A 144,179-nucleotide genomic window follows, 5' to 3' on the forward strand; every position below is an offset into this window, starting at 1 on the left:
CCTGATACTTCAACTTCCTGTGTACTGCTGTGGTGTCCGGGACCTCCAGTGCTTCCCATTGTACCATCCTGGGAGGGTAATTAGAAGATATCAGAAATCAGCACCCCCTTGTTATCCACTTGCAGTGGTTATATGCTTGTTTTATTATGAATCTTGTGAGTGTTCTATGTAAAATAAATCCGTTGTCCCTGTCAAGCTGATCTGCACCATGACTTTTTCTTCTTTATTGAGAGAAAGAATTACTTCACATCATTGAGTCTGTGTGGACAAGGGACTCCAGAACACTGAATACATAGAATTGAGATTTCACTCCTGTCTTTCCATAAGGACTCTTATGTAAGGATTTGTTTTTGGTGTTTGCGCCTACTTTTAACATTCTTTTTATGCCATTGTCACTTTTTGGAATTTTGTGTGAGGGTTCCTTTGTTTTTAAGTGGGCTGCATATGCACCTGAGGCAGCGCATTTGTACAATAATTTCTTTGTAAACTGTTCACCAGAATGTTCGTTTGGAAGACTGAGAGACAGCACCTTTGAGATGACGACAGAGCAAGAAGAACAACAAGACTAGAAGACATCGTAACATTTTTCTTTCCCCTCAATTATTTTCTGTACCCCCATTACAAATTTCTCTTTCTCCTCCTGTAAGATGGACTCGCCCCAAGAGACTGCAGTCCGTGTTTTCCTGTTGACCCTGATGTTGACCAGAGCAGTCTGTTTCGGTGAGAGTTCCAGTGAGGTCGAGAAAGGATCTAGAATGGAATCTGATGACCAGGATGGAGGCGTAGATTTCCAAGAGCAACACAATCACCGAGTAAAGGCGAGTATCAGAAAGTGATCTGGTAGCATTGACAATAGAAGGAATTGTGAAGGATTGTTAGCTGAAGAGAACTGCATCTGTAGGTATTGTGACAATATAGTTGAGGATGGGTGCATCAAGAAATGTCAGTCCAGTTTTAATATCCACATGGACCGGCATCCATTGAGTGACTATCACTCCTTAGTGGGTAAAGTGTTAAACCAGACAGACTGTTGGGTATGCTCTCAAGTACCTCAAGGTCATAGCAAATCAGGACTAGTACCATTCCCTTTAACTGTAGGAGAGGTACTTGAGCTAAGTGTGGGAGGCCGGTGGACAAGAGGTTTAATATCTCTAGTCCTCCTAGTTTGAAGCTCCACCAATATCATGTGGATAGGTCCTTAGTATGCTTTAACATTTCCAATCCCCGAAAGCCGGGAAATTGGGAAGTGTCATGGAGTAATCAAACCATGACATTTTCACATAGAGCCGACAGAATGCCCATAGACACAGAACTTATACGCCAGCTAGCCGACCATGGAAGATTTTTCCGGTATAGGTACACTCTAGGAAGTAGGACCATGCGAGTTGGAGAAGTATCACCAGGATACTGTGCACATATCGTACAAACAGATACGTGTACTAAACAGATGGGAGAATTAGGGTTAGGAGATTTCACATGGAAAATTTGTAACATCGTAATGTCATACTCCGTCCCATATGTTCTCCCCGATGATGCATATTTCATATGCGGGAGGAAGGCGTGTAAGTGACTTGCCCCAAACTCAGAGGGATTGTGTTACATTGGAAAAGTACTGCCTGAAGTAGACTGTATCCCATATAAAAATGAAAGACATTCACCGCAGTGCCCAAGCTCCTTATACTCACACTCATTACGAGCACGTCGTTTAACGGCACCTGATAGAAAGAACAGAGCATCCGGCCTCTGACCTGATCCATGAATCCACCGGGATTCAAGTCCTACTCGCGTTAGATATCACTCGTACCGCCAGGGGAGTGTTAAACTATAGATATATATCTGCGCTAGCAAATTTGTTAGACAATATCACCGAAATGTATGACGACACATTCAGGTATACTGGGAGAGAGTTACAAGCCTACAAAACAGAACTGGTTCAGCATAAGATGATTCTCAATTATCTCACAGCAGTGACAGGCGGGTATTGTGTTACCCTAGCAACTCAGTATGGTGTAAAGTGCTGCACGTATATTACAAACAGCACTGAGGACCCGGCCGAGGTCATAGACCAAAAGATGGATGACATTTTGCAATTAAAGTGGGAGTTTCGAAGGAAACACAATCTCACACTCGCTGCTGTGGGTAATGAGCTGACCAGTTGGGTGTCATGGTTGAACCCACGAAATTGGTTCTCTGGTTTAGGAGAATGGGCCCAAGGTATTATAATGGATGTAGGGAAATTTCTCTTGTGTGTTCTGGGAGTCGTCATATTGGTTGGCCTGATATTTAAATGCGTTCGGGCTTTAACGATGTGTAAAGGTAGTACCAGAGTGATGAGTCTGAGGAGCGAGGACACTGTAATAACAACAACTAATTTGATTTATGACCCAACGATAGAGACAATGTTGTGATGAAAATGTGATTCCACTGTCCGTTTCTTTCACCCGTTTCTCCTTTGTTTTCCTCCAAGGTACAAAGACATCCGCTTGGATGAAGAATTTGACAACCTCTTTTATACAGACCATTGATGAACTATGCCACAAACCCCCAATATCCCTAGTGACTTTAACTTTTACTAAAGCCCAATATTTTAGAGACTGTAATTTTATGGACAATGGAACAGCTTTTGCTCGCTATTTATAGCAAAAGCACCGAGAGACATCAGACAACATGTACATCAAGACAAGACATCAGACAAGACCTCAATCGGCGACTGTTTATTTAAACTCACATAGTTTACGACTGCATTTATAACGATTGTTTCTTATCTTCATCTCTACAACCTCCAGGTAATGACACACATAGTCGACAGGTGATTCTCACATATTAGCATTCACATGGTCCCCCCTTCATGTATCATCGACTAAATGTGCTCCCCCATTTGTTGCAACCAAAAGCCGAAAAGAGCTCGGTAGAGTTTGACAGCCCATCCACAGACCCTTGATAAGGGATAAGAAGGATTCAATATATACTTCGCAATACCTCGAAGCTTGATTTAAAACACGTACGGCACGATGATACATGACCCCTCAAACATGGATTTCATACACACATGCTTTTACTATCTCACTAGGTCATACTTTTCCCACCTTCTCCTCTCCTCCCCTTACCCAATCATAAAAAGGTGTTTACATGATGACATATATTTTTCTGTTTTGTTTAGGAAGTGGCAGTTATTGGTGACTGCCAAAGGGTGGACTGTCAAAGTCGAAAAATATCGTTATTCTCATGCCTTGTACTAACCCCATGCGCTTGCCCGCTGCACGTGCACATTCTCTCCCGTGCGTGCGCATATTCGCAGTTGCGTGACGGCGCCTCCACGGACATGCGCTCAAGCGCGTGGTATGTGCATTTACGGTAGAGTTTGTGTGCGTCTGGGGGGCGACTCAATTGTCACATAGTTAATCCAAATAGTGTATTTTGTAGGTTATGGTCTTTTTAATAATAGCTGTAAGTTTGTTTAGTATAACTGGTTCATGAACAAAGGAATTCCTCTTTGCATGATACGAAGGGTCAGATAGGGTCTGAGCGATGGTGTTTGGTACCTAACCGAAGAGTATTTTATTAGAAACAATCCGGTGCTGGTTAGGTAGAGTTTAATTGCTCCTGCGTATAGTTATGTCTATAAATAGTTTCTGGACATTTACTATATTTGCGGTTCATTGTCCATGTGGTGGGAATCCTGAGATTCCCTCCCACCTGAGCAGTCTGGAATAGTCACAGCCCACCTGTTCAAACAAACCTATGACCTTTTGTTGTAATGTGAAGACAGATTCCTGTGTCCAATGAACAATGAGATATAGGTCCCTTTGTAGTGTACTGTATGCAGTGTATATAAGAAACAGCCAGACTGGACCAGCTAGTCTACTCTCCACAAAAGGTTTTCATCATTGACTAACTAGGGAGCTGGTGACCAGGACTGCGCAGCGATCATTCCCCAGTGTGTAAGTTCTCTCTGTGACCACCTTATTCTCTGACTGTATTTTGCCACGTTCTCTCTCTCTCTGTTAGTATTAGGATTGTGACGCTATTGTATATTTATGTGTAGTTATTCTGTTAGATATTGATGTTAGCCTGTAGTGTGTAAGATGTTAACTGTATTTTCCCTTTTTGCATAACTAAATCTCGTTAGTAAAGGTTTTGGAACCTTAGCAAGGTATTGTGTGTTTATTACATTGCTGAGGGTATTTGGAGCGTCTCAATCGCTCAAGCAGCTTATATTAACAAGGTTAAGAAGGTCTATAAGCAGTACATTATTACAGTGTTACAGTACCAAGGTATACAGTGTGAACATATTGTGTTTAAAGTTTATAAAGGTTGCTGTCTGTGTGTACGCTCGCTGTGTGTATTCCGTACACCCAGCGTAGCGTGTACGTAATTTGCGTACCACGTGCGAGGCCTTCATACGCAAATAGCGTACGGAGAGCGTATCACGTGCACGTGGTTTAGCGGCCATTACGGCTACACGGTATTAGTATATAGCTAATGTTAAAAGGTAGATAACTGACTCTATCAAGCCCCTGCGTGCCGACACTGCCATGGCAGAGGTGCGTGCGTTGAGTAAGCCAACTTCCTTAAAGGCTTCCACCATAAAGTTTGCAGAATCTTGAATATGCTGCAAGAGTAAAATAATATAGTCCGTGGTTAAGGAATCTGAACCATCAGATTACCTGACCATTTAGCAATGGCCCGAGTGATCCATGCACAAGCAATAGTGGGTCTCTGGGCCACCCCAGCCGACGTATATAAAGATTTGAGAGTGGTCTCAATCTTGCGTTCAGCTGTGTCCTTTAAGGACGCCGCCCCAGGAACCGGTAAGACTATCTTACGCGATAACCTGTATATGGATGCATCCACAATTGGCAGGTTTTCAAATTTCTTCCTAACCTCCGAAGGAAAAGGAAAGGAAGAAATCAACCGTTTAGGGATCTGAAATTTTTTGTCCGGGTTTACCCACACCCCCTCAAAAAGGGTGATTAATTCCTTTGAAGCGGGGAAAGTAACAGAGGATTTTTTTTTTTAGTATTAAGATTCCTCTTCCACCTCTTCTGACTTGTCAGGAATGTGCAGGACCGTTCTGATAGCCTCAATGAGGGCCTGTATTCCCTGTGACCGGACAGCATCTCCCTCACTAGAGTCCTATTCACCCTCCTCTGGATCCGACGTATCAGGGTCAATATCATCCTGCATGATTTGGACCAGAGTACGCTTTTGCGGGCAAATGGCTGGGGTTGGAGGTATGGAAGCTGAGTCCCTATTCATCAGGTCATCCATAGATTGCCGTAAGAACTGTGTCTCCTCATTATGAGACAGTTTTGTAGAAATAGAAGAAATCATACCTTTAATGGAAGCTAACCAAGGGGGTTCAGCCCCACTGGACTGGGAGTGAGCACTTTCCTGAGTACAGGGTAGTGAGTCCCCAGGGGATGATAGACATTCTGCTGTACAAGACACACAGTCCCTGGACATGATTGGAAAGGGGGACACACACACACACACACACACACACACACACACACACACACACACACACACACACACACACACACACACACACACACACACACACACACACACACACACACACACACACACACACACACACACACACACACACACACACACACACACACACACACACACACACACACACACACACACACACACACACACACACACACACACACACACACACACACACACACACACACACACACACTGAGTGAAAGCACAGTATATGTAGGCAGGGTCCTCAGAGAGATACAGTAGCCAGAGTCAGCCACACAGCGCCCCTATAGCAACAGTAAAACTAAGCTGGGTCGCAAGAATAAAGCACCTGAGTAGTGCTTACAGTCCCAACACTGCTTCCCCACCCCCACCAAAACCCCCTGGTACTGCTGAGGAGACTGAAGTCCTTGTGGAGGAGCTGTGCTTCCCTGTGAGTGCTGCCTGATCGAGCTGCAGAGGAAAATGGCGCTGGAGAGCTGTGTGATCTGCTCTGAGTGAAGCCCCACCCCCTGTAATGGCGCGCGACTTCCTGCATTTTTTTATACTGGCCCTGAGGTAGAAAGTGTGCCTAACTAGGAGACTGAACCCGTTAAGATGTGTGCCAGTGTGGGTATAAAAGGAGGCTCAGCGGGCCCCCGGCCGCAGCATGTCCTGTGCCCCTCCCCCGGAGCGTAGCCCGTATCAGAGCTGCGCTCCTACCCTAATGCCGCCATGTCCGCCGGCGACCCGCTAACCGGAACAGCGGCGATGTACTCCCCACTCTTCTGTCTTCAGGCTCTGTTAGGGGGTGGCGGCGTGCTGCGGGAGGGTACGCTGCACTATGTTGTGGCTTGCGAGTGACTCCTTCAGGAGCTCAGTGTCCTGTCAGCAGAGAAACGGGACCATTAACTCTAAGGAAGTTGGGCCGTTCTCTTCCCTAAGTCCCACGAAGCAGTCAGGGTGTTGCCTAAACAGCCCCGACTGAAAATAACAAATTTGAAAATAAATGTAGAAAACTCTTCAGGAGCTCTCCAAAGCGTGACCGGCTCCTCCGGGCACATTTTCTAAACTGAGTCTGGTAGGAGGGGCATAGAGGGAGGAGCCAGCCCACACTATTGATTTCTTAAAGTGCCCATGGCTCCTAGTGGACCTGTCTATACCCCATGGTACTAATGTGGACCCCAGTATCATCTAGGACGTAAGAGAAAGTTGTAAATGAAGCATATTCAGACTAGGCTAAACCTATTAGGGGGGTGTTAAACAAATCAGTATTGAGTCCGGTTCAGTACTTTTTTATTTATTTATATATTAATGGATGGCCCATGTGCTAGGCCAGGGGTGTCAAACTCGCAGTCCTCCAGCTGTTGTGGAACTACACATCCCTGCATGCCCTGTCACGGTTGCAGCACTCCCAAATAGAACATATGTGACAGGGCATGCTGGGATGTGTAGTTCCACAACAGCTGGAGGGCTGCGAGTTTGACACCCATGGCCTAGCACATGGGTCTTCAACCTGCGGCCCTCCTACAGATGTGAAACTACACATCGCAGCATGCCCTGCCTCAGTTTTAGCATGCCCTAATTGCAAAACTGTGGCATGCTGGGATGTGTAGTTCCACAGCAGCCGCAGGTTGACAACCAACGGCCTAGATTGTAAGGTATTGATGTTTGCCTGCAACCCTAACTTATTTGGGGATAGTCTTAATGACCCACGATTTACCAGCTCTTTAGCTGTTTTGGCCATCATTGCCATTCACCCCCCCCCCCCTTTTTTTCCCCCCTTTTCCATATCTGTCCCCATTTCCTCCAGCATTCTTGTGTAATATCACTCATCTGGCTCTCCTCATTCCCTATGTCCTGTTTCTGTGTTGCCACCATCTAACCCTCTCTACTAATGTAGTCCAAGTAACCCTAACCTGTATCGGCCCAGTCATGAATGAATAGTTGTGTGCCAGGGAGAGGGGCTATAGTCACTGTGACATCTGTGATGTTTGCTAGGGGAAGTTGTAAGGTGGAGGTGGAGCTGCTGGCTAAGCTAAGGGAAAGCGGTGGCCTAATGACCAGCCGGCCAGTAAGAGCTGGGAGGTGGTGGGGCCTAAAAACTGGGAATGGGTCTGAGCACAAGGCTTGAGGTTGTAAATGGTTATGGATGGTCAAGTGTAACGGAGATGGTCAGACTTGATCAATACAGGACAGGAAACAGTGGATCAAATCTGAATGGCATCTTAACATACAGTACTGCTGCAAATGGTGAAACGGATCCAGTTTCCTCACAACCATAAGAATTAGAGTAAATGATTGGAAATGGTTCATGTGGGCTGACGAATCATGTTTTCAATTACACCATCCAAATGGTAGGGAGACAAGAGCAATCCAAATGATTTAAAAAAAAATGGCTTTATTTTCAAGCAGAATTTAGATTAGAGAAAACAATTAAATGAAAAATCTGACTACCACACGTGTAACAAATTAGATGTTAATGCACATCAGTTTAGTACAATTTAGCAACTTAATACATGAGTAGTACAATACTTTCATAGTATAAGAAGAATAAGATTACAGGGATGTGTCCGCGCTACCTGCCAGTGTTTTCTTCAGACTACAAGTTCTTTATTTTCAACATAATTCAAATATAAAATTATCTCTCTGGTCATCTAGAAGCCCATAGAAAAAGTATAGCAATTAATACATTTCTCGTTCCGTTGTAATGACAAAAAACTAAAACTATAAGTTAATTCATTTTTGTAAATGACCAAACTCATGGAATATTTTTATAAACCTAAGTAGGACAGAAGCTCATGTTACAGGAGAACATATAATAAATAGGGTATAAGCACGCTTGGAGTGTATATTACATAACAACATGCTAATATACCACATACTGTACATGTATTTAGGGAAGAAAATAAGCCCCACAATCAGCAAGTCTAAGGTGAAACCCAGCATCACTTCCGGGATTAAATCTGAAGAGGGCAGAGACCAAACACAAGGAAAGCGCAGTCAGAATGTTAGGGAATTAGGGTTTGGATACAGTGTGTTGTAACTCATCGTTGGGGACGTTCATAGAACAGTTGTGATGAGGTAGACAGTGACTGTGAGAGGGAAGGAGGGGGGGGGGTTGGGGGGATGATGCTGAGGTAGTACAGATCACACATGAGATGCCGATGGAGAGTAGTATTTTTAGTGTTCATAGGTTTAGGTTACCAGCATGGAGGGCCCATTGGGGCTATGTTATGGCCATATGAATGCTGCTAAATTACTGTACAAAAACTTGAAAATGTTAAATAGATTAAAAAATAAAAAATATTGAATGCACATCATCTTAAAACAGGATATTAAGGCATATACAATGTTTATTAATGCAAAAACTATTCAATTAACATCCGTATAAATGGTCACTAACCAAAATCCATCTTTCAGGAAAACAGTCACAAATAATATTTTCGAATGTCAAGAGAAAGCAAGCATTCCACTTTATATGCCTTAAAATGATAGTTTAAGATGTGTATTTAATTTATTGTATAGACCAGTGATGGGGAATCTTTGGCACTGCGGCTGTGGAACTACACATCCCAGCATGCCCTGCTACATTTTTCTATTTGGCCATGCTAAACCTGTAGCAGGGCATGCTGGGTTGTGTAGCTCAACAACAGCTGGAGTGCCAAAGGTTCCCCATCAGTGGTATAGACAATATATTTTAATATCAGCACTATCGTCAATATCTATATTAAACACGACTTACGCTGCTTTTTTATGCATTCAAGGATATTAAGCCGTTTCCCCTAGCACTAGAGTCTAACTTACCTTCAGGCTGGATGCACACTTGGCGATATGCAGCAGATATATTGTCCGAACCGGCTGATCGAACGATATATCGCCCAGTGTGTATGCACTACATCGTTTACAATGCGCACTCCTGCAGCTCGTTAAAAAATAAGAATTTACTTACCGATAATTCTATTTCTCATAGTCCGTAGTGGATGCTGGGGACTCCGTAAGGACCATGGGGAATAGCGGCTCCGCAGGAGACTGGGCACATCTAAAGAAAGCTTTAGGACTATCTGGTGTGCACTGGCTCCTCCCCCTATGACCCTCCTCCAAGCCTCAGTTAGGATACTGTGCCCGGACGAGCGTACACAATAAGGAAGGATTTTGAATCCCGGGTAAGACTCATACCAGCCACACCAATCACACCGTATAACCTGTGATCTGAACCCAGTTAACAGCATGATAACAGAGGAGCCTCTGAAAGATGGCTCACAACAATAATAACCCGATTTTTGTAACAATAACTATGTACAAGTATTGCAGACAATCCGCACTTGGAATGGGCGCCCAGCATCCACTACGGACTATGAGAAATAGAATTATCGGTAAGTAAATTCTTATTTTCTCTAACGTCCTAAGTGGATGCTGGGGACTCCGTAAGGACCATGGGGATTATACCAAAGCTCCCAAACGGGCGGGAGAGTGCGGATGACTCTGCAGCACCAAATGAGAGAACTCCAGGTCCTCCTCAGCCAGGATATCAATTTTGTAGAATTTTACAAACGTATTTGCTCCTGACCAAGTAGCTGCTCGGCAAAGTTGTAAAGCCGAGACCCCTTGGGCAGCCGCCCAAGATGAGCCCACCTTCCTTGTGGAGTGGGCATTTACAGATTTTTGGCTGTGGCAGGCCTGTCACAGAATGTGCAAGCTGAATTGTACTACAAATCCAACGAGCAATAGTCTGCTTAGAAGCAGGAGCACCCAGCTTGTTGGGTGCATACAGGATAAACAGCGAGTCAGATTTCCTGACTCCAGCCGTCCTGGAAACATATATTTTCAGGGCACTGACAACGTCTAGCAACTTGGAAGCCTCCAAGTCCCTAGTAGCCGCAGGCACCACCAATAGGTTGGTTCAGGTGAAACGCTGAAACCACCTTGGGGAGAAACTGAGGACGAGTCCCTGTCCGAATGGAAAATCAGATAAGGCTTTTTTCAGGATAAAGCCGCCAATTCTGACACGCGCCTGGCCCAGGCCAGGGCCAACAGCATGACCACTTTTCATGTGAGATATTTTAACTCCACAGATTTAAGTGGTTCAAACCAATGTGACTTTTGGAACCCAAAACTACATTGAGATCCCAAAGTGCCACTGGAGGCACAAAAGGAGGCTGTATATGCAGTACCCCTTTTACAAACGTCTGAACTTCAGGGACTGAAGCTAGTTCTTTTTTGGAAGAAAATTGACAGGGCCGAAATTTGAACCTTAATGGACCCCAATTTCAGGCCCATAGACACTCCTGTTTGCAGGAAATGTAGGAATCGACCCAGTTGAATTTCCTCCGTCGGGCCTTACTGGCCTCGCACCACGCAACATATTTTCGCCAATTGCGGTGATAATGTTTTTGCGGTTACATCCTTCCTGGCTTTGATCAGGATAGGGATGACTTCATCCGGAATGCCTTTTTTCCTTCAGGATCCGGCGTTCAACCGCCATGCCGTCAAACGCAGCCGCGGTAAGTCTTGGAACAGACAGGGTCCTTGCTGGAGCAGGTCCCTTCTTAGAGGTAGAGGCCACGGATCTTCCGTGAGCATCTCTTGAAGTTCCGGTTACCAAGTCCTTCTTGGCCAATCCGGAACCACGAATATAGAGCTTACTCCTCTCCATCTTATCAATCTCAGTACCTTGGGTATGAGAGGCAGAGGAGGGAACACATACCCTGACTGGTACACCCACGGTGTTACCAGAGCGTCTACAGCTTATTGCCTGAGGGTCCCTGGACCTGGCGCAATACCTGTCGAGTTTTTAATCATGTGGAAGACTTCTGGGTGAAGTCCCCACTCTCCCGGGTGGAGGTCATGCTGAGGAAGTCTGCTTCCCAGTTGTCCACTCCCGGAATGAATACTGCTGACAGTGCTATCACATGATTTTCCGCCCAGCGAAGAATCCTTGCAGCTTCTGCCATTGCCCTCCTGCTTTTTGTGCCACCCTGTCTGTTTACGTGGGTGACTGCCGTGATGTTGTCCGACTGGATCAACACCGGCTGACCTTGAAGCAGAGGTCTTGCTAAGCTTAGAGCATTGTAAATGTCCCTTAGCTTCAGGATATTTATGTGAAGTGATGTCTCCAGGCTTGACCATAAGCCCTGGATATTCCTTCCCTGTGTGACTGCTCCCCAGCCTTGCAGGCTGGCATCCGTGGTCACCAGGACCCTGTCCTGAATGCCTAATCTGCGGCCCTCTAGAAGATGAGCACTCTGCAACCACCACAGGAGGGACACCCTTGTCCTTGGTGACAGGGTTATCCGCTGATGCATCTGAAGATGCGACCCGGACCATTTGTCCAGCAGGTCCCACTGGTGCGTGGAATCTGTCGAATGGGATTGCTTCGTAGGAAGCCACCATTTTACCCAGAACCCTTGTGCATTGATGCACTGAGACTTGGCTCGGTTTTAGGAGGTTCCTGACTAGCTCGGATAACTCCCTGGCTTTCTCCTCCGGGAGAAACACCTTTTTCTGGACTGTGTCCAGGATCATCCCTAGGAACAGAAGACACGTCGTCGGAACCAGGTGCGATTTTGGAATATTGAGAATCCAATCGTGCTGCCGCAACACTACCTGAGATAGTGCTACACCGACCTCCAACTGTTCCCTGGATCTTACCCTTATCAGGGAATTGTCCAAGTAAGGGATAACTAAAATTCACTTCCTTCGAAGGACTATCATCATTTCGGCCATTACCTTGGTAAAGACCCGGGGTGCCGTGGACCATCCATATGGCAGCGTCTGAACTGATAGTGACAGTTCTGTACCATAAACCTGAGGTACCCTTGGTGAGAAGGGTAAATTTTGACATGAAGGTAAGCATCCTTGATGTCCCGAGACATCATGTAGTCCCCTTCTTCCAGGTTCGCAATCACTGCTCTGAGTGACTCAATCTTGAATTTGAACCTCTGTATGTAAGTGTTCAAAGATTTTAGATTTAGAATCGGTCTCACCGAGCCGTCCGGCTTCGGTACCACAACAGTGTGGAATAATACCCCGTTCCCTGTTGCAGGAGGGGTATCTTGATTATCACCTGCTGGGAATACAGCTTGTGAATGGCTTCCAAAACTGTCTCCCTGTCAGAAGGAGACATCGGTAAAGCCGACTTTAGGAAACGGCGAGGGGGAGACGTCTCGAATTCTAATTTGTACCCCTGAGATATCACCTGAAGGATCCAGGGGTCTACTTGCGAGTGAGCCCACTGCGCGCTGAAATTCATTGAGACGGGCCCCCCACCGTGCCTGATTCTGCTTGTAAAGCCCCAGCGTATACTGAGGGCTTGGCAGAGGCGGGAGAGGGTTTCTGTTCCTGGGAACTGGCTGATTTCTGCAGCCTTTTTCCTCTCCCTCTGTCACGGGGCAGAAATGAGGAACCTTGTCCACGAAAAGATTGCGCCTGATAATACGGCGTCTTCTTATGTTGAGAGGCGACCTGGGGTACAAACGTGGAATTCCCAGCTGTTGCCGTGGCCACCAGGTCTGAAAGACCGACCCCAATAACTCCTCCCCTTAATAAAGCAATACTTCCAAATGCCGTTTGGAATACGCATCACCTGACCACTGACGTGTCCATAACCCTCTACTGGTAGAAATGGACAACGCGCTTAGACTTGATGCCAGTCGGCAAATATTCCGCTGTGCATCACGCATATATAGAAATGCATCTTTTAAATGCTCTATAGGCAAAAATATACTGTCCCTATCTAGGGTATCAATATTTTCAGTCAGGGAATCCGACCACGCCAACCCAGCACTGCACATCCAGGCTGAGGCGATTGCTGGTCGCAGTATAACACCAGTATGTGTGTAAATACCTTTTAGGATACCCTCCTGCTTTCTATCAGCAGGATCCTTAAGGGCGGCCATCTCAGGCGAAGGTAGAGCCCTTACAAGCGTGTGAGCGCTTTATCCACCCTAGGGGGTGTTTCCCAACGCACCCTAACCTCTGGCGGGAAAGGATATAATGCCAATAACATTTTAGAAATTATCAGTTGTTATCGGGGGAAACCCACGCATCATCACACACCTCATTTAATTTCTCAGATTCAGGAAAACTACAGGTAGTTTTTCCTCACCGAACATAATACCCCTTTTTTGGTGGTACTCGTATTATCAGAAATGTGTAAAACATTTTTCATTGCCTCAATCATGTAACGTGTGGCCCTACTGGAAGTCACATTCGTCTCTTCACCGTCGACACTGGAGTCAGTATCCGTGTCGGCGTCTATATCTGAGGTAATGGGCGCTTTAGAGCCCCTGACGGCCTATGAGACGTCTGGACAGGCACAAGCTGAGTAGCCGGCTGTCTCATGTCAACCACTGTCTTTTATACAGAGCTGACACTGTCACGTAATTCCTTTCAACAGTTCATCCACTCAGGTGTCGACCCCCTAGGGGGTGACATCACTATTACAGGCAATCTGCTCCGTCTCCACATCATTTTTCTCCTCATACATGTCGACACAAAAGTACCGACATACAGCACACACACAGGGAATGCTCTGATAGAGGAGAGGACAGGACCCCACTAGCCCTTTGGGGAGACAGAGGGAGAGTTTGCCAGCACACACCAGAGCGCTATATATATACAGGGATAACCTTATATAAGTGTTTTTCCCCTTATAGCTGCTGTATAGTTAATACTGCGCCTAATTAGTGCCCCCCTCTCTTTTTTTAACCCTTTCTGTAGTGTAGTGACTGCAGGGGAGAGTCAGGGAGCTTCCCTCCAACGGAGCTGTGAGGGAAAATGGCGCCAGTGTGCTGAGGAGATAGGCTCCGCCCCTTTTTCGCGGACTTTTATCCTGCTTTTTTATGGATTCTGGCAGGGGTTAAATGTATCCATATAGCCCAGGAGCTATATGTGATGCATTTTTTTGCCATCCAAGGTGTTTTTATTGCGTCTCAGGGCGCCCCCCCCCAGCGCCCTGCACCCTCAGTGACCGAAGTGTGCTGAGAGCAATGGCGCACAGCTGCAGTGCTGTGCGCTACCTTGTTGAAGACAGGACGTCTTCTGCCGCCGATTTTCCGGACCTCTTCTGCCTTCTGGCTCTGTAAGGGGGCCGGCGGCGCGGCTCTGGGACCCATCCAAGCTGGGCCTGTGATCGTCCCTCTGGAGCTAATGTCCAGTAGCCTAAGAAGCCCAATCCACTCTGCACGCAGGTGAGTTCGCTTCTTCTCCCCTTAGTCCCTCGATGCAGTGAGCCTGTTGCCAGCAGGTCTCACTGAAAATAAAAAACCTAATCTAAAACTTTCACTAATAAGCTCAGGAGAGCCCCTAGTGTGCACCCTTCTCGTTCGGGCACAGAGATCTAACTGAGGCTTGGAGGAGGGTCATAGGGGGAGGAGCCAGTGCACACCAGATAGTCCTAAAGCTTTCTTTAGATGTGCCCAGTCTCCTGCGGAGCCGCTATTCCCCATGGTCCTTACGGAGTCCCCAGCATCCACTTAGGACGTTAGAGAAATGTACATTATCTTTAGTTCTTAGTCTTACCTTGAAATCTAAAAAGATACTGCTCCTGGGATGTGACATCACTGATGATATAGTAAACTGTGTATGAACGATATCGTTTGCGGGGAAAATCTTGCACGATGTCACATCTGCTGTACACCGGCAAGTGTGTAACCAGCCTTACACTGAATGCATAGATAACATGGTGCATGTCTACACATGCAAATATACAAATATATGAACTAATCTCAAGAATTAAAAAGAAAACAAAAGCTGCAAAGTAAGAATACATGGACAAAAAGCCAACATCAATCAAGTACATTTGATGGAAAAAAAATAAAATGGATATTTGATCCTGAAACTTTTAAAAAGGTATAAACAAGACAAATATCCATCTGTGCTACAAAAATAGGTAAATACTAGCAAGAGTTTAGTATGAGTTGGGGAAAAATCATCTCAGTCATTAATATTTTTTGAAGGTAACTCTCTGATATAGGGGGGTATTCAATACTGGTCGGAAACGGCCGTCTTGTCGGAAAGACAGCAGTTTCCGACAGGTTTAGATCGGAAGGGGTTCCGACCTACTCAATGCCCCTTGTTTTTTTTCCGACAAGTCGGGAATTCCCGACTTGGTCGGAAAACACGTGGATTGTTGGAATCCACATGTTCTGTCAGAAGCGTGGCTAAACCAGACAGGTTTTATCCCCGTTTCCGACAATGTAAATCGCCCCGTATCCAACAATGTAAGTCCGACTTTAAAAAAAGTCAGATTGGCATTGTTGGGAACGGGCCAAACCTGTCGGGTATTGAATACTCACATGTCGGATCCTTTCCGACGGAATACACCCCATAGAATATATATAATAAAAACCAACAGAATAGGTGAAATCGCTCTTCATATCAGAGCATATTTTGTATTGCGCTAGTAAACAAGAATATGTCTAAATGCATAAAGTTCAGATAATTAACAGAATAGATACACCTAAGCTGATCTCAGATAGTCATATGGACATTTAGTTTACTGCCTAGCTGGGTCCCTTTTTCCAGCAGTGATAGCTATAGTTTTTTGGGGATCACCTAGTTACACATTTAAAAAAAATAAAAAAATAAGAATTTACTTACCGATAATTCTATTTCTCGTAGTCCGTAGTGGATGCTGGGAACTCCGTAAGGACCATGGGGAATAGACGGGCTCCGCAGGAGACATGGGCACTATAAATAACTTTTAGTATGGGTGTGCACTGGCTCCTCCCTCTATGCCCCTCCTCCAGACCTCAGTTAGATTTTGTGCCCAGAGGAGATAAGGTGCATTACAGGGGAGCTCTCCGGAGTTTCTCTGAAAAAGAATTTTGTTAGGTTTTTTATTTTCAGGGAGCACTGCTGGCAACAGGCTCCCTGCATCGTGGGACAGAGGAGAGAGAAGCGGAAGGCTCGTCCAAGGAGGAGGTGGAGTAGATGAGTGGTGCGTCTCCGTCGGCAACGCCGACTCATGATTGGATGGACATGTGGCATATGTTAAATGCAAGTGTGACCTCACTACATAAGAGAATGGACAAAGGAGAGTCCAGGGAAAAAGCAGGGAGTCAATCCACGGATTGGACTGGGTCACAGGGCCCTTCTGGGTCTCAAAAACGTCCCCTATCCCAAATAGCAGATACTGGTACCGACACAGATTCTGACTCCAGTGTCGACTACGATGATGCAAAATTACACCCAAGGGTGGAAAAAAGTATTCAGGATATGATTATTGCAATAAAAGATATTTTGCATATCACTGATGACCCATCTGTCCCTGACACGAGGGTGCGCATGTATAAGGAAAAGAAACCTGAGGTAACCTTTCCCTCATCCCATGAGCTTAACGAGTTATTTGAAAAGGCTTGGGAAACTCCAGATAAAAAACTGCAGATTCCCAAAAGGGTTCTTATGGCGTATCCTTTCCCTGCACAGGACTTTAACACGCCTGTCCAAGAAGGTGGCGCTACCGTCTCCGGCAGCCCTCAAGGATCCTGCTGATCACAGACAGGAAACTACTTTGAAGTCTATTTATGCGCATACAGGTGCTTTGCTCAGACCGGCAATAGCATCGGCATGGGTGTGTAGTGCAGTTGCATCGTGGACAGATACCTTGTCAGCTGACCTTGATACCCTGGACAGGGATACCATTTTATTGACCTTAGCCCACATTAAAGACGCAGTCTTATATATGAGGGACGCTCAAAGAGACGTTGGGCTGCTGGGTTCCAGAGCCAATGCCATGGCTATTTCTGCGAGACGAGCTCTATGGACCCGCCAACGGACGGGTGATGCAGACTCAAAGAAGCATATGGAGGTTTTACCTTACAAGGGTGAAGTGTTGTTTGGGGATGGGCTCACGGACCTGGTTTCCACAGCTACCAAGGGTAAATCTACCTTTTTACCTTTTATTCCCCAACAGCAAAAGAAAACTCCACAGTATCAGATGCAGTCCTTTCGGTCGCATAAGTCCAGAAGAGGTCGGAGCTCCTCCTTCCTTGCCAGAGGTAAGGGTAGAGGAAAGAGAACGCCTGCTTCGGTTAGTTCCCAGGAGCAGAAGTCCTCCCCGGCTTCTACAAAATCCACCACATGACGCTGGGGCTCCACTGAGGGAGTCCGCACCAGTGGGGGCACGTCTTCGACTTTTCAGCCAGATCTGGGTTCTTTCAGACGTGGATCCTTGGGCGATGGAAATTGTTTCTCAAGGCTACAAGCTGGAATTCGAAGATGTGCCCCCTCGCCGATTTTTCAAGTCGGCCTTGCCAGCTTCACCCCCGGCAAGGGAAGTAGTGTTAGCTGCAATTCAAAAGCTGTGTCAACAGCAAGTGATTGTCAAGGTTCCCCTGGTCCAACAGGGAAAAGGGTACTATTCAATCCTGTTCATGGTCCCGAAGCCGGATGGTTCGGTCAGACCCATTTTAAATCTAAAATCCCTAAACCTGTACTTGAAAAAGTTCAAATTCAAGATGAAATCGCTCCGAGCTGTAATATCCAGCCTGGAAGGGAGGGATTTTATGGTGTCACTAGACATAAAGAATGCATACCTTCATGTCCCCATATATCCCCCTCATCAGGAGTACCTGAGATTCGCTATACAGGACTGTCATTACCAGTTTCAGACGTTGCCGTTTGGGCTTTCCACGGCCCCGAGGATTTTCACCAAGGTGATGGCAGAGATGATGGTGCTCCTGCGCAGGCAGGGAGTCACAATTATCCCATACTTGGACAATCTCCTGATAAAGGCGAGATCGAGAGATCAATTGCTGAAGAGCGTGTCGCTCTCCCTGAGTGTGCTGCAACAGCACGGTTGGATTCTCAATCTGCCAAAGTCACAATTGGTTCCAACGACTCGGCTGTCATTCCTAGGCATGATTCTGGACATGGAACAAAAGAGGGTTAATCTCCCATTGGAAAAAGCCGAGGACCTCCAGAACATGGTCAGAGACCTGCTAAAACCAAAAAGAGTGTCTGTTCATCAATGCACTCGAGTTCTGGGGAAAATGGTGGCAGCCTTCGAGGCCATCCCCTTCGGCAGGTTCCATGCGAGGACATTTCAGTGGGACCTTCTGGACAAGTGGTCCGGGTCCCATCTACAAATACATCAGAAAATAACCCTGTCCCCCAGGGCCAGGGTGTCTCTCCTGTGGTGGATGCAGAGTGCTCACCTTCGAGAGGGTCGCATGTTCGGCATTCAAGACTGGGTTCTGGTGACCACGGACGCGAGCCTCCGAGGATGGGGAGCAGTCACACAAGGAAGAAAGTTTCAGGGACTATGGTCAAGCCAGGAGGCTTGTCTACACATCAACATACTGGAATTGAGGGCCATATACAACGGCCTACGACAAGCGGAGAATCTTCTTCGCGACCTACCGGTTCTGATTCAATCAGACGTCACAGTCGTGGCTCATGTAAACCGCCAAGGTGGGACAAGGAGCAGAGTGGCGATGGAGGAAGCCACCAGGATTCTTTGCTGGGCGGAAAATCACGTAAGCGCTCTGTCAGCTGTCTTCATTCCGGGAGTGGACAACTGGGAAGCAGACTTCCTCAGCAGACACGATCTCCATCCAGGAGAGTGGGGACTTCATCAAGAAGTTTTTGCAGAGATAACAAGTCTTTGGGGAATTCCTCAAATAGACATGATGGCGTCACGCCTCAACAAGAAGCTTCGGAGGTATTGTGCCAGGTCACGGGACCCTCAGGCAGTCGCGGTGGACACCCTGGTGACACCATGGGTGTTTCAGTCGGTCTATGTGTTCCCTCCTCTTCCTCATCTCAAAAATATTGAGAATCATAAGACAAAAAAGAGTGCAGACAATACTCATTGTTCCAGATTGGCCTCGAAGGGCCTGGTACTCAGATCTTCAGGAAATGCTCACAGAAGATCTGTGGCCTCTTCCTCTCAGGGAGGACCTGTTACAGCAGGGGCCCTGCGTGTTCCAAGACTTACCGCGGTTACGTTTGACGGCATGGCGATTGAACACCGAATCCTAGCTGGGAAAGGTATGCCGGAGGAAGTCATCCCTACTCTGATAAAGGCTAGGAAGGAGGTGACGGCAAAACATTATCACCGTATCTGGAGGAAGTATGTATCTTGGTGTGAAGCCAAGAATGCTCCTACGGAAGATTTCCATCTGGGCCGTTTTCTCCACTTTCTACAGACAGGAGTGGATATGGGCCTGAAGTTAGGCTCCATTAAGGTACAGATTTCGGCCCTATCTATATTCTTCCAGAAGGAATTGGCTTCTCTCCCAGGAGTCCAGACGTTTGTAAAGGGAGTGCTGCACATCCAGCCCCCCTTTGTGCCCCCAGTGGCACCGTGGGACCTTAACGGGGTGTTAAGTTTCCTAAAATCTCACTGGTTTGAACCTCTCAACGGTTGACTTAAAATTTCTCACGTGGAAGGTGGTCATGTTATTGGCCTTGGCATTTGCAAGGCGGGTGTCCGAATTGGCGGCCTTGTCCCACAAGAGCCCCTATTTGATTTTCCATGTGGATAGAGCGGAGTTGAGGACTCGACCTCAATTTTTGCCTAAGGTGGTTTCTTCATTTCATATGAACCAACCTATTGTGGTGCCTGTGGCTACGGGGAACTTGGAGGACTCCAAGTCCCTGGATGTAGTCAGGGCCTTAAAAATTTATGTAGCCAGGACGGCTAGGGTTAGGAAAACAGAGGCTGTTTGTCCTGTATGCAGCCAACAAAAGTTGGCGCTCCTGCTTCTAAGCAGACTATTGCTCGCTGGATCTGTAACACGATTCAGCAGGCTCATTCTACGGCTGGATTGCCGTTACCAAATTCGGTAAAGGCCCATTCCACTAGGAAGGTGGGCTCTTCTTGGGTGGCTGCCCGAGGCGTCTCGGCATTACAGCTTTGCCGAGCAGCTACTTGGTCGGGTTCAAACACTTTTGCAAAATTCTACAAGTTTGATACCCTGGCTGATGAGGACCTTGCGTTTGCTCAGTCGGTGCTGCAGAGTCATCCGCACTCTCCCGCCCGGTTTGGAGCTTTGGTATAAACCCCATGGTCCTTACGGAGTCCCCAGCATCCTCTAGGACGTAAGAGAAAATAAGATTTTAAACCTACCGGTAAATCTTTTTCTCCTAGTCCGTAGAGGATGCTGGGCGCCAGTCCCAGTGCGGACTAAATCTGCAAGACTTGTATATAGTTGTTGCTTACATAATGGTTATGTTACAGTTGGAATCGGTCTTTGACTGATACTGTTTTTTGTTCATACTGTTAACTGGTTGCGTATTTTCCAGGTTATATGGTATGATTGGTGTGGGCTGGTATGAATCTTGCCCTTAGATTAATAAAATCCTTTCCTCATGTTGTCCATCTCCTCTGGGCACAGTTTCTCTAACGGAGGTCTGGAGGAGGGGCATAGAGGGAGGAGCCAGTGCACACCCATACTAAAAGTTCTTTATAGTGCCCATGTCTCCTGCGGAGCCCGTCTATACCCAATGGTCCTTACGGAGTCCCCAGCATCCTCTACGGACTAGGAGAAAAAGATTTACCGGTAGGTTTAAAATCTTATTTTTTAACCATACGTAAATAAATGCAAACAAAAAGAAAACTCTGCAAAGTTTTGATTTACAATCATTCTTTAAGATTCAATTATTAAAAAGGCACAACAAAAATATATTTTACATGCAAAGTCACTGTGCAAAGAATGCAAAGTAAAAATCAAAAACAAAACAAAAACTAATACACAACAGTTAAATAAAAATCTGTGTTGTCTTAAGGTGGGTACACACTATTAGATATATCTGCAGATCAATTGATATCTATGTACGGATCGGGCAGTGTGCTGTGCATACACACAGCCCGATCCGTCGGGGGACTGACGTCATGAACTGGGCGGGCGGGCGCTCGCCCTGTTCACCTGTCAATCACCGCCGGCCGTCGCAGCATGTGTACGGGCGGTCGGACGACCGCCCCGTACACACACAGCGACGCGCCAATATATCGTTAGATATATTGGCTGTCGGCTGTGCTGCGCGGCCAACGCGATACGTCTGTGAACGACGGAGTTCACAGACGTATCGCCCGTACACACTGGCCGACGGTCCCGCGATGTATCGGCCGTTCAGGAGAACGGCCGATACATCGACCAGTGTGTATGGGCCTTTAGGCTGGGTACACATCAGACGATATGTTATCCGATCCTGCGGATTGGAGCGACATTTCGTACACATCGTCTGATGTGTACCCATGATTGTGTGCCCGACGTCGGGGTCGTCCCATCTGCTGTTCTGCCCGTCAGATAGGACGACCTGGCGGCCTACAGCATGCAACTGAATCAGGCGTATGAATGATATATTGCGCTATATCATTCTGTGTGTACAGGCGACCTTCTGTATTGTTATATCAGCCGTCCCGCCGGCCATATGCCCTGTCGTTATATAGCTTAAGCTTTCCTTTTAGAAACGCAGTAACAAGAAAGAAAAAAAAACCCCCACAAACAAATATAAACTAATAAAGCAATGATCAATAAAGAAAAGGACGCCATCTATGAAAATCACTGCCTGGCGCAACAGGTATGGAAAGAAATCTGCAGAAAACCCAACTTGTGACGTGCGAAGATACCACAAATAGCGTCAGGGAGTTGAAGAGTCACGTAGAACGGATTGTGTTGGTTCTAATGTCGCCATTATTTGAAGTTGCTGCCATCAAAATTAGCTCGTAGGTTATGACCAAGGTGTTCACACAAGGGTGTATGCATACAAATTAGGCTAACATACGTCAGGATTGTGAAAGAAAAATAGATTTTTACATTTCTACTCATCTGGTTTTGTAGATTACTACCCTACGCATTTTGCAAACTACTGTGTTCCTTTGGGGTAAACAAGAATCTACAGTTTTAAAAAATACATTTTATTGCAGAGTGCGCAATATTATATATATGTATATCCACTGAGTTCTAGAAAAGATGCAACAGGACAAGATAACAAGCTGAGTGCTAGCGTTGTAGTGACAATGTGGGTGATCAGTTGCTGCGGAACGTGGTCATGTCTTTCGGTTCACTGCTCGGCACACACCAGTCATCTGCCTTGTGGTTGGCTTTATAATGCTTCCACGCTGACTTATTATACACCGGGAGCCTCTCTATGGACTCTGTGGATAATGCCTAGATGAGGAAGAAATATAAAGATGTTAGTATGCTGTACTATTCATAGTTTATTAATATACATGAAAACATTATAGTGACGTTTTAATGACATCAGCGGTTACGCTACGTCCCCATATGGAAAGGTTGGTTTGCTTTCGATAGCTCAAAGCACACGGTTACAATTTCACCAGACTAGACTTGGAGATATGGGCTTATACCATCACTCAACCCAAGTGCCAGGAAAGTGTCACCGTTTTGCCCACACATGGGCCAGCTTACTTGATCACAGAGTGCCCAGAAGACGACTGCAAGCACATTCTGACTTTATCATATAATAATATAAGCAATTAGTCACTGGGGTAGTTCTGGGGCCAAATGCTGCAATATCTACCCATTGCCTGACATCAGCTGTAATAATGTGGCGAGTCAGCTATATCATGTACCCTTATTTGAGAAAAATATACGTTATGGTAAGAACTTACCGTTGATAACGGTATTTCTCCTAAGTCCACAGGATAACAATGGGATATGATGAAGCGACAGCAGATTTGCACCAATCGGCCAAAGCTTTCTGGCCTCCCAGCATGCAACGTGCCCATTCATATATCCCCACCTCCTGGCTCAGGCAAATCAGTTGTATTCCAAAGCTCAAGGCATGAGCATCATAGATAGCCCTAATCAGGCGATAAGAACACACATGCACACCCTTCCGTACAAGAAGGAAGAGGTTACTGAGTAAAAGGATCCTCAAATCAGGTGCGTCAGGGTAGGATCCCTGTGGATCCTGTGGACTTAGGAGAAATACCGTTCTCAACGGTAAGTTCTTACCATAACGTATATTTCTCCGGCAGGGTCCACAGGTTATCCACAGGATAACAATGGGACTTTCCAAAGCCATTTAGTGGTGGGGATGCTCCTGATTGGACAGTAGAATCCTTCTCCCGAATTCAGTGTCATGAGAGGAAAAGGTATCCATGGCATAATGTCTAAAGAATGTGTTAAAGGAAGACCATGTGGCTGCCTTACATATCTATTCTGCTGAAGCACCACGTTGTGCTGCCTACCTACCTTACGAGTAGAGTGAGCAGAGACATTAGCCGGAACAGGGAGATCAGCTTGAGAATATGCTTCTGAAATAGTCATCCGAAGCCATCTTGCCAGTGTCTGCTTATCAGCAGGCCATCCTCTCTTGTGAAATCCGTAGAGAATGAAGAGAGAATCTGTCTTTCTGATGGCACTAGTACGATCCACATAGATCCTTAATGCACGGACCACATCCAGAGATGCATCTCCCGCAGAAAGGCCCGGTACCTGGAAAGGCGGGACTACAATTTCTACATTAAGGTGGAATTTAGACACCACCTTCGGAAGATACCCAGAGCTAGTTCTGAGAACTGCTTTATCTGGATAAAAAAAAAAATCAGAAATAGGGAACGACATGATAATGCCCCTAAATCTGATACTCTTCTAGCTGACGCCATAGCCAGTAGAAAGAGAACTTTAGGCGTCAACCATGTAAGATCCACTTTAATAAGTGGTTCAAATGGGGCAACTTGAAGGGCTTTCAGGACTAGACTTAAGAACCAAGGCACTGTAGGAGGAACAAAAGGAGATTGAATGCGCAGCATTCCCTGGAAAAGAGTATGCACATCCTGGAAGTTGGCAATTTTCTTTTGGAACCATACAGTCAATGCTGACACTTGCACTCTGAAGGAAGCCACCTTCAAACCTTTATCTATTCCTAGAATAAAATATATATGGAGCAGACAATAGCACTTAGTGGATAAAAAGCTGCCCAAATGTACTCTTGTGGTGCCCAACCACCGATATACAAACAATTAGAATAGAGGTACACTTTAGGCGCTACCACCATCAACAAAATTACCACATGAAGGGTTATGAAGTGTATGTCCGTAATTGTCCAGATAAATGCTCAATGGCTTTGAATTTTTTGCAAGATGCAATGTCCTCAGCTTTCTTCAGAATTGAATTTCTCTTTATAACTGCACACGGTATGTTGTCCTGATCCATCTACTTGCATCCACGAATTGAGAAGAACATACCGTGTCCGGTTGCTGGTGAATAGCTTGGAGGGAGGGAGGGAGGATTCTGGAAACTCCCATTAATTGCTCTTTCCATTGCTCCTTGCTGGGAGCTTGGCACGGTACGGTTCCAATTTTTACTTTTATGGTGGAAAGATTTCACTTTTATATTGGATGAAAAAAACCCTCATTATTTTACTTTTGGAAAATAAATTGTGAACTTTTAAAGAACTACTACACTATATGCAATATTTTTCCTTTTTTATATATATATATATATATATATATATATATATATATATATATATATATATATGCTGATGATACTCTTATAAAGAGAAATTTAATTCTGAAGAAAGCTGAGGACATTGCATCTTGCAAAAAATTCAAAGCCATTGAGAATTTATCTGGACAATTATGGACATACATTTCATAACCCTTCATGTGGTAATTTCGTTTATGGTGGTAGCACCTAAACTTTATCTATTCCTGCCTGAAGGAACGCTAAGACCCTGGAAACTCTGAAAGACTTAGGGTCCATTTTCCGTTCACTGCACCAATGAATATAGGTTTTTCATATTCGGTGATAAATGCGAGCGGAGGAAGGTCTCCTTGCTCTGAGCATAGTTTGAATTACCTGTTGTGAGAATTCTCTTGACTTCAGGATAGAGGTTTCAAGAGTTACGTCGTCAAAGACAGTCGATTCAGATGTCTGTGATAACAAGGACCCTGCATCAGTAGATCTGGACGTTGTCGGAGCAGAAGTGGAGCAACCATCGACATTCTCTGCAGATCTGTGTACCAATGCCTTCTGGGCCAAGCCGGAGCTAGTATCACGGCACCTTACCCTTGCTTTATCTTTCTCACCACCCTGGGTAAACACATAAGCCAGATGAAAGTCCCATCTCACCGACAGGGCATCCACAAAGATCGCTCTGGGATCCTTTGTTCTTGACCCGTATGCGAGAACTTTGTTGTTCAGACGGGACGCCATGAGATCTATCTCTGGCAACCCCCACTTGTCTACTAGAGTCTGGAAGACCTCCGGGTGTAGAGCCCATTCGCGTGCCTGAATGGCGTGTCGACTGAGAAAGTCTGCTTCCCAGTTTAGGACTCCTGGAACGAACACTGCGGACAAGGCTGGATGATGAAGTTTTGCCCACTTTAGTATGTGACTTACCTCCTTCATCGCTTTTCGGCTGCAAGTTCCTCCTTGATGGTTGAGGTACGCTACTGCAGTCACATTGTCCAAACGTATCTGGACTGGTTTTCCCCGAAGAATGTCCTTTGCCTGAATCAGTGCCATGTATATGGCCCGAAGTTCCAATATATTTATTGGCAGGCAGCCTTCTTCCTTGGTCCATTGCCCCTGAAAACACAACCTTCCTGACACTGCTCCCCAGCCCTGGAGACTGGCATCTGGCGTCAGAATTTCTCAATCTGATATCCAAAAGGGTCTCCACTTGTCCAGATGGGATGTCTGTAGCCACCAGGCTAATGACCTTCTTACTTCCATCGTAAGAACCATAGGGGTATATGCAATTGCGGTCGAATTCCCGAAATTGTCGAATTTCGGGTCATTTTCGACCAAAAAAAAAATTCGCCTATGCAATTCAGTGCTTTCCGACCAAAAAACGGACTTTCAAAATTCGACTTTTTGAAATTCGAATTTTTGCAAATTCGACTTTTCTGCAATGATATAAGTGCTGCAATTCGACCAAAGCATATTCAATTCAAGTTTGGAAATTCGACAGCAGTGCTTTTAGACAGCAAATTCGTCATTTTCAATCCGCCACACTTTGGAGGGTGAAAACAAATAAAAAAAATTTAAACATGTTTTTTTTTGTGTTTTTTTTTTTGGGAATAGCAGATCTATTTATATTAGAAGGGATTAGGTACTTTTTTTTTTTTTTTTGGAGGCACAACTATTATTTATATATTTTTTAAAATATTTTTTTTTATTTTTATTTTTATTGCTGGAACGGTAAAATCCTAAAAAAAAATGGCGTGGGGTCCCCCCTCCAAAGCATAACCAGCCTCGGGCTCTTCGAGCTGGTCCTGGTTCTAAAAATGCGGGGGGAAAATTGACAGGGACTCCCCCGTATTTTTAAAACCAGCACCGGGCTCTGCGCCTGGTGCCAAAAATACGGGGGACAAAAAGCGTAGGGGTCCCCCGTATTTTTAACACCAGCATCGGGCTCCACTAGCTGGACAGATAATGCCACAGCCGGGGGTCACTTTTATGCCGTGCCCTGCGGCCGTGGCATTAAATATCCAACTAGTCACCCCTGGCCGGGGTACCCTGGGGGAGTGGGGACCCCTTCAATCAAGGGGTCCCCCCCCCCCAGCCACCCAAGGGCCAGGGGTGAAGCCCGAGGCTGTCCCCCCCCATCCAATGGGCTGCGGATGGGGGGGCTGATAGCCTTTTGTGATCATGAAAAGAATATTGTTTTTTCCAGCAGTACTACAAGTCCCAGCAAGCCTCCCCCGCAAGCTGGTACTTGGAGAACCACAAGTACCAGCATGCGGGAGAAAAACGGGCCCGCTGGTACCTGTAGTACTACTGGAAAAAAAATACCCAAATAAAAACAGGACACACACACTGTGAAAGTAAAACTTTATTTCATACGTCGACACACACATACTTACCTATGTTCACACGCCGACATCGGTCCTCTTCTCCATGTAGAATCCAGGGGTACCTGAAAATAAAAGATCAATATACTCACCTCAACCAGGCTCCAGAGATAAATCCACGTACTTGGAGAAAAAAAACAAACCGAACACCCGCTCCATGCCGGACTGAAAGGGGTCCCATGCTGACACATGAGACCCCTATCCCCGAATGCAGAGAGACCTGTCAGTGACAGCTGTCACAGAAAGGTCTCTAAAGCCAATCAGGAAGCGCAACTTCGTTGCGCTCATCTGATTGGCTCTGCGCGTCTGAGCAGACAGCGCATCGCACAGCCCCGTCCATTATATTCAATGGTGGGAACTTAGCGGCTAGCGGTGAGGTCACCCGCCGGTCAGCGGCTGACCGCGGGTTAACCCCACCGCTACCCGCAAAGTTCCCACCATTGAAAGTAATGGAGCGGCTTTGCGATGCGCTGTCTGACAGCTCAGACAGTGCACAGCCAATCAGGTGAGCGCCACGGAAGTAGCGCTTCCTGATTGGCTGAAGGGACTTCAGTGACAGGAGTCACGTGATGTCCCGGGATTCGGGAGAAAGGGGTCTGATGTGAAAGCATGGGACCCCTTTCTAGTCCGGTATGGATCGGTGTTCGTTTTTTTGTTTTGCCAAGTACGTGGATTATCTCTGGACGTGGATGTACCTCTGGACGCTGGAAGGTGAGTATAATTTTTTCACAGGTACCTCGGATCGTCGGAGACCGTGGCAGTCGGCGTGTCAACATAGGTAAGTATGTGTGTGTCGGTAGTGTGTAATAAAGTTTTACTATCAAGGTGTCTGTGTACTGTTTTTATTTGGGTATTTTTTTCCCAGTAGTACTACAGGTACCAGCGGGCCCGTTTTTCTCCCGCATGCTGGTACTTGTGGTTCTCCAAGTACCAGCTTGCGGGGGAGGCTTGCTGGGACTTGTAGTACTGCTGGAAAAAACAATATCTTTTTATTATCACAAAAGGCTATCAGCCCCCCCATCCGCAGCCCATTGGATGGGGGGGGGACAGCCTCGGGCTTCACCCCTGGCCCTTGGGTGGCTGGGGGGGGGGACCCCTTGATTGAAGGGGTCCCCACTCCCCCAGGGTACCCCGGCCAGGGGTGACTAGTTGGGTAGTTAATGCCACGGCCGCAGGGCACGGCATAAAAGTGACCCCCGGCTGTGGCATTATCTGTCCAGCTAGTGGAGCCCGATGCTGGTGTTAAAAATACGGGGGACCACTACTCTTTTTGTCCTCCGTATTTTTGGCACCAGCACCAGGCGCAGAGCCCGGTGCTGGTTTTAAAAATACGGGGGATCCCTGCCCAATTTTTCCCCTGCATTTTTAGAACCAGGACCAGCTCGAAGAGCCCGAGGCTGGTTATGCTTTGGAGGGGGGACCCCACGCCATTTTTTTTTCCGGGTTTTTCCCGTTTTTTCCCGTTTTTTAAAATCGCGGCAAAATCCGCCAAATCGGCCGATTTTCGCCCGCGATTCTGGCAAATCCGTTTTTCATTGAATATGGTGAATTCCGGCAGCCACCTTCCGGAATTCACCTGGCGAATTTAGTCGAATTAAAAAACGGCGAAAAATTGCCGCAATTCGCCGTGAATTGCATATACCCCATAGTCTGTGTTTTTATCGTCTGATGCAACCCATTCCATTTGGCAAGAATCAGACGCTGCAGAGGCCTCGAGTGGAATTGTGTATACTCCACCATGTCGTATGTTGACACCATCAAACCCATCACACGCATTGCTGCGTGAATGGATACCTTTTGACTGTGTAGCAAGTCCTGAATCTTTGACTGAACCTTGGATATCTTGTTCAGAGGTAACATTACTCTCTGAAGACTTAATCCAGTACAGCCCCCAAGTGAGTCATCCGCTGTGACGGAACCAGAGATGATTTTGCCAAATTTATGAGCAGCCCGTGCTTCTGCAGACACGTTATTATCTGTTGCAGATGACATAGGAGCAATTCCTGCGACTGTGCCAGGATTAAAAGATCGTCGAGGTATGGAAAAATTCTTATCCCCTGCTGGCGGAGATAAGCTGCCATTACCATCATAATCTTAGTAAATACTCTGGGGGCTGTGGCAAACCCAAAAGGTAGGGCCTGGAACTGAAAATGCTGTTGGAGGATAGCGAACCTGAGAAAGCACTGATGGGACAGTGCTATAGGAACATGTAGGTAAGCATCCCGTATATCCAGGGATACCATATAATCCCCTGGCTCCATGGCCAAAATGATGTAATGTAAAGTCTCCATATGAAACAGAGCTATCCAAATGTATTTGTTCAGCACTTTGAGATTGAGAATGGGCCGAAATGACCCATTTGGCTTCTGAACTAAAAACAGGTTGGAGTAAAACCCCTGTCCTCGTTGTGCATGAGGAACTGGAATGACTACTCCTGACTGAAGCAATTTCTGAACTGCCTCTTGCAAAGCCCTGGCCTTCGTCTCTACCCGAGACGGGCTGTTACAAAAAAAAACCTTTGAGGAGGGTGCTTCTTGAAGGCAAAAGCATAACCTAGAGATACCGCTTCCTGCTCCCAGGCATCTGTTGTAGACTGCTGCCAGATCTGTGCAAACTGAAGAACTCGGCTCCCCACCCTGGGATCCCCCAGGTGGAAGCCCGCACCATCAGGCTGATGGCTTATCTGTCTTACCAACTGGTCCTCTGGTAGCCCAATGCTTTTCAGTCTTACCAGACTTGTTGTGCTATCACTTTTAACTTTAGCTTTTCCGTTAGTCCGAAAGGGCCGAAAAGCCGGAACTTTAGGTTTGAAATTGGATGTGGAAGGAAACTTTACTTTCTTGGAGTCTGCTTCTGACTCCAAAATATTTGTCAAATCTTTACCAAAAAGAATATCTCCAGAAAAGAGCAAAGATTCCAAAACCTTCTTAGATTCTGAATCAGCTTTCCAAGCCAAACTGCTCTACGGGCAGCTATTGTTGAAGCTGATGGCCTGGAGGCAATAGTACCCATATCCAATACTGCTTCTTCCAAGGACATTGCAGCCTGTTTTATATGTGCTATATGGTTTTTTTGCTCTCTAGATGCTATTGAAAAATCCCCCTCCAATGCATCAGCCCAGGCAGCCACTGCCTTTGCCATCCAAGCTGAAGCCATGGCTGGCCTTATGACTGCCCCAGACTGGGAAAAAGTGTTTTTTAGAAAACCATCCACTCTCCTATCTGTGACATCATTTAACGATGTTGAAGGCAAAGGTAATGTAGATTTTCGCACTAATCAAATCACATGCGTATCTACTTTAGGAGCCACCTCTCTTTTTAAGCAATCCCCTGCTGGAAGAGGATAATTGGAATTCCATTTCTTAGGAATTCTAAACTTATTAGGCGTAGCCCAAGCCTCTTCCATGATTTCCGTCAGCCGATCTGACCCTGGAAACTCAGTCTTAACTATTTTGGGACGTTTAAAATAAGAATTTACTTACCGATAATTCTATTTCTCGGAGTCCGTAGTGGATGCTGGGGTTCCTGAAAGGACCATGGGGAATAGCGGCTCCGCAGGAGACAGGGCACAAAAAGTAAAGCTTTAGGATCAGGTGGTGTGCACTGGCTCCTCCCCCTATGACCCTCCTCCAAGCCAGTTAGGTACTGTGCCCGGACGAGCGTACACAATAAGGGAGGAATTTCGAATCCCGGGTAAGACTCATACCAGCCACACCAATCACACCGTACAACTTGTGATCTAAACCCAGTTAACAGTATGATAACAGCGGAGCCTCTGAAAAGATGGCTCACAACAATAATAACCCGATTTTTGTAACTATGTACAAGTATTGCAGATAATCCGCACTTGGGATGGGCGCCCAGCATCCACTACGGACTCCGAGAAATAGAATTATCGGTAAGTAAATTCTTATTTTCTCTATCGTCCTAGTGGATGCTGGGGTTCCTGAAAGGACCATGGGGATTATACCAAAGCTCCCAAACGGGCGGGAGAGTGCGGATGACTCTGCAGCACCGAATGAGAGAACTCCAGGTCCTCTTTTGCCAGGATATCAAATTTGTAGGATTTTACAAACGTGTTCTCCCCTGACCACGTAGCTGCTCGGCAGAGTTGTAATGCCGAGACCTCTCGGGCAGCCGCCCAAGACGAGCCCACCTTCCTTGTGGAATGGGCCTTAACCGATTTAGACTGTGGCAGGCCTGCCTCAGAATGTGCAAGTTGAATTGTGTTACAAATCCAACGAGCAATCGACTGCTTAGAAGCAGGCGCACCCAACTTGTTGGGTGCATACAGTATAAACAGCGAGTCAGATTTTCTGACTCCAGCTGTCCTGGAACATATTTTCAGGGCCCTGACAACTTCTAGCAACTTGGAGTCCTCCAAGTCCCTAGTAGGTGCAAGGCACCACAATAAGCTGGTTCAGGTGAAACACTGACACCACCTTAGGGAGAGAACTGGGGACGAGTCCGCAGCTCTGCCCTGTCCGAATGGACAAACAGATATGGGCTTTTTTGAGAAAAAACCACCAATTTGACACTCGCCTGGTCCAGGCCAGGGCCAAGAGCATGGTCACTTTTTATGTGAGATGCTTCAAATCCACATATTTGACTGGTTTTAAACCAATGTGATTTGAGGAATCCCAGAACTACGTTGAGATCCCACAGTGCCACTGGAGGCACAAAAAAGGGGTTTGTATATGCAATACTCCCTTGACAAACTTCTGGACTTCAGGAACTGAAGCCAATTCTTTCTGGAAGAAAATTTACAGGGCCGAATTTGAACCTTAATGGACCCCAATTTGAGGCCCATAGACACTCCTGTTTGCAGGAAATGCAGGAAACGACCGAGTTGAAATTTCTTTGTAGGGCCTTCCTGGCCTCACACCACGCAACATATTTTTGCCACACGTGGTGATAATGTTGTGCGGTCACCTCCTTTCTGGCTTTGACCAGGGTAGGAATGACCTCTTCCGGAATGCCTTTTTTCCCTTAGGATCCGGCTTTCCATCGCCATGCCGACAAACGCAGCTGCGGTAAGTCTTGGAACAGACATGGTACTTGCTGAAGCAAGTCCCTTCTTAGCGGCAGAGGCCATAAGACCTCTGTAAGCATCTCTTGAAGTTCCGGGTACCAAGTCCTTCTTGGCCAATCCGGAGCCATGAGTATAGTTCTTACTCCTCTACGTCTTATAATTCTCAGCACCTTAGGTATGAGAAGCAGAGGAGGGAACACATACACCGACTGGTACACCCACGGTGTTACCAGAACGTCCACATCTATTGCCTGAGGGTCTCTTGACCTGGCGCAATACCTGTCCCGTTTTTTGTTCAGACGGGACGCCATCATGTCCACCTTTGGTATTTCCCAACGGTTTACAATCATGTGGAAAAAACTTCTCAATGAAGTTTCCACTCTCCCGGGTGGAGGTCGTGCTGAGGAAGTCTGCTTCCCAGTTTCCATTCCCGGGATGAAAAACTGCTGACAGTGTTATCACATGATTTTCCGCCCAGCGAAAAGTCCTTGCAGTTTCTGCCATTGCCCTCCTGCTTCTTGTGTCGCCCTGTCTGTTTACGTGGGCGACTGCCGTGATGTTTTTCCCACTGGATCAATACCGGCTGACCTTGAAGCAGAGGTCTTGCTAAGCTTAGAGCATTATAAATTTACCCTTAGCTCCAGTATATTTATGTGGAGAAAAGTCTCCATACTTGATCACACTCCCTGGAAATTTTTCCCTTGTGTGACTGCTCCCCAGCCTCTCAGGCTGGGCTCCGTGGTTACCAGCATCCAATCCTGAATGCCGAATCTGCGGCCCTCTAGAAGATGAGCACTCTATAACCACCACAGGAGAGACACCCTTGTCCTTGGATATTGGGTTATCCGCTGATGCATCTGAAGATGCGATCCGGACCATTTGTCCAGCAGATCCCACTGAAAAGTTCTTACGTGAAATCTGCCGAATGGAATTGCTTCGTAGGAAGCCACCATTTTTACCAGGACCCTTGTGCAATGATGCACTGTTTTTAGGAGGTTCCTGACTTGCTCGGATAACTCCCTGGCTTTCTCTTCCGGGAGAAACACCTTTTTCTGGACTGTGTCCAGAATCATCCCTAGGCACAGCAGACGTGTCGTCGGGATCAGCTGCGATTTTGGAATATTTAGAATCCACCCGTGCTGATTGTAGCAGTATCCGAGATAGTGCTACTCCGACCTCCAACTGTTCCCTGGACTATGCCCCTATCAGGAGATCGTCCAAGTAAGGGGTAATTAAGACGCCTTTTCTTCGAAGAAGAATCATCAATTCGGCCATTACCTTGGTAAAGACCCCGGGGTGCCGTGGACAATCCAAACGGCAGCGTCTGAAACTGATAGTGACAGTTCTGCACCACGAACCTGAGGTACCCTTAGTGAGAAGGGCAAATTTGGGACATAGAGGTAAGCATCCCTGATGTCCCGGGACACTATATAGTCCCCTTCTTCCTGGTTCGTTATCACTGCTCTGAGTGACTTCATCTTAATTTGAACCTTTGTAAGTGTTCAAAAAATTTTTTTAGAATAAGTCTCACCTAGCCTTCTGGCTTCAGTACCACAATATAGTGTGGAATAATACCCCTTTTCTGTAGTAGGAGGGGTAATTTAATTATCACCTGCTGGGAATACAGCTTGTGAATTTTTTCCCATACTACCTCCTTGTCGGAGGGAGACTTGGTAAAGCAGACTTCAGGAGCCTGCGAAGGGGAAACGTCTCGACATTCCCATCTGTACCCCCGGGATACTACTTGTAGGATCCAGGGGTCCTGTACGGTCTCAGCGCCATGCTGAGAACTTGTCAGACGCGGTGGAACGCTTCTGTTCCTGGGAATGGGCTGCCTGCTGCAGTCTTCTTCCCTTTCCTCTATCCCTGGGCAGATATGATCTTATAGGGACGAGAGGACTGAGGCTGAAAAGACGGTGTCTTTTTCTGCAGAGATGTGACTTAGGGTAAAAAAACGGTGGATTTTCCAGCAGTTGCCGTGACCACCAGGTCCGATGGACCGACCCCAAACAAGTCCTCTTCCTTTATACGGCCATACTGTGCCGTTTGGAATCTGCATCACCTGACCACTGTCGTGTCCATAACATCTTCTGGCAGTTATGGACATCGCGTTTATTCATGATGCCAGAGTGCAAATATCCCTCTGTGCATCTCGCATATATAGAAATGCTCTATAGTCAATAAAATACTGTCCCTGTCAAGGGTATCAATATTTTTAGTCAGGGAATCCGACCAAGCCACCCTAGCTCTGCACATCCAGGCTGAGGCGATCGCTGGCCGCAGTATAACACCAGTATGTGGGTATATACTTTTTATTATATTTTCCAGCCTTGTCAGCTGGTCCTTGAGGACGGCCCTATCTATAGACGGTACCGCCACTTGTTTTGATAAGCGTGTGAGCGCCTTATCCACCTTAAGGGGTGTTTCCCAACGCGCCCTAACTTCTGGCGGGAAAGGGTATACCGCCCATAATTTTCTATCGGGGGGAACCCACGCATCATCACACACTTTATTTAATTTATCTGATTCAGGAAAAACTATGGTAGTTTTTTCACATCCCACATAATACCCTCTTTTGTGGTACTTGTAGTATCAGAAATACGTAACACCTCCTTCATTGCCTTTAACGTGTGGCCCTAATAAGGAATACGTTTGTTTATTCACCGTCGACACTGGATTCAGTGTCCCTGTCTGTGTCTGTGTCGACCGACTAAAGTAAACGGGCGTTTTAAAACCCTTGACGGTGTTTTTGAGACGTCTGGACCGTACTAATTGTTTGTCGGCCGTCTCATGTCGTCAACCGACTTTGCAGCGTGTTGACATTATCACGTAATTTCCTAAATAAGCCATCCATTCCGGTGTCGACTCCCTAGAGAGTGACATCACCATTACAGGCAATTGCTCCGCCTCCTCACCAACATCGTCCTCCTACCTGTCGACACACACGTACCGACACACAGCACACACACAGGGAATGCTCTGATAGAGGACAGGACCCACTAGCCCTTTGGAGAGACAGAGGGAGAGTTTGCCAGCACACACCAAAAACGCTATAATTATATAGGGACAACCTTATATAAGTGTTTTCCCTTATAGCATTTTAATATATATATAAGCATATCGCCAAATTAGTGCCCCCCCTCTCTGTTTTAACCCTGTTTCTGTAGTGCAGTGCAGGGGAGAGCCTGGGAGCCTTCCCTCCAGCCTTTCTGTGAGGGAAAATGGCGCTGTGTGCTGAGGAGATAGGCCCCGCCCCTTTTTCGGCGGCCTCGTCTCCCGCTCTTAACGGATTCTGGCAGGGGTTAAATATCTCCATATAGCCTCCGGAGGCTATATGTGAGGTATTTTTAGCCAAAATAGGTATTCATTTGCCTCCCAGGGCGCCCCCCTCCCAGCGCCCTGCACCCTCAGTGACTGCCGTGTGAAGTGTGCTGAGAGGAAAATGGCGCACAGCTGCAGTGCTGTGCGCTACCTTTAGAAGACTGAGGAGTCTTCTGCCGCCGATTCTGGACCTCTTCTTACTTCAGCATCTGCAAGGGGGCCGGCGGCAAGGCTCCGGTGACCATCCAGGCTGTACCTGTGATCGTCCCTCTGGAGCTGATGTCCAGTAGCCAAGAAGCCAATCCATCCTGCACGCAGGTGAGTTCACTTCTTCTCCCCTAAGTCCCTCGTTGCAGTGATCCTGTTGCCAGCAGGACTCACTGTAAAATAAAAAACCTAAGCTAAACTTTCCTAAGCAGCTCTTTAGGAGAGCCACCTAGATTGCACCCTTCTCGGCCGGGCACAAAAATCTAACTGGCTTGGAGGAGGGTCATAGGGGGAGGAGCCAGTGCACACCACCTGATCCTAAAGCTTTACTTTTTGTGCCCTGTCTCCTGCGGAGCCGCTATTCCCCATGGTCCTTTCAGGAACCCCAGCATCCACTAGGACGATAGAGAAACACAGGTGCCTTGGTTTTTAACACAGGCTCCGCTGAATCCTCTAAGGATAGAATAACTTTCATTGCTTTAATTAACTCAGCTATATCCACTGAGCTTAGACCTTCCTCCTCCTCTTCGTATGCCGAAGTAGAATTAATTGAGCTTTCATCTCAGATGAATCCTTATCTGAACCATGTGTAGCCTGGGAGGATGAAGATTTACTTACCACTGGCTTCTCAGCTTGTTTCTTTTGAGAGGCAGCTGCTGGAAGTGATACACCACAGGTGGGAAGCTGTATGTAAGGGTTAATCGTGTAACCTATTCCTGGTACAGGAGTTGGAGGAATTATCCTTTCAGCTATACTGGATCAAGTCTGTGCAAACATAGCCCACGGTGGATCAACCTGCACCTGAATCGGCCTTGTATTTTTCAAGAACCCCTGGTGAAAGCTAAAACAATTTGCACACAAACCATCCTGAACCAGATCCTGAGAGGATAACACAGCTTTACAAGACAAACATGATATAAGTGTTGGTGTTGCTGTGAGTGTATCTTCCTCACCTTTGCTGCTCTTAGACATGATAAATAATCAACACTTCCATAGTGTACTACACAATTTGTGACTGTAATCACTTTAAGCTTTTTAAAGTGACATACAATCCGACCCTACTCATTCACCAGCATTGAGGATCGGAATAGAACAAAATTGACAGAATATAGTTAAGTCGGCAATCATACTAGCAGTCAGTCACATGTTATACATTAGTATAAGCAATATGAGCACAGCATCAACTACAACTACATTTCAAGTATGTAGGAGAACATATTACTGAATCATGTTTAAACAGATCTACCGTATTCAGACGCATTGCGAAAGAAACAGTAAATGTATACAGACTCATATGCAATAGGCACTTATCTAACTATTCATATTCAAAAAGGTAGATAGAGACTTAGTGCTGTATTACCCGTACTCAGTAGAGTGGGATACAGGGAGACTCACCTCGCATCCAGGACCGATCAATACGTTAGTGAACGCTCAGTGGATCCAGATGCTACTAGTGTACACTGCATCTCCATAAACCTATAGTGAACACAGACGCACCAGCCACACAGCCGCCTATGCTGCGACTGGGTCCCCTTCGTGTACAGCATCTGAGACGGAAGCAGGAAACAGTTCATGGCGAGAGACTCGGAGGAAACTGGTCATGAACTGGGGGGGGGGGGGGCGGGGGTGCCCAGGAGAGCATCTGACTCCTCACTGCTGACATCAACTATTCCTGGAGCCTATGATCCCTAAGGCCTAGCGCTGGTGTACCCGAGGTGGCAGCTGCGTCAGCGACTGTTTAGTAATCTCCTCCCAAAACAGTGCGGCTATGTCCGTATTCCCCTTCTAAGCGGAACCGATGCCTTACCTTCTCCCCGTGCTCCGGCCACAGCCTGGTAACGTCTGCTGGACCTGCTAGTATATCCGACACAGACGCCCGTTGAAACAGCACTATACTCGTGAGCGTTGTTGCGACCTGGTAGAGAGTTGTTGGAGCGACTCTTTCTAAAGGCCCGTACACACTGGTCGATATATCAGCCATTCTCGTGAACGGCCGATATATCGCGGGACCGTCGGCCAGTGTGTACGGCCGATACGTCTGTGAACTCCGTCGTTCACAGACGTATTGCGTCGGCCACGCAGCACAGCCGACGGACAATATATCTACCGATATATTGGCGCGTCGCTGTGTGTGTACGGGGCGACCGCCCGTACACATGCTGCGGTGGCCGGTGGTGATTGACAGCTGAACTTGGCGGGCGTGTATACACGCCCGCCCAGTTCATGACGTCAGTCCCCGACGGATCGGGCAGTGTGTGTGCTCAACAAACTGCCCGATCCGTCCATAGAAATATCTGCAGATCAATTGATCTGCAGATATATTTATTAGTGTGTACCCACCTTAAGGTACGTATAAGACGCTGTTTAGAAAGATTGCTCAGAAAAATAGTAAGACTATAAAAATAAAAATAGGATTTTGGCACTTACCAGATAAATCCTTTTCTTTGAATCCATAGGGGGCACTGGAGTACTCTTGGGATATGGACGGGCTTTAGCAGGACAGGCACTGAATATTTAAATTCAGTAACTCTCCTCCCCTCCATACTCCCATAATACCTCAGTGTTTTTTACGGAGCCGAACAGGAGCGATAGAGAGGATGACAATGGAGAATTACATATAACAGTATAACATAACGGATAACAATAAAGTTGACACATAACGTAACTGACAACTAAACAGTTGACACCATAACCGATATAACCTGAACATTTGAACAAGTCGGTGAGAATGTGTTACCATAAGATCCACTGAACTTACCACAAGACAGGTAAAACTGCTCTGGGTGGGCGTCCAGTGCCCCCTATGGATTCAAAGAAAAAGGATTTATCTGGTAAGTACCAAAATCCTATTTTCTTTTTCATCCACTAGGGGTCACTGGAGTACTCTTGGGACGTACCAAAGTTTCCCCCTTGGGCGGGAGAGCCGTTTGGCACCTGTAACACCAGGTGGCCAAAGCTAGATGCTGATGCCGCAAACGTATCAAACCTGTAAAAGCGCACAAACGTGTGCACTGATGACCATGTAGCCGCACGGCAAAGCTGCGTCGTAGAAGCCCCACGACCTGCTGCCCATGAAGTTCCCACAGAACATGTGGAATGAGCTGTCACTGATGTAGGTGGCTGTAGCCTAGCATGAATTTAAGCTTGACGTATGGTCAGTTTAATCCATCTGGATAAGGTCTGCTTGGAAGCTGGCCAACCCATTTTGACACCATCATAGAGAACAAACAATGTATCCGTCTTACGAACTGTATACGTTCGGGCTACATAAACGCGTATTGCGTGCACCACATCCAAAAGTAGCTGAAGTTCCTGAATCTTCTAATAACACAGGAACTACTATTGGTTGATTGATGTGAAAAGAGGACACTACCTTTGGCAGGAAAGCGGGATTCGTCCGAAGTTCCGCTCTGTCATCATGAAACACCAAATACGGTGACTTGCATGACAAGGCACCCAAATCTGAAACACGCCTTGCCGAAGCTAAGGCTAGGAGAAAAATTGTTTTCCAAGTGAGAAACTTAACATCCACTTGTTGTAAGGGTTCAAAAAATGAAGACTGTAAAAAATCTAAAACCAGATTCAAGTCCAATGGCACTGTAGGTGGTATAAATGGAGGTTGTACTCTGAGGACACCTTGCAGGAAGGTGTGTACAGTCGTCAAAAGAGCCAAACGCCTTTGAAAGTAAATTAACAAGGCAGAGACCTGCACCTTTAGAGTAGATATACGTAGTCCTCCATCCAACCCAGTCTGTAAAAATAGCAAAAGACGGGATAACCTGAAAGATTATGTCGGAAACTTCCGAGCTTCACACCAACCTATATAGGCACGCCAAATTCTGTGATAATGAGATGCCGTAACTGGCTTCCTAGCACGTAACATGGTTGGTATAACCGATTCCGGAATGCCCTCTCTTCTTAAGAGGGCGGTCTCAACAGCCACCCCGTCAAATGCAGCCGCGCTAAATCGGGGTAAAGGAACGGACCCTGTTGTAACAGGTCCGGACGTAGCGGGAGCGGCCAAGGATCGTCTGCGAGTAGTCCGCGGAGATCCGAGAAACATGCTCTCCAAGGCCAATGAGGCGCCACTAGTATGACTGTGGTGGACTCTCGTTTGATCCATTTTAGCAACAGAGGGAGCAGCGGAAACGGTGGAAACAGATACACAAGGCTGTATGGCCACGCGATCGTGAGAACATCCACTGCCACTGCCTTTGGATCTCGCGTACTGGACACATACTGGGGTGTTCGATGATTTTGGAGAGATGCCATCAGGTCCACCTGTGGGTAACCCCACCTCTGTACCAACATGTGAAACACTTCTGGATTTAATGCCCATTCTCCTGGATGAAAATCCCGACGGCTGAGATAATCCGCCTCCCAGTTGTCTACTCCCGGAATGAACACCGCCGACAATATCACCTGGTGATGCTCGGCCCAATTGAGGATTCAAGCTACTTCCCGCATGGCCATGCAGCTTCTCGTTCCTCCTTGTTTGTTGATGTACGCGACTGCTGTTGCGTTGTCTGACTGCACCTGGACAGTCTGAGACCGGAGCATGTGCATTACTTGTCGCAGCGCGTTGTAAATTGGCCGGAGTTCCAGGACATTTAAAGACAGCAATCTTTCGTGATCTGGCCAGAGACCCTGGAGCTGACAATTTTGGATCACAGCTCCCCAACCTCTGAGACTCGCGTCTGTCGTTAGAATTATCCAATTCCAGACGCCAAACCTTTTCCCTGCTGTGAGATTGTGTACTTTGAGCCACCAGAGTAGAGATACTCTGGCCCGAATCTGGTGAATCTGCAGATGCGAGCCTGACCACTGTGCGAGCACATCCAGTTGAAAAGGATGCGAGTGAAATTTTCCAAACTGAAGCGCCTTGAAAGCCGCCACCATTTTCCCTAACAGTCGAATGCACAAATGTACCGAGACTGTGCGTGGCTTGAGCACTAACTGTACCTTCTGTTCTGGCAAGTAAATTCTTTGATTCACCGTATCGAGAATCATTCCTAGGAATTGAAGTCGTTGAGACGGAATCAGATTTGATTTCTTGAAGTTGACAATCCAACCGTGCTGAACTAGCACATTGTATGTCAGCAAGGCATGTTGGAGGAGTATCTGTTGAGACGGGGCTTTGATGAGCAGATCGTCCAAGTACGGAACTCTTATCACTCCCAGGGATCTGAGATGAGCTATCATCACAGACATCACTTTGGTGAATACCCGAGGCACTGACAAGAGGCCAAGCGGTAGAGCCTGAAATTGGTAATGGTTTCGCCGTACCGCAAACCTTAAGTACCTCTGATGCGGTGGCCAAATTGGAATGTGTAAGTACGCATCCTTGAGATCCAGCGCGATCATGAATTCCTGTGGCTCTAAACCTGCAATTACTGACCGCAGGGATTCCATCTTGAATCTGTAGATAGGTGACATACTGATTGAGACCCTTTAGGTTCAATATTGGTCTGACCGAGCCATCCGGCTTTGTTACTACAAAAAGACTGGAATAATAATACCAAAGAAAACCAAGTGGCGGATAATTATGGGTAGTTTGCTCTCCTGTAGGGTCCACCGTCCTTGAAACTGATGGTCGTTTAGGACGGCTCCCCAACCTCTGAGACTGGCATCCGTCGTCAGGATCCTCCAATCCCAAATGCCGCATTTTTTTCCGGCTGCAAGGTTCTTGTGTAACGACCACCATATCAGGGAGACCCGTACCTGTGGGTGAAGTCGGATTCTCCGATGGAGAAGCCAGTGCGAGCCTGCTCCCTGAGCAATGAGGTTCATTTGGAATGGTCGTGAATGAAGTCTGCCGTACTGGAGAGCTTCGAACGATGCTACCATCTTCCCGAGAAGTTGCACACAGAGGTGCAGAGAAACGGTTTGCGTCCTCAGTACCTGAGCCACTAATCTCTGTTGGTCCTGGACCTTGTTCTCTGGTAGGAACACCCGTAATAGGACCGTGTCCAAGATGAGACCGAGGAATTTAATCCGTTGAGTCGGTATGAGGTTGGACTTTTGGAAATTGACAATCCATCCATGCTGAACTAGGAATTGATGGGATGTCTGAACATCCTTGAGCAGTCGAATCTGAGATGGAGCCTTGATCAATAAGTCGTCCAGATAAGGTATAATCGTGACCCCCAACAGTCTCAGACCTGCAACCATGATCGCCATGATCTTTGTGAAAATTCTTGGGGCTGATGCTAGGCCGAACGGCAATGCCCGGAATTGGTAGTGATCCGCCACCAGTGCGAACCTTAAGTAAGCCTGGTGAGGAGTCCAGATTGGAATATGCAGATATGCATCCTTTATGTCCATGGATACCATGAACTCGCCCTGTTCTAAGCCTGCAATGACTGATTGGATTGATTCCATCTTGAATTTGTAGACTCTTAAAAACTGGTTGAAAACTTTTAAATTGAGTATTGGTCTGACCGTCCCGTCTGGCTTTGGCACGACAAAAAGATTGGAATAGAACCCCGTTCCTCTCTGAGAAGCGGGAACCGGAATAATGACCTCTGCTTGTAGCAATTTGAGAATTGCTGCCTGTAGTGCCCTTGCTTTCTGAGGGCACTGAGGCAATCCTGTTGTAAAAAAACTGACTGTGAGGCCTCTGTTGAAATTCCAGTTTGTATCCCTGAGAGATCAAGTTGTTCACCCAAAGTTCTGGTGAGGTTTTGGCCCAGATGTCCTGAAAACCTTCCAGTCGGCCGCCCACCAAGGGGGACCCCAGGTGAGCTGGGAGGCCGTCATGCCACGGTCTTGTCAGCGGGTTTATCCTGCTTTCTGGTTGTTGCTTGTGAGCGGCCTCTACCTCCACGTGCTTGTGTACCGAAACCCCTTCCTCTGGCTCGAAAGGACTGAGATCTAAATGAAGTAAATGCTGGTCCCGAATAACCTCTCCTAGTTTGTGGAGCGGTTCTCGTATACCGGAGTAGGCAGTAGGCGGAGTAGGCAGAAAAGTGGACTTCCCCGCTGTAGCCTGCGAAATCCACTTGTCTAATTCTGGTCCGAACAGCATTTCACCCCCAAAGGGGATGGATTCTACCGCCTTCTTGGTCTCAGAGTCTCCCTGCCATTCTCTGAGCCATAAAATCCTTCTAACCGATATGGCCGATGCAGATATGCGCGATGCTATTCTGCTAATATCCTTAGAAGCTTGACACAAGTACGATGCAGATTCTCGAATATGTTCTGCCAGTTGGGTAATCTCTTCTAAGCTATTTTCCTCCTCAATAGCTTGTACAATACGGCCGGACCATGTACCCATGGCCTTGTTGACCCAAGCACAGACGATCGCAGGTCTCTGCGCTGCACCAGCTGCAACAAAAATTGACTTTAACGCAGTGTCAACTTTACGGTCTGACGCATCCTTTAAAGTAGTTACGTTAGGAATTGGTAAAATTGTCTTTTTTGACAACCTTCCTAGGGAAGCATCCACTACCGGTGGAGTCTCCCACTTGTCCATTACACCCTTAGGTAGGGGATAAGTTACCTGAAACCGTTTCGGAAATTGAAACCGTTTGTCAGGTTGTTTCCAAGCCACCTCTATCTGAGATTGGAGGGATTTAGGAATAGGAAACACTGCTGAACGCGGCTTCTGGAATTCGAACAAATCGAAATCTTCCGGCTCCCGTATTTCCTCGTCCTTAAAGCTTAGGATCTCTTTTACCGCGTCAATTAAGGAGTCTAGACCTGAGATTGCCAAGTCATCTTCTGGAAAGTCAGCGTCTAGGTTAGGTTCAATTAACTCACCTTCCTCCGTATCAAGAAGAAAACCCTCTTCCTTCTCTGATTCTGGTATCATAGGGAGGGTTCTTTTAACAGCTTTGCGCACACTCGTTTCTGCGTGTGCGGGCGGCGTTAACCTGAGAAATTCCTCCATCGTCTTTGAGAATCCCGCAGCCCATTCTGATTGCTGCTTGCGCGACTCTGCCATCTCCATGGAGATTCTATTAGCAAGGTTGTCTTCCCATGCCTTAGCCAGAGCACTGCTCCCGGGTGGAGCGTCCTTGTTTAAGCAGGAGTCGCACACCCCGGAGCTGCCAACCCGCGTGCTCTTCTTGTTACATTTCGTACAAACATAACAGATCTTGGAGGTCTTGGTTGCCTTAGACATGTTGTTTTGAAAACCCTGTACCAGGGTAGCCCGCCGCGTTTTCACCCTTTAAACTAGGAAGAGAAAGACTGGGAGATGACGGAAGCGAAGGTATTGGATCCGGCTGGAATTACCTGTCCTTTTCGTATATAAAAGGAGCAGGCCAATATGTTTACTTTAATTAACAATTAAAAAAAATATTTTTTTTTATATAATAATAAAAATAATAATAATTAAAACACCAGACGACTCGCAATCCTCACACCCCAACTGTAAATCAGCTACGATGTTAGAGTTGGTATTCGCTTGCTTCCGTGTATTTTCTGCGGGATCTTTGAAACAGAAGTCCCTTGAAAATATAAATTGTAAAGTTTGATTACTTATCAGGAGATCCTCATATACTGTATATATATTATACACCAGCAGAGGGAGCTGTTACCTAACGATCTCCCTGCTATATTATACTATGCACTATGCAGGCAGTGCAGCAGGGGGAGCTAATTCTTAATAAACAACCTTCCCCTATGTACTCTACTGGGGGGAGGGGGAGGACCCATCCATTACCTCAGCCTGGCGCCATAATCATTAAATATGGCCCTCACTAAATGTCCTGCAAGACTGCATGGAAAAATATGCTGCTGGTCAGGAACCCTAGCCATTAGGCTATATGAGCTCCACTTGCTGCTGCCTCAGATGTCGCTGCCACCCCTTCCTCACGGTATGGAAGCACTTGTATGTCTAGCCCCCTCCCGCTGGCCGGCGCGCGCCGAGTCCACTATCTGGTGCTCTGTGAGGACACTATTTGGCGCGCTCCGGACCCGCTGGGCGGCGCACGCCGGGACAGTTTCCTGTAGTGGCGCCTGTGCTCCGCTTCGGCTATCAGTCTTCGTCGCTGTGCAGCACGCCGCTCTGCCGTCTCTCCCTGCTCACAGGGAGGAAAGGCCGAGTCCCGCGCCGCACTCTGCTCCCGCGCCCGCCGCTGTTCCTCGTCCTTACAGTGATATATGATATTTTAGTAAGGAAGGTATAAAATTAAATAAAAATAAAAATAGGGCCCTAAGCTACTTCTTTCCTTCGACCAGTACTCACTGTTAGAAGGACTTGGAGGATCTCCTGTGGAGAGAGGCAGGTCCCTTCAATAGGGATCTTTGTCTCTCTGATATTAGGCAGCCTTGTCCCCCTTTTATTAGGGTTACACAACCCCTTTTAGATTCTTAGTCAGGAGCTCAAGTGCTCCACGTGCTGTTACCTCCAGCACAATTTCTCAAACTGAGGGAGGAGGGATGTGAAAGGGGAGGAGACGGCTGTGCAGACAATGCTAATTTTAGATTGTGCCACACCTCCGGTTCAAGGCTTCACACCCCTACTGTATAGGACTCCAGTGTCCCCTAGTGGATGAAAGAGAAAGGACCGTGTTTGCCACCTACTGTTTTGCAATAAAACAATACTGTTCGAAACAATGTGTGTCATTTCTAATATTTAAATAAATAATTTTGGTTTTGATCTTTTTCCCTCTCATGCAAGTCAGAAAACGCTTCAGTGTACTTAACACAAAAATTCTAGGTCATACCTTAATATATATTACTGCATCGGTTCCATATCCCTCTAAAGAATATAATTTCAAATCTCCTTGAAAGTACTGGGCATAGAGTCTTGATATAGGCAGGCCATAGCCGAACCCAGCCTGTATACCAGAAGAGAAACAAAAGGTCATTATTTGCTTACTGTGCAGAAAGAGCGACTATGCACTACAGAGCTATGAATACGCCCAGAAGACGGTTACCTTCAATGTGTATACGACCGAAGTACATTTAAGCAACACGACTACAAAGAATTCTATAGGTGATACAAAATGTCACATAACACAACTAGGTCTGTATACAGCAAACAGTTTTATACAAAAGGTCAATCTATGCAGAATTATACATTTAAAGTACATGCAGCAAATCTTGACAGAACAAATACAAACTTTAAAGGGCCACTAAGTGTACAGCTTAAAATACTGTATAAAATGATATATCAAATGTATAATCCAAACGTTCCCAGGCCAATACAGAACGGATAGGACCAAAATGGAAGTTTTCATATATGAGCCAAGAAGGTAAAATGCAATGTTTATTATTAGCGGTGTAACAGCGCTACACTGGAATGTCAGTATAACTTCCTACTGCAATACAGACTGCAGAAGACACACGTCCTAATGTTATCTGGTAATCAAAGCGCTGACCGTGTAGTGACTTCCAATACTGCGCCATCACGGCCCCGCCATTGCATCTGTATCAACCAACCAACAAGGGTCACTTAATAATGTCTACATCAAATGCATTCCTGTTATTTCGGGGGTTCCTGGATGGTCCAGCACAACTCCTACCACTTTCACTAAAACAATTCTGTTTGGTCCTAAATTACTGCTTTGAGCACAAAAAATAAGAATTTACTTACCGATAATTCTATTTCTCATAGTCCGTAGTGGATGCTGGGGACTCCGAAAGGACCATTGGGAATAGCGGCTCCGCAGGAGACTGGGCACAAAAGTAAAAAGCTTTAGGACTACCTGGTGTGCACTGGCTCCTCCCCCTATGACCCTCCTCCAAGCCTCAGTTAGGATACTGTGCCCGGACGAGCGTACACAATAAGGAAGGATTTTGAATCCCGGGTAAGACTCATACCAGCCACACCAATCACACCGTACAACTTGTGATCTGAACCCAGTTAACAGCATGATAACAGAAGGAGCCTCTGAAAAGATGGCTCACAACAACAATAACCCGATTTTTGTAACAATAACTATGTACAAGTAATGCAGACAATCCGCACTTGGGATGGGCGCCCAGCATCCACTACGGACTATGAGAAATAGAATTATCGGTAAGTAAATTCTTATTTTCTCTAACGTCCTAGTGGATGCTGGGGACTCCGAAAGGACCATGGGGATTATACCAAAGCTCCCAAACGGGCGGGAGAGTGCGGATGACTCTGCAGCACCGAATGAGAGAACTCCAGGTCCTCCTCAGCCAGGGTATCAAATTTGTAGAATTTAGCAAACGTGTTTGCCCCTGACCAAGTAGCTGCTCGGCAAAGTTGTAAAGCCGAGACCCCTCGGGCAGCCGCCCAAGATGAGCCCACTTTCCGTGTGGAATGGGCTTTTACAGATTTTTGCTGTGGCAGGCCTGCCACAGAATGTGCAAGCTGAATTGTACTACAAATCCAACGAGCAATCGTCTGCTTAGAAGCAGGAGCACCCAGCTTGTTGGGTGCATACAGGATAAACAGCGAATCAGATTTTCTGACTCCAGCCGTCCTGGAAACATATATTTTCAGGGCCCCGACTACGTCCAGCAACTTGGAATCCTCCAAGTCCCTAGTAGCCGCAGGCACCACAATAGGCTGGTTTAAGTGAAAAGCTGAAACCACCTTAGGGAGAAATTGAGGACGAGTCCTCAATTCTGCCCTGTCTGTATGAAAAATTAGGTAAGGGCTTTTATAGGATAAAGCCGCCAATTCTGAGACACGCCAGGCTGAAGCCAGGGCTAACAGCATTACCACTTTCCATGTGAGATATTTTAAGTCCACAGTGGTGAGTGGTTCAAACCAATGTGATTTTAGGAATCCCAAAACTACATTGAGATCCCAAGGTGCCACTGGAGGCACAAAAGGAGGCTGTATATGCAGTACTCCCTTGACAAACGTCTGAACTTCAGGAACAGAAGCCAGTTCTTTTTGGAAGAATATTGACAGGGCCGAAATTTGAACCTTAATGGACCCCAATTTGAGGCCCATAGACAGTCCTGTTTGCAGGAAATGCAGGAAACGACCCAGTTGAAATTCCTCTGTAGGGGCCTTCCTGGCCTCACACCACGCAACATATTTACGCCAAATACGGTGATAATGTTGTACGGTTACATCCTTCCTGGCTTTGATCAGGGTAGGGATGACTTCATCCGGAATGCCTTTTTCCTTCAGGATCCGGCGTTCAACCGCCATGCCGTCAAACGCAGCCGCGGTAAGTCTTGGAACAGACATGGTCCCTGCTGGAGCAGGTCCTTTCTTAGAGGTAGAGGCCACGGGTCTTCCGTGAGCATCTCTTGAATTTCCGGGTACCAAGTCCTTCTTGGCCAATCCGGAGCCACGAGTATAGTCTTTACTCCTCTCCTTCTTATGATTCTCAGTACTTTTGGTATGAGAGGAAGAGGAGGGAACACATACACTGACTGGTACACCCACGGTGTTACCAGAGCGTCCACAGCTATTGCCTGAGGGTCCCTTGACCTGGTGCAATATCTGTCCAGTTTTTTGTTGAGGCGGGACGCCATCATGTCCACCTTTGGTTTTTCCCAACGGTTCACAATCATGTGGAAGACTTCTGGGTGAAGTCCCCACTCCCCCGGGTGAAGATCGTGTCTGCTGAGGAAGTCTGCTTCCCAGTTGTCCACTCCCGGAATGAACACTGCTGACAGTGCTATCACATGATTCTCCGCCCAGCGAAGAATCCTTGCCACTTCCATCATTGCCCTCCTGCTTCTTGTGCCGCCCTGTCTGTTTACGTGGGCGACTGCCGTGATGTTGTCCGACTGGATCAACACCGGCTGACCCTGAAGCAGAGGTCTTGCCTGACTTAGGGCATTGTAAATGGCCCTTAGTTCCAGGATATTTATGTGAAGTGACGTTTCCATGCTTGACCACAAGCCCTGGAAATTTCTTCCCTGTGTGACTGCTCCCCAGCCTCTCAGGCTGGCATCCGTGGTCACCAGGACCCAATCCTGAATGCCGAATCTGCGGCCCTCTAGGAGATGAGCACTCTGTAACCACCACAGGAGAGACACCCTTGTCCTTGGAGACAGGGTTATCCGCTGATGCATTTGAAGATGCGATCCGGACCATTTGTCCAGCAGATCCCACTGAAAAGTTCTTGCGTGGAATCTGCCGAATGGAATCGCTTCGTAAGAAGCCACCATCTTTCCCAGGACCCTTGTGCATTGATGTACTGACACTTGGCCTGGTCTTAGGAGGTTCCTGACTAGGTCGGATAACTCCTTGGCCTTCTCCTCCAGGAGAAACACCTTTTTCTGTACTGTGTCCAGAATCATCCCTAGGAACAGCAGACGTGTCGTCGGAATCAGCTGCGATTTTGGAATATTTAGAATCCATCCGTGCTGTCGTAGTACTACTTGAGATAGTGCTACTCCGACCTCTAACTGTTCTCTGGACCTTGCCCTTATCAGGAGATCGTCCAAGTAAGGGATAATTAAGACGCCTTTTCTTCGAAGAAGAATCATCATTTCGGCCATTACCTTGGTAACGACCTGGGGTGCCGTGGACAATCCAAACGGCAGCGTCTGAAACTGATAGTGACAGTTCTGTACCACAAACCTGGAGGTACCCTTGGTGAGAAGGGCAAATTGGGACATGGAGGTAAGCATCCTTGATGTCCAGAGACACTATATAGTCCCCTTCTTCCAGGTTCGCTATCACTGCTCTGAGTGACTCCATCTTGAACTTGAACCTTTTTATGTAAGTGTTCAAGGATTTCAGATTTAAAATGGGTCTCACCGAGCCGTCCGGCTTCGGTACCACAAACAGCGTGGAATAATACCCCTTTCCCTGTTGTAGGAGGGGTACCTTGATTATCACCTGCTGGGAATACAGCTTGTGAATGGCTTCCAATACCGCCTCCCTGTCGGGGGGAGACGTTGGTAAAGCAGACTTCAGGAACCGGCGAGGGGGAGACGTCTCGAATTCCAATTTGTACCCCTGAGATACTACCTGCAGGATCCAGGGGTCCACTTGCGAGTGGTAGGGCAATATGGAGGCACAAAACAAGTTGTATTAAAAGTATAATACCAGAACAAAAGTCAAATCAGCTGTGAGGTGGTGCAAAACGGATGTAATTTTGTGGAGAGGAAACATTGAAGCACCTACTAGGACGACCCAATCTCTACACTTCCACTCACTCTTCAGTGATCGTGCTCAGAAAAAGGAAGTCCCAGGCCTACACCGGTCCGCACATTTAGGTGCTGTACTTTGCAAGGAACGCCCTGGTGTCAAACTGACAGTTCCGTCAAATGCTGCATCTTGCTCCATAAACACTGCCTAAGTCAATATCTAGGTGCACCTAACCTTCGTCAAGACTCCTGTGTCTGCTCTGCTACAGAAATCAGATCACGCCAGGTATACTACTCAGTTCAGTAATATGTAGCCTTTGATACTCAGCTATGGGATTTCTTATATGGAATCAAGTTATCAACAAGGTTCCAAAAACACAAATGGAGGGGAATCGTTATTGCTGTCCGATAAGTGGTCAAGTGCTTTATTCCTACATTATGTACAGTGGGGCAAAAAAGTAAGTTGACACACTTAAAAAGATGAGAGAGGTCTGTAATTTCCATCATAGGTACACTTCAACTGTGAGAGACGGAATCTGGAGAAAAAAAAACAAGGAAATCACATTGATTTTTAAACAATTTGTATATTTTTGTGGAAAATAAATATTTGGACACCTACCAAGCAGCAAGATTTCTGTTACTTCTTCTTTAAGAAGCTCTTCTATCCTCCACTCGTTACCTGTATTAATGGCACCTGTTTGAACTGGTTATCTGTATAAAAGACACCTGTCCACACCCTCAAACAGACTGCTACCTCTCCACCATGGCCAAGACTAGAGAGCTGTCTAAGGACATCATGGACAAAATTGTAGAGCTGCACAAGGCTGGGATGAGCTACTCGACAATAGGCAAGCAGCTTGGTGAGAAGAGATCAACTGTTGGCGCAATTATTCAAAAATGGAAGAAATACAAGATCACTGACAAATCTCCCTCGACCTGGGGCTCCATGCAAGATCTCACCTCGTGGGGTATCAATGATCTTGAGAACGGTGAGGAATCAGCCCAGAACTACATGGGGGGACCTGGTCAATGACCTCAAGAGAGCTGGGACCAGTCACAAAGGTTATCATTAGTAACACACTATGTCGTCATGGATTGAAATTCTGCAGCGCCCGAAAGGTCCCCCTGCTTAAGCCCGCACATGTCCAGGCCCGCCTAAAGTTTGCCAGTGACCATCTGGATGATCCAGAGGAGGACTGGGAGAATGTAATGTGGTCAGATGAGAGCAAAATCAAACTTTTTGGTATAAACTCCACTCGCCGTGTTTGGAGGGAGAAGAATGATAAATGGCATCACAAGAACACCATACCCACTGTGAAGCATGGGGGTGGAAACATCATGCTTTGGGGCTGCTTTTCTGCAAAGGGGACAGGACGACTGATCCATATTAAGGAGAGGATGAATGGGGCCATGTATCGTGAGATTTTGGGCAAAAACCTCCTTCCCTCAGTAAGAGCATTGAAGATGGAACGTGGCTGGGTCTTCCAGCATGACAATGACCCCAAACACACCACCCGGGCAACTAAGGAGTGGCTCCGTAAGAAGCATTTCAAGGTCCTGGAGTGGCCTAGCCAGTCTCCAGACCTCAACCCAATAGAAAATCTGTGGAGGGAGTTGAAAGTCCGTGTTGCCCGGTGACAGCCCCAAAACATAAACAGATCTAGAGAAGATCTACATGGAAGTGTGGGCCAAAAATAAGAATTTACTTACTGATAATTCTATTTCTCATAGTCCGTAGTGGATGCTGGGGACTCCGAAAGGACCATGGGGAATAGCGGCTCCGCAGGAGACTGGGCACAAAGTAAAAGCTTTAGGACTAGCTGGTGTGCACTGGCTCCTCCCCCTATGACCCTCCTCCAAGCCTCAGTTAGGATACTGTGCCCGGACGAGCGTACACAATAAGGAAGGATTTTGAATCCCGGGTAAGACTCATACCAGCCACACCAATCACACCGTACAACTTGTGATCTGAACCCAGTTAACAGCATGATAACAGAAGGAGCCTCTGAAAAGATGGCTCACAACAACAATAACCCGATTTTTGTAACAATAACTATGTACAAGTAATGCAGACAATCCGCACTTGGGATGGGCGCCCAGCATCCACTACGGACTATGAGAAATAGAATTATCGGTAAGTAAATTCTTATTTTCTCTAACGTCCTAGTGGATGCTGGGGACTCCGAAAGGACCATGGGGATTATACCAAAGCTCCCAAACGGGCGGGAGAGTGCGGATGACTCTGCAGCACCGAATGAGAGAACTCCAGGTCCTCCTCAGCCAGGGTATCAAATCTGTAGACTTTAGCAAACGTGTTTACCCCTGACCAAGTAGCCGCTCGGCAAAGTTGTAAAGCCGAGACCCCTCGGGCAGCCGCCCAAGATGAGCCCACTTTCCGTGTGGAATGGGCTTTTACAGATTTTGGCTGTGGCAGGCCTGCCACAGAATGTGCAAGCTGAATTGTACTACAAATCCAACGAGCAATCGTCTGCTTAGAAGCAGGAGCACCCAGCTTGTTGGGTGCATACAGGATAAACAGCGAATCAGATTTCCCGACTCCAGCCGTCCTGGAAACATATATTTTCAGGGCCCTGACTACGTCCAGCAACTTGGAATCCTCCAAGTCCCTAGTAGCCGCAGGCACCAGAATAGGCTGGTTTAAGTGAAATGCTGAAACCACCTTAGGTAGAAATTGAGGACGAGTCCTCAATTCTGCCCTGTCCGTATGAAAAATTAGGTAAGGGCTTTTATAGGATAAAGCCGCCAATTCTGAGACACGCCTGGCTGAAGCCAGGGCTAACAGCATTACCACTTTCCATGTGAGATATTTTAAGTCCACAGTGGTGAGTGGTTCAAACCAATGTGATTTTAGGAATCCCAAAACTACATTGAGATCCCAAGGTGCCACTGGAGGCACAAAAGGAGGCTGTATATGCAGTACTCCCTTGATAAACGTCTGAACTTCAGGAACAGAAGCCAGTTCTTTTTGGAAGAATATTGACAGGGCCGAAATTTGAACCTTAATGGACCCTAATTTGAGGCCCATAGACAGTCCTGTTTGCAGGAAATGCAGGAAACGACCCAGTTGAAATTCCTCTATAGGGGCCTTCCTGGCCTCGCACCACGCAACATATTTACGCCAAATACGGTGATAATGTTGTATGGTTACATCCTTCCTGGCTTTGATCAGGGTAGGGATGACTTCATCCGGAATGCCTTTTTCCTTCAGGATCCGGCGTTCAACCGCCATGCCGTCAAACGCAGCCGCGGTAAGTCTTGGAACAGACATGGTCCCTGCTGGAGCAGGTCCTTTCTTAGAGGTAGAGGCCACGGGTCTTCCGTGAGCATCTCTTGAATTTCCGGGTACCAAGTCCTTCTTGGCCAATCCGGAGCCACGAGTATAGTCTTTACTCCTCTCCTTCTTATGATTCTCAGTACTTTTGGTATGAGAGGAAGAGGAGGGAACACATACACTGACTGGTACACCCACGGTGTTACCAGAGCGTCCACAGCTATTGCCTGAGGGTCCCTTGACCTGGCGCAATATCTGTCCAGTTTTTTGTTGAGGCGGGACGCCATCATGTCCACCTTTGGTTTTTCCCAACGGTTCACAATCATGTGGAAGACTTCTGGGTGAAGTCCCCACTCCCCCGGGTGAAGATCGTGTCTGCTGAGGAAGTCTGCTTCCCAGTTGTCCACTCCCGGAATGAACACTGCTGACAGTGCTATCACATGATTCTCCGCCCAGCGAAGAATCCTTGCCACTTCCATCATTGCCCTCCTGCTTCTTGTGCCGCCCTGTCTGTTTACGTGGGCGACTGCCGTGATGTTGTCCGACTGGATCAACACCGGCTGACCCTGAAGCAGAGGTCTTGCCTGACTTAGGGCATTGTAAATGGCCCTTGGTTCCAGGATATTTATGTGAAGTGACGTTTCCATGCTTGACCACAAGCCCTGGAAATTTCTTCCCTGTGTGACTGCTCCCCAGCCTCTCAGGCTGGCATCCGTGGTCACCAGGACCCAATCCTGAATGCCGAATCTGCGGCCCTCTAGGAGATGAGCACTCTGTAACCACCACAGGAGAGACACCCTTGTCCTTGGAGACAGGGTTATCCGCTGATGCATTTGAAGATGCGATCCGGACCATTTGTCCAGCAGATCCCACTGAAAAGTTCTTGCGTGGAATCTGCCGAATGGAATCGCTTCGTAAGAAGCCACCATCTTTCCCAGGACCCTTGTGCATTGATGTACTGACACTTGGCCTGGTCTTAGGAGGTTCCTGACTAGGTCGGATAACTCCTTGGCCTTCTCCTCCAGGAGAAACACCTTTTTCTGTACTGTGTCCAGAATCATCCCTAGGAACAGCAGACGTGTCGTCGGAATCAGCTGCGATTTTGGAATATTTAGAATCCATCCGTGCTGTCGTAGTACTACTTGAGATAGTGCTACTCCGACCTCTAACTGTTCTCTGGACCTTGCCCTTATCAGGAGATCGTCCAAGTAAGGGATAATTAAGACGCCTTTTCTTCGAAGAAGAATCATCATTTCGGCCATTACCTTGGTAACGACCTGGGGTGCCGTGGACAATCCAAACGGCAGCGTCTGAAACTGATAGTGACAGTTCTGTACCACAAACCTGAGGTACCCTTGGTGAGAAGGGCAAATTGGGACATGGAGGTAAGCATCCTTGATGTCCAGAGACACTATATAGTCCCCTTCTTCCAGGTTCGCTATCACTGCTCTGAGTGACTCCATCTTGAACTTGAACCTTTTTATGTAAGTGTTCAAGGATTTCAGATTTAAAATGGGTCTCACCGAGCCGTCCGGCTTCGGTACCACAAACAGCGTGGAATAATACCCCTTTCCCTGTTGTAGGAGGGGTACCTTGATTATCACCTGCTGGGAATACAGCTTGTGAATGGCTTCCAATACCGCCTCCCTGTCGGGGGGAGACGTTGGTAAAGCAGACTTCAGGAACCGGCGAGGGGGAGACGTCTCGAATTCCAATTTGTACCCCTGAGATACTACCTGCAGGATCCAGGGGTCCACTTGCGAGTGAGCCCACTGCGCGCTGAAATTCTTGAGACGGGCCCCCACCGTGCCTGAGTCCGCTTGTAAGGCCCCAGCGTCATGCTGAGGACTTGGCAGAAGCGGGGGAGGGCTTCTGTTCGTGGGAAGAGGCTGTCTGCTGCAGTCTTTTTCCCTTTCCACTGCCCCGGGGCAGATATGAGTGGCCTTTTGCCCGCTTGCCCTTATGGGGACGAAAGGACTGAGCCTGAAAAGACGGTATCTTTTTCTGCTGCGAGGTGACTTGGGGTAAAAAGGTGGATTTTCCAGCCGTTGCCGTGGCCACCAGGTCCGATAGACCGACCCCAAATAACTCCTCCCCTTTATACGGCAATACTTCCATATGCCGTTTGGAATCCGCATCCCCTGACCACTGTCGCGTCCATAATCCTCTTCTGGCAGAAATGGACATCGCACTTACTCTTGATGCCAGAGTGCAAATATCCCTCTGTGCATCTCGCATATATAGAAATGCATCCTTTCAATGCTCTATAGTCAATAATATATTGTCCCTGTCCAGGGTATCAATATTTTCAGTCAGGGAATCCGACCAAGCCACCCCAGCACTGCACATCCAGGCTGAGGCGATTGCTGGTCGCAGTATAATACCAGTATGTGTGTATATACTTTTAAGGATATTTTCCAGCTTCCTATCAGCTGGTTCCTTGAGGGCGGCCGTATCAGGAGACGGTAACGCCACTTGTTTTGATAAGCGTGTGAGCGCCTTATCTACGCTAGGGGGTGTTTCCCAACGCGCCCTAACCTCTGGCGGGAAAGGGTATAATGCCAATAATTTTTTAGAAATTAGCAGTTTTTTATCGGGGGAAACCCACGCTTCATCACACACCTCATTTAATTCATCTGATTCAGGAAAAACTACGGGTAGTTTTTTCACACCCCACATAATACCCTTTTTTGTGGTACTTGTAGTATCAGAAATGTTCAAAACCTCCTTCATTGCCGTGATCATGTAACGTGTGGCCCTACTGGAAAATACGTTTGTTTCCTCACCGTCGACACTGGAGTGAGTGTCCGTGTCAGTGTCTGTATCGACCTGAGGTAACGGGCGTTTTATAGCCCCTGACGGTGTTTGAGACGCCTGTACAGGTATTAACTGATTTGCCGGCTGTCTCATGTCGTCAACAGTCTTTTGTAAAGTGCCGACACTATCACGTAATTCTTTCCATAAGACCATCCATTCAGGTGTCGACTCCCTGGGGGGTGACATCACTAACACAGGCAATTGCTCCGCCTCCACACCATTTTCCTCCTCATACATGTCGACACAGCGTACCGACACACAGCACACACACAGGGAATGCTCTGACAGAGGACAGGACCCCACTAGCCCTTTGGGGAGACAGAGGGAGAGTTTGCCAGCACACACCAGAGCGCTATATATATACAGGGATAACCTTATATAAGTGTTTTTCCCTAATATAGCTGCTGTATATATTAATATGCCAATTTAGTGCCCCCCCTCTCTTGTTTTACCCTGTTTCTGTAGTGCAGGACTGCAGGGGAGAGTCAGGGAGCCTTCCTCCAACGGAGCTGTGAGGAAAAAATGGCGCTTGTGTGCTGAGGAGATAGGCTCCGCCCCTTTTTCGGCGGCCTTTCTCCCGCTTTTTTGTGGAAAACTGGCAGGGGTTAAATACATCCATATAGCCCAGGAGCTATATGTGATGTATTTTTAGCCATTTAAGGTATTTTCATTGCGTCCCAGGGCGCCCCCCCCCAGCGCCCTGCACCCTCAGTGACCGGAGTGTGAAGTGTGCTGAGAGCAATGGCGCACAGCTGCGGTGCTGTGCGCTACCTTATTGAAGACAGGACGTCTTCTGCCGCCGATTTTCCGGACCTCTTCACTCTTCTGGCTCTGTAAGGGGGCCGGCGGCGCGGCTCCGGGACCCATCCATGGCTGGGCCTGTGATCGTCCCTCTGGAGCTAATGTCCAGTAGCCTAAGAAGCCCAATCCACTCTGCACGCAGGTGAGTTCGCTTCTTCTCCCCTTAGTCCCTCGATGCAGTGAGCCTGTTGCCAGAAGGTCTCACTGAAAATAAAAAAACCTATTTAAACTTTTACTCTAAGCAGCTCAGGAGAGCCACCTAGATTGCACCCTTCTCGTTCGGGCACAAAATCTTAACTGAGGCTTGGAGGAGGGTCTTAGGGGGAGGAGCCAGTGCACACCAGCTAGTCCTAAAGCTTTTACTTTGTGCCCAGTCTCCTGCGGAGCCGCTATTCCCCATGGTCCTTTCGGAGTCCCCAGCATCCACTAGGACGTTAGAGAAATACCTGCTACAGTGTGTGCAAACCTGGTCAAGAACTACAGGAAATGTTTGACCTCTGTAATTGCCAACCGAGGTTATATTACAAAGTATTGAGTTAAACTTTTTGATTGTCCAAATATTTATTTTCCACAAGAATATACAAATAAATTGTTTCAAAATCAGACAATGCGATTTCCTAGTTTTCTTTTCAAGATTCTGTCTCTCACAGTTGAAGTGTACCTACTGTATGATGGAAATTACTGACCTCTCATCTTTTTAAGTGGGTCAACTTGCACAATCGGTGGCTGTCCAAATACTTTTTTGCACCACTGTATAAGCAGTACTACTACAAAAAAGAATTATAATATATATATATATATATATATATATATATATATATATATATATATATATATATATATACATACATATATACACACACACACACACACACACACACACATACATATATATACACACAGTATATATATTCAAAAACCCAAAAGCATTCCGCATAATAGATCAATTCCTGACTAGCAATCTGAAACTTGACTTTACTTGTTCTCCTAGATGTTTGAATGCAGTTATTTTAATTCCAATGTTGATAGAAGAATATTGACAACAGTGATCTGGCTACTGAAAACTGTACCTACCAATGGTGTTGCACGAGATGTCTCCATCCTAGGTGGCGGAGCGGTAGAATACATGTAGTTAAACAGTCTATCAATTTTCCGCAGAGGGACGCCACCACCACGATCACTGAGCTGCAATACAACAAAAAGACAGAAAGGATAAATATGGACCCTTATAGTTTTACTCCCAGCCGCACCAAAAGCATCACGAGATTCATTCCACCCACAAAAGACCTTTGTTAAATAAAGATAAGTTGTACTCGGAGGATAGACCTAATGGGTTTATAAACCTTTAAATAGATCAATAGCTCTTTTACAATGAAAAGCAAAGCTTGACAATCTCCATCATCAGCGCATAATGTGCACCAGCGATAAAGAACCCACAAAGAGAGACTCCTTCTGACTGGTGCATGTGCGTCTCTTCCCTGGTCTGCATCAGTCGCAATCACACCCTTACTGTAATCTGCCTCCGCTCGCATGCTCCTGGACAATAACTTTATATATGCGATTATATATAAAACCTCGGATGATGGGAATCTGTGCACCAGTGCAGTGGTTCCCAACCGCGGTCCTCAAGTACCCCCAACAGTTCATGTTTTCCAGGTCTCCTCACAGGATTGCAAGTGAAATAATTAGCTCCACCTGTGGATCTTTTAAAATGTGTCAGCGAGTAATGAATACACCTGTGCACCTGCTAGGTGACCTGGAAAACATGAACTGTTGGGGGTACTTGAGGACAGAGGTTGGGAACCCCTGCACTAGTGGGATAAAGCTCTTTGTTGATTTCTATGTTATGTTTACTGTAACAAACCGCAGCAAATAAGAGAACAGATGTATGTGATGCAACAGCAGCTTTATCCATAATCTACAAGGACACAGAACTTGAGAGGGTTCAGATGAGGGTAACCTTAGAGAATGGAAGGTTTATACTATAAAGAAAGATCAGAGGCAAACTGGTCTGGTTTCCTTTTGAAAGAAAATGACACTTTACGAGATGACCCAATTACCATGTATGTATGTATGTATATGTATATATATATATATATATATATATATATATATATATATATATATATATATATATATATATATATATATATATATACACACATACATACACACATGGTAATTGGGTCATCTCTATATATCTATCTCTATATATCTCTATCTATATCTATATATATATCCAGCTTAGCAACCCAATACAACAAAATACTGAGCTTCTCGTACTAAGGAATGTGCAGGTGACATACACAATTACAAAGCACCTGTAAGCTCTGCCCTATTGCTGTATGAGCTTGTACACAGAGCTTATGTTACAGTGTTGAGACAGAAGCACAGTATGTGAGAACGCATATAAAACATTCCCCAGTATAAGTACAAGGGTCACTTTTATTGGCTACAGACCAAAGCTTTGCATGTTTCTCTCACTATACACTAGTGTCTAAGGTACAATTACAGAGAAATGGCCCGCTACCACCCAGCTCCTCACATTTATTGTTGCAAACCTGTGGGCCACATCACCTGGGTCCAGAGATCCATCCACTACCCAGCAAAAGTTGGTGCACATGTGTAAATGTTGGTGCATGTCACAGAACATTTGCTCTGCAGTTTTATACTTTTGTGGTCCATAAATGACTTTCACTGCGTGATAGGGGGTCACAATGATTCTTTTTCCCTTACTAGAACGGATATATAAGAATGAATCCTACACAGAGCACCATTTACTAGAAGCTCTGTACAGTTATTTGGTATGTAGCACAATGGTTCATCTCACAGGCCTTAGCTAGGAACACCCCCATCTCCCTTACAATGTATTACCTTGAGAGAAGAAACAGATTTCCCTTACACTCTGTCCAGACACCAGTTGGGTAATTTTCACGATAATGGATTCAAGTCATTCCATTAGTACACCCCCATAAGCAAAATATCACCTACTTTTATTCTATATGTTCGTGGCTATAAACTCCAGCTAGAACCACTTAATTGCATAAACTTTGAACATTTAATAACTGAATTATCTCTTAATATAGGAGGCAGTCAATTGACCGCCGGACGGAATCCTGGCGGTCAATATACCAACGCCGGAGTCCCGACTGCCAGCTAGTTCCCCCCCTTGGGTGGTGGAATAGAACCCTGTGGCGACCTAAGGTCACCACCGGACCCTAAGCGCGGCGAGCGGAACAAGCCCACGAGGGTACACTCTGCGCTTGCCGCCAGGATCCCGGCATCGCTCTCCTGACCGCCGGGATCTCATATTGATCCCCTTAATATAGTATGTCGAAGGGTAGATTTTTAAAGATATTTTAATAATTTATAACCATAGGAATATTAATGAATATCTACTGATTGTTTTAGGTGTAAATGGAACAGATTATATGCAGGCTGTATGTACTGCTATACTAAAATGCACAGAATTCTATCTAACTAAGCTTTACAAAACAAATGACCTAACCTCAATCTATATGACTACACACGTGTAACTGGGAACATGGGTTTATATCCGTCAAAAGCTTCTCTGGTTAAGGTAAAGACACCCAAAAGCAACTAGAATCAGAGCTATTAACTACACTATAAGACAAATTTGCTCTGTCTAGCTTAAACACTTTAAAAGCGCATTTGGTCACCTTAACAGTTAAGTCTTCACTCCCCAGGGCCACCTGCACTTTGACTGGAGGGTAGACCCCTGTGTCGGCGTGGAATTCCATGGTCGCACGCATTGAGTTCTACAGCAGAAATAAGAGCACAATGTTGTATATGCACCTATTATACATCAAAGTTTTTGGTAAAGAAGAAAGTAATGAGGTTTCCTTAAGATAAAAGACCTGATTAAGCATAACAGTACGAGTACACACCTGAACATCTATGCAACCCAGCAATGAAATTTAAAATAAGATTTTACTCACCGGTAAATCTATTTCTCGTAGTCCGTAGTGGATGCTGGGAACTCCGAAAGGACCATGGGGAATAGCGGCTCCGCAGGAGTCTGGGCACAACTAAAAGAAAGCTTTTAGACTACCTGGTGTGCACTGGCTCCTCCCACTATGACCCTCCTCCAAGCCTCAGTTAGGATACTGTGCCCGGAAGAGCTGACACAATAAGGAAGGATTTTTGAATCCCGGGTAAGACTCACACCAGCCACACCAAATCACACCGTATAACACGTGATACCATATCCAGTTAACAGTATGAAACATAACTGAGCCTCTCAACAGATGGCTCATAACAATAACCCGTTAGTGAACAATAACTATGTACAATTATTGCAGACAATCCGCACTTGGGACGGGCGCCCAGCATCCACTATGGACTACGAGAAATAGATTTACCGATGAGTAAAATCTTATTTTCTCTAACGTCCTAGTGCATGCTGGGAACTCCGAAAGGACCATGGGGATTATACCAAAGCTCCCAAACGGGCGGGAGAGTACGGATGACTCTGCAGCACCGAATGAGAGAACTCAAGGTCCTCCTCAGCCAGGGTATCAAATTTGTAGAATTTAGCAAACGTGTTTGCCCCTGACCAAGTAGCAGCTCGGCAAAGTTGTAAAGCCGAGACCCCTCGGGCAGCCGCCCAAGATGAGCCCACCTTCCTTGTAGAATGGGCTTTAACTGATTTAGGACGCGGCAGTCCAACCGCAGAATGCGCCAGCTGAATTGTGCTACAAATCCAGCAAGCAATAGTCTGCTTAGAAGCAGGAGCACCCAGTTTGTTGGGTGCATACAGGATAAATAGCGAGTCAGTTTTCCTGACTCCAGCCGTCCTGGAAACATAAATTTTTAAGGCCCTGACTACGTCCAGCAACTTGGAATCCTCCAAGTCGCTAGTAGCCGCAGGCACTACAATAGGTTGGTTCAAGTGAAAAGCTGATACCACCATAGGGAGAAACTGGGGACGAGTCCTCAATTCTGCCCTATCCATATGGAAAATCAGATAAGGGCTTTTAAATGACAAAGCCGCCAATTCTGATACACGCCTGGCCGAAGCCAAGGCCAATAACATGACCACTTTCCACGTGAGATATTTTAGATCCACGGTCTTTAGTGGCTCAAACCAATGTGATTTTAGGAAATTCAACACCACGTTGAGATCCCAGGGTGCCACTGGAGGCACAAAAGGGGGCTGAATATGCAGCACTCCTTTTACAAATGTCTGAACTTCAGGTAGTGAAGCTAGTTCTTTTTGGAAGAAAATCGACAGAGCCGATATCTGCACCTTAATGGAGCCTAATTCTAGGCCCATAGACACTCCTGCCTGTAGGAAGTGCAGAAATCGACCCAGCTGAAATTCCTCTGTTGGGGCCTTATTGGCCTCACACCAAGCAAAATATTTCCGCCATATGCGGTGATAATGTTTTACAGTTACATCTTTCCTGGCTTTAATCAGCGTAGGAATGACATCCTCCGGAATGCCCTTTTCCTTTAGGATCCGGCGTTCAACCGCCATGCCGTCAAACGCAGCCGCGGTAAGTCTTGGAACAGACAGGGCCCCTGCTGCAGCAGGTCCTGTCTGAGCGGCAGAGGCCATGGGTCCTCTGAGATCATCTCTTGAAGTTCCGGGTACCACGCTCTTCTTGGCCAATCCGGAACCACGAGTATTGTCCTTACTCCTCGTTTTCTTATTATTCTCAGTACCTTTGGTATGAGAGGCAGAGGAGGGAACACATAAACCGACTGGTACACCCACGGTGTCACTAGAGCGTCCACCGCTATCGCCTGAGGGTCCCTTGACCTGGCGCAATATCTCTCTAGATTTTTGTTTAGGCGGGACGCCATCATGTCCACCTGTGGCCGTTGCCAACGATTTACAATCAGTGTGAAGACTTCTGGATGAAGTCCCCACTCTCCCGGGTGGAGGTCGTGCCTGCTGAGGAAGTCTACTTCCCAGTTGTCCACTCCCGGAATAAACACTGCTGACAGTGCTAACACGTGATTTTCCGCCCAGCGAAGAATCCCTGCGGCTTCTGCCATTGCCCTCCTGCTTCTTGTGCCACCCTGTCTGTTTACGTGGGTGACTGCCATGATGTTGTCTGACTGGATCAACACCGGCTGACCTTGAAGCAGAGGTCTTGCTAAGCTTAGAGCATTGTAAATGGCCCTTAGCTTCAGGATATTTATGTGAAGTGATGTATCCAGGCTTGACCCTAAGCCCTGGATATTCCTTCCCTGTGTGACTGCTCCCCAGCCTCGCAGGCTGGCATCCGTGGTCACCAGGACCCAGTCCTGAATGCCGAATCTGCGGCCCTCTAGAAGATGAGCACTCTGCAACCACCACAGGATGGATACCCTTGTCCTTGGTGACAGGGTTATCCGCTGATGCATCTGAAAATGCGACCCGGACCATTTGTCCAGTAGGTTCCACTGGAAAGTTCTTGCGTGGAATCTAGCGAATGGGATTGCTTCGTAGGAAGCCACCATTTTTACCCAGAACCCTTGTGCATTGATGCACTGAGCCTTGGTTCGGTTTTAGGAGGTTCCTGACTAGCTCGGATAACTCCCTGGCTTTCTCTTCCGAGAGAAACACCTTTTTTCTGGACTGTGTCCAGGAACATCCCTAGGAAACAGAAGACAAGTCGTCGGAACCAGCTGCGATTTTGGAATATTGAGAATCCAATCGTGCTGCCGCAACACTACCTGAGATAGTGCTACACAACTTCCAACTGTTCCCTGGATCTTACCCTTATCAGGGAATCGTCCAAGTAAGGGATAACTAAAATTTCCTTCCTTCGAAGGGATATCATTTCGGCCATTACCTTGGTAAAGACCCGGGGTGCCGTGGACCATCCCTACGGCAGCGTCTGAACTGATAGTGACAGTTCTGTACCATAACCTGAGGTACCCTTGGTGAGAAGGGTAAATTTTGACATGAAGGTAAGCCTGCTTGATGTCCCGAGACATCATGTAGTCCCCTTCTTCCAGGTTCGCAATCACTGCTCTGAGTGACTCAATCTTGAATTTGAACCTCTGTATGTAAGTGTTCAAAGATTTTAGATTTAGATTTAGAATCGGTCTCACCGAGCCGTCTGGCTTCGGTACCACAATAGTGTGGAATAATACCCCGTTCCCTGTTGCAGGAGGGGTACCTTGATTATCACCTGCTGGGAATACAGCTTGTGAATGGCTTCCAAAACTGCCTCCCTGTCAGAGGGAGACGTCGGTAAAGCCGACTTTTGGAAACGGCGAGGGGGAGACGTCTCGAATTCCAATATGTACCCTTGAGATATTACCTGAAGGATCCAGGGGTCTACTTGCGAGTGAGCCCACTGCGCACTGAAATTCATTGAGAACGGGCCCCCACCGTGCCTGAGCTTGTAAGGCCCTAGCGTCATACTGAGGGCTTGGCAGAGGCGGGAAAGGGTTTCTGTTCCTGGGAACTGGCTAATCTCTTCAGCCTTTTTCCTCTCCCTCTGTCACGAGCAGAAAAGAGGAACCTTTTGTCTGCTTGCCAACAAAGGACTGCGCCTGATAATACGGCGTCTTATTTTGAGAGGCGACCAGGGGTACAAACGTGGATTTCCCAGTTGTTGCCGTGGCCACCAGGTCTAAAAGACAGACACCAAATGTCCCTTTTCAAAGGCAATACTTCCAAATGCCGTTTGGAATCCGCATCACCTGACCATTTTACTGGTAGAATTGGACAACGCACTTATACTTGATGCCAGTCGGCAAATATTCCGCTGTGCATCATGCATATATAGAAATGCATCTTTTAAATGCTCTATAGGCAATAATATACTATCCTTATCTAGGATATCAATATTTCCAGTCAGGGAATCCGACCATGCCAACCCAGCACTGCACCTCCAGGCTGAGGCGATTGCTGGTCGCAGTATAACACCAGTATGTGTGTAAATACCTTTTTGGATACCCTCCTGCTTTTTATCAGCAGGATCCTTAAGGGCGGCCATCTCATGAGAGGGTAGAGCCCTTGTTCTTACAAGCGTGTGAGCGCCTTATCCCCCCTAGGGGGTGTTTCCCAACGCACCCTAACCTCTGGCGGGAAAGGGTATGCAGCCAATACTTTTTAAGAAATTATCAATTGTTATCGGGGGGAAACCCACGCATCATCACACACCTCATTTTATTTCTCAGATTCAGGAAAACTACAGGTAGTTTTTCCCTCACCGAACATAATACCCCTTTTTGGTGGTACTCGTATTATCAGAAATGTATAAAAACATTTGCCATTGTCTCAATCATGTAACGTGTGGCCCTACTGGAAATCACGGTTGTCTCTTCACCGTCGACACAGGAGTCAGTATCCGTGTCGGCGTCTGTATCTGCCATCTGAGGTAACGGCCGCTTAGAGCCCCTGACGGCCTATGAGACGTCTGGACAGGCACAAGCTGAGTAGCCGGCTGTCTCATGTCAACCACTGTTTTTTTTTTTTTATATAGAGCTGACACTGTCACGTAATTTTCAACAGTACATCCACTCAGGTGTCGACCCCCTAGGGGGTGACATCACTGTTACAGACACTCTGCTCCGTCTCCACATCATTTTTCTCCTCATACATGTCGACACAAACGTACCGACACACAGCACACACACAGGGAATGCTCTGATAGAGGACAGGACCCCACTAGCCCTTTGGGGAGACAGAGGGAGAGTTTGCCAGCACACACCAGAGTGCTATATATATACAGGGATAACCTTATATAAGTGTTTTTCCCCTTATAGCTGCTGTATGTTTTAATACTGCGCCTAAATAGTGCCCCCCTCTCTTTTTTTAACCCTTTCTGTAGTGCAGGGAAGAGTCAGGGAGCTTCCCTCCAACTGAGCTGTGAGGGAAAATGGCGCCAGTGTGCTGAGGAGATAAGGCCGCCGAAAAGGGGGCGGAGCCTATCTCCCGGTTTTTTGTATATTCTGGCAGGGGTTAAATGCATCCATATAGCCCAGGAGCTATATGTGATGCATTTTTTTGCCATGTAAGGTATTTCTGTCATGTTTTATTGCGTCTCAGGGCGCCCCCCCCCAGCGCCCTGCACCCTCAGTGACCGGAGTGTGAAGTGTGCTGAGAGCAATGGCGCACAGCTGCAGTGCTGTGCGCTACCTTATTTGAAGACAGGAACGTCTTCTGCCGCCGCTTTCTCCGGACCTCTTCGCTCTTCTGGCTCTGTAAGGGGGCCGGCGGCGCGGCTCCGGGACCCATCCAGGCTGAACCTGTGATCGTCCCTCTGGAGCTAATGTCCAGTAGCCTAAGAAGCCCAATCCACTCTGCACGCAGGTGAGTTCGCTTCTTCTCCCCTTAGTCCCTCGATGCAGTGAGCCTGTTGCCAGCAGGTCTCACTGAAAATAACAAACCTAAACTAAAACTTTCACTAAGAAGCTCAGGAGAGCCCCTAGTGTGCACCCTTCTCGTCGGGCACAGAAATCTAACTGAGGCTTGGAGGAGGGTCATAGGGGGAGGAGCCAGTGCACACCAGTTAGTCCTAAAGCTTTCTTTAGATGTGCCCAGTCTACTGCGGAGCCGCTATTCCCCATGGTCCTTACGGAGTCCCCAGCATCCACTTAGGACGTTAGAGAAAAGCAAATCAATCCTCAAACTATGGGATACACAATGTTAGGATGGAAATCTAGACAACCAAACCCATCACTAAGTGGAATTCTCAAGTATAAAAGTCACCAAGAGGACATCACTCACCTTAAAAAGCTCAAATACCATGTGGTACAGATGGGAAGGCACATAAACCACCTGGATTTGTTGCCCTGGGTTCTTAGCTAGGATTAGAATATTAAAAAGGAGAACCATTATTTGTTTTAAACAAAATGTATAACTTGGCTCAATGTTATTGTACCCATTTTTAGTCATTAGATAATTGATCTATTTTAATAGTTAATAAAAAGCTAAATGAAGTAATATACTGCACTGTTGGAATATAGTAGCCAGGCACACAGGAAGATCACTGGATTATGGAGATATGATATTGCGCTGGGCCCAACAGTAGTCTACAAAATAAAAATAAATAGAATTTAATCTAGCAAAATGACTGAGAGGCAACAGATTACATGTAAGCACACACTGTGTAGACGGATCAATAATCAGAGAACAGTATGGCTATGCTGATGCAGTGTTCCTCAGTACCCTGCAGACTATGGCCCTAATTCAGAGCCGATTGCTGCAACGGCAGCGATCGCAGCCTGAAGCCCATTATCTTGTGCGCACACGCAGCGGCTGCACTGCGCGTGCGCACACAGGGCCTAATTCAGTTAATCGCAGAAGCAAATTTGTTAGCAGTTGGGCAAAACCATGTGCACTGCAGGGGGGGCAGATATAACATGTGCAGAGAGAGTCAGATTAGGGTGGGGTGTATTCAAACCGAAATCTAAACTGCAGTGTACATATAAAGTAGCCAGTATTTACCCTGCACAGAAACAAAGTAACCCACCCAAATCTAACTCTCTCTGCACATGTTACATCTGCCACACCTGCAGTGCACATGGTTTTGCCCAACTGCTAACAACTTTGCTGCTGCGATCAACTGAATTACCCCCACAGTGGTGCGATTGCCTCTGCCTGACTGACGGGCAGAGGCGGTCATGGGGCAGGACGGGGCGTGCCGACGGCATTCGAACGGTGTTGGGGGGGGGGAGGGCATGGTCCAGGCAGTGCAGGGGTGTGCCGCGGTGGCTGCGTGTGTCGTCACTGCGACCCAAAACATGGCGGGTAGTGCCTGCCACCACAGCTAGGCTGCAGAGGCAGGGAGCTACTCACCAGGTGCAAAAGCATCACCGCCATGCAATGCTTTCACACCTCTGCGGGAAGGAGGGGGGGGGGGGGGGGGGGGGCAGGGCTTGACATGCGGGGCGGACTCCAGCATGTCAGAGATTGTGATGGTAGAGGTGCTATTTTTAGCACATCTGCGATCAGCTCTGAATCGCCCTCTATATACAGAACTAGGACACTTACCGTTGAACTCCACCAGTTCCAATTCTGGAGAGCTCATATAATATAAGTCACACAGCTGTTTTGCATTCTCATATCCATCTAGAAGTAAAGAACAAGGTTCTCATTTCAATTTACTGGTCAGATTTAAAAGAAAATGTATAAATTTACTGTAGTTTATAATTTAAAAAAAAATACAAACAAAAAATCAAATATTTAACTTATGTCGAATCATCTAGATAAGCACATAAATATCTCATTACATACTCCCCAAAACAGGACAAATTGTATGTAGAAGGTTTGAATTCCGATATAGAATAATTATCATTAAGAAAGCAAATGGAACTACTACACCTCTACTGACGTTATTACAACACTTATTAATGTTTCTGTGTTAAGATCATTTAAACGTTTCGGGCATATTTACTAAGCTTTGGAGAGAGATAAAGTACCAACCAACCAGCTCCTGAAATTTTTCAAACACTGCCTGTAACATGACAGTTAGGAGCTCATTGGTGTTTCATCTCTCCAAGGCTTAGTACATCTGGCACTTATGCTGGGTACACACTGAGCGATATATCGAATGTTCGATCGAACAGCCATTATATCGCGATCGGGTAGGAGGGTGTGTACACCAGATGTGTCTGTGAACGACATATCGTGTTGGACCTGCAGCGCGGTGGATTGCCAATATATCTGCAAGGGCCGTCGACACATCAGCTAAGGCAGGAGGACGACATATCGTGCGGCCAATCGGCAAGTGTGTATACTTACCTGGATCGGCACCTCTGTTGGTGCGATCGCGGGTCGACCAACATGTTGCCCTATTGTGTACGAAGATTCAGTCTTTATCTAGATGTGCTCTATTTTGTTGTGTTTGCTCAGCTACGTATCATTCTTGTGACCTGTGACCAGCATTGCTATACTGTGCGGTGTGCTTTGTGATGTTTGTGTTCACACTTGCTATTCATTTTGACAAATAATAATAATAATAATAATAATAATAATGATAGTTTACTTAAACCTTTATTAAAGGGAGCACACTTATAGGCCAATTTTGCTATACTGTGACAGCAGTATATTCCTGGATGACACAACAACGATCCCAACAGTCTGCGTATATGGTGGCTGGGAAAGCACAGAGATCATCCCCACCAAGACCCGGCATGCAAGAAATCAGCCCCTCGCCGCTTGGCAAAGACTCTATGATTCAGCATGGCCTGCCCCACTTTATACCAGCCACAGTGCTAGTCATCCTGGTTCTCATTAAACTGGGCCAATGACTTGTAAGAGTGCAGACCAGCCCCACACTTAACTGATTGGACCATCTCCCACTACAAAGACGGAAACTAGCAGAGTAGGGTTTGGCAAACACTGAACAAAAGATATGTAATTATCAATATAACTGAGAAACAGCTGCACTTATTACTAGAACACGTTGAATATTTTGTAGCTTCCCAAAACTATAGGTGTCACTCATGTGAGTTGTGTGTTATATCAAATTAAGATTTACAGGGAAACTAAATAAAATGATACACCAAAATAAAACTATTACTCATATGGTCTAAAGTTTAAAAAAATATATAATAATAATAATAATAATAATAATCATTTCACCAGTGGGTAAAAGTGATCAGTACCTCTTACAACGTCAATCACATTGCATGATGGGTCTATACTGCCAATGTGCTTCGGGTGAGCAGGATTCACCTTCACTTCTCCACCAAACAGCAAAGCTACAAAATAAGGAAAATGTACTTATTTAATAGGAGAAAGCATAACGGGAAGACCACCCTGTTTGCACAGAAAACTCTATACAAGAAGTGAAAGATGTATTACACTTAGCTGCAGCATTAGACATCATTACATTATTTATAAAAGAAATGGATAAAAGAAATACAGATGCATTGATGAAAAAAAAATAAAAAAAAATGCAGCTACATTGGAAGTTCAATGTGGGGGAAATGTACTAAGCCAGACAATGATAAAGTTGAGAGAGATAAAGTACCAGCCAATCAGCTCCTAACTTCCATGTTACAGGCTATGCTTGAAAAATGACAAGAGTTGATTGGTTGGTACTTCTCTCGCTCCAAGGTTTAGAACATCTGCCCCAGTGTGATCTACAAATGTGCAATGTTAATGGTACTTGGGCAAATCCATATTAAAGTATGTAATCATCATGTCAACATTCAGAATGTAGAGACTGACATAATGTCGACACTGTGAATGGCACAATGCCAACAGTCCATGTTAGGGTAAGGCTGCAGTTAGGCTTCAAATATGCCATGATGACATGCCAACTGTCAACCTTATGTCCATGTCTACACTGTTAGTGTTGCCATTTGTACCACACCCCACAGGAGAACACCAGGTTTATAATGTATTTTTGTTGAACTGTAAAGGAATATATATTTCTCCTGCGGCTACTTCATGGCAGCCATTACTCTGGGATTGTATCCCATTTCCTAACCCTAGACAGGGAGTTTTTTCAACAATTAGGGACCACCCACCCTGGGTACATAGCACCGCTCCTCTCCTTCCTCCTTAGTCTTTTTCCTGTCTCCTAGCTTGACAGTGTAGGAGTTTGTTGTTTTCGTTCTGGACTTACCTCTGTTGTTCTCAGCGAATACGCCTGATGCAGCCGTGCTGGAGGAGGGTGGCTCCCTGAGGAGTAGGTAAGAGTGTGCTAGGGGCGGTCAAGTAAGTCCCCGTTTTTTTCAGCTAAAGGTGTCTGTCCTCCAGTTGAGCTACAGGACTCTCTCCCCTTCTTACTGTTCCGTTTAGCCGCCTCTCTGTATAGCCGCCGCCCCGTATAGCCGCATTCGGGGACCGGAAGTGGCGTCTGGCAGACGGAAGGTCTCTTAGGAGAAGGGGAAGTAGCGGTTGGAAGCACTGGGGAAGAGTCTGGAGGCGGCGGCTGGCGGGCAGAAGTGCTGTATAGCGGCTGTCCCAGCGTGCTGTGCGGGACGGTCTGCACATGCGCCCGCCTCTCTATGGTGTCCAGGGGATTTTAAAAAACGGCGCTGCACACTAGGAGTTTAAAGCAATCTCCTCTGTATGACTGGGCAGGTCTGAGCTTACCAGTATCATGGAAAAGGAGCCTTCTCCCCAAAAGCCTGTAAAATGCCCAAAAGAGGTAAATCCTCATAGAGGGCATTACATTGTGCAGTAATAAGTTTTGTCAGGGTAGGTTTCTAATAGCATTATTATTACTATTGTAGTATGTCTCCACCTAAGAAGAGGTTGTGTAAAAAGAAGCATAAAGATATGCAGCATGCAGTCTGTGATAAAATCTTTTCATCTGCTGAAAATGTGAATTTTTGTGAAGACTGTACAGAAACGGATTCTCAGAATACTAAGCAATCCAGGCAAATACAGGATTTAATGGATTGTCACCAAAGATCAGCTGTCTGAATTGCAGGGAAATAAAAAAAACTAGATCCCTGGCTAGTATTGACTCTTTGGGGGAAATTCAAATGTTTGAAAAGTCCGCTGGGTGTCTGTTTTTTCCTATCTAATAGACAGGAAAAAACAGACTCCCAACTGACTTTTCAAACATTTGAATTTCCCCCTTTTGGATGAATCAGTCTCGCATGATTGCAATTATGATGATGATGATGATTATCAAGCAGTCTCTAGTGCGGAGTCAGAAAAGATGCAGAATGAGGATAGGAAGTTTAATCTGGAACTTGCAGACAGTCTGTTAAAGAATATTTTCAAGACTATGAATTACAAGGAGTCGGAAGAAAAATGCGATGATAAAGATATATTGTTTGGTGAAAAGTCCAAAAAGAACATATGTTTTCCAATTCACAAAGCATTGAAAGATACGAGTAAAGAGTGGCAAAATATTGACAAAAGACTTGGCAATATTAAGAGAATTGATCGTATGTTCCCGATAGAGGATGAACAGTTTACTAATTGGTGTTCAGTTCCCAAAGTTGATGCTGCAGTTGCAAAGATTGTGTCAAAAACGACCATCCTTTTAGAAGATGGGGCAATTTTGAAGGATTGTATGGATAAACGTACCGAGAACGCTTTAAAGAAACTACATATATCCTCAGAAGTATCTTTAAAATCAGGTGTGGCTGTGGCATCAATTTCAAGAGCATTAAGAGTCTCAGGTGTCAACTGACTTGGAAGAGAACATTTCAAGGCAATATTTGCAAAGAAGTTTAAATATCTTCCTTAAAGGGATAGAATATCTCTGTGGGGCCTCTATGGATGTTTTGGATTTTGCTGCAAAATCTATGGTAGCAGGAGTAATGGCAAGAAGGGCCTTGTGGCTTCATTTATGGTAGGCAGATATGCACTCCAAAAATAGGCTGGTGTCTTTGCCATATGAAGGCTCATTGTTATTTGGCAATAAATTAGAGGCTATTATACAAAAAATATCAGGGGGTAAATCAGCGAGATTGCCTCAAGACGAAAGGAATAGATTTCTAATTCCTTCCTCCAAGTAACAATTTAAGGACGCTAGAGGCTATAGACCAGGCCGTGGTTATACAGGCAGATACTCGTCAGGGACTAACAGGCAGTCTTTTCGTCAATCCTACAGAAGAGGTGGACGAAGACAATGACTATTGCCGGGTTCCGGTATCCTTTCCAGTAGGTGGCAGACTTCAGAAGTTCATCAGTCATTGGCAAAAGTCAATTCAAGATACGTGGGTATTGGATGCGATATCCCATGGGTACCGGAGAGAGTTTTCAGTAGTTCCAAAGTGGGACAAAATTTTTAATATGGAAACTCTGAAATCCATTTTGTCAGGTGTAAAAGGAGAGGCTTTTATGGCGTCCATAGACTTAAAATAGGATTTTGGTACTTACCGGTAAATCCTTTTCTCCTAGTCCGTAGAGGATGCTGGGGACTCCAAAAGGACCATGGGGTATAGACGGGATCAGCAGGAGCTTGGGCACACTTAAAAGACTTAATCTGGGTGTGAACTGGCTCCTCCCTCTATGCCCCTCCTCCAGACCCCAGTTATAGGAACTGTGCCCAGGAGAGACAGACATTTCGAGGAAAAGATTTTTGTTTAAACTAAGGGCTACAAACATACCAGCCCACACCACAAACATACCGTACAAACGGAGTAACTTTAAACCAAATAACAGTATGAATTAACACCAGCAACAAGCTGAAACTAGAAATACACAACCCGTGTATAAACTAATTTAACCAGCAAGAAAACACTGCAAGTAATAGTCCGCACTGGGACGGGCGCTCAGCATCCTCTACGGACTAGGAGAAAAGGATTAACCGGTAAGTACCAAAATCCTATTTTCTCTTACGTCCTAAAGGATGCTGGGGACTCCAAAAGGACCATGGGGATTATACCAAAGCTCCAGAACGGGCGGGAGAGTGCGGACGACTCTGCAGCACCGACTGAGCAAACGCAAGGTCCTCATCGGCCAGGGTATCAAACTTATCGAACTTAGCAAAAGTGTTTGAACCCGACCAAGTAGCTGCTCGGCAAAGCTGTAATGCCGAGACACCTCGGGCAGCCACCCAAGATGAGCCCACTTTCCTGGTAGAATGGGCTTTTACTGACTTCGGCACCGGTAGTCCGGCCGAAGAATGAGCCTGCTGAATCGTACTACAAATCCAGCGTGCAATAGTCTGTTTTGAAGCAGGATGACCAATTTTGTTGGAAGCATACAAGACAAACAGCGCCTCAGTTTTCCTAGCAACAGCTGTCCTAGTGACGTAGATCTTCAACGCTCTTACAACATCCAGAGATTTTGGAATCGCCACAGCTTCCGTAGCCACCGGGACCACAATAGGTTGGTTAATGTGAAATGAAGAAACCACCTTCGGCAGAAATTGTTGACGAGTCCTCAATTCCGCCCTATCCGAATGAAAAATCAAGTACGGGCTCTTATGAGATAAGGCCGCCAACTCTGACACCCGCCTGGCAGACAATAGTATAACTACCTTCCAAGTGAGAAATTTCAACTCAACCTTATGCAAAGGTTCAAACCAGGAAGACATGAGAAACCGTAAGACTACATCAAGGTCCCATGGAGCTACAGGAGGATTGATATGCATTACTCCTTTCACAAAAGTCTGAACCTCTGGGAGGACAGCTAACTCTTTTTGAAAGAAAATAGACAAAGTCGAAATCTGCACTTTGATGGAACCCAATTTCAGGCCTGCAGCTACTCCCACCTGTAAAAAGTGGAGAAAGCGAACCAAGTGAAAATCTTCCGCAGGAGCCATTTTAGACTCGCACCAGGAAACATACTTTCTCCAAATACGGTGATAATGCTTCGCCGTAACCTCCTTCCTAGCCTTAATGAGAGTTGGAATGACCTCCCTGGGAATATCCTTACGAGCTAAGATCTGGCGCTCAAACTCCATGCCATCAAACGCAGCCGCGGTAAGTCTGGAAACACGCATGGACCCTGCAACAACAGGTCCTCTCTTAGAGGAAGCGGCCAAGGATCTTCCACCAGTAAATCCTGAAGATCCGGGTACCAGGCCCTTCTTGGCCAATCTGGAACAACGAGAATCGCCTGAACCCTTGCTCGTCGAATGATCCCCAGTACCTTTGGAATGAGAGGAAGTGGAGGGAACACACACCAACTGGAAAACCCACGGAGACACCAGGGCGTCCACTGCACTGGCTTGGGGGTCCCTTGACCTGGAACAATACCTCGGGAGCTTCTTGTTGAGACGAGACACCATCACGTCGATCAACGGAATTCCCCAACGTTTTGTCACCTCTGCAAATACCTCTTGGTGAAGAGCCCACTCTCCCGGATGGAGATCGTGTCTGCTGAGGAAATCTGCTTCCCAGTTGTCCACTCCCGGTAGGAAGACTGCTGACAGGGCGCTCACGTGTTGTTCCGCTCAGCGAAGGATTCTCGTGGCCTCCGCCAATGCCGCTCTGCTCCGCCTTGACGGTTTATATGCGCCACCGCTGTGATGTTGTCTGACTGTACCAGGACAGGTCGACCCTGAAGAAGGCTTCTTGCTTGCAGCAGGCCGTTGTAAATGGCTTTTAACTCGAGAACATTTATGTGGAGACAGGCTTCCTGGAGCGACCATTTCCCCTGGAAGTTTCTTCCTTGGGTGACTGCGCCCCAGCCCCGAAGACTTGCATCTGTTGTTAGAAGCACCCAATCCTGGATACCGAACCGGCGTCCCCCTAGGAGGTGATGATCTTGTAGCCACCACAGGAGAGAAATTCTGGCTCTGGGAGATAGACTTATCTTCCGGTGCATGTGCAGGTGAGACCCGGACCATTTGCTCAGCAAGTCCCACTGAAACACCCGGGCATGAAACCTGCCAAATGGAATGGCTTCGTACGCCGCAACCATCTTCCCCAGAACCCGAGTACAGTGATGGATTGACACACTCGTCGGCCTCAGAAGTTCCCTGACCATCGCCTGCAGTTCCAGAGCCTTTTCTTCTGGAAGAAATACTTTCTGTAAATCCGTATCCAGAATCATGCCCAGAAAAGGCAGCCGAGTGGTCGGAATCAACTGAGATTTTGGCAAATTGAGTACCCAACCGTGCTGTCGCAGAACCGACAGTGACAAATCTATACTTCTCAGCAACCGTTCCTTGGACCTCGCCTTTATCAGGAGATCGTCCAAGTACGGGATAATTGTAACCCCTTGTTTGCGAAGGAGAACCATTTCCGCCATGACTTTGGTGAAAATCCTCGGAGCCGTGGAGAGCCCAAACGGCAACGTCTGAAATTGGTAATGAGAATCCTGTATCGCAAACCTGAGGAAGGCCTGATGCGAAGGATATATCGGGACATGTAAGTAGGCATCCTTTATGTCGACTGACGCCATAAAATCCCCCCCTTCCAGGCTGGCAATTACCGCTCGAAGGGATTCCATCTTGAACTTGAAAACTTTCAAGTATGGATTGAGGGATTTTAGATTTAGAATTGGTCTGACCGAACAGTCCGGTTTCGGCACAACAAAGAGGCTCGAGTAGAACCCCTCCCCCCGCTGGGACGAGGGAACGGGAACAATGACCCTCTGTAGACACAATTTTTGAATCGCTGCTAGCACCACCTCCCTGTCTGGAAGAGCTACTGGTAATGCAGAAATGAAGAACCGGTGAGGGGGTATCTCCTGAAACTCCAGTTTGTATCCCTGAGACACAATCTCTAGGACCCAAGGATCCAGGTCTGATTGAAGCCAGACCTGACTGAATATTCGTAGACGGCCCCCCACCGGTCCGGACTCCCCCAGGGAAGCCCCAGCGTCATGCTGTGGACTTGGTAGCAGCAGGGGAGGACTTTTGGTCCTGGGCGCCTGAGTCTGCAGGAGGTTTCCTTCCCCTTCCTCTACCCTTTGAAGCGAGGAAGGACGAACCTTTTCCACGTCTGTATTTATTGTGACGAAAGGACTGCATTTGCTGATGTGGTGCCTTTTTCTGTTGTGTGGGAACATAAGGAAGAAAAGAGGACTTACCCGCAGTCGCGGTCGAGACCAGGTCAGCCAAGCCGTCCCCAAACAAGACAGTACCTTTGAAGGGTAACGCTTCCATAGCCCTCTTGGAGTCGGCATCAGCGTTCCATTGATGGATCCACAACGCCCTCCTGGCTGATATCGACATGGCATTGGTTCTTGAACCCAAGAGACAGACGTCCCTCGCCGCATCCTTCAGGTAATCTGCAGCGTCCTTGATATAACCGAGAGTCAAAAGGACATTATCTTTATCAAGGGTATCCATATCATTAGCTAAATTCTCAGCCCATTTAGCAATAGCACTACTCACCCATACCGACGCCACAGCAGGTCTGAGCAATGCATCCGAATTAGCGAAAATGGACTTCAAAAGACGTCTCCAGCTTACGATCCGCCGGATCCTTGAGAGCTGCCGTGTCAGGGGACGGAAGTGCCACTTTCTTAGACAAATGAGAGAGAGCTTTGTCAACATTTGGAGACGCCTCCCATTTTTCCCTGTCATCAGATGGGAAAGGATAAGCCATGTAAATTCTCTTGGGAATCTGCCACCTCTTATCCGGCGACTCCCAAGCCTTTTCACAAAGAGTATTCATTTCATGAGAGGGGGGAAACTTCACCTCAGGTTTTTTTCCCTTGAACAAGCAAATCCTTGTTTCCTGTACCTCAGGTTCATCAGAAATGTGTAAAACATCTTTTATAGCCACAATCATGTACTGAATACTCTTAACTAACCGTGGATGTAAAGCAGCCTCAGTGAAATCGACCTCGGAATCAGAGTCCGTGTCGGTATCAGTATCTACCACCTGAGTAAATGGCCGCATTTGCGACCCGGATGGGGTCTGAACCTGAGACAAAGCCTCTTCCATGGACTTTTTCCACACCTGCGTCTGTGACTCAGACTTATCTAACCTCTTTGATAAAGAAGCAACATTCGAATTTATCGTACTGAGCAATGCGAGTAAATCAGGTGTCGGCTGCGTCGACAGTCCCAAATCTAGCCCCGCATCCGCTCCCCCCAATAACCTCCTCTGGTGAATAACATTCAGCCTCAGACATGCCGACACGTAGTACCGACACACAACAACACACAGAACGTCCCAGGTAGGTGACAGGTCCACAATGAAGGCCAGATAGAGGACACAGAGGGAGTATGCCAGCTCACACCCCAGCACCCATATATCCCAAGAAAAGATATATGTACCCAGTGCTGCTTTGTAATGATAATAAGCACCACACTGCGGCCCCACCTTCTGAATATCTCCCCGTTACTTGTCTGAGGAATGTGGAGGTCCCGGCAGCGTCTCCCCTTCAGCCGCGTGTTGAAGGAGAAGATGGCGCCTGTGAGCCGCGGGACGAAGCTCCGCCCCCTTCCCGATTAAATGCGATAAAATATTTTCAAGATCAGTTGCGCGGGAATCATCTCAAGATATTTTCGACAATGTAGCAGTGGTGGCCTATCTGAATCAGCAAGGGGGCACCAGAAGTCGAGTACTAATGAAAGAGGTATCAAAGTTACTAGAATGTGCAGAAGGCCATCTCAAAACTATCTCAGCTCTACATGCTCATGGAGTAAACAGTGTGGTCGCAGATTTCCTCAGCAGGCAAGAGTGGGAATTGAACGACAGTGTTCCGAGAAATTATACAGCGGTTCGGATGGCCTCAAGTGGCCCTAATGGCCACACACATCAATGCAAAAGTACATCTCTTTTTCTCCCGATATCATCTCCCAGGAACAGGAGTGGATGTCTTCTCCCTGCCATGGAGATTCAAGCTGGCATATGTATTCCCTCCATTTCCAATGATTACCCATATTCTAAAGAAAATCAGGGAAGAGAAGGCACAAGTCATAATAATCCTTCCTTATTGACCAAAAAGAGTTTGGTTTCCTTCAGTGCTGAGGATGGCGGTACAGGAAATTTGGACGTTGCCTCTGAGGAAGGATCTGTAACATCAGGGACCATTGTTATATCCGAATCTGCAGCACCTTCATTTGACGGCGTGGAAATTGAACGGCAGTTACCAAGGAAAATGGGCTTATCTGAGCAAGTCATTAATCTACTGATTCAGGCGAGGAAGAAAGGGTCCTCTAAATTTATTATAGGATCTGGAGAATCTTCATTTCTTGGTCTAATGCAAGATTTGACGCACAGAAAGCAGATACGTCTCAAGTCTTACAATGTCTATTTGAGGGCTTCGAAAAGGGACTTGCAGTATCCACTATCAAGGTTCAGATAGCAGCTCTGAGTGTCTTGTTGGAGTGAAGATTGTCCGAAGATCTGGTGAGAAAATTCTGTCAGGCAATAAAAAGGATAAGACCTCGAGTTAGGTCAGTTCTCACTCCATGGGACTTGAATCTAGTTTTGAATACTTTGATGTTGCCTCCATTTGAACCGTTACAGGATATTTCGGTGAAATTATTAACATGGAAAGCAGTTTTTCCGATAGCCATCACGTCAGCCAGAAGAGTTAGTGAATTACAGGAGCTGTGCTCGGAGGAACCTTACCTTAAATTCTTTCCAGATAGAGTTGTTCTAAGGACCAATCCGAATTTTCTGCCTAAAGTTGTGTCAGAATTTCATTTGAATCAGGACATTGTGTTACCTTCTTTCTATCCACAACCACAGAATGAGGAGGAAGAAAGGATGCATAATTTGGATCTAACAAGAACAATCTCGATTTACTTGGAAAGAGTTAAAGACTTTCGGAAGACAAAGCATCTGTTCGTGCTACATTCAGGAGTGAAGAGGTGTGAAACTAAGGAAACCATTTCCAGATGGATTAGAGAACGTCTAACGTTTGTTTATGAGTAAAATGGTCGTTGAGTTCCTGAAGAACTAAAGACACACTCTACCAGGGCTATAGCAACTTCTTGGGCTAAGATGGCTTGAGTGTCAGCAAAGGACATATGTGCAGCAGCCTCCTGGTCATCGATACATACGTTCTCTAGTCATTATGCATTTGATGTTGTAGACGCCCCATGTCCTTGAGGGGGCATTAGAATAAATTAGTATTCAGCATTGAACCAAGGTCTCTTGTGTGTTGTTACCCTCCCTATATTGAGTATATCCCAGAGTAATGGATGCCATGAAGTAGCGCAGGAGAAAAAAAAAGCGAATTATACTTACCGATAATTTCGTTTCTTCAAGATACTTCATGGCAGCCTACAATATACCCTCCCTTAGAAAGTTTTTTCATAGGAACTGGTCGTAGGAGACACTCAAAAGACTAAGGAGGAAGGGGAGGAGCGGTGCTATGTCCCAGGGTGGGCGGACCCCAATTATTGAAAAAAACTCCCCGTCTAGTGTTAGGAAATGGGATACAATCCCAGAGTAATGTAATTCTTGAAGAAACGAAATTATCAGTAAGTATAATTTGCTTTTCTTCGCCTGGTGGTGTGCTGGGATTTGCTGCAACAACCCAGGGAGGACAAGGACATGCCACCCCACCCCACCACTCCGCGAAGCGCAGTAGTGTCACTCAGGAGACCTCTCGGTAACTCCTGGACTGGGGTCTTGCTCCAGTCTAGCTTTATGGAAATAGATTTGGGCAGGAGATAAAGATTACAGATCCCAGTCCAGACAAAGTGGCAAAGACAGTGGCGATAGACTGGAATGATTAAAGGAGCGGTTCTACACACCCTTGGTATAAAGAGTGTTGGCGGTGGGGGGGAGTGGCGGTCGAGAGAATAATAGCAATAAACAAAAAAAAGTGCCTTATAAAACACTACCTCTTGCGGCAGACATGTATTTACATGAATGAACAAATATTTTATAAGCAAAGTATTCTACTGCTTGATTCCAACACAACACATATCCCGGCACTGCAGTGTTCACGTGGCCAACAGAATAAAGTGAGCTCTTTACACAGCTCCCTGGAATGTATCAAGGCTGCATAAGCACATCCCATGGTCCATGCTGCAACATGTGTGATACACAGGTATGGTTCTTTCTCCTTTAAAGTTTGACAACTTTTTCTTAGGAAAATAGATTGTTGATTTTTCCTTCCAATCCAGCGCAAACCAACAAAACCATTTGGCCCCTTTTTAATATGCGGCATAAAGGCTGAAGGCGCAGATAGTGCAGGGGAGCATATAGAACATTGGCTACAAAGAAAGACAAGCCTAAACGCGTCACAGTAACATTTCCATACTAGAAGGCAGGAGATAGATTACAATTTGCAAATTGGCTGGACTGTATATGGATAAAACACACACAGACATGCAGAGAGAAAGAGCCTATACCTCCAAGGAGAAACAATAAAATATTAGCAATTACTCATAAGAGAGGTGCGTCCTCCAAACATCTGCCACACCTCAATGATTCACAAAACGGATGTCGGGAAAATTAGTTTTTCTGCAAAGTGCACCCTTGTGAATACATCATTTCAGGACCAACTTGTATAGATTATAAACAGCTTAAATCTGAACGCTACAGGATACACACAAAACCATTACTGGAAGGAACCCAGCAGCGGCGTGCGAAGATATAGTCAATATGGAAATTAAATAGTGCAATCTAGTACTGTACATAAAGCAAGCTTTCCTATTAAACATGTGATGTCCACGCAAACACATCATAGCAACAACAATAATCCCCCAGATCAGGAATTATGCGCACAGTCCAGTCACCTTTCCAGTGGCTAATTCCACTGCCATGGCACGCTGGAGGATTTTCCGCAATAAGCCGCATGTATCAGACACACTGATAGCCCTCTGGATCTACCGTTTTCGTAAAATCTTCTATAAAAAGGCATAAATACATTTTCTGCATAGTGAATTTGCCATCATAACCTGGATTTAGGGGATTAAACATCTTTAACACACTGACTACAAAAAAACCCAACAAAACTCCTTCTTGCAACAATACTGTTGCTTCCAATTACACATGAGACCTCTGTATGGTCCTTAGCATCAAAACTTTGCTAGACTTTGCCTTGACTGTACCTACAGTATACAAGTACCTCAAATATGTCACCTCCAAGGCATTACGACACTCTACCCCCTACTTAAAACAACCCCTACTTCTGTTATCCATCTCTATAACTGCATCCCCTTTATTAAAGATTATGGTCAAGAGAAAAAATAAGATTTTAAACCTACCGCTAAATCTTTTTCTCCTAGTCCGTAGAGGATGCTGGGGACTCCGTAAGGACCATGGGGTATAGACGGGTTCCGCAGGAGACATGGGCTAAGACTTTAGATGGGTGTGAACTGGCTCCTCCCTCTATGCCCCTCCTCCAGACCTCAGTTAAAGAACTGTGCCCAGAGGAGACGGACAGTACGAGGAAAGGATTTTTGTTAATCTAAGGGCGAGATACACACCAGCCCACACCATGCACACCGTACAACATGGAATATAGCAAACCAGTTAACAGTATGAACAAAACAGCATCAGCCAGAGACTGATCTCAACTGTAACATAACCCTTATGTAATCAACAACTATATACAAGCCTTGCAGAAATAGTCCGCACTGGGACGGGCGCCCAGCATCCTCTATGGACTAGGAGAAAAAGATTTACCGGTAAGTTTAAAATCTTATTTTCTCTTACGTCCTAGAGGATGCTGGGGACTCCGTAAGGACCATGGGGATTATACCAAAGCTCCAGACTGGGCGGGAGAGTGCGGATGACTCTGCAGCACCGATTGAGCAAACATGAGGTCCTCAGCAGCCAGGGCATCAAACTTGTAGAATTTTGCAATAGTGTTTGAACCCGACCAAGTAGCTGCTCGGCAAAGCTGTAATCCCGAGATGCCCGGGCAGCCGCCCAAGAAGAGCCCACCTTCCTAGTGGAATGGGCCTTTACTGAATTTGGTAACGGCAATCCAGCCGTAGAATGAGCCTGCTGAATCGTGTTACAGATCCAGCGAGCAATAGTCTGCTTAGAAGCAGGAGCGCCAACCTTTTTGGCCGCATACAGGACAAACAGTGCCTCTGTTTTCCTAACCCTAAGTCCTGGCCACATAAATTTTTAACGCTCTGACCACATCAACATAGGTTGGTTCATATGAAACAACGAAACCACTTTAGGTAGAAATTGAGGACGAGTCCTCAACTCAGCTCGATCCACATGGAAAATCAGATAGGGGCTCTTGTGAGACAAAGCCGCCAATTCGGACACCCGCCTCGTGGATGCCAAGGCCAACAAAATGACCACTTTCCAAGTGAGAAATTTTAATTCAACTGTTTGAAGAGGTTCAAACCAGTGTGATTTTAGGAACTGTAACACCACGTTAAGGTCCCACGGTGCCACAAAAGGAGGCTGGATGTGCAGCACTCCCTTTACAAACGTCTGGACTTCTGGGAGAGAAGCCAATTCCTTCTGAAAGAATATAGATAAGGCTGAAATCTGCACCTTAATGGAGCCTAACGTTAGGCCCATATCCACTCCTGTCTGTAGAAAGTGGAGAAAACAACCCAGCTGAAAATCTTCCGTAGGAGCATTCTTGGCTTCACACCAAGACCCATATTTTCTCCAGATACGGTGATAATGCTTAGCCGTTACTTTTTTCCTAGCTTTGATCAGAGTAGGGATGACTTCCCCCAGAATACCTTTCCTAGCTAGGATTTGGTGTTCAACCTCCATGGCGTCAAACGTAACCGCGGTAAGTCATGGAACACACAGGGCCCCTGTTGCAACAGGTCCCGCCTGGGAGGAAGAGGCCACGGATCTTCTATTAGCATTTCCTGAAGATCTGGATACCAGGCCCTTCGAGGCCCATCTGGGACAATGAGTATTGTCTGCACTCTTGTTCGTCTTATGATTCTCAATATTTTTGAGATGAGTGGAAGTGGAGGGAACACATAGACCGACTGAAACACCCACGGTGTCACTAGGGCGTCCACTGCCACTGCCTCAGGGTCCCTCGACCTGGAACAATACATCCGAAGCTTTTTGTTGAGGCGTGACGCCATCATGTCTATTTGAGGAAGTCCCCAACGACTTGTTAACTCTGCAAAGACCTCTTGATGAAGACCCCACTCTCCTGGATGGAGATCGTGTCTGCTGAGGAAGTCTGCTTCCCAGTGGTCTACTCCCGGAATGAAGACTGCTGAGAGAGCGCTTACATGATTTTCCGCCCAGTGAAGAATCCTGGTGGCTTCTGCCATTGCTGCTCTGCTCCTTGTCCCGCCCTGGTGGTTTACATGAGCCACGGCTGTGACGTTGTCTCACTGAATCAGAACGGGTAGGTTGCGAAGAAGATTCTCCGCTTGTTGTAGGCTGTTGTATATGGCCCTTAATTCCAGCACATTGATGTGTAGACAAGCCTCCTGGCTTGACCATATTCCCTGAAAAATTATTCCTTGTGTGACAGCTCTCCATCCTCGGAGGCTCGCGTCCGTGTCCAGAACCATGCAAAAAAATAACAGCAGAGTTGTCGGAACCAACTGCGACTTTGGTAGATTTAGAATCCAGCCGTGTTGTTGTAGTACTCTCAGGGAGAGAGACACGCTTTTCAGTAACTGATCTCTCGATCTTGCCTTTATCAGGAGATCGTCCAAGTATGGGATAATTGTGACTCCTTGCTTGCGCAGGAGCACCATCATTTCCGCCATTACCTTGGTGAAAATTCTCGGGGCCGTGGAAAGCCCAAACGGCAACGTCTGAAACTGGTAATGACAATCCTGAACAGCAAATCTCAGGTACGCCTGATGAGGCGGATATATGGGGACATGAAGGTATGCATCCTTTATGTCTAGTGACACCATAAAATCCCCCCCTTCCAGGCTGGAGATCACTGCCCGGATAGATTCCATCTTGAATTTGAACCTTTTCAAATATAGGTTCAGGGATTTTAGATTCAGAATCGGTCTGACCGAGCCATCCGGCTTCGGGACCACCAATAGGGTTGAATAAAACCCCTTCCACTGTTGTATTAGGGGAACCTTGATAATCACTTGCTGTTGACACAGCTTTTGTATGGCAGCTGAATCTATTACCCTCTGTGGGGGAGAAGCTGGCAAAGCAGATTTGAAAAATCGGTGAGGAGGCACCTCTTCGAACTCCAGGTTGTAGCCTTGGGATACAATTTCGACCGCCCAAGGATCCAAATCCGACTGAACCCAGACCTGGCTGAAGAGTCGAAGACGTGCCCCCACCGGTGCGGACTCCCTCAACGGAGCCCCAGCGTCATGCGGTGGATTTTGTAGAGGCCGGGGAGGACTTTTGTTCCTGGGAACTAGCCATAGCTGGCGTTCTTTTCCCTCTACCTCTACCGAGGAAGGAAGAGCCCCGACCCTTTCTGAACTTATGCGACCGAAAGGACTGCATCTGGTATTCAAGTGTTTTCTTTTGCTGCAGGGGAACGTAAGGTTTGAATCAGCATCACCTGTCCATTGACGGGTCCACAGGGACCTTCTAGCAAAAACTGGCATGGCATTGGCTCTTGAACCCAACAGCCCAATATCTCTCGCAGCCTCTCCCATATATAACGCTGCGTCCTTAATGTGACCCAAGGTCAACAAAATACTCTTTATCTAGGGTGTCAATGTCCGATGACAAGTTATATGCCCACGCTGCAATCGCGCTACCCACCCATGCCGACGCTACTGCCGGCCTGAGCAGGGCACCCGTATGCGTATAGATTGATTTTAAGGTAGTTTCCTGTCTGCGATCAGCAGGATCCTTGAGGGCTGCCATGTCCGGGGACGGCAGTGCAACCTTTTTGGACAAGCGCGTCAAAGCCTTGTCCACCGTGTGCGAGGATTCCCCCCGTAACCTGTCCTGTGAGGGGAAAGGATATGCCATAATAATTTTCTTGGGAACCTGCAGTCTCTTGTCTGGAGTTTCCCAAGCTTTTTCAAATAAAGCGTTCAGCTCATGTGATGGGGGAAACGTTACCTCAGGTTTCTTTCCCTTAAACATGCAGACCCTCGTGTCAGAGACAGAGGGGTCCTCTGTGATATGCAAAACATCTTTTATTGCAATAATCATATAATGAATACTCTTGGTCACCCTTGGGTGCAACCCTGCATCATCATAGTCGACACTGGAGTCGGAATCCGTGTCGGTATCAGTGTCTGCTATCTGGGAAAGGGGACGTTTATGAGACCCAGAAGAGCCTTGTGACACAGTAAAAGCCATGGATTGACTCCCTGCTTTTTCCCTGGACTCTTTTGTCCAATCTTTTATGTAATAAAGCCACATTTGCATTTAAAACATTCCACATATCCAACCAATCCGGTGTCGGCTGTGCCGACGGAGACACCACCACCAACTGCTCTGCATCCTCCCTAGACGAGCCTTCCGCTTCAGACATGCTGACACACACGTACTGACACCCCCACACACACTGGGATATATGAATATGGGGACAGCCCCCCAATAAGGGCCTTTGGAGAGACAGCACACACTTTGCGCCAAATGTGCCCCCCCCCCCTCGTTTTTGCCCTCTGTTATTTGTACAGCAGGGGAGAGTCCGGGAGCAGCTTCTCTGCAGCTTGCCTGTGGAGAAAATGGCGCTGGTTAGTGCTGGAGGATCAAGCCCCGCCCCCTCGACGGCGGGCTTCGGTCCCGCTCATTTTTTTTATACTGGCGGGGGTTTTATAATATACTGCCTCAGCAGTATCTGATACTGGTGCCAGTCTTATTTGAGGTAACCCTTGCTGTGCCTTGTGTGTGTGTGTGTGTGTGTGTGTGTGTGGGAGTCTTCTGCCGCCTTTGAAGTTTTCTTTCTTCATATACTCACCCGGCTTCTATCTTCCGGCTCTGTGAGGAGGACGGCGGCCCGGCTCCGGGATGAACAGCGAGGACAACACCTGTGTTCCGACCCTCTGGAGCTAATGGTGTCCAGTAGCCTAAGAAGCAGATCCCAAAAGTCCAGGAAAGTGGATCTGCTTCTCTCCACTCAGTCCCACGAAGCAGGTAGTCTGATGCCAGCAGTGCTCCCTGAAAATAAAAAACCTAACAAAAGTATTTTCAGAGAAACTCAGTAGAGCTCCCCTGCAGTGCATCCAGTCTCCTCTGGGCACAAGATCTAACTGAGGTCTGGAGGAGGGGCATAGAGGGAGTAGCCAGTTCACACCCATCTAAAGTCTTAGAGTGCCCATGTCTCCTGCGGAGCCCGTCTATACCCCATGGTCCTTACGGAGTCCCCAGCATCCTCTAGGACGTAAGAGAAATCTAGTCTGCCAGGCCACAGCTCAGTTATTCATCTTGTCATATAGCAAGTTACATATCTGTTCCGTGTTAACAACCCAACATAGCTAAGGGTTACCTGCAAACACAGACAACCTGATTTCTAGTCCTGCTACAAGGTTATTCATAAAAACCATTGAAAAAGCAGGAGAAGGGGTTCCATAAGGATCAGCCTAAGTTACCTTAGAACAATCTGAAAATGTTGTAACCTAACCATGATCTTCTAACCTTTACCTACGTACATACCTTGTCGCCTGAATCCAGTCATTTGTGTCTTATGTTATGGATTGAAATGGAAACCAGTACTGAACAATGTGGCAAATTCCCCCCCCCCCCCCACGCAGACCATTTTGGGCACTGCTGGATGAATGGCCCAGTGTAGAGAGCAGGGTGGGCCTTACTGCCTGAGGGGCCTGCCCCCCTTACCTTAGGGAGGCAGGGCTGACCTTGTGTGTGCCGGACTAACAGGAGTCCTGCCAGCTCTCAGCGCTGATGATCACAGCCACATACTGCCTCTAATTAATAGACAGCCATACATGTTTTATGATTCTCTGATGTCTGTAAATTAAAGGCAGCTCACAGCAGGTGAGGTCAGAGTCTGCCAGATTGAGTGCCAACCTGAGGCAAGCACAAGGGGCGGGGGTCCCCATCACAGACAGAGCAGAGATCACTGTGTTCCTGCGCCCACCAAGGTACACCCCTGCTCTCCACATCTCACAAGACATTGTCCTTGTACCCCTGTCACCCACTACTGTCTGGAATATGCTGGAGGAGGGGGCCCAAATCATATTTTTACCCCTGGGCCAACGCTTACAAGTTCCGTCACTGGAAACTGTGGTCTATGAATTAGTGAACTTATTTCCCATAGCACACATGGGTGGACGCCATCTGTCCCAGGATTTTAGGCGGTCTTATTTCAGCTTAAACATAACTGAACCTCCTCCTCTGTTAAACGAGTAATGTTTAATGGTGAGCGTAGACTATTGCCACACAATCTATTTGCTGGTATGCTAACTTCTTTTGCGATTCCAAGATCAAAAACATTTAAAATATCATCTCACTTGCCATCTTCTGCAATTATTTGTTGTGATTTAACATTTAGTGGCCACTTTTAATTGGCTTCACTGCTTGAAAAAAACATGCTGGGATTAGACTGGTTATCTTTAGCACTCCGGTTTCAGTCAAGTTTTATATTTTCTTAAATATAGACCACATTTCTCTATGCAGCCTTTTCAATTTGAAACAACTGCCTCAGATAGTGACTGAAGATGGTCGCATGCTCATAGCGCTCCCATCCCCAGAATTCGCAACCACTCTGCATGTATCCATCAACCCTCCGCCGCCGGATTACAGCTGAAGTGTGACCTCAACCGACATCCGGAACTGCACTGCGCTCATCTGCCACCACTTCCAGGGCACCCGCTTCAGGAGTGGTCTTCACCACCGCCGGCCAGAGATGCCTGCCAACCGGAACTGCACTGCTTTTATCTGCCAAAGCACAACACCATGCATGGCCTCAGCACCGCCATCCAAAGCGGTATCCGGTCTCTAGGTCGACAAGACTTAGGTTGACCATTATTGGTTGACAATAACTAAGGCGACAGGGTCTCTAGGTCGACAGGCCAAAAGGTCGACATGAGTTTTTCACACACAAAAAAAATTTTTTGTTTACTTTTTCATACTTTACGATCCACGTGGACTACGACTGGGAACGGTGAGCCATGCAAGGGGACACATTGCGAAAACAACACCAAAAAAGACCTCTTGACCTAGACCATGTAGACCTGGAGACCCTGTCGACCTAGAATCCCTGTCGACCTAAATGTGGTCAACCTTCAATACCACACCCGTCCAAAGCTGCCCACCGCCAGCAACATTGTGTACCCCTGCCAGAAACCTGGCCCTGCCCACTGCCTTCCTGAGATGCGGCCTGGAGAGGATACCCAGTGGCCTTCGGAGGGTATATTCCAGAGAAGACACCCGGTAAGCAGACCCCAATGCAGGAGTTCCTCTCCCCCCTCGGCAGACAGCATGGAGCCCACATTGAGCCATTCAGCCTGGCCGCTGATGTGGTGCAAGCTGCCAGCACCATCTTGGATTCCCGAGGCCTCCCAGGGTAATACTACGTAGCGTGCCCAGGATGGCTGCCTCGACTGGTACCTATGATGGGTGGAATATACAACCTTGGGAGTTTATTACACAAAATGTCTGTACCAACCCAACAGTATGCTTATTGTGCTCTAGGTTTTCTCATTTCTGTATGTTTTGCGACTTGCTGTCATTCCAATGCCTTGGGCCCATATCGTCATCCTTCCCCCAGTTCCTAGTTTAATATAAGCTCCAGCCTTCTCTCCTCTCCCCTAGAACAGCTTCCCCATCCCTACTGAGGTGAAGCACAGGGTATCCGGTATTTAGGTCGACAATCAAAAGGTCAACCACTAATGGTCGATAAGCATAGGGCGACACAGCAAATGGTCAACATGAGTTTTTCACAATTTTTTTCAACCTTTTCATACATTGACATACGTATAAAGGGTTGACATACCCTTTCATACGTGGACTACGATTGGGAATAGTACCCTTGCCCAAAGCATGGCAAGCGAAGCGGTACACTAATTTTGGTTCCCAGTGGTTGGATGGAGTAAAAGACACCATGTCAACTTTCTTTTCTGTGTTGACCTTTTGTCCATGTCTACCTTTTGGGGTTGACCTAATGATTAACACATGAAGCACAGCACTAGCTTACAGCTTACAAAAGCATGTCAATTTTATGAATGTATTCTCATGCACATTTTTTTTTCCTTTTAAATACACTATTACGTAACCCCTGCGCATAGCAATTAGTGAGTTATGCAAGCTCCAGCTTTGTGTGCACGGATACATAAACATTCTGTAGTAAACAAATCTCATTTTCTTTACATTGTAGCAAATGCTCCTAAGGAAACTCAATCTGCACACTTATTCTACAGTCAGTGACTGGACCTTACTTACTATGCTGATTAAGCAGCATTCTTATTGATATGCGACTCATATAGAAGCGATCCAAGAAATACTGCACGTTCTGAGATGTCACTGGATCAACGCCAAAGCTGTCCTTATACTCCACCACGCCCTGAGCCATGGTTGGGATGACATCATTGTGCCGATTCCTGATGGTGGTCACGGTTTCTGCAAAACTTATGAAAAACAGTGTTGCAGCCTTTAGTAGCCAACATATCGGCAAAATACTGGTTAAGTTATGGAAGTGGCTATCTTCTGCCATACATTGCAGCAGGACACAAAATTAGGCTTCTGCAATACAATTTCATACATCCGATTTACAATACGGATTGTTGTTCATGGATAAGCGCATGAACATGTATTGTTTATATCTAGAAGTCCGGAGCATGGAGAACATGATAAGCTAATATAAACAAGATAAGCTTATGTAAGCAAGACTGTTTGGCGAGTCCTCACTCTTTTTCGTCACGTGCATTAGTGAAACGCAGACTAGTTTTTGAAAAGTTTTGTTTGGTTATTACACACATCTTATAGACTTGAGCCTCCAGGTTATTTTTGTGGCCCTTATGTTCAATACAAAACAAATTAGCCAGATTTTTTTTTTTTGTTTCACCAAATTATGGATGCACATCATAAAGTTTATGGCAAGATGTCCTTTAAACTATAATTTTATATATAAGGAAGGGTTAGGCTGCGGGGGGTAGGGAGGTTAGGGTTAGGCACTAGAGGGAGAGGTTCGAATAAGGGATGGAGGATTGGAGGTCTGACAGTCACATGACCGCTGAGACCCGGAAGACACAGCTGCAGCCTTTGGGAGAAGATAAGTCCCCACTTGTCCAGCAGGGATGATATGTTGACATTTAAATATGTCAACATTTTATCACTGTCTACATGATAAAGGTCGACATACCATACCCAACCCATATATTATTTTATACATAGTAATGAATGCCAAAATGTGCAATTCCCTGATCTGTTCAACGTATCAGTGCACACTATAACATACTCACCGTCTGACTGTTCCTGGGTCCTCTGCGTTTGTGTCTTTAAAATCGACTATCTCCTGGAAGCTCTGAACATACCTGCAATGAAATAAAGCACATTCGCTTATAGACTGGGCTGGACAAATCCCTGTAGCCAGGCCAACTGAGAAAGTTCTCCTTTCCGGTCGCCACCTCTGCAGTGCATCTGCCAGGAACTCGAATGTCATTGTAATTCACATGCAGAGAATACATATTAGCTGAAACGGCCATCAAGTAAAACCGACGCTATATAGCAATGCCACTAATATTGTCAATACCAGTTGTCAATGTTCCCTAATATACCTTAAAAAAGAAAAGCATTCCTACTGGAGAGACATGTTTCTGATCTTACTGTAAACGGAAAGCTACCGAGAACCAGGTCTACAAGTCTACATTCACACTGGCACTAAGCTGTTTGCAATGTAATGATGCAATAATAAATAAGGGATCCGGTATTTAGGTCAACAGTAAGTAGGTTGACCATTATTGGTTGACAGTAAGTAGGTCGACAGGGACTCTAGGTCAACATGAGTTTAAAATACTTTACGATCCACGTTGACTACAATTGGGAACGGTAACCTGTGCCGAGCGCAGTGGTAGCGGAGCGAGGCACCTTTCGCTCGCCATGCGAGGGGAAACGGTGCAGTAATTAGGATCCTGGTCACTCTGCAAAGAGAACGATACCAATTTTTTTTTTTTAAACTGGATGTTGACCTAATGCTTGTGTCGCCTTAGTCACTGTTTGGCGAGCAAAGCGAGGGGACACGGTGCACTAATTGGGGTTCCCGGTCACTGTACGGCGAAAACGACACCAAAAAAAATGTACGGCGAAAATGACACCAAAAAAAAAAAAGTAAAACAGCTCATGTCAACCTAGTACATGTCGACCTAGAGTCCCTGTCGACCTACTTACTCTCAACCAATAGCGGTCGACCTAGACACTGTCGACCTAAGTCTAATCTACCTAACATACCCAATAAGTAAATGTAAACTGATAACAATTCGAATTTATTATCTCACCATCTCTTGGGTCGTACTACATTATTAAAATTATACCATATATTTACAAAGGGAGGATCTCAGGAACCCACACTATATGGTTTGGACCAAGGCCTAGCTGTTAAGATCCCTTATATTAAATCAAGCAGCTTGCGGTATCATTGCACTGTATGACACTTACCAGCTCTGCACCAGCTTAATGGAAGGCATCTTTAGGAGGTTGTCCGGCAGCAAATTTATTTCTTTCATTATATTCGCTAATCGCACAGGTAATTCTTGCCGTAAAAATTTAAATGATATCTTTTCACAAGCATTGACAGATCCTAGGGAGCAAACAAATATATACTTTCAGATCTATACATATAACCATGCATTCCTACACATACAACTGGTACATTAGCAATAATAAAACTGTAGCTTATGATACAGACAGCGGCACTGGGGAATAATGCTGTGAGAATCAGAGCTGAAAAAGCAGTGCACAAGGGGGGGGTCATTCCGTCCCGTTCGCACGCAGCCGTTCTTCGCTGCGGTGCAAACGGGTCAGAACAGCGCATGCGCGGCGGCCACAATGTGCAAGCGTGCCGTTGCCCGGCGAGCAGCGGCCAGAACAAAGAAGAAAGTGATCGCTAGCGCGATCGCAAGAAGATTGACAGGGAAGAGGCGTTCCAGGGCGTCTACTCACCGTTTTCCGGGCGTGGAGATCAGAGCACAGGCGTGTCCAGGCGTTTGGAGGGCGGATGTCTGACGTCAATCCCGGGACCTTCGTCGCTGGATCCGTCGCACAGGGTAAGTAAGTCTGACCCTGGTCTTGTTTTGCAGGAAACTTTTTTAGCATAGCAGGGCTGCACAAGCGATCGCAGCCCTGCTATGCTAAAATACACTCCCCCATAGGCAGAGTCTTGTTGATCGCACGAGCAGCAAAAAGTTGCTACGTGCGATCAACTCGGAATGACCACCAAGGTCCTAAAGCAAATATGCAAAGGCCAACTTGCTGTACAATGGAGAGCTTAGCACTGGGATTAGACACACTGGGGGTCATTCTGAGTCGGACGCAATATCGATGCTCAAGTAATTTGGCGATTTTCTGTGACTTAGAGTGTGTGTGTATGTGACAGGACGATACCGTACGGAAGCACTCGCAGCTTCCGCGTCCCGTTGACTGCACACAGAATGGAAGGTCAAGCCGCACGAGGCCTGACCACATAGGGGATTCCCGCTTACCGTCAGTAACCGCCTGTTACTGACTCCACCCACTGCGCTGTGGGCGGGTTCTCGCTGCCACCACCAAACTCCTAACCTGCCGTGGCGTTTGGAACCACGGTTCTGCTCTGTATGTGCCGACGCACTGCTTTACCACACCTGTGTGGTGTCGACGAATCCCCACTAGCCACTTGCTAGGCCTCTACCGGTAGCTGGCGGAAGGCGGAGCTTGGAGACGTCAGGTGCTTCCCTGGACAGCCGGAGGACGGGGCTAGGTTTGGCCTAACCCTGTTGGTCACAAGATGAAGCAGTCTTCTTGAGGCAAAGGTGTTTATTGCTCAAATAACCTTTAAAAAGGCTCCTCCCTATTGCTAGGGGCAACAGCATACAATCAAGATGTTTCAGCAGAAGAAGATGTTACAATACACAATCCTATGGGCCAACTGCCCTCCTTTTATCCCTCTCCAAGACCCCTTACCACAGGGGGTAAGCCCGCCCTGTGGTGTACAACCAATCAATGTTTACCCATGAGCTGTGCATGCTCTGGTCTCATGCACACACAACATTGTCCCCAATGGACAGTGGTCGGTCTCCTTTGTCTCTCCCATCTGGGAGAGCAGGATACTCCCACGGTGCCGTTCAGTCTGGCTGGGGGGAGGTTTTTCCCTCCTAAACTGACTTCCAGAAACCTGCCCGGGACCCCTTCTCACTGCCTGCAGCCTGGATTCGGGCTCCAGAGCTGGGTAGCCTGGCTCCCCGGTCCAGGTCTCTGGTCCACTACGGCTGATCTCCATGGAGCTCCAAGAAACCACTCAGCTTGTCTTATAGCTAAGCTGCTTCTCTTTCTCCCTGTCCCCATTGGAACTGTGAGGCTGGATGGGAAAGCATTCCGTTTTTAGGGAAAAGGTCTGGGAGAATCCATCAGCCTGCACAGCTATGGATTCCCCCCTCCTGGGACACACAATCAAGTAAGTGCATTTTATCTTTAAATACATTACATTTTAAACCACACTGTACATTTCCCTGTACTATACACTGAGCCTGTGCCCTGCACAGACTCTACATACTCAGGCACTGCAGTGCCTTACAACACACTGTATGTCCTTATTTTACACAATGTTTTATTTAACTGCTGTGCTTCCCTAGCCCTGCAGCCTGGCTGCTAGGGCTCTCCCTCTCAGTGCTGGAGGTATGGGGCTGGCTTCCCCCATCCTCCAGCCTGCTTTTCTGCCTCTGGGGTTCCAGGGAGCTGGCTCTCCCTGTCCCCCCAGGGTGGCACTAACCAGTGGCCTCGCCGCACGCAGCGGCGCACCCCCCTGTACCTAAGCCCGGCGGCCCGGGACACTTGTCCTGGCCGCCGTGACTCTGGCTTTGTTTCAGCGCTGAGGCGCCGGGAGCGTAGCTCCCGGACCCCAGCGCTCACCATCCTGCTGGGCAACCTAATTGCCCCCACACCGCTAGGGAGCCGGCTAGCCCGGTCCCCCCTGAGCGGCGCCTGTCTTGTGGCCTCGCTGCAGCGTCCGGCGGGGAGCCGGGCTGCAGCACACCCCCCTCGCCGACTAGCAGCCCGGGACGTCCGTCCCGGCTGCTGCGGCTGGCCACCCGTGCTGGGCTGAGGCGCTGGGAGCAGAGCTCCCGGCCCCCAGCGGCGGCTCTCACAGAGAGCACTGCAGCGGGAGCCGAGCTCCCAGCCGCAGCGCTCACCCTTCTCCCCGGCACGCACACTCCAGTGCGCCCGGGGCTACACTGACCGCTGCCGGGAGCGGAGCTCCCGGACTCCGGCGGTCAGCGGCTGCCTCCTCTCCCCCGGCGCGCACACTGTGCTGAGCGCGCCGGGGAGCTGTCCTCACTGCCGTGGTCTCCGGAGGGGTCCGGGACCACGGCACAGTTTAAATACAGCCTGTAAAACATTTTTATACATATTTTAGAAACACGGCGCCTAGCGCCCAGTACTTTTTAAATATGGCGCCAAGCGCCCATTGTCCTGTAGAATGGCGCCGGGCACTAGGGGTTAACCCCTTCAGTGCCGCCGGCGGCCATTCTCCTCGTGGCTGGGGCTCTCCGGCCACACTCCTCCCCCCCATTCAAGCGGGTCAACCAGGGACCCATGTCCCAACGATTTGGGTCCTGGTCCCGCAGTCCGTTGGGGTGAAGGGGACGCTACCTGGGGGGGTGTAGGCTCTGGCCTAGACAGTTCATCCATAGTGCAGTGGGCCTCTCTTCGTGGGTGCACAATGTTCAAATAGTCCACCTGAAGTCCAAGTTCAAGGCTCCACCACAAAAGTCTGTCCAATTCCCCCAAGGTAGGTTGCAGCCACCTAACAGGTAGGTGGTAAGTCACCACGGTGGGGGGCCGGTTACAAACAAGTGCCACCCACGGTGTCCCAACTGTGGCATACCCCACCTCCCACCATAGCAGTATACGGCTCAAACAGGCCACAGGGTGCTCCTGCCCATATGGCTCTTTCTGGCTCGGTACTGCTCCCAGTCCGTGCAGTGGCGCAATAGTTCGTAACACACAGTCCTGGTCAAGAATGTGCGCCATCAGCACTGGAGCGGGTACCCGAGTCTTCTTCAATGACTGGAATGCCAACTCGCAAGCGGGTGCAAAGTCCACTGACTTGGGAATGCCCTTCCTAGCCATCTCTGTCAAGGGGTTCACTACAGGACTAAAGTCAATGACAACATGTCCGTAGGGCCTTACAGGTTCTAAGGTCAGTACCGGTCTGGGTGATGTGGGTCGGGGACAGCCTCTGGTTGCCTCCACCCCCTCTGGGTTGGGCCTACCCCTGTCTCCTCCCACATGGTGCCCCAGGCACTGCACCTCCGTCATACCTATCTGGCAACTGTCTGCCCTTACTGTCAGACCTGCCCTCCAATCCTCCTCTGTCGACCTATGACTCGGGAAGCCTACCCTGTCACCTAGGCCTACTCCTTCCTCCTCGTCCGCTACCTGTGCCACAGTGATGGCGGCCAGACCACCAGCCTCTGGATCCTGTGTGGCATCCACTACAGGGAGGCTGTGTGTCTTCCCCGATCTACGGTGCACAGGTAGGGGACCTGCTATGTCCACAGCAACTTGCTGCAAGGGTTCTCCTATGGGCAGAGGCCCAGAGACAACACAACCGCTGGAGTGCCCCGGCTGCCAACGCATGGCACCAGCCTTACATTTGGTCTGGGCGTCATCCGACATTCCAGACCAGGGTAAGCTCTGTGTCAGGCACTTCAGGGTACAGTCCGTCTCCGGGTTGCTGTCCAAAGGGGTTTCGCTGGCAACCGACACCGGTTGCGCAGGAACGTTCCCTGAGGGGACCAGTTGGACACATTCCCTATCTGGTCTATCCCCTCCCACTTTCCTGGCTACCCTGTACCTTAACCCTTCCCGCCAGGTCAAACTTCCTGCCCCAACCCTGTCAAGGCCGCTGCCAGAGTGGCGCCTCATGCCTTTCGGGGATGGGTCAGAGAGTTGAGCCTCCCTAAACTCCTGCCTGTGGCCCTCAATCTCTCCTAAATTGGGACACTCTACAGGGGGATCTAGGGGGGGACTACTAGGGTCAGTCTGGTAGGGGTCAGTCATGGAAAAGTCAATGTGGTTTCTCATACTCACCGCCGGAGTTGGCAAACCACTTGGGTCAGGAACATCATTGGGCACCCCCACAGGATCACACGAGCTGGAACCGACATCCTCTGCGTTGCTAGGGGACGTAGGCATACCAGAGGCAAAAGGCATGCGGGGTCGATGTGCTGATCTAGCCGCTGTAATCTTTTCCTCTGGGCTGGTTGATGCTGTGGTTGGCTGTGCTGGCAGTTGTCTAGCAGCTGTAGTCTTTTCCTCTGGGCTGGGCGGTGCTGGAGTAGCTGATGTCAATGGTGGTTTTGGAACTTGACTCCGGGGAATGGCGCCAACAAACATAGTGACGATCCCACCACCCAGATCATTTCCTAGGACCACATCAGTTGGGAGACCATCCATGACGGCAACTTCTCGCAACTCGGGTCCAGCTCCCCAGTCCAGGTAGACTCTTGCCATGGGAACCGCTTTTTCTGTTCCTTCTGCCAGGGTGATCGTGGCAGTGCGACCCTGCAATACTGCAGCAGGATCTATAAGGTGGGGGCTCACCACAGTGATTGAGGCCCCAGAGTCTCTTAGGCCTTCCCCCTGCAGGGGTCCCACGTGGACCGGCTGCAGGTGCCTCCACATGTTGTGTAGGGGCTGTTTGGCCATGCAGGTGACTCTCTCCGCAGAGTGCACCTGTCTCTCGCCACACTCCATCGGACTGACTGGAGGGGGAACAGTCTCTGTAGGCTCATCTCCTCTCGTCAAACAAGCGATCCGGGCTCCAGCACTCGGATTTGGGGCACGAGTCTGGGGTGCTTGGGATGCAGGACAGTTCATCCTCAGATGTCCGATTTTCCCACAGCCGTAGCACTTCTTCTCCAGTCGTGGCACCGATGATCTCTGATCAGTTGCAGGGACGCTGCGGTGCGGTTGCTGGCCAAGAGCACCCGGGTTGGAGGATGCTTGTCTTTGGGGTTGATGAGCTGAAGAGGGTGGTCCCCTTGGTGGTACAGTCTGTTGGAGCTGGCTGCTGGCGGGGCGCTTCTGCCCCCGTGGCCGAATTGCCACATATTTGTCGGCTAATTGGGCAGCCATTTTTAAGCTGGGTGGCTCCCGATCTAGCACCCACTCCTTCACTTCTTGGGCGCACCTGCGGTAGAACTGCTCCCTGCAGATCAGGTCGATCAGTGCGTCCCATGTAGTGGCTTCCGAATCCTTCACCCACTTCACCACGTACTGCCGCAGCTGGGTGGCAAACTGCTCATGGGTGCTGCTAGGATTCTTAGGCAAGTCTCTGAATTTCTTCCTGTAAGACTCGGGAGTGATGAAGAATCGCTGGAGGAGGGCCTTCTCGACTTCGTCGTAGTTCCCACAGTCCTCCGTCGCCACTCCTCGATAGGCCTCCAAGGCCTCTCCATGCAGAGTGGGCACAAGGTGTCTCACCCACTCTGACTTGGGTAGATCGTGTAGTTTACAAGTCCTTTCAAAAACTTGCAAATGTCCATCAATGTCCCCATCACTGTCTGCAAACTTGGCAAACTGAACTCGTCCTGATCTGTGTACAACAGCTGACAACGGCTCCCGGGGTACCACGGCCTGTGATGCCCGCTCCGCATGCCACATCCGAATGACAAGCATGCGTTCTTGCTCCGTTGCCCTTTCCCCCAATTCCGCTAGCCGATCTGCTAGGGTATCCGGGTCGCCCCCCCTGGGACGTTGGGATCCTGGCCCTGCTAGGGATTGCTGGGAAATATGGCTGTTGTGAGAGAGGGCGGGGCTTGTGGATCTCACCGGTCCTGTGCGAAGGTCCACTGTTGGGTCGTCCTCTGCGATGCTGACGCCGTCAGTGTTTTCCACCTCCACCTGAGACTCCTCCCAGCTCCTGAGCGCCGCCTGCATGACGCTCCTGGACGCGTTGAAAGGGATTTCCACACCCTTCCCCTGGCATACGATCTCCAGATCCTCCTTGGACATTCCGCTGAATTCCGCCATCTTGTGCGTTCTCCTGCGCTGCAGTTACTCCTCTCCTGAGTAACTCGGCTTCTCCAATCGGGTGATGAAAAGCCGCCTGGGATTATCCCACCACTATGCCACCAATTTCTGTGACAGGACGATACCGTACGGAAGCACTCGCAGCTTCCGCGTCCCGTTGACTGCGCACAGAATGGAAGGTCAAGCCGCACGAGGCCTGACCACATAGGGGATTCCCGCTTACCGTCAGTAACCGCCTGTTACTGACTCCACCCACTACGCTGTGGGCGGGTTCTCGCTGCCACCACCAAACTCCTAACCTGCCGTGGCGTTTGGAACCACGGTTCTGCTCTGTATGTGCCGACGCACTGCTTTACCACACCTGTGTGGTGTCGACGAATCCCCACTAGCCACTTGCTAGGCCTCTACCGGTAGCTGGCGGAAGGCGGAGCTTGGAGACGTCAGGTGCTTCCCTGGACAGCCGGAGGACGGGGCTAGGTTTGGCCTAACCCTGTTGGTCACAAGATGAAGCAGTCTTCTTGAGGCAAAGGTGTTTATTGCTCAAATAACCTTTAAAAAGGCTCCTCCCTATTGCTAGGGGCAACAGCATACAATCAAGATGTTTCAGCAGAAGAAGATGTTACAATACACAATCCTATGGGCCAACTGCCCTCCTTTTATCCCTCTCCAAGACCCCTTACCACAGGGGGTAAGCCCGCCCTGTGGTGTACAACCAATCAATGTTTACCCATGAGCTGTGCATGCTCTGGTCTCATGCACACACAACATTGTCCCCAATGGACAGTGGGGAGTGGTCGGTCTCCTTTGTCTCTCCCATCTGGGAGAGCAGGATACTCCCACGGTGCCGTTCAGTCTGGCTGGGGGGAGGTTTTTCCCTCCTAAACCGACTTCCAGAAACCTGCCCGGGACCCCTTCTCACTGCCTGCAGCCTGGATTCGGGCTCCAGAGCTGGGTAGCCTGGCTCCCCGGTCCAGGTCTCTGGTCCACTACGGCTGATCTCCATGGAGCTCCAAGAAACCACTCAGCTTGTCTTATAGCTAAGCTGCTTCTCTTTCTCCCTGTCCCCATTGGAACTGTGAGGCTGGATGGGAAAGCATTCCGTTTTTAGGGAAAAGGTCTGGGAGAATCCATCAGCCTGCACAGCTATGGATTCCCCCCTCCTGGGACACACAATCAAGTAAGTGCATTTTATCTTTAAATACATTACATTTTAAACCACACTGTACATTTCCCTGTACTATACACTGAGCCTGTGCCCTGCACAGACTCTACATACTCAGGCACTGCAGTGCCTTACAACACACTGTATGTCCTTATTTTACACAATGTTTTATTTAACTGCTGTGCTTCCCTAGCCCTGCAGCCTGGCTGCTAGGGCTCTCCCTCTCAGTGCTGGAGGTATGGGGCTGGCTTCCCCCATCCTCCAGCCTGCTTTTCTGCCTCTGGGGTTCCAGGGAGCTGGCTCTCCCTGTCCCCCCAGGGTGGCACTAACCAGTGGCCTCGCCGCACGCAGCGGCGCACCCCCCTGTACCTAAGCCCGGCGGCCCGGGACACTTGTCCTGGCCGCCGTGACTCTGGCTTTGTTTCAGCGCTGAGGCGCCGGGAGCGTAGCTCCCGGACCCCAGCGCTCACCATCCTGCTGGGCAACCTAATTGCCCCCACACCGCTAGGGAGCCGGCTAGCCCGGTCCCCCCTGAGCGGCGCCTGTCTTGTGGCCTCGCTGCAGCGTCCGGCGGGGAGCCGGGCTGCAGCGCACCCCCCTCGCCGACTAGCAGCCCGGGACGTCCGTCCCGGCTGCTGCGGCTGGCCACCCGTGCTGGGCTGAGGCGCTGGGAGCAGAGCTCCCGGCCCCCAGCGGCGGCTCTCACAGAGAGCACTGCAGCGGGAGCCGAGCTCCCAGCCGCAGCGCTCACCCTTCTCCCCGGCGCGCACACTCCAGTGCGCCCGGGGCTACACTGACCGCTGCCGGGAGCGGAGCTCCCGGACTCCGGCGGTCAGCGGCTGCCTCCTCTCCCCCGGCGCGCACACTCTGCTGAGCGCGCCGGGGAGCTGTCCTCACTGCCGTGGTCTCCGGAGGGGTCCGGGACCACGGCACAGTTTAAATACAGCCTGTAAAACATTTTTATACATATTTTAGAAACACGGCGCCTAGCGCCCAGTACTTTTTAAATATGGCGCCAAGCGCCCATTGTCCTGTAGAATGGCGCCGGGCACTAGGGGTTAACCCCTTCAGTGCCGCCGGCGGCCATTCTCCTCGTGGCTGGGGCTCTCCGGCCACAGTGTATATCTCCCTAAAAGGCCGGATGGAGCATGTGTCCCACAGTGTGTGCACACAGAGCTCCAGAATAGACCGAGTTGCACGGTCTCTAGGATATATTGGGCGTCCCTGGTCAGTGAGTGGCAGGTGGCTATTTAGGCACACAAAGATGTTCCGCCTGATGGGCATGGTATGGCAGTGTCACAGGCATGGTTCAGCTGTGGATTTGGACTCACATGCCTGATCTCGTACATGTTGTGACAGAGAATCTGCACCTAGCATGGGGCCTAGTCTAAGTCCCGATGGTGCTTGTGATGGTTAAAACTGCAGAGCTGTAGAGCACTCAGACGCACGGCTGTAAACCAGAAGAAGATCTCACACTAGCATTAGCAAAAGAAGTTGAAGGCACGACTATGGCAAGAGATGCAGCACTGTCGCAGCAGCACCCCACTCAGAATGAGGCCCACTGCCTTCAGTACATAAAAGCTGGGTCGTGTACCTTGCCTGGCTCAACTATATAATAATTGCTTTCCTAACATATATATCCTGTATAATTCATTTTCATTTACTAGTAGAAGGCTGAAAAGATTTAAATTAGGGTGATTGGTGAACATCATGCATGTCGATAATACAAATCGCAAAATTGTATTGTAATAAGATATCCATTCATATGAATATTTAATTGCATGGTAACCACATTTCTCCGACATAGCAGACTGGTGGGGGAACCGATGTGCAGGGCCCCTCCCAGGAACCTCTGGGAAGAATCCGTGTCCTGCCACAGCTACATCATTTTCTCCTCTAGGGCGCTCATCTGTAGAGAGCTGCTAAGCAATTGACTGCCCGCCTCATTGTTCTACCCTCTGCTAGGCACCGCCGAGATCCCAGTGTCGGTATTCTGACCACCGGGATATTAACTACTTCCCACAGGGGACCTCGCCTCCTCCCTGATCACCGCACTTGCATTCAGGATTTCTCATGAGCTGCTTCTTAAGGGGCCTACACACTGGACGATATTAAAAGACATGAACTATATCATTCATAAATGAACGATAAATCGTTCATATCTTTCAGTGTGGATGCATCAACGATGAACGAAGCGCGTGCCTGCAATCGATCGTCGTTGATACATGACAGTCAATTTGGACGATATAGATGTATGAACTCTCATATCGTCCAAACTGACCATCGATATCGTCCAGTGTGTAGTAAAAATCTACCATAGATAATATCGTTGATCGATAATAATGATGGTCGAAAACATCGCCCAGTGTGTAGGCCCTTTAACTCCTGAACAGCCCTCCTGAGCTCCATTAGACATTCATCTAACCTATCATCTTTGAGCATGCCCTTAACACTATTTTTTTTTCCTTTCTAGCTTACCATCCATCCTCCTAACCCTGCAGTCTCTTTTTCCCCCCGATAGATTGATAGATAGGTACTGCAAGATTGCGGTAGCAGGTGGATATGCTGAAGAGCACTGAAGGTGCATGTACCAGCACAGAGATTCTGTACCATAGAACCCCAACGTTTTGCTAACTGGGAGAAGGGAACCTTGTCATTAAATATGTTGTATGGGCTGATATCTGATTGAAGGAGTCATCCAGACGGTATCCGGACTCCAGGTCGACAACAAAAAGGTTGCACGCCTTAGGTCGACGCCAATTGGTCGACACACCTTAGGTCGACATGGACAAAAGGTCGACATGGAACAAGGTCGACATGGAACAGGGTCGACATGGAACAGGGTCGACATGGAACAGGGTCAATATGAGTTTTTTATGTTTTTTTTTCTTTTTTCGAACATTTTCATACTTAACGATCCACATGGACTACGATTGGAACGGTAATCTGTGCCGAGCGAAGCGGAGCGAAGGCACCATGCCCGAAGCATGGCGAGCGAAGCGGGCCATGCGAGGGGACGCGGTGCACTAATTGGGGTTCCCGGTCACTCTGCGAAGAAAACGACACAAAAAACACACACATAAACTCATGTCGACCTTTTTCCATGTCGACCTTGTTCCTGTCGACCTTTTGTCCATGTCAACCTAAGGTGTGTTGACCAATTGGCGTTGACCTAAGGTGTGTCGACCTTTTTGTTGTCGACCCTGAGTCCCAGACCCGTCCAGACAATCGTGCTAAACTTCCTCACTTGCACCATTTTATTGCATGCTTCATTTTTCTTTACTTAATAACAAATAACTGAAAAGGCACAAAGTGTATCCACAGTCCACAGCTAACGGTAACATTTCTCACTGCAGTCACAACTAAAGGCCCCATACACTACTGCGACATATCCATCTGACATGTCGCAGGCGATCACCCCGGCAGCCTCCCGGGCGGCAGGATCGCCCAAGATACATCGTATGCTGTCCTTTTGCATACAATGTATCTTGGGTGATCCCAGCCACGCCTGCGGGGTCGGACCAGATTGAATGTGCAGCACATTCAATCTGGAGGATCTGATCCGATGCTCACGGGGCCGCGCATCGGATCGGATCAGATACAGAGCCAAAATGCCCGATTTCACCCAATATATCGGACCGAATGCCCGAATTGGGCTGAAAGCGGGCATAATTGTTCTAGTGTATGGGGCCCTTAAGGCCAAATACAGCTTAGTGGGTGGTTTTAAGAAAACAATGGCATTAAAATATGTCACCAGTACAGTAGGCAGCGCCTTCTCACAGCTTTCATGTGAGCCCCAATCATATAAGAGCTCAGTTTAACAATAACAACAGAAACACATGAATACTATGGGCGTGATTCTGAGTTGTGCGCAAGGCAGAAAGGGGCCACATCATTCCATACACACACATTATATAAGAAATGTTTTTTTTTTCCATTTTTTTTTTTTGTTGCTTCCTAGTTCTGTACCTCACTGGAGGGGAGATGTATCAAGCCCTGGAGAGAGATAAAGCTTATGTTATTTCAAGTAGCAGCTTCCTCCAAAGCTTGATAAATTTCCCCCTTACACTACATGGTGCTAGCTTAAGCTGTGCAGCAGCGCCTGGCGCAGATCAGCCAGGGGCACAGGGATTTGTTGCCCTTCACAGATCAGACCCTGGCAATGCATTGCTGGCTATTTATACCGCACTGACCTATACCAGTGGTGCCAGGCTGCTCCTCTGGAAGCTGTGCAATGAATGTCATATTGGCAGGCAGAGGGAGGAAGCCATATCAGCATGTCTGACTAGGGCCCCATGGGGTCTGCACCCAACTCACCGAAATCCAGGAACTGCTTCATGGAGAGGGGGGACGGGGAGAACTTGGAATAGTAATCCACAAGCCCGGGTACGGTAGCCTGTCTCATCAGGGCCCTGAGTAGCCGCATCCTGTGACAGATTGGGGGCCCCTAGGGGCCAGTCACACACCCCCTTTACTGCCACATCAGTGAGGCGAGCTTCCTGTCCCCATGGGCCTGGCACACCACTGTGCCGGCAGTGTCCTCTCCCGGTTCAAGGATGCAGCTAGGAGGTGAGAGGAGACTGTTACGTGCTTCTCCGGCTCCGGCCAATCACAGCCAGCACAGCGCGATCAGGACCGTGGTCGCCAGAATAAACAACCAGCGCCATCTTGCTCCTCCCATCCAATCGTATCCGTCAGAAGTAAGCACGAGGGGAAGGAGCTCACCAATAACACGGGGGAGCTCCGTGCTGCGGCATGTGGCCAATCACAGAGGTCGGAGGAGAACACGGGGTTAATCCTTTCCAATCAGCGGTTAGTGCCGGGGTTGCATTAGGTACCTATGGTCTAATACTGAGTGGCTGGCACACTGGCAGTGGCTAGGAGCTAGTTGTTACCTGGTGTTAGGGAGCTGCGGCCACGTGATTGCGTTGGTGTGGTATGTTAGATAGAATAGACTTAGGTCGACCACTATTAGTCAACAGTAAGTAGGTCGACGTGGGAAAAGGTTGACATGAGTTTTTCACATTTTTTTGGTGTCGTTTTCTACGTAGAATGACGGGTACCCCAATTAGTGCACCATATGCCATGCTTTGGGCACGGTTGTAATCCACATGGATCGTAAAGTATGAAAAAGTTTACAAAATGAAAAAAAAAATGTGAAAAACTCATGTCGACACTGAGCTAGTTGCTGCTATGGAACAGATAGTTGGTATACTACCTATCCCACTACAGGATATGCACAGGGTCTCATATCAAAAGAAATATATAGTAAGAAAATAACGTGCTCCCCATATGATATACATCCGCACGAATCAGAGTATAATAAATTATATGTGTATAGATATATGTATATTCTCTTAATCCACTACAAATAATATGGGTGTGGATCATTAGATCGACAGTGTCTAGGTCGACCACTATAGGTCGACAGTCACTAGGTCGACAGGGTTGGAAGGTCAACATGGTTTCTATGTTGACATGTGCTAGGTCGACAGGTCAAAAGGTCAACATGATTTTTTATTACTTTTTTGTGTTTTCTGTGTACAGTGACCGGGAAGCCGAATTAGTGCACCGTGTCCCCTCGCATGGTTCGCGTTCGGGCATGGTGCCTCGCTTCACTCGGCACAGATTACCGTTCCAATCGTAGTCCACATGGATCGTTAAGTATGAAAAAGTTAAAAGAAAAAAAAATGTGAAAAACTCATGTCGACCTTTTGACCTGTCGACCTAGCACATGTTGACCTAGAAACCCTGTCGACCTTCCAACCCTGTTGACCTAGTGCCTGTCGACCTATAGTGGTCGACCTAGACAGTGTCGATCTTCAGACCGGATCCCAAATAATATACACGTAAATGTTGTTTTGTGTGTGTTATGTCTGTTTTGTAATGATTTGTTAAGGTTCAAATGTGTCTATGGGCAAAAGAAAGGAGATCACCATTTTTACTAAGGGCGGAAGTAAAATCACCACTGCAGCCTTAAATATAAATATAGCAGTGGGCTGTAGATCGATTATGCAGCCATCCTGAGGAAGCCTATTACTATTTACTAGGTGAAACGTTGATTGCTGAAAAATCGATCCCGCCCTGCACACGGGGAAACGGAACCACGGAGCAGCAGCGAGAGTCTGCCGGCAGACCACAGTACCGCTACCGCTGACAAACAGCTGAAGAGTAGAAGTCCTGCTACACGGACACCTTAGCAGCGGTAAAACGGGACACGTAAGCAGCTAACTCTAACCTGAAAAGTTGATACTTGTAATCAGGGAACGAACTGGAGACTGATACTTGTACAAAGAACATTGGATACACGTGTAATCTTTTGTGATCCAAGGGAGCTTATATTTCAAAGTGTAGCTTGGATTTGTAAGTGTATGTGAGTTGGAATCAGCAGAAGGTGAGTTAGAATACAGAAAAAGGTGAGTTTTATAATACGCAGTCAGGAACACACATATTTGCAATAGCATTAAACTTCTGCAAGGTGCTGACCTTGTGAGTGAGTGAGAGGGTCTCTTACTTGGAGTAGCAGAGGGGCTGTGATTGTGCGTGTGAGGGGCATCTTTTTTCTCTAACGTCCTAAGTGGATGCTGGGGACTCCGTCAGGACCATGGGGGGATAGCGGCTCCGCAGGAGACAGGGCACAAAAATAAAGCTTTAGGATTAGGTGGTGTGCACTGGCTCCTCCCCCCATGACCCTCCTCCAAGCCTCAGTTAGGTTTTTGTGCCCGTCCGAGCAGGGTGCAATCTAGGTGGCTCTCCTAAAGAGCTGCTTAGAAAAAGTTTTTAGGTTTTTTATTTTCAGTGAGTCCTGCTGGCAACAGGCTCACTGCATCGAGGGACTTAGGGGAGAGAATTTCAACTCACCTGCGTGCAGGATGGATTGGATTCTTAGGCTACTGGACACCATTAGCTCCAGAGAGAGTCGGAACACAGGTCTCACCCTGGGGTTCGTCCCGGAGCCGCGCCGCCGACCCCCCTTACAGATGCTGAAGATTGAAGGTCCGGAAACAGGCGGCAGAAGGCTCTTCAGTCTTCATGAAGGTAGCGCACAGCACTGCAGCTGTGCGCCATTGTTGTCACACACTTCACACCAAGCGGTCACGGAGGGTGCAGGGCGCTGCTGGGGGCGCCCTGGGCAGCAATATTTAATACCTTTATGGCAAAAGAATACATCACATATAGCCATTGAGGCTATATGTATGTATTTAACCCATGCCAGTTATCTAAAACTACGGGAGAAAAGCCCGCCGAAATAGGGGGCGGAGCTTATTCTCCTCAGCACACAGCGCCATTTTCCTGCTCAGCTCCGCTGTGAGGAAGGCTCCCAGGACTCTCCCCTGCACTGCACTACAGAAACAGGGTAAAACAGAGAGGGGGGGCATTTTTTTGGCGATATTTTGATATATTTAAGCTGCTATAAAGAACAACACTTATATAAGGTTGTTCCCATATATATTATAGCGCTTGGGTGTGTGCTGGCAAACTCTCCCTCTGTCTCCCCAAAGGGCTAGTGGGGTCCTGTCTTCGATAAGAGCATTCCCTGTGTGTCTGCTGTGTGTCGGTACGTGTGTGTCGACATGTATGAGGACGATGTTGGTGTGGAGGCAGAGCAATTGCCGATAATGGTGATGTCACCCCCCAGGGAGTCGACACCGGAATGGATGGCTTTGTTTATGGAATTACGTGATAATGTCAGCACATTACAAAAATCAGTTGACGACATGAGACGGCCGGCAAACCAGTTAGTACCTGCCCAGGCGTCTCAGACACCGTCAGGGGCTGTAAAGCGCCCTTTACCTCAGTCGGTCGACACAGACCCAGACACAGACACTGAATCTAGTGTCGACGGTGATGAAACAAACGTATTTTCAAGTAGGGCCACACGTTATATGATCACGGCAATGAAGGAGGCTTTGCATATCTCTGATACTGCAAGTACCACAAAAAGGGGTATTATGTGGGGGGTGAAAAAACTACCTGTAGTTTCTCTAACGTCCTAGTGGATGCTGGGGACTCCGTCAGGACCATGGGGAATAGCGGGCTCCGCAGGAGACAGGGCACATCTAAAAAGCTTTTTAGGTCACATGGTGTGTACTGGCTCCTCCCCCTATGACCCTCCTCCAAGCCTCAGTTAGGTTTTTGTGCCCGTCCGAGAAGGGTGCAAACTGGATGGCTCTCTTAAGGAGCTATTTAGTAAAGTTTTTTTTTAGGTTTCTAATCAGTGATTCCTGCTGGCGACAGGATCACTGCAACGAGGGACTTAGGGGAGAGACTGGCAACTCACCTGCGTGCAGGAGGATTGAAGTCTTAGGCTACTGGACACTGAGCTCCAGAGGGAGTCGGAACACAGGTCAGCCTGGGGTTCGTCCCGGAGCCGCGCCGCCGATCCCCCTTACAGACGCTGAAGAAAGACGGCGGAACGGAGGTCCGGAAACAGGCGGCAGAAGACTTCACAGTCTTCAGAGAGGTAGCGCACAGCACTGCAGCTGTGCGCCATTGTTGTCACACGGCTCACTGACACGGTCACGGAGGGTGCAGGGCGCTGCTGGGGGCGCCCTGGGCAGCAATATAAATACCTATTTGGCAAATAAATACATCACATATAGCCATTAAGGCTATATGTATGTATTTTAACCCAGGCCAGTTATTAAAAAACCGGGAGGAAAAGCCCGCCGAAAAGGGGGCGGAGCTTATTCTCCTCAGCACTCAGCGCCATTTTCCTGATCAGCTCCGCTGGTGAGGAAGGCTCCCACTCTCCCCTGCACTGCACTACAGAAACAGGGTTAAAAGAGAAGGGGGGCATAAATTGGCGATATAATGATATATTAAGAGCGCATATATAGAAACAACACCTTCTAGGGTTGTTATATACATTATAGCGCTTTTGGTGTGTGCTGGCAAACTCTCCCTCTGTCTCCCCAAAGGGCTAGTGGGTCCTGTCCTCTATCAGAGCATTCCCTGTGTGTGTGCTGTATGTCGGTACGTGTGTGTCGACATGTATGAGGAAAATGTTGGTGAGGAGGCGGAGCAAATTGCCTGTAATGTTGATGTCACTCTCTAGGGAGTCGACACCGGAATGGATGGTCTACTTATGGAATTACGTGATAATGTCAACACGCTGCAAGACGGTTGACGACATGAGATGGCCGGCGGACAAATTAGTACCGGTCCAGGCGTCTCAGACACCGTCAGGGGCTTGTAAAAACGCCCATTTACCTCAGTCGGTCGACAGACACAGACATGGACACTGACCCCAGTGTCGACGGTGAAGAAACATACGTAATTTTCCTTTAGGGCCACGAGTTACATGTTAAGGGCAATGAAGGAGCTGTTACATATTTCTGATACTACAAGTACCACAAATAAGGGTATTTTGTAGGGTGTGAATAAACTACTTGTAGTTTTGCCTGAATCAGATAAATTAAATGAAGTGTGTGATGATACGTGGGGTTCCTCCGATAGAAAGTTATGGGCGGTATACCCTTTCCCGCCAGAAGTAAGGGCGAGTTGGGAAACACACCTTAGGGTGGATAAGGCGCTCACACGCTTATAAAAACATGGCGTTACCGTCTCTAGATACGGCCGCCCTCAAGAAGCCAGCTGATAGGAAGCTGAAAAATATCATGACAGTATATACACACATACTGGTGTTATACTACGACCAGCAATCGCCTCAGCCTGGATGTGCAGCGCTGAGGGGGCTTGGTCAGATTTCCTGACTGAAAATTTTGATACCCTTGACAGGGACAAGATTTTATTGACTATAGAGCATTTTAAGGATGCATTTCTATATATGCGTGATGCGCAGAGGGATATTTGCATTCTGGCATCAAGAGTAAATGTGATTTACATATCTGCCAGACGAAGACACGACAGTGGTCAGGTGAGGCAGATTCCAGACGGCATGTGGAAGTATTGCCGTATAAAGGGGCGGTCCATCGGACCTGGTGGCCATGGCAACAGCTGAAAATCCACTTTTTGTTACCCCGAATCACATATCGGCAAAAAAGGACACAGTCTTTTCAGTCTCAGTCCTTTCGTCCCCATAGGGGCAGGCGGGCAAAGGCCAGTCATATCTGCCCAGGGGTAGAGGAAAGGGAAGAAGACTGCAGCAAGCAGCCCATTCCCAGGAACAGAAGTCCCTCACAGCTTCTGCCAAGTCCGCAGCATAACGCTGGGGCCGTACAAGCGGACTCAGGTGCGGTAGGGGGTCATCTCAAGAGTTTCAGTACGCAGGGGGCTCACTCGCAAGGGAACTCCGGGATCCTACATGTAGTATCCCAGGTGTACATTGGAAATTCGAGACATCTCCCCCTCACACAATTCACAGGCTGTATTCCCAGCAGGTGATAATCAAAGTACCCCTCTTTCAACATGGAAGGGGGTAGTATCCCACACTATATTGTGGTACTGAAGCCAACCGGCTCGGTGAGATCTGAAATATTTGAACACTTACATACAAGCGTTCAAATCAAGATGGAGTCACTCAGAGCAGTGATAGCGAACCAGGAAGAAGGGGACGATATGGTGTCACTGGATATCAGGGACGCTTACCTACAGGTCCAAATTTGCCCTTCTCACCAAGGGTACTTCAGGTTCCTGGTACAGAACTGTCACTATCAGTTCAGACGCTGCCGTTTGGGTTGTCCACGGCGCCCCGGGTCTTTACCAAGGTAATGGCCGGAATGATGATTTTTCTTAAAAGGAAACATGGACGCTTTCCTGATAAGGGCAAGGTCCAGAGAACAGTTGGAGGTCGGAGTAGCACTATCTTAAGTAGTTCTACGTCAGCACGAGTGGATTCTAAATATTCCAAAATCGCAGCTTTTTCCGATGACACGTCTACTGTTCATAGGGATGATTCTGGACACAGTCCAGAAAAACGTGTTTCTCCCAGTGGAAAAAGCCAGGGAGTTCTCCGAGCTAATCGGGATCCTCCTAAAACCAGGAAAAGTGTCAGTGCATCATTGCACAAGAGTCCTGGTAAAAATGGTGGCTTATTACGAAGCAATTCCATTCGGCAGATTTCCCGCAAGAACTCTTCGGTGGGATCTGCTGGACAAATGGTCCGGATCGCATCCTCAGATGCATCAGCGGATAACCCTATATCCAAGGACAAGGGTGTCTCTCCTGTGGTGATTACAGAGTGCTCATCTTCTAGAGGGCCGCAGATTTGGCATTCAGGATTGGATGCCGGTGACCACGGAGGCCAGCCTGAGAGGCTGGAGAACAGTCACACAGGGAAAAAATTTCCAGGGAAGTGTGATTAAGTCTGGAGAATTCTCTCTGCATAAATAAGCTTAGAGCAAATTTATAAGGCTCTAAACTTAGCAAGACCTCTGCTTCAAGGTCAGCCGGTATTGATCCAGTGGGATAACATCACGGCAGTCGCCCACGTAAACAGAAAGGGCGGCACAAGAAGCAGGAGGGCAGTGACAAAACTGCAAGGATTTTTCGCTAGGCGGAAAATCATGTGATAGCACTGTCAGCAGTGTTCTTTCCGGGAGTGGACGACTGGGAAGCAGACTTCCTCAGCAAGCATGACCTCCACCCGGGAGAGTGGAAACTTCATAGGGAAGTTTTTCAGCATGATTGTGGACCGTTGGCAAAGACCAAAGGTGGACATGATAGCGTCCCGCCCGAAAAACGGGACAGGTATTCCGCCAGGTCATGAGACCTTCAGGCGATAGCTGTGGATGTTCTGGTAACACCGTGGGTGTACCAGTCAGTGTATGGGTTCCCTCCTCTGTTTCTCATAACCAAGGTATTGAGAATTATAAGACATAGAGGAGTATGAACTATACTAGTGGCTCCGGATGGGCCAAGAGGGACTTGGTACCCGGAGCTTCAAGAGATGCTCACAGAGGACTAAGGGCCTGGGGAGCTAAGAAGGGACTTGCTTCAGCAAGTACCATGTCTTTTCCAAGAATTACCGCGGCTGCGTTTGACGGCATGGCGGTTGAATACCGGATTCTGAAGGGAAAAAGGCATTCCATAAGAGGTCATACCTACCTTGGTCAAAGCCAGGAAGGAGGTGACCGCACAACGTCATCACCACATGTGGTGAAAATATGTTGCGTGGGTAAGGCCAGGAAGGCTCCACGAAGGAAATTCAACTAGGTCGATTCTGCACTTCCTGAAAACAGGAGTGTTTTGAGTCTCAAATTGGGGTTCATTAAGATTTAAATTTCGGCCCTGTAGATTTTCTTCCAGAAAAAATTGACTTCAGTTCCTGAAGTCCAGATTGTAAAGGGTGTATTCCATATACAGTTCTTTTGTGCCTCTAGGGGCACCGTGAGATCTCAACATAGTGTTGGGATTCCTTAAAATCATATTGGTTTGAACCGCTCAAATCTGTGGATTTGAAATATCTCACATGGAAAGTGACCATGCTGTTGACCAATATCTCACATGGAAAGTGACCATGTTGTTAGTCCTGGCCTCGGCCAGGCGATTGTCAAAAAGAATGGGCGGTTTTTTGTTTTACAAAAGCCCATATTAGAATTTTCCATTTGAACAGGGCAGAACTGGGACTCGTCTCCAGTTTCTTCCTAAAGGGGTGTCAGCGTTGTCACCTGAAACAACCTATTGTGGTGCCTGCGGCTACTGGGGACTTGGAGGACTCCAAGTTACTAGACGTTGTCAGGGCCCTAAAAATATATATATATATATATATATATATATATAGTTAGGACGGCTGGAGTCAGAAAGTCTGACTTGCTGTTTATATTGTATGCACCCAACAAGCTGGGTGCTCCTGCTTCTAAGCAGTCTATTGCACGCTAGATTTGTAGTACAATTCAGCTTGCACATTCTGTGGCAGGCCTGCCACAGCCGAAATATGTAGATGCCCATTCCACAAGGAAGGTGGCCTCATCCTGGGCGGCTGCCCGAGGAGTCTCGGCATTATAACTTTGCCGAGCAGCTACGTGGTCAGGGGAGAACACGTTTGTAAAATTTTACAAATTTGATACTCTGGCTAAAGAGGACCTGGAGTTCTCTCATTCGGTGCTGCAGAGTCATCCGCACTCTCCCGCCCGTTTGGGAGCTTTGGTATAATCCCCATGGTCCTGACGGAGTCCCCAGCATCCACTAGGACGTTAGAGAAAATAAGAATTTACTTACCGATAATTCTATTTCTCGTAGTCCGTAGTGGATGCTGGGCGCCCATCCCAAGTGCGGATTGTCTGCAATGCTTGTACATAGTTATTGTTACAAAAATCGGGTTATTACTATTGTTGTGAGCCATTTTTTCAGAGGCTACTTCGTTTTGTTATCATACTGTTAACTGGGTTCAGATCACAAGTTGTACGGTGTGATTGGTGTGGCTGGTATGAGTCTTACCCGGGATTCAAGATCCTTCCTTATTGTGTACGCTCGTCCGGGCACAGTACCTAACTGAGGCTTGGAGGAGGGTCATAGGGGGAGGAGCCAGTACACACCATGTGACCTAAAAAGCTTTTTAGATGTGCCCTGTCTCCTGCGGAGCCCGCTATTCCCCATGGTCCTGACGGAGTCCCCAGCATCCACTACGGACTACGAGAAATAGAATTATCGGTAAGTAAATTCTTATTTTTTCCTGAATCAGAGGAATTAAATGATGTATGTGATGAAGCGTGGGTCAACCCAGATAGAAAAATGCTAATTTCAAAAAAGTTATTAGCATTATACCCTTTCCCGCCAGAGGTTAGGGCGCGCTGGGAAACACCCCCTAGGGTGGATAAGGCGCTCACACGCTTATCAAAACAAGTGGCGTTACCGTCTCCTGATACGGCCGCCCTCAGGGATCCAGCTGATAGGAGAATGGAAACTACCCTAAAAAGTATATACACACATACTGGTGTTATACTGCGACCAGCCATCGCCTCAGCCTGGATGTGCAGTGCTGGGGTCGTCTGGTTGGATTCCCTGACTGAAAATATTGATACCCTGGATAGGGACAGTATTTTATTGACTATAGAGCAATTAAAGGATGCTTTCCTTTATATGCGAGATGCTCAGAGAGATATTTGCACTCTGGCATCGAGAGTAAATGCGATGTCCATATCTGCCAGAAGGAGTTTATGGACGCGACAGTGGTCAGGTGATGCGGATTCCAAACGACATATGGAAGTATTGCCGTATAAAGGGGAGGAATTATTTGGCGTCGGTCTATCGGATCTGGTGGCCACGGCAACTGCCGGAAAATCCACCTTTTTACCTCAGACCCCCTCCCAACAGAAAAAGACACCGTCTTTTCAGCCGCAGTCCTTTCGGTCCTATAAGAACAAGCGGACAAAAGGACAGTCATATCTGCCTCGGGGCAGAGGAAGGGGTAAGAGAGGGCAGCAAGCAGCCCCTGCCCAGGAACAGAAGCCCTCCCAGGGTTCTGCAAAGCCCTCAGCATGACGCTGGGGCCTTACAAGCGGACTCAGGAGCGGTGGGGGGTCGACTCAAGAATTTCAGCGCACAGTGGGCTTGCTCACAGGTGGACCCCTGGATTCTGCAGGTAGTATCTCAGGGTTACAGGTTGGAATTCGAGAAGTCTCCCCCTCGCCGGTTCCTAAAGTCTGCTTTGCCAACGTCTCCCTCAGACAGGGCGACGGTATTGGAAGCCATTCACAAGCTGTTTTCTCAGCAGGTGATAGTCAAGGTACCCCTCCTACAACAGGGAAAGGGGTATTACTCCACGCTATTTGTGGTACCGAAGCCGGACGGCTCGGTAAGACCTATTCTAAATCTGAAATCTTTGAACCTGTACATACAAAAATTCAAGTTCAAGATGGAGTCACTCAGAGCAGTGATAGCGAATCTGGAAGAAGGGGACTTTATGGTGTCCCTGGACATAAAGGATGCTTACCTACATGTCCCAATTTGCCCTTCACATCAAGGGTACCTCAGGTTCGTGGTGCAAAACTGTCATTATCAGTTTCAGACGCTGCCGTTTGGATTGTCCACGGCACCTCGGGTCTTTACCAAGGTAATGGCCGAAATGATGATTCTTCTGCGAAGAAGAGGCGTATTAATTATCCCTTACTTGGACGATCTCCTGATAAGGGCAAGGTCCAGAGAACAGCTGGAGGACGGAGTAGCACTAACCCAACTAGTGCTGCAACAACACGGGTGGATTCTGAATTTTCCAAAATCTCAGTTGACCCCGACGACACGTCTGCTGTTCCTGGGAATGATTCTGGACACGGTTCAGAAAAAGGTGTTTCTTCCGGAGGAGAAAGCCAGGGAGTTATCCGAACTTGTCAGGAACCTCCTAAAACCAGGGAAAGTGTCTGTGCATCAATGCACAAGAGTCCTGGGAAAGATGGTGGCTTCTTACGAAGCGATTCCATTCGGCAGATTCCACGCACGAACTTTTCAGTGGGATCTGCTGGACAAATGGTCCGGATCACATCTGCAGATGCATCAGCGGATAACCTTATCGCCACGGACAAGGGTGTCTCTTCTGTGGTGGTTGCAGAGTGCTCATCTGTTAGAGGGCCGCAGATTCGGCATACAGGACTGGGTCCTGGTGACCACGGATGCCAGTCTGAGAGGCTGGGGAGCGGTCACACAGGGAAGAAACTTCCAGGGAGTATGGTCAAGCCTGGAGATGTCTCTTCACATAAATATACTGGAGCTAAGAGCGATTTACAATGCTCTAAGTCTGGCAAAACCCCTGCTTCAGGGTCAGCCGGTGTTGATCCAGTCGGACAACATCACGGCAGTCGCCCACGTAAACAGACAGGGCGGCTCAGGAAGCAGGACAGCAATGGCAGAAGCGGCAAGGATTCTTCGCTGGGCGGAAGATCATGTGATAGCACTGTCAGCAGTATTCATTCCGGGAGTGGACAACTGGGAAGCAGACTTCCTCAGCAGACACGATCTACACCCGGGAGAGTGGGGACTTCATCCAGAAGTCTTCCACATGATTGTGAACCGTTGGGAAAAACCAATGGTGGATATGATGGCGTCCCGCCTCAACAAAAAACTGGACAGGTATTGCGCCAGGTCAAGAGACCCTCAGGCAATAGCTGTGGACGCTCTGGTAACACCGTGGGTGTTCCAGTCAGTGTATGTGTTCCCTCCTCTGCCTCTCATATCAAAGGTACTGAGAATTATACGGCAAAAGGGAGTAAGAACGATACTAGTGGCTCCGGATTGGCCAAGAAGAACTTGGTACCCGGAACTTCAAGAGATGCTCACGGAGGATCCGTGGCCTCTACCTCTAAGACCGGACCTGCTTCAGCAGGGACCGTGTCTATTCCAAGACTTACCGCGGCTGCGTTTGACGGCATGGCGGTTGAACGCCGAATTCTAAGGGAAAAAGGCATTCCGGAAGAGGTCATTCCTACACTGGTAAAAGCCAGGAAGGAGGTGACTGCACAACATTATCACCGCATTTGGAGAAAATATGTTGCGGGGTGTGAGGCCAGGAAGGCCCCCACGGAGGAATTTCAACTGGGTCGATTCCTACATTTCCTGCAAACAGGATTGTCTATGGGCCTCAAATTGGGGTCCATTAAGGTTCAAATTTCGGCCCTGTCGATTTTCTTCCAGAAAGAATTGGCTTCAGTTCCTGAAGTCCAGACTTTTGTAAAAGGAGTACTACATATACAGCCCCCGGTTGTGCCCCCAGTGGCACCGTGGGATCTTAATGTAGTCTTGGATTTTCTCAAATCCCATTGGTTTGAGCCGCTCAAATCGGTGGAGTTGAAGTATCTTACATGGAAAGTAACCATGCTACTGGCCCTGGCTTAAGCCAGGAGAGTATCAGAATTGGCGGCTTTATCATATAAGAGCCCATATCTGATTTTCCATACGGACAGGGCAGAACTGCGGACACGTCCTCATTTTCTGCCTAAGGTGGTGTCAGCGTTTCACCTGAACCAGCCTATTGTGGTGCCTGCGGCTACTAACGATTTGGAGGATTCCAAGTTGTTGGACGTGGTCCGGGCATTGAAAATATATATTTCAAGAACGGCGGGAGTCAGAAAGTCTGACTCACTGTTTATATTGTATGCACCCAACAAGATGGGTGCTCCTGCTTCTAAGCAGACGATTGCTCGTTGGATTTGTAGCACAATTCAACTTGCACATTCTGTGGCAGGCTTGCCACAACCTAAATCTGTCAAGGCCCATTCCACAAGGAAAGTGGGCTCATCCTGGGCGGCTGCCCGGGGGGTCTCGGCATTACAACTCTGCCGAGCTGCTACTTGGTCAGGGGCAAACACATTTGCAAAATTCTACAAATTTGATACCCTGGCTGAGGAGGACCTTGAGTTCTCTCATTCGGTGCTGCAGAGTCATCCGCATTCTCCCGCCCGTTTGGGAGCTTTGGTATAATCCCCATGGTCCTGACGGAGTCCCCAGCATCCACTTAGGACGTTAGAGAAAATAAGAATTTACTTACCGATAATTCTATTTCTCGTAGTCCGTAGTGGATGCTGGGCGCCCATCCCAAGTGCGGATTGTCTGCAATACTTGTACATAGTTATTGTTACAAACAAATTCGGGTTGTTATTGTTGTGAGCCGTCTGTTCAGAGGCTCCTACGTTTGTCATACTGTTAACTGGGTTCAGATCACAAGTTATACGGTGTGATTGGTGTGGCTGGTATGAGTCTTACCCGGGATTCAATATCCTTCCTTATTGTGTACGCTCGTCCGGGCACAGTATCCTAACTGAGGCTTGGAGGAGGGTCATGGGGGGAGGAGCCAGTGCACACCACCTAATCCTAAAGCTTTATTTTTGTGCCCTGTCTCCTGCGGAGCCGCTATCCCCCCATGGTCCTGACGGAGTCCCCAGCATCCACTACGGACTACGAGAAATAGAATTATCGGTAAGTAAATTCTTATTTTTTCTTTTTAAGCAAGAGCCGGAAGCCGAGTGAAAAGGAGGTGCAGTGAGCTTGAACAACTGCAACTGCTAGGTGGAGTATCGGTGCCGCAGGAGAGGTCCCACTCAGATAAGTATTGATTACTTACTTTTGTGTATTGCTTGTATTGGTTAGTTGGTTTTTATTCTCTATATTGTACTTTCGAAAGGTAATAGGGAGTTGAGTTCTCAAACAATGGGAGGGGCCGTGATTGAGAGTCTTACTCAGTGCGTGTCGAGCAAGATGTATGCGCACCTGGAGCAGCCGCCCCAGGGCGAATACATATGCACGAGATGTGAGCGAACGGTTTCCCTGGAAGCCCAGGTAACTGATCTAGAGCAGACCGTTACACGACTGAGGGATATTTACAATCTCGAGCGAAGTTTAGATAGAACGGTGGAGGATTTGCTGCAGGGGTCACTGGTAGATGAGGAAAATCAGGTAGGCAGTTGGGTCACTGTTAGAAGGGAGAAAAAGAGGGGGAGGCACGACATCTCGGATCTATCAAATCCGAACAAATTTGCCCGATTGGACGAAGATTCGGTGGATGATAGCGACGAAATGACGGAGCCGGAGGAGACTGCTCCCTCTAGCAACAGGGGGAGTGGTCCCTCTGGCTCAGATGGGATGAAAGCTAGAGAGGCGCCCAGGCAGATGGTGGTGGTAGGGGACTCTATCATTAAGAAGGCAGATAGGGCAATCTGCTACCGGGACCGTGATCGCCGTACGGTCTGTTGTCTCCCGGGTGCTCAGGTACGGCACATCGCGGACCGGGTAGATAGATTGTTGGGAGGGGCTGGGAAAGACCCGGCGGTCTTGGTGCACGTTGGCACCAACGACAAAGTTAGTGGTAGGTGGGATGTCCTTAAGAAAGATTATAGGAACTTAGGCTAGAAACTAAAAAAAAGGACATCTAAGGTAATTTTCTCCGAAATATTACCAGTGCCACAAGCTAGCCTAGGGAGACAGAGGGAGATTCGGGAGGTAAATGTGTGGCTCAGAGACTGGTGTAGGAAAGAGGGGTTTGTGTTCTTGGAACACTGGGCAGACTTCTCAGTCAGGCGCCATCTTTTTTCTCATGACGGATTGCACCTGAATGAGGAAGGGGCTGCGGTACTGGGGGGTAGGATGGTTAGTAGGTTGGAGAAGCTTTTAAACTAGGAGCCTGGGGGGAGGGTTTAGCTAGAAACTATGGGTCATGCAGCGAGTATAGTAGGGATGGTGGTAGTGAGATAAATGGGGGTGGAGAAGGGGGGAGGGAAAGTGCAGCCGGTAAGGGTATGTTAATTAAGGGTGTTAATGTTATGTCTATTAAGGGTGTTAATGTTATGAACCACAGGTAGTGGTTCATTCCTATTTTATGTTTATAAAGTTGTCTTGCATGCCAGGATTTCCTGTTGCTCTGTTTTAGAATACTCTTGTCTGCTGCCGCTGGTGAGTCTGTGTAATTGCAGCTTGTTCCCATGTGTTCAGCCTCACCTGGCTGCTAATTGCATCTGGTCAGTTTGGAATCATGCAACAGGGCAGCTGCATGGGATTATTAATTAGGCCTCTCTGTTATATGCTGGCTGACTGCAATTCACAGATGCTGGTGATATTCCTTGGTTTGCAGTCTGCTTGAAGTTTGAGCTGGTTCCTGTCAGTCCCTGTGTTGATTCCTGTGTCAGTCCCTGTGTTGATTCCTGTGTCAGTCCCTGTGTCGATTCCTGTGTCTGATCCCGTGTCCTGCTGTGAGGCGTTCCTGCCCTGAGTTCCAGTGGCTTTGCCTGTCCCTGGTCAAGTCTTCTGGCTTCCTGGTGTCCACCGGTCTGTCGTTTGGGATTCTGCCTGTCCTCCAGTTCTGAGAGTCAGTGTCGGCAGCATTAGAAGTTCCTGTCCGTTTGCCAGTATTCGTACCGGTTCCGTGAGTAGCGGCTCTCCCGCGTCCGTTGGCATAGGCCGCTGTATTCCATTATTGTTTCTGTCCCTGGTGTTTTGCAGAGGGTTCTGCTTATGCTGTCACCGCCTGTACACAAAGGTATTGTGTCGGCGTGTGATCAGCATTTCCTTTGTTGTTCTTTTCCTTTGGCGGTTTCTCCGCACATACTTTAGGTTTTTAGTTAGCTTGTAGCCCCTGGCCTGTTTGCTTAGTTAGAGGTCCTCTTGTTATCATTCTGCCTCGGATTTCCCTTTGTCTCTCATTAAGACCGGGGGGCACCGGAGTTGGGCAGACATAATCCGCCCTTCAAACGTGGCTGCCAAGGGCTCAAGAAACCATAGTCTCGCAAGGGATTTCCGATAGCACGGGTGAGACAACAGAGTTAGGGCGCCAGGGGCTATTCCCTTTCCCAGCGTTACGTCCTGGTGCTCTGGACTCACTTCATGAACATCTCCCTTGTTCTGAGCACCAGGAACCTAACAGTTAAGAAAGGTATTGCTAAAGCATTAAATAATAACAATTATGTGTCATCATTACAGACTATAGAAAATGTTGTACGGGACTTAAGGGAAAATACTTATGTCAGGGCGGTGATTTTAGATGGGAACATTGGGTTGACCAAAGACAAAAGTAAGGTGGGCAATACTAAGTACGGTGGGGTTGGAGAGGGAGCGAGAAGGACAGTCTGTATCAGTAACTCTACGGATGCACTAGTTAACCAGGATGGGAGATCTTTAGGAAAACAAACAAATAAAGGAACCGTTATAAACTAAAATGTATGCTTGAAAACACAAGAAGTCTAGCAGGTAAAATGGGGGAATTGGAATTGTTAGCATCAAAGGCTGAGTATGACATTATAGGTATTACGGAAACATGGTGGGACGACTCTCACGACTGGGTTGCTAACTTGGAGGGGTATTCTCTTTTTAGGAGGGACAGGGCTAACAAAAGAGGAGGATGTGTATGTCTTTATGTTAAACCATCACTTAAACCATACCTAAAGGAGGTTATGTATGAGGAGACTGGCGATAATGTGGAGTCACTATGGGTAGAAATCTCAAGTGGGAGAATTGATGCAAAAAAACTAGTCATAGGCACGTGCTACAAACAGCCGGATATTAGCATACATGAGGAAGAACAACTATTGCAGCAAATCAAAACGTCTGCGGGATTGGGGGACATCCTTGTCATTGGGGATTTTAATTACCCAGATATAAACTAGAGTAACGATTCATGTGCTAATGCGAGGGGCAGCAGGTTCTTAAATATGATTAGGGATCACTACTTGTCTCAATTAGTCGAGGACCCAACTAGGGGTAAAACTACCCTGGATCTAGTAATTACTAATAATGTGGACATTATATCAAACACTAAAGTGAAGTGGTCGGAGGAAAAAGGAGTGAGTAGTATTTTCAATCTGTCTGACCACTGTCTCACGGAGGGTGAGAGTTCCCACTTGTCCCTGGGTTTATCATTCGTACCAACTTCCAGACATGATGACTTTAATCTAGCAGTGGATCATTACAAATTTGGTCGGAAGTTGAGATTGAGGGAGTTTTTTAGTGGTCGACCCAGTGACAAGAGTGAAGAAATAAACCAATCCGCAGCATTTAAAAAACCTAGTGTCTTTGACCCACCATCGAGCAACGCGAGTATACGCACTTTTTTGAGGATGACTGAAAATGATTTTGGCAAAATAGCTGTTAAGAGTTTTGGCAACTTGTCGCCAGAGCAGCGCAGGTCTTTGAAGTCACTATGTAACAATGATAAAATTGTCATCAGGCCCGCCGATAAAGGTGGGACCGTAGTGATTCAGAACTCTGTGGACTATGATGCAGAGGTGAGGCGTCAATTATCTGATCTTGACACTTATGTTAAATGTGAATGTAATCCTATGCCATTGATTAATAAGAAGGTTGACTCCCTGGTGGAGCCAGGGGTGGTTAACTGAACAAATATCCCTTTTTTTGAAGGTGGACTTTCCCATTTACCCTATGATCTATACCCTCCCAAAGGTCCATAAGACCTTGGTTGACCCTCCTGGTAGACCAATCATATCCGCCAGGGGGTCTCTTTTGCAACCACTAGCGATGTTTGTGGACACGTTCTTACAGGAGTTGATCCCTTTTATCCCGAGCTATATAAAGGATACTGGTGATTTCTTGACTAAGATTTTGGAAATTGGTGACATTGATGAGAAAGTGTTATTGGTGACACTGGATGTGTCATCATTGTACACCATTATTCCTCATACTTTGGGATTGGAAGCGGTTAGGAATTTACTTATTTCAACAGGTACATCGGCCATTCCGATTGAGGGGCTTCTAGAATTCTTGGAGCTAATCTTGACCAATAATCATTTCATGTATCAAGGTGATTATTATCTGCAGTGCTCAGGGACGGCCATGGGGTCGAATGTGGCCCCAAGTTTAAAAATAATTTTGACGTTACACCGACGTTATTAGATATATTGGTCATATCTTCAACGGATATTGATTGTGAAGTGACTCCTCCTCCTTCTTCCTTTTCTTCAACAGGTAATTCCATCTACTACACTCCTGCAGAACATTGCACTCAAATAACTGCTGGTAATTCCATCTACTACACTCCTGCAGAACATTGCACTCAAATAACTGCTGGTAATTCCATCTACTACACTCCTGCAGAACATTGCACTCAAATAACTGCTGGTAATTCCATCTACTACACTCCTGCAGAACATTGCACTCAAATAACTGCTGGTAATTCCATCTACTACACTCCTGCAGAACATTGCACTCAAATAACTGCTGGTAATTCCATCTACTACACTCCTGCAGAACATTGCACTCAAATAACTGCTGGTAATTCCATCTACTACACTCCTGCAGAACATTGCACTCAAATAATTGCTGGTAATTCCATCTACTACACTCCTGCAGAACATTGCACTCAAATAACTGCTGGTAATTCCATCTACTACACTCCTGCAGAACATTGCACTCAAATAACTGCTGGTAATTCCATCTACTACACTCCTGCAGAACATTGCACTCAACTGCTGGTAATTCCATCTACTACACTCCTGCAGAACATTGCACTCAAATAACTGCTGGTAATTCCATCTACTACACTCCTGCAGAACATTGCACTCAAATAATTGCTGGTAATTCCATCTACTACACTCCTGCAGAACATTGCACTCAAATAACTGCTGGTAATTCCATCTACTACACTCCTGCAGAACATTGCACTCAAATAACTGCTGGTGAATATATACTTGTCTAGGTTTATTGTAAATGAGTGCTGCAGATTATCACTACTGATTGCACTGAAATAGTAAATAGCAAATTGGGTGTTAAGAATTATAGCATTGCTATAGGCATACCTCCCAACATGACCCTCTCCAGGAAGGACAGAATGCTCTGCTCCTGGACTTCCCTCTTAATTTATGATTGCCGTCACCTGTGCTGAAACACCTTCCATATCCATTAACCTGTTCAAAACAGGTGCCGGCAATCATAAATTAGGAGAAAAGTCCAGATGCAGAGCATTTTGTCCCTCCTGGAGAGGGTCATGTTGGGAGGTAGGTATAGGCATAAGGCATCTGCTTTTATATTAGATTGCTTATGTACATGATGGGTTGCTATTGATAAATTGGAATGTTATCTCCTGAGTATAGGCATGAGGGCATGACTGTGATAAATCTCGGTTGGTTTTGTTTTGTTAAAACTGTTTTATTACTAGTCATTGCTGGGGGAGGGTTCATTGGAGTTTGGGTGTAATCAGTGTATTCACATGCTTGGTCCATTACTTAAAGAGCATCAGGACGGCTTAGGCCGTCGGCTTGTGGGACATTACTTCTAAGGACATTATTCAAAGGATAACTACAAGTTTAAAAATAATTTTGACGTTACACCGACGTTAAACCAAAGGAAAACAGAAGGACAACAATCTATCCACAATCTGTACCACTAAAGGACAGCTTTCAAACAAATGTGAGTCCAGTTCCTCTACACATCAAACTACTCCAGCCTGAGTAACCCATACTTATAACTTAAATCTGTGTTAGGAACGCTGCTAGACCTTTCCACTTCATCTGCAACTACTCAAATTTATGTCTATAGCTTACCAAAACCATCTGAATTCTCACCTGTACCAATGTTATCTGTCTTTTTACACTATGAAAAGACATCCCCAAACTGCTCACTACAGCTCTCTCTTATGCAAACTCATGTATGTTTTTTGATGTAATGATTGGCTTGTAATTGGCATTGTATGTGTGGGGAAGTTGCACAGTGAAACATAGTTTATTATTGCATGCTCTCTGGTGTTTACCTCCTTTGATCATTTGCTCATTGTGGTCAGGTGTACTATATCTTTACATTTAGGGAGGTGTATTCATTGTGTAAGGGACACAGTGTAATTCCTGATTAGTAAAAAAAAAAAAAATATATATATATATATATATATATATATATATATATCAAACACTGAGCAACATCCTCAAACAGGTAATTTCTACTTTAAACTTGTCATTTATTTTGTACAGTCTTGCCATGGCTACTAATAACAAATGCACAGACAAAAATCTTAACGCTATGTGTGCAAATGCTAGGAGCTTAGGAGACAAAATTCCAGAGCTAATTGCGATAATGACAAGGGATAACCTGGATTTTGTGGCAATTACAGAGTCATGGTGCAATGAAAATCATGACTGGAACATAGCTATACCAGGATACAATTTATTTAGGAAGGATATAATAGGGGGAGGGGTAGCAATGTATGTGAAAAAAAGCATAAATGCTACTTTAATACAAAATATTGAAGACAAAACTGAGGCCCTTTGGGTCACCATAGAAACTGGGGAGAAGGATGTTATTCGCATTGGGGTGATCTATAGACCACCAGGCCAGGGGCAGGATTTGGACAGGAACCTATTGTTGGACATCACTAAAATGGCTTTAAAGGGAGAAGTCGTAATCATGGGAGACTTTAATTTACCTGATGTAAATTGGGAGGGGTCTTTTGCAAGTTCAGCTACAAGTGGCAAATTTCTACATTCCTTACAGGGAGCATCTCTCAAGCAATTGGTGACGGAGCCCACTCGCAAGATTCAATATTAGATTTAATTCTTACAAATGGTGATAGGATATCCGACATATATGTGGGTGAGTATCTGGGATCCAGTGATCATCAAGCAGTATGGTTTAGTATAAAGACAGGATCCAACTCCTGTCACACAAAAACAAAGGTGTTGGATTTTAGAAATGCTGATTTTGCAAAAATGGGGAGATGTTTAAGTGATTAATTGGCAGACTGGTGGAACTTGGAAGGAGTGCAGGAGCTTGCTGTAGAAGCCCCGTCAGAGCACAGGAACCCAGGTATTTATGACCGGGGCGGTCAGCTCACGCTGCCGCCCCGCCGTGTGGGGGGACTGCTATGTGCGTCGCCCGAGGCATCCCGCTGCTCCGTCCCCGCCACCGCTGTTATCAGCTCCCCGCCGCCGCTCCCCTATTCCCGGCCGCCGCTCAGAGGGACGCGCTGGACGGCCGCTGCAAGCGCCGTTCTCAGCGCTCCCTGCCTGTAGTGCAAAATCAGACCGCGGACAGCATTCAGTGCTGCCGCGGTCTGTCCCTGTAACGGCCGGAGGCTCCGTCGATTAGGAGAAGGTAACTGCTCCCTCAGACCGCGGACAGCGTTCACTGCTGCCGCGGTCTGTCTCAATAACGGCCGGCAGCTCAGCACTGCCAGCGCTCCCTGCACACGCTAAGGGGGTAGCAGGGAGGGGGGGGGGATGCCGGCGCCTCTGATCACTCAGACCGCGGACAGTGCACACTGCTGCCGCGGTCTGTCCCTGTAAAACAGCCCTCTAGTAACTAGTGGGCACATGCTGGGCAGTCAGGAGTTTCCCTGTCCCTATTACATGCAGCGCAGCTGCAGGGATGGGGGGGGGGGTGAGAGAGATTATGCCACAGCAGCAGCAATAGACAGCCTATGCTAAAGAAGGGGCTGCATTGTGTTATCTATGCATTCGTGTAGCACTTGTTATACCATAGACAATGTTATACCATAGAAAATGTATATAAAATACTGTATGTATATATGGTCATGTAAGGAAATATGCTATATGTTCTTTGACTATAAGCACATGGATGGAGGCCATTTTAATCATGCTTTCTGTTTCTTTTCCAGAACGTTCCTGTCCTACAACACTGCTCCACCGGATGGCGCAGGGGTGTTGGTAGGAATTTTTGGATCAGGTTTCTTATGGTCTGGCCACGTGCACTGCACTTTGACCATATACACATTTTCGCAATTTTACTGAGGTGGAATTGGTCTGTCTTTGTCTATTTATTTGTCTAGTTACATAATAAGTAAGTCACCAGCAAAGACGGAAAAGTTGTTTCACTGCAATGTCTGTACCAGTGGGTTCCCGGTGAGTTCTACCACATGCACAGTATATTTTATACTCCCATTTCATCTCCTATTTTGCAAAGATAGTTCTCATTTGCCTTATAAATTCCCAGTTTCTGCTATGTTGCAATCCTAACGATTCTATGCCAGGCCTAACTGCGCAAGATGAATGTGAGATCGGTGAATAGACCAGCAGTCAGATAGTGTGGGTGCGTCAGTCTCTGAAGTTTACAGGGACTGAAGAGGCTCTGACAATTTATAAGGTGGTCTTTACTAGACCACAGATCTCCAGCGTGTTTCTTATTTTTTTTTCGGAATCTCTAAATAAGATGTTAATAGGATCCTGATACACAGGTTTCTAAACCTAGCCGATTTCAGTCTAGTTACCCGTTTCCAAAGTCAGTGACATCTCAGGGGTGTTGCTTCGACCGTGTTTGGTTGGCATTTGGGTAACTACGGCGTTGCTTGTCTGGATAACAGGACTCAGGTCCGCCCTACAAAACGTCCACCTTATGCTTCTCGCTGATCAAATCTGCGAAGCTGCTGATTATCTATGTACAGCTTCTACGGACGTCTGTCTAGTCAGTTCTCGCCTTTCAGCGTCACTCGTTGTGGCACGACAAGCGCTCTGGCTGTGTCCTTAGCAGGCGGAGGCAAAGGTCGAGAGAAGAATAGAAGCATTACCTTATGCGAAGGTAGTTTGGTCCTGATTTGGACAAAGGTATTTTTCACAGAAATACTCTGGACCAGCGTTCGAATCCTTTAGACCTCAGCCCTTTCGAGGCCGTGGTAGAGAAACAGCCACGCCTGGTAGGCGAGGTCGAGGACGTGATTTTCAACAAACCAACACCAGTCGTCCGGACGCTAAGGTCACCGGCAAGCCAGTGGCATGACGGCTCCCAGCCCATCTCGGTTCTCCAGTTGTGGGAGCACGCCTTCAGACTTTCATTTGGCGTGGTTCCAGACATCCACAGATGGGTGGATCCGCAATTTAGTGTTAAAAGATAAGAGTTCGACTGTCTACCGCCTCTGCGGTTTTTCAAGACAGGACTGCCTGTGTCGGACGGCAAGAGGGCGGTTCGGTAAATTGCCATTCACTCTCTGCTGGATTCAGATGTTTTGATTCCGGTCCCTGTACACCAACAAGGTCAGGGTTATTATTCCAGTCTGTTTGTGGTACCAAAGCCGGATGGCTCGGTCAGGCCAATATTGCATACTTACTACAGATTCAAGATGGAATCTCTGCGGACAGTACTTGCAGGTTTAGAGCCACAGGAATTCATGATTGCGCTGGATCTCGAGGATGCGTACTTACACATTCCGATTTAGCCACCTCATCAGAGGTTCTTGCGTTTTGCGATACGGCAGATCCATCATCAGTTTCAGGCTCTACCGTTTGCCCTCTCGTCGGCGCTTAGGGTATTCACCAAAGTGATGTCTGTTATGATGGCTCATCTCATATCCCTGGAAGTGATAATAGTTCCGTACTTTGACGATTTGCTCATCAAAGCTCCGTCTCACCAAATGCGCCTTCAACATGCGTTGCTAACGTACAATGTGCTGGTTCAGCACGGTTGGATTGTCATCTTCAAGAACTCACATCAGATTCCGTCTCAACGACTTCAATTCCTAGGGATGATTCTCGATACGGTAGATCGAAGAATTTGCCTACCAGAACAGAAAGTACAGACTATTCGTCATCTGGTACGATTAGTGCTCAAGCCTCGGTACATTTGTGCATTCGCCTGTTAGGCACAATGGTGGCTGCTTTCAAAGCGCTTCTGTTCGGAAGATTTCACTCACGTCCTTTTCAACTGGATGTGCTCGCACAGTGGTCGGCCTCGCATCTGCAGATTCACTAGAGGGTGAGGTTGTCTCCACGGGCCAGAGTTTCTGTACTCTGGTGGCTCCAAGTACACAATCTAACCGCAGGAAATCGGTTCGGCGTCTGGAATTGTATAGTTCTAACCACAGATGCGAGTCTCAGAGGTTGGGGAGCTGTAGTTCAAAATTGTCAGCTCCAGGGTCTCTGGGCAGATCACGAAAGATTGCTGTCTATAAATGTCCTAGAACTCCGGCCAATTTACAATGCGCTACGACAAGTAGTGCACATGCTTCGGTCTCAGACTGTCCAAGTGCAGTCAGACAACGAAACGGCGGTCGCGTACATCAACAAACAAGGAGGAACGAGAAGCCGCATGGCATGCGGGAAGTAGCTTGAATCCTCAATTGGGCCGGCCATCACCAAGTGATATTGGCGGTAGTGTTCATTCCGAGAATGGACAACTGGGAGGCGGATTATCTCAGCCATCGGGATTTTCATACAGGAGAATGGGCATTAAATCCAGAAGTGTTTCACATGTTGGTCCAGAGGTGGGGTTACCCTCAAGTGGACCTGATGGCATCTCGCCACAATCACCAAAAGCCCCAGTATGTGTCCAGAACGCGAGATCCAAAGGCAGTGGCAGTGGATGCTCTCACAATTGCGTGGCCGTACAGCCTCGTGTATCTGTTTCCACCGTTTCCGCTGCTCCCTCTGTTGCTAAAACGGATCAAACAAAAGTCCGCCACAGTCATACTGGTGGCGCCTCATTGGCCTCGGAGAGCTTGGTTCTCGGATCTACACGGGCTACTCGCAGACGATCCTTGGCCGCTTCCGCTACATCCGGACCTGTTACAACAGGGTCCATTCCTTTACCCCGATTTAGCGCGGATGCGTTTGAAGGGGTGACTGTTGAGACCGCCCTCTTAAGAAGAGAGGGCATTCCACTATCGGTTATACCAACCATGTTACGTGCTAGAAATCCAGTTACGACAGCTCATTATTACAGGATTTGGCATGCCTTTATAGGTTGGTGTGAAGCTCGGAAGTTTCCGACATCATCTTTCAAGTTATCCCGTCTTTTGTTATTTCTACAGACGGGCTTAGATGGAGGACTGCGTTTATCTAATCTAAAAGTGCAGGTATCTGCTTTGTCAATTTGCTTTCAAAGACTCTATTGCCGCCTGTACACACCTTTCTGCAAGGTGTCCTCAGAGTACAGCCTCCATTCATTCCACCTACAGCGCCATGGGACTTGAATCTGGTTTTAGATTTTTTACAGTCTTCATACTTTGAACCCTTACATCAAGTGGATATTAAGTTTCTCACTTGGAAAACGATTTTTCTCCTAGCCTTAGCTTCGGCAAGGCGTGTTTCAGATTTCTGGGAGTATGGAGGGGAGGAGAGTTACTGAAATTTGAATATTCAGTGCCCAGTCCTTGCTAACACCGTCCATATCCCAAGAGTACTCCAGTGCCCCCTATGGCTTCAAAGAAAAGGATTTACCTGGTAAGTACCAAAATCCTATTATCTTGACAGACGGAAGGATGCTAAGAAAGTGATCAGAGTACAAAGGCAGAAGCTGAGGAAAAAATGGCCCAGTGAGTAGATAAAGGGGGCAAAACTTTTTTTAAGTATATAAGTGAAAGGAGAAAATCAAATGGAGGAATAATAAGACTTAAGACAGAGAGTGAGCATTTGGTGGAGGGTGACAAGGCAATAGCAGATCACCGAAATAATTATTTTTGCTCAGTATTTACTACAGAAGAAGGGATGGGGCCACAGTTAAGTTGCAAGGACATTCATAAAAATAAGGTAGATGAAAGTACATTTACAGAGGAGAAGATCCTAACAGAACTTTCACAACTAAAAGTGGATAAATCAATGGGACCAGATGGGATACACCCAAGGATACTCAAAGCGCTAAAAGATGTGCTGGTTACACCATTAACAGAATTATTTAACCAGTCACTAAATACAGGTGCTATTCCAGAGGACTGGAAAAGAGCAAATGTAGTTCCACTGCACAAAAGTGGAAGCAAGGAAGAAGCAAGTAACTACAGACCAGTAAGCCTTACATCAGTAGTGGGGAAAGTAATGGAAAAACTATTAAAAGAAAGAGTTGTGGAATATCTTAAATCAAACCACTTACAGGATCCAAAACAGCATGGATTTACTGGTGATAGATCATGCCAAACAAATCTTATTGACTTTTTTGACTCTGTGACGACAATAATAGATCAAGGGGGAGCTGTAGATGTAGCATATCTAGACTTTAGTAAGGCATTTGACACTGTCCCACATCGCAGACTGCTAAATAAACTTGAAAGCGTGGGGGTGGATTATAAAACAGTTAAATGGATAAGATCCTGGTTGCAAGATAGGAAACAGACAGTTGTAGTTAATGGAGTGCAATCTATGGAGGGAAATGTTACCAGTGGAGTACCCCAGGGATCTGTACTTGGTCCAGTTCTCTTTAATATCTTTGTTGGTGACATTGCAGATGGTATTGAAGGGAAGGTATGCCTTTTTGCAGATGATACAAAGATATGCAACAGGGTAGACACACCGGGAGGGGTAAAACAAATGATTGATGACCTAGGTAGGCTTGAGAAATGGTCAAGAACGTGGCAACTACAGTTTAATGCTAAAAAATGCAAAATCATGTACTTAGGTCTAGAAAACCCAAAGGCTAAATATAGTATCAAGGGTACTATAATGGAAACTACTGAGGAGGAAAGGGATTTAGGAGTCACTATTTCAAGTGACTTGAAGGCAGGAATGCAATGCAACAAAGCAATGAGAAAGGCAAGTCAGATGCTTGGTTGCATAGGGAGAGGAATCAGTAGTAGGAAAAAAGAAGTGATAATGCCACTGTATAGGTCATTGGTGCGGCCCCATCTGGAATACTGTGTCCAGTTCTGGAGACCATATCTCCAGAAGGATATAAATACATTACAGAGTGTACAAAGAAGGCCAACTAAAATGGTGCATGGCCTACATCACAAAACGTACACGGAAAGGTTAAAAGATCTTAACATGTATAGTTTGGAGGAGAGAAGAGAAAGGGGGGACATGATAGAAACTTTCAAATATATCAAGGGTCTTAACAAAGTTCAGGAGGGAAACATTCTTCAAAGGAAGAGAAATATTAGAACTCGAGGACATACACTGAGACTGGAGGGGGGGGAGGTTCAGGGGAAATTTAAGGAAAAATTACTTCACAGAAAGGGTAGTGGATAAGTGGAATAGTCTCCCACCAGAGGTGGTAGAGGCTAAGACTGTAGAGCAATTTAAACATACTTGGGATAGGCATATGAATATCCTTACAAAGAATTAGGGTTCAAAAAGGGTTGAGATTACATAAAGGATAAAAAAAAAGGGGCAGACTAGATGGGCCAAGTGGTTCTATCTGCCGTCAAATTCTATGTTTCTATGTTTCTGTGTATGCAGGCATTTTCATGCATCCATACGAGAGAACTAATATTTTTCCTATTTATGGTAATAGAATTATTTATTACAAACGTTTTATAGACTATATATTTATGCTGTGGGACGGCACTGAGTCTGAGTTTAATGGTATGCTGCAACGATTAAATAGCTTAGAGTCCACGGTGCGATTCACTGGACATGTGAGCAGTAGCTCAATTAACTTTTTGGACTTGACAATCTTCCATAAGGGCAAAACACTGGGTACCACTTTGTTTAGAAAGGAGACAGATCGAAATACAATTCTACACGCTACAAGTAATCATCCACCTGCGCTTAGGACGAGCCTACCCATTTCGCAGTTCATGCGAGTTCTGAGGAACAATACAGAGCAAGAAACTGCGGAAGTACAAATTTCAGAAATGAAGGCTCGCTTTGTGGAGAGAGGCTACAAGATGAGCACGATCAATTCATGTTTGGAGAAGGCTCGACTGAGATGTATTGAGCCAAAGATGTCGAAAAAGGCACGAATGATATACGTTACACAATTTGATGAAAAATCAGCAAATATTGGTTCATCGTTGAGGCGACATTGGCCAATAATAAGCTCTGACCCTAAGTTAAAGGGTATGTGTGAGCAATGATGGCATTCAGACGAGGCCGCAATTTAAAGCAGCTTTTGATGCATCCGACAAGACAGAGTACTAACGCGGATGGCGGTTGGCTAAATTCACAAAAGAAGGGCTGTGTAAGATGCCTAGGATGTACTACATGTCGTTCAATGCTGGTTGGAGACAAGTTTCCGCATCCCCTGAGTGGAAAACCTATTAACATTAGATTTAGGCTTCATTGCCGCCTTGACCATGTAATATACATGCTGTTATGCCCATGTGGCTTCCCATATGTGGGGATGACCACCTGTACGTTCAGGGAAAGGATGGCGAATCATCGCAGCTCAATCCATCAGGCACTCCTGACGGGACATACAGATAAGCCTGTGGCTCAACACTTTTTGCAAGAAGGACATCAAGTAGCCTCTCTTAAGTGTCGTATTATAGACTGGGTCCCGATACCCAAGAGGGGTGGAGATCGATCACTCCTTTTAACGAAACTAGAATCAAGGTGGATCCATAGACTGGGTTCGGTGGCACCTAATGGACTCAACGAATCTAACCCTTTGAATCTATTTCTGCGTTGAGGAAGTATTCCTTTCTCACCATTTGTTTTTTTTGGTGGCATACCTTATAGATTGTTTTTAGAGTGTCTGACTGGCACAGTTTTGACTCGTGTGCATACCTCTGTATGTACACATTTGTGCACAGGTGGAGCTTCATTGATAATTAACAATAATATATATTCATGCACTGGTGCTAGTAGATTTGTTATATCTAGAGAGTGTTATGCACACCAGTGCCTGCAGGAATGTACTGGTGTTTGAACTGTTATGCACACCAGTGCCTGCAGGAATGTACTGGTGTCTGAACAGAGAGGGATGCAAAACAAATGAACTCACAGACAGACTGGGAAATATGACATAACGTACACAGAAGGTGATAGGGTAACAAAACCAACACAGAGTGAACAGAGAAGCCCAGAGGCTAAGAAACTGGGTGTCTCCCTAGTATTAGAAATGCTCAGATGGAAAAAGCAAGATGTTGTGTTTTAATACGTAGAGAACCCGAAATGCTGTTGCTAAGGGCAACAGCAAAACCCTAAAGGGTTACCAACGGGTGTGGCAGTAAACTCCTTGGTCAGAGATGGAATAATAGACACAAGGAGAGTCTCCACAATCCTAATTCTCACTTGCAGGGCCCAGGTTCAGCTTACTGCCACTAAACTGACACATGGACGCCCTGCACAGTGAGAGAGGATTATGCAGGCAGGTCTGAAAGTACAGCCGCAAACCTGCTGGGTTCACAGAATAGCAAAAGAACCTCAGCAGGCTAAATGACTGACTCCAGTCTTACTGCTAGGTCTGGATTGGCAGAGTGTAGTACCAAATCCCCAGGCCTATTTGCAGTAAGCAACAACAAATACAAAGCTACACAGTACTGGCTAACTTTCAGGAACTGACTAACCAACAAAGATTCAGCAGCATCTGCTTAACCTGAGAAGAGGCCTTATAAAGCAGGTGCTGTCCACGCCCCCCTCAGACCTCACAGACTGTGAGCACAAAAACCAGCACCGGATCCCCTGCCTGTAACCACTGCATAGCAAAAGACCCGAACCGGAGTATCAGCTGCGCTCAGGTTACTCCGCTAGCACTTGTCTCCCGGTTGCCATGACGACGTGGCAGCACAGGGCAGGAGACCCTAACAGTACCCCCCCTCTGACGAGGGGTCAAAGAACCCCTACCACCGGGTTTATCGGGGAACTGCGAGAAGAAAGAGCGTACCAGTCTGGGGGCATGAAGATCACAACTGCGCACCCACGACCGCTCCTCCGGGCCATACCCCTTCCAGTGCACCAAAAATGACAGCCGACCCCGAACCATCTTGGAGTCAAGAATCCTTTCAACAACAAACTCCCTCTGGCCACGTATCAGAAGAGGGGAAGGTCTTCCTCTGGAAGAAGGATTACTAATCGCCCGTTTTAAAAGGGAACAATGAAATGTTTTATTGATACCCAAAGAACGGGGCAGATCTAACTGAAATGCCACCGGATTGATAACCCTGGTGATCTTATAAGGGCCGATGAACCGGGGGCCTAACTTATGAGATGGCTGTCTCAACTTCAAATTCTTGGTAGACAACCAGACTAAGTCTCCTAATTTGAAGCTGCAGGGTCTTTTCCGCTTATCAAAAACCCTTTTGGTCACTAATGACACAGACACAAGGGCTTTCTTCACTTTCCTCCAAATACCTCTAAGGACCGAAACGACAGAGGAACCACCAGGCGTGGAGTCCAGGGGGTCAAAAGAATTGGCCTTAGGATGATGCCCATACACACAAAGGAAGGGAGAGATCCCTGTAGCAGAGTGAGCCGCGTTGTTATAGGTAAACTCCGCCATTGACAGATAAGCAACCCAGTCGGTCTGACACTTGGAGACATAACACCTGAGGAACTGCTCCAAGGACTGGTTCACCCTTTCAGTCTGCCCATTAGACTGCGGATGGTAGCCTGACGACAAGCTGACAGAAATCTGGAGATCGGAACAAAATGCCCTCCAGAATTTGGCCACAAACTGGGATCCGCGGTCAGAGACCACATCAAGTGGCAACCCGTGGAGACGCACAACATGCAGCATAAATAATTCAGACAGGCGTCTGGCCGATGGCAGCCCAACCAGTGGAACGAAGTGCGCCATCTTCGAAAACCTGTCAACGACAACCCAGATGGCTGTCATCCCCGAGGATTTGGGCAAGTCCACAACAAAATCCATTGAAATGTGGGTCCATGGCTGCTGAATATGTTATGCACACCAGTGCCTGCAGGAATGTACTGGTGTCTGAACAGAGAGGGATGCAAAACAAATGAACTCACAGACAGACTGGGAAATATGACATAACGTACACAGAAGGTGATAGGGTAACAAAACCAACACAGAGTGAACAGAGAAGCCCAGAGGCTAAGAAACTGGGTGTCTCCCTAGTATTAGAAATGCTCAGATGGAAAAAGCAAGATGTTGTGTTTTAATACGTAGAGAACCCGAAATGCTGTTGCTAAGGGCAACAGCAAAACCCTAAAGGGTTACCAACGGGTGTGGCAGTAAACTCCTTGGTCAGAGATGGAATAATAGACACAAGGAGAGTCTCCACAATCCTAATTCTCACTTGCAGGGCCCAGGTTCAGCTTACTGCCACTAAACTGACACATGGACGCCCTGCACAGTGAGAGAGGATTATGCAGGCAGGTCTGAAAGTACAGCCACAAACCTGCTGGGTTCACAGAATAGCAAAAGAACCTCAGCAGGCTAAATGACTGACTCCAGTCTTACTGCTAGGTCTGGATTGGCAGAGTGTAGTACCAAATCCCCAGGCCTATTTGCAGTAAGCAACAAAAATACAAAGCTACACAGTACTGGCTAACTTTCAGGAACTGACTAACCAACAAAGATTCAGCAGCATCTGCTTAACCTGAGAAGAGGCCTTATAAAGCAGGTGCTGTCCACGCCCCCCTCAGACCTCACAGACTGTGAGCACAAAAACCAGCACCGGATCCCCTGCCTGTAACCACTGCATAGCAAAAGACCCGAACCGGAGTATCAGCTGCGCTCAGGTTACTCCGCTAGCACTTGTCTCCCGGTTGCCATGACGACGTGGCAGCACAGGGCAGGAGACCCTAACAGAGAGTAAGGCAAGATGAGTGTAATGTTTATTTTTATTTTTATGTATATCCCGCGGCTGTCCAGTGTGGGATTGGAGGGAGGTTTCTAGATCTTTAATAGATTGTAGTTGCTTAGTAGATTTTTTTTTTTAAATTTGTTTGGCTTGGTAGCTTATAGTATGGATACAATATTATATCTCCACTGGCAGCGGCGGGTTTATATTTGTTAACACGTAGGGATGTTTTTTAACTATTTTTTGACTGGCTCTTACACCAATTGAAGCAGTGCTCATTTGTGTTGTCCATGACAGAGATGAATACTCTGATAATCTGTCCACGATTAGATCTGTAGATCTAAGATCTGGCTGCTGGGATGCCCTGTAATAACTATTTAGTATAGCGCTATGATAAAGCTAAATATTTATCTTATATAAAACCCTTTATGAGGTCTAAGAACACTGTACGCTATTCACGTATGGAGTACCGTAAGGGTACGCTCGTTGCGTAGCAATCGCTTAGCCGTAGTCGAGACGCTCAAGCGTCACGTTCGCTCACGGCCAAGAGATCACAGGCAGGCACGCTATTGGCTGCCGTCTAACGTAATGATTCGCTATAGCGTAGCGGACGCTCGGGACCACGAGGAGATCACCAGCGGCGCTGACGCTCACAATGTTAAACCTTTATATCTAAACCATAAACAGTATATTATGCAGTAAAACCTTAGTGTAGAAATAGGGTGTAGATGCAACCTAGTGTAACCTTATTAACTCAAATGCTGTTCGAGCGTCACCGACGCTCTGAGAATACTAAACACTATAAGAAATACACAGATACCTGGGCTTAGGGTCCAACGCCTAATATATATATATTATGAATGATATACTTGCAAAAGAATTAACACAATACAATTCATACACTACAATATAACATAGACTACCTAACCAGATAACTACACAGGAAATACAATACAATACAATTATGTTTTAAGGGAAAATAAGAGAGAAAGAGGAGAAGAGAGAGAGAGAGAAATGGCCCACAATAACAGTAAGAACAATATGGTTGCGGAGAAACACTTACGCACAAGGGGAAACGATCGCATGCGCCTCTGGTCATCCAGCTCCCGATTTTCAGCAATGATAACCGTTGAAGAGTGAGCTGGATGTGATCGGCTTGTCTATTTATGCCCCACACACAATACAATTCAATGGTTCCTACAATCTCATTGTTCATTGGACACAGGAATTCGGCTTCGCACTATAACAAAAGGTCATAGGTTGATTCATACAGGTGGGCTGTGACGATTTCCAACAGCTCAGGTGGGAGGGAAACTGGGTTTCCCGCCGCATGGCTAAGTAAGAGCAAATAATAGTAAATGGACATAAACTTCTTATGTCCATAACTATTCGCACGAGCGATTAATCCGCTCCAAACCAACACCGGAATATTGCTAATTAAATACTCTTCCGATGGGTACTAAACACCACTGTATGACTCCTGTTAGACCCTTCGTACAATACAAAGAGGGATCCCTCTGTCCAGGAACATGCTATATTAACTAAACTTTCAGAATCTATCAAAGGGACCATGATCTACAAAATACATTATATAGTGAAAATATGTAACGATTGAGTCGCACGCTATGATCACATAAACTCTACCGTAAATACGCATACCGTGCGCCTGCGGGTGCCCGCGACTGTGAGTATGCGCACGCACGGGAGAGCGTACGCATGCGCAGCGCGGACGTGTATGAGGTGCAAATATGGCAGTGTGTATAGAGATATTTTTCTGACTTTGACAGTCCACCCTTTGGCAGTCAACAATAACTGCCACCTTCTAAAACATTTCAAAAAGAGAAAAATATATGTCAGGGGTTAATACATTTCCATGGTTGGGTAAGGGAGGAGAGAGGAGAAGGTGTGAAGAGGGTATGACCTAGTGAGATAGCAGAAGCATGTGTGTATGAATCCATGTTTGGGGGTCATGTATCATCGTGCCGTACATGTTTTCTCTAACGTCCTAAGTGGATGCTGGGGACTCCGTCAGGACCATGGGGAATAGCGGCTCCGCAGGAGACAGGGCACAAAAGTAAAAGCTTTAGGATCAGGTGGTGTGCACTGGCTCCTCCCCCTATGACCCTCCTCCAAGCCTCAGTTAGATTTTTGTGCCCGGCCGAGAAGGGTGCAATCTAGGTGGCTCTCCTAAAGAGCTGCTTAGAGTAAAAGTTTGTTAGGTTTTTTATTTTCAGTGAGTCCTGCTGGCAACAGGCTCACTGCTACGAGGGACTTAGGGGAGAGAAGTGAACTCACCTGCGTGCAGGATGGATTGGCTTCTTAGGCTACTGGACACCATTAGCTCCAGAGGGAGTCGGAACACAGGTCTCACCCTGGGGTTCGTCCCGGAGCCGCGCCGCCGACCCCCTTGCAGATGCCGAAAAGTGAAGAGGTCCAGAAACGGCGGCAGAAGACTCTTCAGTCTTCATAAGGTAGCGCACAGCACTGCAGCTGTGCGCCATTGTTGTCAGCACACTTCATAGCAGCGGTCACTGAGGGTGCAGGGCGCTGGGGGGGGGGCGCCCTGGGCAGCAATGATAGTACCTTATTCTGGCTAAAAATACATCACATATAGCCCCTGGGGGCTATATGGATGTATTTAACCCCTGCCAGGTCTCAGAAAAACGGGAGAAGAAGCCCGCCGAAAAGGGGGCGGGGCCTATTCTCCTCAGCACACAGCGCCATTTTCCCTCACAGAAATGCTGGTGGGAAGGCTCCCAGGCTCTCCCCTGCACTGCACTACAGAAACAGGGTTAAAACAGAGAGGGGGGGCACTTATTTGGCGATATGTATATATATATTAAAATGCTATAAGGGAAAAACACTTATATAAAGGTTGTCCCTGTATAATTATAGCGTTTTTGGTGTGTGCTGGCAAACTCTCCCTCTGTCTCCCCAAAGGGCTAGTGGGGTCCTGTCCTCTATCAGAGCATTCCCTGTGTGTGTGCTGTGTGTCGGTACGTGTGTGTCGACATGTATGAGGACGATGTTGGTGAGGAGGCGGAGCAATTGCCTGAAATGGTGATGTCACTCTCTAGGGAGTCGACACCGGAATGGATGGCTTATTTAAGGAATTACGTGATAATGTCAACACGCTGCAAGGTCGGTTGACGACATGAGACGGCCGGCAAACAAATTAGTACCTGTCCAGGCGTCTCAAACACCGTCAGGGGCTGTAAAACGCTCATTTACCTCAGTCGGTCGACACAGACACGGACACTGACTCCAGTGTCGACGGTGAAGAAACAAACGTATTTTCCTTTAGGGCCACACGTTACATGTTAAGGGCAATGAAGGAGGTGTTACATATTTCTGATACTACAAGTACCACAAGAAGGGTATTATGTGGGGTGTGAAAAAACTACCTGTAGTTTTTCCTGAATCAGATAAATTAAATGAAGTGTGTGATGATGCGTGGGTTTCCCCCGATAGAAAATTATTGGCGGTATACCCTTTCCCGCCAGAAGTTGGGGCGCGTTGGGAAACACCCTTTAGGGTGGATAAGGCGCTCACACGCTTATCAAAACAAGTGGCGGTACCGTCTCCAGATAGGGCCGCCCTCAAGGAGCCAGCTGAGAGGCTGGAAAATATCCTAAAAAGGTATATACACACATACTGGTGTTATACTGCGACCAGCTATCGCCTCAGCCTGGATGTGCAGCGCTGGGGTGGCTTGGTCGGATTCCCTGACAGAAAATATTGATACCCTTGACAGGGACAGTATTTTATTGACTATAGAGCATTTAAAGGATGCATTTCTATATATGCGAGATGCACAGAGGGATATTTGCACTCTGGCATCAAGAGTAAGTGCGATGTCCATATCTGCCAGAAGATGTTTATGGACACGACAGTGGTCAGGTGATGCAGATTCCAACATGGAAGTATTGCCGTATAAAGGGGAGGAGTTATTTGGGGTCGGTCCATCGGACCTGGTGGCCTCGGCAACAGCTGGAAAATCCACCTTTTTTACCCCAAATCACATCTCAGCAGAAAAAGACACCGTCTTTTCAGCCTCAGTCCTTTCGTCCCCATAAGGGCAAGCGGGCAAAAGGCCAGTCATATCTGCCCAGGGATAGAGGAAAGGGAAGAAGACTGCAGCAGGCAGCCCATTCCCAGGAACAGAAGCCCTCCACAGCTTCTGCCAAGTCCTCAGCATGACGCTGGGGCCGTACAAGCGGACTCAAGTGCGGTGGGGGGTCGTCTCAAGAGTTTCAGCGCGTAGTGGGCTCACTCGCAAGTGGACCCCTGGATCCTACAAGTAGTATCCCAGGGGTACAGACTGGAGATTCGAGACGTCTCCCCCTCGCAGGCTCCTGATGTCTGCTTTACCAACGTCTTCCTCCGACAGGGAGGCAGTATTGGAAACAATTCACAAGCTGTATTCCCAGCAGGTGATAATCAAAGTACCCCTCCTACAACAAGGAAAGGGGTATTATTCCACACTATATTGTGGTACTGAAGCCAGACGGCTCGGTGAGACCTATTCTAAATGGGAAATCTTTGAACACTTACATACAAAGGTTCAAATCAAGATGGAGTCACTCAGAGCAGTGATAACGAACCAGGAAGAAGGGGACTATATGGTGTCCCTGGACATCAAGGATGCTTACCTCCATGTCCCAAATTGCCCTTCTCACCAAGGGTACCTCAGGTTCGTGGTACGGAACTGTCACTATCAGTTTCAGACGCTGCCGTTTGGATTGTCCACGGCACCCCGGGTCTTTACCAAAGTAATGGCCAAAATGATGATTCTTTTTCAAAGAAAAGGCGTCTTAATTATCCCTTACTTGGACGATCTCCTGATAAGGGCAAGGTCCAGAGAACAGTTGGAAGTCGGAGTAGCACTATCTCAAGTAGTTCTACGACAGCACGGGTGGATTCTAAATATCCAAAATCACAGCCGTTTCCGACGACACGTCTGCTGTTCCTAGGGATGGTTCTGGACACAGTCCAGAAAAAGGTGTTTCTCCCGGAGGAGAAAGCCAGGGAGTTATCCGAGCTAGTCAGGAACCTCCTAAAACCAGGAAAAGTGTCAGTGCATCATTGCACAAGAGTCCTGGGAAAAATGGTGGCTTATTACGAAGCGATTCCATTCGGCAGATTCCACGCAAGAACTTTTCAGTGGGATCTGCTGGACAAATGGTCCGGATCGCATTTTCAGATGCATCAGCGGATAACCCTATCTCCAAGGACAAGGGTGTCTCTCCTGTGGTGGTTACAGAGTGCTCATCTTCTAGAGGGCCGCAGATTCGGCATTCAGGATTGGATGCTGGTGACCACGGAGGCCAGCCTGAGAGGCTGGGGAGCAGTCACACAGGGAAAAAATTTCCAGGGAGTGTGATCAAGTCTGGAGATTTTTCTCCACATAAATATACTGGAGCTAAGGGCAATTTACAATGCTCTAAGCTTAGCAAGACCTCTGCTTCAAGGTCAGCCGGTATTGATCCAGTGGGACAACATCACGGCAGTCGCCCACGTAAACAGACAGGGCGGCACAAGAAGCAGGAGGGCAATGGCAGAAACTGCAAGGATTTTTCGCTGGGCGGAAAATCATGTGATAGCACTGTCAGCAGTGTTCATTCCGGGAGTGGACAACTGGGAAGCAGACTTCCTCAGCAGGCACAACCTCCACCCGGGAGAGTGGGGACTTCATCGGGAAGTCTTCCACATGATTGTGAACCGTTGGAAAAGACCAAAGGTGGACATGATGGCGTCCCGCCTGAACAAAAAACTGGACAAGTATTGCGCCAGGGCAAAAGACCCTCAGGCAATAGCTGTGGACGTTTCTGGTAACACCGTGGGTGTACCAGTCGGTGTATGTCTTCCCTCCTCTGCTTCTCATACCCAAGGTATTGAGAATTATAAGACGTAGAGGAGTAAGAACTATACTCGTGGCTCCGGATTGGCCAAGAAGGACTTGGTACCCGGAACTTCAAGAGATGCTCACAGAGGACTCATGGCCTCTGCCGCTAAGAAGGGACTTGCTTCAGCAAGTACCATGTCTGTTCCAAGACTTACCGCGGCTGCGTTTGACGGCATGGCGGTTGAACGCCGGATCCTAAGGGAAAAAGGCATTCCGGAAGAGGTCATTCCTACCCTGGTCAAAGCCAGGAAGGAGGTGACCGCACAACATTATCACCACATGTGGCGAAAATATGTTGCGTGGTGTGAGGCCAGGAAGGCCCCATGAAGAAATTTCAACTCGGTCGTTTCCTGCATTTCCTGCAAACAGGAGTGTCTATGGGCCTCAAATTGGGGTCCATTAAGGTTCAAATTTCGGCCCTGTCGATTTTCTTCCAGAAAGAATTGGCTTCAGTTCCTGAAGTCCAGAAGTTTGTCAAGGGAGTACTGCATATACAACCCCCTTTTGTGCCTCCAGTGGCACTGTGGGATCTCAACGTAGTTCTGGGATTCCTAAAATCACATTGGTTTAAACCGCTCAAATCTGTGGATTTGAAATATCTCACAGGGAAAGTGACCATGCTGTTGGCCCTGGCCTCGGCCAGGCGAGTGTCAGAATTGGCGGCGTTTGTCTCAAAAAAGCCCATATCTGATTGTCCATTCGGACAGGGCAGAGCTGCGGACTCATCCCCAGTTTCTCCCTAAGGTGGTGTCAGTGTTTCACCTGAACCAGCTTATTGTGGTACCTGCGGCTACTAGGGACTTGGAGGACTCCAAGTTGCTAGATGTTGTCAGGGCCCTGAAAATATAGTTTCCAGGACGGCTGGAGTCAGGAAAACTGACTTGCTGTTATCCTGTATGCACCCAACAAACTGGGTGCTCTTGCTTCTAAGCAGATGATTGCTAGTTGGATGTGTAGTACAATTCAGCTTGCACATTCTGTGGCAGGCCTGCCACAGCCAAAATATGTAAATGCCCATTCCACAAGGAAGGTGGGCTCATCTTGGGCGGCTGCCCGAGGGGTCTCGGCTTTACAACTTTGCCGAGCTGATACTTGGTCAGGGGCACACCCTGACTGAGGAGGACCTGGAGTTCTCTCATTCGGTGCTGCAGAGTCATCCGCACTCTCCCGCCCGTTTGGGAGCTTTGGTATAATCCCCATGGTCCTGACGGAGTCCCCAGCATCCACTTAGGACGTTAGAGAAAATAAGAATTTACTTACCGATAATTCTATTTCTCGTAGTCCGTAGTGGATGCTGGGCGCCCATCCCAAGTGCGGATTGTCTGCAATATTTGTACATAGTTATTGTTACAAAAATCGGGTTATTATTGTTGTGAGCCATCTTTTCAGAGGCTCCTCTGTTATCATGCTGTTAACTGGGTTCAGATCACAGGTTGTACAGTGTGATTGGTGTGGCTGGTATGAGTCTTACCCGGGATTCAAAATCCTTCCTTATTGTGTACGCTCGTCCGGGCACAGTATCCTAACTGAGGCTTGGAGGAGGGTCATAGGGGGAGGAGCCAGTGCACACCACCTGATCCTAAAGCTTTTACTTTTGTGCCCTGTCTCCTGCGGAGCCGCTATTCCCCATGGTCCTGACGGAGTCCCCAGCATCCACTACGGACTACGAGAAATAGAATTATCGGTAAGTAAATTCTTATTTTAAATCAAGCTTCGAGGTATTGCGAAGTGTACATTTGAATTCCTTCTTATCCCGTGGAACGGGTCTGTGGATGGGCTGTCAAACTTTACCGAGCTCTTTTCGGATTTTGGTTGTAACAAAATGGGGAGCACATTTTAGTTGATGATACATGAATGGGGGAATATGTGATTGCTGATATCTGTGCCTGTATTCCCTATACTATGTGTGTAATTACCTGAAGGTTGTAGAGATGAAGAAAAGACATAATTACGGTAAATGCAGTGGTATTCTATGTCAGGTAAATGAACATTTGTCGGTTGAAGTCTTGTTCGGTGTCTGTTGAATGCAGTCTTCTTTGTGCCTTTGCCCATAAGGTGCGAGCAAAAGCTTTGTCAATGTCCATAGATTTACAAAAGTGTTGGGCTAGCGTAATTTTAAAATTTCTAGGGAAACTGGGGATCTATGGCAAAGTTCATCAAAAATCTGTGTATCAGGTTGTCAAAGCTTCTTCTTTAATCCATCTGTTGTCTGTATATCGGCTCATCAAATTCCTCGTCCAAGTGGGTCTTTTTACCTTGGAGGAAACGGAAAAACAGGTGAAAGAAACGGACCGTAGAAATCGCATTTTCATCACATCATTGTTTCTACATTTGGGTCATAAATCAAATCCATTGGAATTACAGTTTCCTCACTCCTTAAACTCATTACCCTAGTACGACGATTGCACTTCATTAAAGCCTGACCGCATCTAAATATCAAACCAATTGATATGACAACACCTAAGATACATAGAAGAAACTTCCCAACATCCATTATGACTCCTTGAGCCCAGTCTCCTAAACCAGAGAACCAATTTCGCGGGTTCAACCATGACACCCAACCAGTCAGCTCATTACCTACAGCAGCAAGAGTGAGATTGTGTCTCCTGCGAAATTCCCACTTCAGTTGGAGAATATCGTCCATCTTTTGGTCTATGACCTCGACCGGGTCCTCGGTGCTATTCGTAATATATGTGCAACATTTCACGCCGTATTGTGTTGCCAGTGTGACACAATATCCGCCTGTCACTGCTGTGAGGTAATTAAGAACCATTCTATGCTGTACCAGTTCTGTTTTATAAGCTTGAAGTTCTCTTCCAGTATACCTAAACGTGTCATCATACATTTCAGTGATATTATCTAACAAATTTGCAAGCGCAGATATGTATTTATAATTCAACACTCCTCTGGCGGTGCGAGTGATGTCTAACGTGATTAGAAACTGAATCCCGGTGGATTCATGGATCATGTCAGAGGCCGGATGCTCTGTTCTTTCTATCAGGTGCCGTTTAACTACATGCTCGTAATGGGTGTGAGTATAAGGAGTTTGGGCAACACGGTGTATGTCTTTCATTTTGTCATGTGATACAGTCATTACTTCAGGCAGTACTTTTCCAATATAACACAATCCTTCAGAGTTTGGGGCAAGCCACTTATACGCCTTTCTCCCGCATATGAAATATGCATCATCGGGGAGAACATATGGGACGGAGTAGGACATAACCATATTACACACCTTCCATGTGAAATCTCCTAACCCTAATTCTTCCATCTGCTTAGTACACGTATCAGGTTGTACGATATGTGCACAGTATCCTAGTGATACCTCTCCAACTCTCGTAATCCTATTTCCTAAGGTATACCTATATCGGAAAGATTTTCCTCTACTGGCTATGTGGCGTATAAGCTCTGTATCTGTAGGCATTC

At 47.3% G+C, this 144,179-nt stretch overlaps 1 protein-coding gene across 1 annotated transcript; it reads right to left on the bottom strand.

Annotated features, from left to right (window-relative positions):
- Positions 1–21,057: 21,057 nt before the first annotated feature.
- Positions 21,058–103,814, bottom strand: PDK1 (pyruvate dehydrogenase kinase 1). Its single transcript, XM_063933458.1, has 11 exons — positions 103,477–103,814; positions 91,425–91,566; positions 90,233–90,304; positions 89,214–89,398; positions 69,297–69,392; positions 67,681–67,758; positions 66,415–66,491; positions 60,398–60,496; positions 57,792–57,902; positions 45,496–45,609; positions 21,058–22,601 (listed from the first exon to the last, which is right to left on the bottom strand). The coding sequence occupies exons 1-11, from the start codon at positions 103,583–103,585 to the stop codon at positions 22,461–22,463; spliced, it is 1,224 nt and encodes a 407-aa protein (XP_063789528.1). The 5' UTR covers positions 103,586–103,814; the 3' UTR covers positions 21,058–22,460.
- Between the last annotated feature and the right edge of the window lie 40,365 nt (positions 103,815–144,179).

The sequence above is a fragment of the Pseudophryne corroboree genome, chromosome 7 (assembly GCF_028390025.1).
Source record: "Pseudophryne corroboree isolate aPseCor3 chromosome 7, aPseCor3.hap2, whole genome shotgun sequence".
NCBI lineage: Eukaryota > Metazoa > Chordata > Amphibia > Anura > Myobatrachidae > Pseudophryne > Pseudophryne corroboree.

What these genes read in the sequence shown, in the direction of transcription:
- PDK1 (XM_063933458.1), bottom strand. Translation starts at nt 103,585, where the DNA reads ATGCGGCTACTCAGGGCCCTGATGAGACAGGCTACCGTACCCGGGCTT. An exon ending in GACCCAGGAACAGTCAGACG is followed by an intron (nt 89,399 to 90,232) that starts GTGAGTATGTTA and finishes GTTTTTCATAAG; the next exon opens with TTTTGCAGAAACCGTGACCA. An exon ending in AATGCTGCTTAATCAGCATA is followed by an intron (nt 69,393 to 89,213) that starts GTAAGTAAGGTC and finishes CTTATTTTGTAG; the next exon opens with CTTTGCTGTTTGGTGGAGAA.